Raw genomic sequence first — 102,167 nt, 5'->3', positions numbered from 1 at the left:
ACAAAAGTAATACTTCCTTGTGCTCTTATTTTATCACTAAAAAAAGGTTTTTTTATATAATTTAAATATTTAATTTTATAATTCAATTAATTTTGAAGATGATGCATTCTATCTCATAAAAAAATTTTATGGACTATTAAAATAAATCAAAAAAATACAGATACAATCCAAATCAATTATAATTTTTTATTTCTAAACAGCTGATCAGAGCCTTCTGCTCGATGTCGTGGGCGGCCAAGCTCGCGGTAGACCCGACCACGGGCCGAGTCCAGCTCGGACCTGGCCCGGGTCAACGGGCCGGCCCGTTGACCCGGTTAGCCGAGCCGGTTCCAGTTCAATAGGTGTGAAACCGACGGTTTGAACTGCCGGTTCAAAAATTTAACTTCAGTCGACTGGATACGCCTCATCAATCGACTGGATTTAACTTCAGTCGACTGATAAGAAAAGTCAGTCGACTGTATTTTGAATTCTGACAAAAATCAAATGTGATTTCAGCGTAGCCATTTTTTTGATTTGACTAAATCAGTCGACTGGGATGGTAAATTCTCCGAAGTACATTTTTTTAATAAATTTTAAATTTTTTAATATAATAATCTCGAATCGTCACGAACCATGAACCGAACCGTGAACCGGCGGTTCCGAACCGTGAATCATAATCGTCTTGGACGGTTAAGGTTAAGGGTCAATCTTTCATGAACCGTCGAACTGACCATTCTAAACCATCGAACCGTCAATTCTGAACCGTGATTGGGTCTAGCTTGCGGCCGCGAGATCACTAGCAGCCGCAAAGCGCGTGGCTACGAGTTCGCCCACGGCTGTGAGCATGGAGCCGAGGACACGATTTCGGTCACGGCCGTGAGATTTTTCTCTTCTCCTTTCCTTCCTATTTTCCTTTTTTTCCCCACGAAAATCTCGTCTCTTCTTGAGTACCTCGAATCTCATCGATCAGTACTGTGACCTTAATTTTCGATCTTCTTGCGTGTGATCGAGCTGTTCTAACTCCGGGACATAGGTGAGTTGGTTACGACGCAGCAGACTTGCAGTACCTCGAATCTCATCGATCAGTACTGTGACCTTAATTTCTCGATTTTCGATCTTTTTGCGTGTGATCGCAGAAGAGCTGTTCTAACCAAGCGAGAGCCGTAGCGCAGTTTACTGCACCAACTGTCCTCCGCCATCGGCGTACACAGCCACTTCAGTCCACAACGACAACGAAGAAGCATCGCTATGCTGCGTTGTGCGTTACTGGTCGAGCAGGACGTACGTGTCCTAGCTGCTGCTGCTGCATGCAGCAGCGACTGGTCCTGCGACGACGCCATGCCCATGCATGGTCCCATCCCTCTGACCTACAGGCTAAACCTGCAGTTGCCTCCTCCTTGTCTCCCTCAGAGCTAAACCTGACAAAACCCTAGCACACCTAGCTACCCTCTCCTACCATCTCCATCAATTTCATAAATAGCTTGTCTTGCAGCTCCTCCGATCCCTCTGCTGCGCCTCCTCCATGCTCTCTTCGCGCGAGCCCATTAATCCAATTGGTCATCTTGAAGATGATCAAGAACACTCCGTCCTCTTGCTCTCTCTGCAGCCCCCTGGAAGCCAATTGCCCGCCGCTTTCTCCTCTGTTTCTTCCTCCTCCTCCTCCTCCTTCTTCCGCGATGCTGATACCTTCTAACTGGTTCTCCATCGCCCCGCCGGCGGCGGCCACGCCGAACCCAGCTCCGTCTGCGAGGTACTGGATCCCATCGCCGGCCGAGATTCTCGTCGGCGGCTCGCAGTTCCCCTGCTCCGTCTGCAATAAGACCTTCAACCGCTTCAACAACTTGCAGGTTTTCGATCGATCGATAGTAGCACCTAATTAATTGGCTATGGTTTCGAATTATATACGTTGATGGTTGGTTTTGTGGGTGAACGAAGAAGATGCATATGTGGGGGCACGGGTCGCAGTTCCGGCAGGGGACGGAGTTGCTGCGGGGGGCGACGTCGACGACGACGGCGCCGTGGCAGCAGGAGGCGCTGATGAGGGTGCCGTGCTACTGCTGCGCGGAGGGGTGCAGGAACAACGTGGAGCACCCGCGGGCGCGGCCGCTCAAGGACTTCCGCACGCTGCAGACGCACTACAAGCGCAAGCACGGCGCGCGCGCCTTCGCCTGCCGGCGGTGCCACAAGGCCTTCGCGGTGCGCGGCGACTGGCGCACCCACGAGAAGAACTGCGGCAGGCTCTGGTTCTGCATCTGCGGCTCCGACTTCAAGCACAAGCGCTCCCTCAAGGACCACGTGCGCTCCTTCGGCGGCGGCCATGCTCCGCACATCGTCGAGTCGTCCGTGGCCTCGTGCGCCGACGGAGAGGCGGAGGAAGAAGAGGAGGCCGATTAGACGGAATGTGATCGAAATGAATGAACGTTAAATGCTGATCTACGAGCTCAGTCGTGTCCTTTGTATGCATGAACCCTCTTCTCACCTTTATTTCAAATTATATATATATAACCGCCTGCCACCATATATATGTCCCGATCCACGTGTCACTCATCGGTACGTCCATTGACGTCGAATTTTAGTTAGATTGTGATCGAAATCCAGCACAATTCGGCCAGAACGCGGCCAACAGTGGCACGCGACGTTCCGCCCACACTACAAGAAAAAAAGGATTTCCCGGCGGTTTAAAAATCGTTTAGCGGCGGTTTGGAACCGCCGCAAAATCATTTCCCGGCGGTTTACCAAACCGCTGCTGATACCGGTGTCGTTAAACCATTTAGCGACGATTCTAGAGAACCGCTGGAATAACCGCCACTAAAGTAGATTTCCCGGCGGTTATTTTTGCGGCGGTTCGAAATATTTCTCGGCGGTTTGTTTAGTGGCGGTTAGAAATGATTTCCCGGCGGTTCTTTTACCGGCGGTTCGAAATACTTTCCCGGCGGTTTTCCAAAATCGCCGCGAAATGGTTTCCCGGCGGTTTGCCAAAACCGCCGCGAAATGGTTTCCCGGCGGTTTGCTAAAACTGCCGCGAAATAATTTCCCGCGGCCGTCGGAGTGAGAGGGCGGTGTCGGTGTCTGGCGGCCGTTGGAGTGAGAGGGCGATCGGTTGGGCGTCGAAGTGAAAGAGAAACAGGCGGCGGCGTCGAACGCGTAGGAGTGAAAGAGAAACCGCGGTGTGTAGGGTTAGGGCGAGGGAGCGGCGGTTCGGTTCGGGAAAATAGAATCCACGTTGAAAGAAATATATCGGCGGTTACAATAAACCGTCGGAAAAATAGAATTTAGCGGCGGTTAAATTTTAAACTGCCACAAATTAAATTTTAAATCGTCGTGAATTACTAAACCGCCGCAAATCAAATTTAAATCGCCGTTAAAAAATTTATTTTTACGGCGGTTAATTGAAACCGTCTGGAAAATAGATAATAGCGGTGGTTTTAAGAACCGCCGCTAAATAACCGCCTCTAAAAATTTGTTTTTGCGGCGGTTAATTGAAACCGCCGGGAAAACGGATAATAGCGGCGGTTTTAAGAACCGCCGCTAAATAACCGCCGCAAAATCATGATTTTTTAGTAGTGCCAAATCGCGATCGGATTCCGGCTAAATCGTGATCGGAGACCGGCTGGGGAAGGACCGCCGTGTCCGACGGCCGGCGGTGATCGGACGGCGAGGCAAGGGCAGCCGGAAAGCGACGAGAGTTGGGCGGACGGATCACTTTGCATTCCCACATTTGGACGATCAGATCTGACTCCCGATCGTGTGATGAACGGTGGATCGTAAGTCGCACACATGCGCGCATGAGGCAGTCGCGCAGTATATCAAAATCGTATATATATATATATATATATTATATTTCAAATTTATTAGATAACTAAATTAAAGATCTATAGATTATATTTTAAAAACCATAATTTCTACTTAATTTGTTAAATTATTGAAACTTTAAATCAATTTGTTTGGTCAAATTAAATGTCTCCATATGAGTCCAAATTTATGTTTGGGGAGGAGAAACAAACTAATTTTAATTCAATCAAATTATCTTATAATTTGATTGAGTAAAGTTATATAGTGGTTAATTAAATTATATTTTAGAAATCGTATATTGTTTACAAAATAAATAGTGTATTTAATACATGAACAAATTAAATTTCTTTAGAACTTATTTTATAATGGCTATTATTTTTTTCTTTCAATCTTCACTTCCTTGAGCCCTGAAGGTTAAACACTAAACCCTTAAACAAATTTAAAAAAAAATTAACACTAGAACTCTCGGGATGCTATGAGTGAGCAACCCGTGTTAATTTTTTTTTTTTACTTCCTTTAACTTAAACACTAAATACTAAATCCTAAATCTTAAATTCTAAACTCTAAAAAAATAATAATAGGTGCTCACAGATGAGTGTGCAGGGTAGCATTTCATATACACACGCGAATTAAGACCTTAGTAGCTATATCATTTGCCACTCTACGAAGTATCGTATAGTAATTTCACACTTGTTTTTGACTTACGAATTTGTCCTCGAGGTAGAATAGCCATTTTACTTGAATAATTCTACACTCTTCCAACACGAAAGTTTGAGATCGTCGATAAGTTTCATACGTAGATCACTACGAGTGCATTATAAGCAATCTCATACTAGCATTTTGAGCAATGCAAGTCATTTCGCTTCAATGGACATACACATGTTCAAAACACAAATTTGACACCTTGAAGGACTTACATTGATTGTTCAAAACACAAATGTAGTCACTAATGTGCTTCCAAGGGCCCCAAATTAATTAAAAGCTTTTATCATGCATTTAAACTTTTCATATTTTGAACGGTGCATTTGTCCATATATAATTAAACTAAAATACCCATTTTATGTTGATTCACTTTCACATGTCAAAATAAAAACCTGAATTGATGACCAGTGCCTTACACTAAAAGAAAGTGCTAATTACTTAAAACTTGCATTTCCTATAATTTTTTTAATCCAAATTTTTTATGTTATCAGTTTAACCTCACATAAGTTTTTCACCGCGACCATCAGAATAAATCTGAGAAATACTCACGTTGAAAGTATCGATAGTTAACCTCCACGATCGATCTATTATTGTAGAACGTCATGTTCCATTTGGGTATTAGAATCATATACCGCAACAGACCACTTTGTTAGATGATAGTCCAATCCACCCAGCTAATCATATTTCATATAGAGAATATACATGTTCTAGTCGAGAATCCAATTAACCATGACACTTTGAAGAATCTACATTTTTGTGATCCAGAGTTTTAGTTCTTCAAACCAATTAATCTTGGAGGTTACTAGTCCAATCTCATATATAGAAGTTTCTCACCGGTCATCAGAGTAAATCCGAGAAGTGCTCACGTCGAAACTAATTAATGGCAATCAGCCTCCACGATTGATCTATTATTGTAGAACGTCATGCTCTATTTGGATATTAGAATCATATACCGCAACAAACCGCTCCGTTAAATGACAATCCGATCCATATAATCAATATTGTTCCTGTCGAGATCAACTCCTGGATGCGTTGACGACTTCTCAGCACCAGTGTCGGATGAGGTCGTGTGAGGAGAGGATCGCGAAGCTGGAAGAGTCTACAAACACAGCAACCGTGAGAGGGAAGGCCAGGGGTGCCCTGGCTCGACCACTCTGATGCTTAAGTCAGTCCGTAAAGAAGGAGGAGAGAAAATAGAAGAATAGTGGAGAGTGAGTTGTGAGTGCGTAAACCTCCTTCTGGAGAAGGACAAACCTTAATTATATCTCTCTGAAATTGGTATCACGTCACATCCTAAGTAAGGAAGACGTCCCATCATCGGTAGGGATTTTGTCAGAAAGAATGGAGTGGTCAGAATGACAGTCCCATCGTTGACATACGATTGTAGGGTCATTTCGCACGTGGATGTCAGAGCGGCGGTCATAATTAGGGGTATGAGACTGTCAGAGGAAATAACGGGAAGTAATGAGATAGAGCACCGTGAAGGCTATTCGACGTAAACCTTAGTCGAATCCGAATGAGGGCGAAGTCGCCGAGCCACCTAGGAAGCTTCGGGTTCGCAGGAGGAGTCAGTTTGTGAGATGACTCGAATAAGGATTCGGTTCGGGACTATGCCTTGGACATCAAGGTGTCGACTCCGCATTCCAGATTTAAGCCGAGTTCGATGATGAGAGGGACTCGGCTCTCGGAGAAAAAGGTTGCGAGTCAAGAACTGACTCGGGCTAGCCTTGGAGTCGGTAGCTATGGACCGACAGAGAAATCGTGTCTGATGTCAAGTCGCCCCTTTTGGTCCATACTCCTAATCACCCATAACAAATATATATATATACATGTTCTAGTCCAGAATAGAAGCATAACACTTTGAACAATGATTCTATTCTATCATTGCACTGTTCCTGCCCTTGATTGATAGGAAGACAAGAATGCAGGGGGTTAATTAAACGATTGGCTTCTCTCCCTTCTGATCGCCAACGTAACGCAACCCCTGCAGTTCTACGTAACAATAACTGCATGCAGCCGTAAGTCTGAAACGCATGCAGAGCGAGTAACTAAGCAGGGCAGGGAAAGCTGTTATGTATGTATATTATTCCACAGCCAGCCAGCCACCAGCAGCTAGCTGCTACGTGATGAGCATGCTGTCGCTAGCTAGCTAGCTAGCTAGGGAGTTACTACGCACTGAGTCATTAATGATCCTGTCTGTCGATCGAGTGATCGATCGATGGAACGAAAGTGCACGCACTCTGATGTCATCAGCTGCCTTAACGCACGCCTTTCTTGCTGCCCCAGCGAGGCGCATCTTCTTGCATGATTGATGCCCCAGGCGCGTACGCCCTACGGCTGCCTGCACCGCTGTCGACGAAGGCCGCGCTGGGCGCTGCTGTCCGTTCGAGCTTTTGGCTGCAGCAGCAGCAGCGTAGGGGCGGGGAGGGGGAGGGAGAGGGAGAGGGAGAGGGATGGGTCTTCTTTTTAGGAAGAAAGGGGATGTAAAAGGGAAAAAAAGTTCATTAATATAATCTGTATTAGTTAAATAGAAATTATAAAAATATTTTCATTTTTAAATTAGATAATAATTTTATTTTTTATAATATTAATATTTATTTTATAAATATAAATTAATTATTTTTTAAATAAAAGAGTTTATCTATTAAATAAATTAATAGATTATATTTATAAATTTAATTTATGTATTTTAAGTGAACTAGTGTTCAGTATGCGAATTTTGGCGCATCGTTTTGAAAAGGTATTACTTTATTAATTTTTTTTATTTTATAAATTTTTTATGAAATATCACAAATGTTATATTATTGTAACATGTAATAATGATTTGAAGCGACGAGTATATTCTCAACTGAAGAATGATTAGTCTACGGATTTATTTTAAAAAATTTATAGTTATCTAACAATGAACAGAAATTTTGATGAAGATGAAAGGAGCGAAAAGATCGTACTTAGCGAGAGAAATTTAAAAAATTTAAATTATATAAATTAAATAGTTAAATTTAGAAAATAATATTTTAAAATAGGATAAATTAAATTGAAATAAATAATATTTAGAATTGCATTCCCTTTTCTAATTATCTCCTAAATTGGAGTGTAATTTTTTTTTCTTTTCATGGATAAAGAAGGTTAAAATTTACTCTTCCCTACTCTTTTGTATATTCTTCCCTCGTTCCTTTTCAAACAAAGTTCAAAGTTTTTTTTTCTTTATTTATACTTCTTTCTTCTTCTCTCACCTCCTCTTAAATAAAGCATTAAATTATATATTATAAGGTTTAACTTATTTACACTATTATTTTTTATTTATACTATTGTTCTGATGTATATATATTTAGGTTTTTTTAGATGAAGGAGTAAATCTCCATGCATGGTAATTAATATTACACTATTATTACCATTTTGAATTAAACTATGTCAAGTGATCGATCTATAATCTTAAAGGAAGTTTAAATTATCGGATGTGATGAGTAATAATTATAGAGATGATCTATCTTTGATTATATGTTAGATATCATTTGTCTTACAACGAGATCATATAAATAGTACCACTATGTTGATAAGAGCCTATTGTCGAAACAACATCTCAGCTATCGAAACAGCATCTCAGCTAAGATCACTCAAATCGAAACAACACCTCAGTCAACAAATATATGTTGCTAAGATGACACGAACCCGGAACTTCAAATAACACATGTCTCCATGCTTACCACTTAGGATAAGACACTTCGACTAAAAACTATATTGGACAACTTTTTATAATGATCGGCCCCACCGCCGAAACGGTCCCATATCAGAAACTCCCTTAAGAGATTTTTTGGAGGCACGATACTACTATGTTGATAAGAACATACTACCGAAACAACATCTTAGCCAACAAATATATGTTGTTAAGATGACTCGAATCGAAACAGTATTTCAGTCAACAAATATATATTGCTAAGAGGACTCGAACCGGAATCTCAAGCAACACACGTCTTCATGTTTACCACTTGCTAAGAGTTTCTCAATATATCTCCTCACAGATAGTCGTGAGATTGATCGTGTGGGATTACTAGGATGACGAATTCTACCTTTTTACGGAAGAAGAGGTAGGTATAAATAGATAAATTAGAAATGAAAGCATACTCTAAAATAATAAAATATTCGAGAATCGACTTATGCTGAACAAAATTATTTCTATAGGAAATTATCTCATGATTGACCTACAAATTGTACCATAAATCCATAACTTACTATTTATTTTATTTTAAATTATATATATTATAAAATATTTATTTTATTTTAAATTATATATATTATAAAATAATTATCAAAATGTCATGCATAAACCCATAATTAAATTTATGCACCAACCACCTACGTTGAACTATGATGCAATGTAAAGTTAAGAAGACCTTATTAGAGAGAAAGACAGTTTAAATCTCACATACGACATATTATATTTAAAAAATTTATAATGTTATATATATATATATATAATATAATTTAAAATAAGAGTTTTTATATATATAATATATATATATATATATATAAATGCAGGAAACGACGATCTTGTTTCGAATCGCTGTATCTTTTTGCCGTTGCCGAGTTTTGCCGGTGGATCCCTAAACCCTAGCTCCGATGGCGATCTCGCCCAATGCTCTGGCTTAATTGGGGCAGCGGTTCTCGTGTATGCTGTCCGCGATGGTGGCGCTCCGCCGGCTGTGGCGTAAGGTCGTCGTCTACGCCTTCCTTGTCGTCTCGTTCATCGCCCCGCTCGTCCTCTTCCTCAGCGTCCCCGCCGCCGAAAACTCCCCCTTCCATGGTCACACTTATCATACGTCACTGCTTCGATTTGTCTAATTCGCACTGGATTCTCGTTTTCATTCTGTGATCTTGGTTGGTAATTATTTATTCGGTACAGAAAAGAAGAACTTTGGCAATAACGGCTCTGGTATCCTGAATGGGTTCTCCCCTGTATGTTAATTCATTTGATGTTCTTCTCATTTCTTTCTTATCTCCAAGTATGCCCTTTTTAATTTTTTTTTAAACATGTATGAAAATGCAGGGGCATACTTCTATTGCCATGCAGCTCAATTCGATGGAGCAGGTATATGGGTTGAACATTATGTCTCATTCTCAGTTGATCAATTGATTAATCAATCTAGCGTGCTGGTTAATTGATAATTCTATTGTTAATTTGAGCTGGTGCCCATACTATTGGTTAGTGACCATTTTTTTTGGGTTTCAGGAAGTTAGTGATGACCTGCAACTGAAAGGAGTTATCTATAAAGATGATAATTTGAAGAATGTTCAGATTAAATACAATCAAAATGTTACAACTTCTGGAGTAACCAACGGTAGTTATTTGCCTTTTTTTTTTGTATTTTATATGTTGCTACATTCCACTGTTGTGTTTAATCCCCTGTCCGATTCATTTGATGAACTTTTTATTTCCTTCCTTTTTTTTTTTTCTTGTGCATGAAAGACTCCAGTTCACGGCATAGTGGAAATGGAGACAATCAACCTAATCATGTACCAAATTCTGCTGGTGGAGAGGTCATTTTACTTGGACTACTTTTACACTTCTGTTTCTGATATCTAGCTGTTGTTGTTGTTTGTTCATTTACTCTTTGATGGTATGGTATTCTATAAAAGAATTTAAGATAAGAAGGTAACCTATACCTGGAAGATCTTAAATACGTGTGCTTTATTATCCTTTTAGCGTTGAATTAGTTTCATGCTTTTTTATATTAAAACAGGATAAGAAGCAGAAATCATCTGACAAAAAAACTGGTGTTTTGACCATACGAAAGCCCCCTTCTAGATCATCAACTGCCAAGATATGGGAAATGGAGGATCAGTTAGTAATGGCAAAGGCATATGTGCACTTTTCTTCTTCAAATAGTAACACTCACTTAGTACGAGAGTTAAAGCTTAGGATTAAAGAGATAGATAGGGTTCTTAGCCATGCCAACAAAGATTCAGATTTATTTACAAGGTACCTTATTTTTCTTGCAAATTGCAAATTAGAGAAAGTTGATTGTGTGCAATCATATCTTTTAAATCACTATTATGGCCAAACAACTTTTGTATATGCCCAATGGGTGTTCTCATGCATAGAATTGCCCATTATTTTTTGACTGAGAAAAGAGCTTGTTCAGTGACTTGCAGAAAATGAAAAACATGGAAGCAACTTTGTCAAAAGCCAGAAAAGCTTATCCAGAGTGCTCCACAATGGCATCAAAATTACGTGCCCAATTATTCAATGCTAAAGAACAACTCAGGGCTCAACAGAACCAAGCTTCATATCTTGTTCGTCTTACTGGTAGGACCTTCCCTAGGGGTTTTCACTGCCTATCTATGCGTCTGACTACTGAATATTTCGAATTGCACCCCAATTTGCGAAAATTGCCCAACAGTCATAATTTTGATAAGCCAGATCTTTATCATTATGCTATTTTCTCTGACAACGTGCTGGCATGTTCAGTGGTTGTGAAGTCAACAGTAAATTCATCACTGGTAAGAATGACTTATGTTGTTTATGCTTATCACTTTCATATTTTCTGACATACATTCTTGAGAAACTGAGAGTATTACTTGCACTACTCCGGCTATTCTATTCTGGTAGCGTGAACTAGAAATTTATTTGAAGAAATTTTGATGCCATTGTCTATGGCCTTTATCTTTGTGATATGTTGTTGCTATTGATATTGTAAAAAAAGAATAATAAGTTGTCCTAACTATTTGGGGCCAATTAGATTGATCTTATCTATACATAGCCATATTGTTTGAAATACCCAGGCCACTTAGGTGTTAGTGGTTACAATTTGTACTATGAAGCTGTTAATGTTGATGCATATGCTGGATTTAGCTGTTGCAATCTTGTTTTTAGCATGCCTATGTTTCACTTGTTTGTATAAATTGTATGATAACCACTGCTTTCCTTCTACTGTCCGAGTAGACACAAATGTTTCCTATTTACCCTCCATCATTTTGTTAATTGTGCCTTATATTTCACAGAATAATCAATGAAAAATCCACAAAAAGAACATGTGGTAGCTGTGTATTGGAACAACTGATTTCAGAATCAGTTATTTCTTCTCCTTTTTCCTCTTAGTTCCATCCAAGACAACATAGGTTTTCATATTCTCCTATCAATGCAGGTCATGATAACGATTTTTTCTAATTGGAAAATGGATGGATTCTCTGTCAACTAGTCATGTTGGTGATTCTTATGTTTGGTAGGAATGTAGAATGCCTTTACATATCTTGTATAAGAGGCCAAACAATACTTAATTGGCTGTGATTTATCCAATGAAGATGAAGGATTTATATGTCAAGTAGACTAGTTGTTTATGTCTTTCAAATGCTTTTCTTCAGGGTTTTTACTTCTAGTTCTTTTGCAGGAGCCCGAGAAAATTGTCTTTCATGTAGTAACTGATTCCTTCAATTTTCCAGCAATGCTAATGTGGTTTTTGTTGAATCCACCTGGAAAAGCAACTATTCAGATACAGAGTTTGGATGATTTTGTATTCTTACCTACTGGCTTTAATTCAATGTTCATGCAGTCAGCTAAAGCTGATCCAAGATATACTTCTCCACTCAATCACCTTCGATTTTACTTACCAGAGGTCTTCCCCTCCCTTAATAAGATTTTGCTTTTGGACCACGATGTGGTGGTGCAGAGAGATTTACCAGAACTGTGGAATTTAGATATGAAAGGTAATGTAAATGGAGCAGTGGAAATGTGCAAGGACAATGTGTCATCACACAAATTGGAAATGCTTGTGAATGTTTCAGATCCAGCATTCGCTAATAGTTTTGATGGCAAGGCATGTTTATGGGCATTTGGTATGAATATATTTGACCTGCAGGAGTGGAGAAGACGAGGTCTGACGGCAACTTATCATAAATTGAATGAAATTGTAAGTAATTCTGTGTGTCTTCTTCCTTTCTTTGAATCATTTGAGTTCCTTTGATTTTGCTGTTAGCATGTATAACTATAGTTGCCATCCAAACCTGCCTATTCAGTTTGATGGAGCTTTTTGATTTATTTTCATATGTTACTTCAGAGGCTTCTGTAGTTGAAATTATTGAATAAAATGTTTATTTTGCTAACTGTGTGAGGTATTTAGTTGCTTGAAGTCGGGGTGTAGGTAAATTGCGCTGTAATTTCAGTCAATTTGTTGTTCTTACAGACGCTAGAACTTCTGGTGAGCTTATGCTGAATCACTCTATTTTTTGAAATGAATCACTATCATATTTTAGTAGTTCAATTGTGTACATGGTTGGGAACCTCAACTATGATGACTTTTCAGTTGTGATCACAGAAATCTGAGATTTGTCTCTCGTTTGGTCCTAATCATGTTTCCGCTGCAGGGGAGTAGGCATCTGTGGAAGGCCGGAAGTCTTCCGTTGGGTCAGTTGCTTTTCTACAACCACACTGTGACCTTGGACAAACGGTGGCATGTTTTTGGGCTCGGTTCTGATTTGAGAGTCGGAGTGACAGAGATTGAGAAGGCAGCAGTGATCCATTACGATGGAAACATGAAACCATGGCTAGATACTGCAATTACAAAATATAAAGGTTACTGGACCAGATTCCTTGACTATAGCAATCCTTACCTCCGACAATGCAACATCCATGGATAATTTAACCGCAGGCTAGCACTCTTCTCTTTGCCTAATGATCCGTATTCTTTGGTTCTTGACGATATCATAGACCTGTGTCTTGTTTTTCCAACTATTTCCCCCCACTAACCCTTGATGTAAATCCAACATTTTTTTCTAGTTTCTAACACAGCCATTGATTTGGCAACAACTATCTTTTTGTTGCTGAAGAATAAACTATCTAGGAGCCGGAAAATTATGTTATTTTACTGAATACTGGTGCTAATAATCTATGCTTAACTAGCTCAATGGGACAAGTCTGCTAATTGTAGTGTACTGCTGATCTGTAGTACTGGAATCTCTATGTATCAGTATCATCTGAAATTCAGAGCTTGCATCGTCAAAGCATCAGGTTCTTCGGCATTCTTCAACCTTTAGTAAATCCAAGGCTTCTGGCTCGAAATGATAGTCATTGTAGATCCAGCAGCAGCTCCATGAAACAGTCCGCGAATAGGAGCATTGCAGCATCAACCAGAGTGATTAGAGCAGAGCAAAGTGAGGTGATAAGTTTTCAGTCCTCAAAATACTCCTTTTTTGCTTCAATTCTTGTCGGATTCAACTCTAGTTATTTTCTCTCTCTTTTCTTTTCTTGTTATTTCCTCTAGATTTATTATGAAATATTTCCTTTTAATATCTTATTGAATATGCATTTTTTTTGTTATGTTACTGAACTTGCAAAATCATGTAACTATTGTAGTAAAAGGTGGAATTCGTCACATGGTCGGCCTCACATAGTCGATATCATGATCATATGTGAGAAGGTAAATTAAAAATTATAATTAGTCATTGTAGGGAGATATTTTTTTAATTTTGTTGAGATTCGATCCTTGTCCGTTGTAACAATATCTACTTAACGAAGCTCAACTCTATTTCGAAGGTATAACCATTGAAACATACTAAAATTGCAATTCATCATTATATATCAGATATAATTTTATTTGTCTCACAAATTCTGCCAGTTGCAGTTTGGTTTTAGATCAATTGGAGCAATTATCAAATACTTATTGAAGTGATGATTTACTCTGATAAAAGGATAGACAAAACTCTAGGTGAATTCTAGTGGAGTTTATGTATAGCTAATCAATTACCTCTGTTTTTATAGGAAGATGTGAATATAATTATAGAAAATTTGAAGTGTGAAATATTTGATTTTTATATGAAACTATATATTTTTTTACATAAATTAAAAAAAAATACTTGAAGTTAATATTAATAAGAAAAAATAGATTAATTTTAAAATATTATTCAATTTTGTTATTATTCCTTAAATAACAAAAGGTAAGAGAGAGTGCGAGGAAGGAGGAGGACGTCATGAGTTGGATGATCTTCGATCTCTTATGAGTATTATCTCAATTAGTTGGTGTTTAATATTGTATTTTTTTTATTTTGAAAATTTCATTTGTTTCCTTCGGGTTTAGCCAATTTTGAAATTCAAACATAATTTTAAATTTATCAAGAATACCCCTAGAGTATTAAAACTCATGGTTTTATCTCGACTATAGGAAAAGAACTAAACTAAGGAGGGCCTTCATAAAACCTCTCATCATACAATGATCTAGGTTTTTTAATCTCGTCAATAAATTTACAAATGATTAAGGTTAAATTGGTTGTTGAACTTACTCACGTGAAGCACCCCTTAAGTTAGTTTCATTCTAAATACCAAAAAGACCCTACACGTGAAATGCTATCCTATACATGCATCCGTGAGACATGAACAGCTACTGATATTGACAAATTGACTCAATATTTTTTTTAAATCCTTTTTTTTGGATTTAAGATTAGAAATGAGATTTTATCCAAATTTTATTTTCAATTCTCACATAAAAAAATAAAAATTTAAAAATATATATATAATTTCAATATTTTGCATGCTCTATCCTGTCCGAATCATTTGCGATAAAAAATTTTAGACGCCCGAAAGTGTTCCGAACACCCAAAACAATAACAGTACTATTTAATATATATTTTTTTAATTTTTTACATTTACGATTAAATTATTTAATTTTTTTATGATTTAAAAATTAAATTATAATATTAAAAAAATAAAAAAATTAATTATTTATGTGGTATGTCAAATTGTTATTCTATACTTATTTGATACACTCCATAAATACTTCCGAAATCTTCTATCGCGCACTGCATGCACAAAATCAAACGGACAGAATATTAGAACACACACTCACTCACTCTCTCATATATATATATATATATATATCCTTTTTTATTTTTTTGTTAAGTAACTTTGCGTTAAAATATTTTTCTTAAAAAAACCCAGAAAAATTAATTATTTTATGCTGCCAAATTGTATATTTTTTAAGAATAATTTCTTACTCATTTCCTTCCTCGATCTGGTGATCCACAAGGTCCCCTCTGCCGCCCTCATTTGCACTGGCCTTGGACACGTCCCTGTTAGATATCCTCATTCTGTTTGCAACAGCCACAATCCTTCCTTATCGCCTCCTCGCCAGCCAGCTTCCCGTGGCTAACAGCCTCCTCCTACCAGGTCGTCGCCGGCTTCATTGCGATACTCATTTGCTAATGTGTGTATGCATGTGATGTTCAGCTACATTTGTATCACTGCTTGCTTCCCTGGCTGTTTATCGTCCTCATCCTGCTTATCTGCAACATGTACTGCACTATAGTGGACTAAACTGAATGGAACCGAATAATATATAAATATTAATATTTGAATTTGAATTTAAAAAATATATATGATATTCGAATACAATTCTACAGTATTGATTAATTGATTGAGTACATTTCAGAAGGATCTGAGCGCTCACTTGATACTCAAAAACTGATATGAAGAACATTTTCAGATAACTAATGAACGATAAATACATACAATAATAACAGCAAGAGGTGGAACTTTCAAAAGAATTATTTACCTGCCACGGTTGGGGCAGGCATTTGCAAAATGGGAGGGGTCACCGCATACAAAGCAGCTACCCGATATTGGTTCTCCAGTTGCTGATACAAATGTGCAGCCGCCGGTGCGACCGCCTCTCTGACCCCGGCGGACATTACCACCTCTCCTTGAGGTGGAAGACGACCGGCTGCCGTTCCCATGGGATCCACCACGTCCATGAGTGCCACCATTTTCCAAACTGTCTGCCCATCTGCATCACAAAATAAAGATAGATACATTATGATAAATCTCATTCAATTCTGCATTATTTTAGATCTGCTTAGATTCAATTCTAACACTCGCTAGATTAAATTCTGAAAAATTTCTTTTCATCATTGTTTTTTCAAATATCAATTACTTAAACCCCAAAACCTAAACCTTGAAACTTAAAAACATTAAAACCTCAAATCCTCAAACCCTAGATCCTAAACCCAAAAAACCAAATTCCAACCCATAAACCCCAAATCTAAAACTCTAAATCCTAAAACCTACAACCCTAAGCCCTAACACTTATGTATGGCATGGTCATACTTTATTTGGACAATCTTATATCCCCACTTGACATAGTCGAGTTGTTTGTGGTGGGGTGAAAAATACAGAAAGGGGAACAATTTACAGAACGACTTGCATCTAATTGAATTTTAGCTTTCATTTATAGTGTTTGGTAAATTGTTGTATGATTTGGTCATTTGAGAATGCCATGTTTGCCCTTGGTAATTAATTAAAGGGATAATGTGTTCCCAATTATAATGTAGCATATTCTTTGATTTGGTTATTTGCTTCCTAGTTTTCATTAGAATGGAGATTATAAAAGGTAGGCCAGAGTCCATATGATTTAGATCTTTTGATAAAAAATTTTCACTTTGTTTTCTCCATCTAAGAGTTTTCTTCTTAGTGAGGTTGGTTCATTTTGTCTGCACAACAAAGAACATTTGATTGATACAAAAATTACTCATCTGGATACGAAGGGAAATTATTAGACATGGGAACAAACAACAATAAAAGGAGATAGATATACATACACAAAAAAGTTGCATTCTTGTGATTGGCATGTATAGAACTGTCTTCCCCGATTGCTTTCTGTATTAGCAGTTCGCAATGCACATGCTGCTCCACAAGAGTCACAGGTAACTTGACCTGGATAATACATTCCGTCATAAATGTTACTAAGCAAGAATAAAATAATAAAAATTTGGTATCTGAATAAACTCTAAGCATCACAAAGAGAAGCTGATTTCCTGTCAACTATTTGGCCACAATCAAGTCTGTTTGAATTTATGATTCCATGTTTTTTGTTTTTGGCTACTTTGTTACTTGTGGTGTATTACAAGGAACCTAAAAGCTAGGGAGCTGTGCAATGATTAGATTCAGTTTATTTAAGTGCAATGGAAATCCAATAATAAGAAATGAAAAAAAGGCCAAAGTAAATCTACGCATTCAAATTTGTCAAGGTACTGTCAGATGATTGGGTATTTGAGTTGCTAAACATTATTTTGAACTAAAACCTTTTGCCAATGTTGATGCAAACTCAATGACAGTTAATCACCTGAAGCAGTTCTTGTATTCTGGGATCGGGTAGATCGAGCAGAATGTTGGCGGGAAACTTGAGAGGGGCAATCATTTATAGAATGCCCTGATTGTTGACAATGCCTGCAGAAGTCCTGCGTTGTATTGCTTCGATGTGAAGTATACGGAGGATGTGAGTCTTGCTGACCTCTTGCTGTTAGAAACAGGAAAACCAAAATCAAAGTCTGGTTCTAATCAAATTCACCCAAAAAAAAAAAATTAAACTCAAATACTAGACGTCTCAAATTACTAAATAGGTTATCAAACACTGGTTCTTCAAGTTATTTTTTTTTAAGCTAGGAAATCATGCTCAAGTTAAATAGACTACCATGCGTTGAAAAGGAGTCTTATGTAAATAATAAGCAATGATATTGTGAAACAAGCGCAGGATATCTATTTAAATTTACATTGAACTATTTTGATAACACTGCAACACTAGTCTGTAAATCTCTAAGACTTCAGTATTACCAAGCAAGAATTATTATACAATCTTGGTATTGGTGGTTCAAGTGTAAGAATATTATTATGGAATGAAATCCAAATAAGATCATGTCAACTGTACTTTCTAATCGTCCTATGCCAAGATTGTAAATCACATTTGGATCTTATTTGGATCACATTTTGCCCACGTTTTGTAATTATGGAATGAAATTAAGATTCAAATAAGATCCAAATAAGATCATAACACTGCTATGCAGAATTTTATTATGGAATGAAATTAAGATCCAAATGACAAAAGTAAATCACATTTTGCCAACCAAATCATTTGCCTACGTTTCTTTTACCAAAAATTTCAAGATTCAACAAACAACAACCACAAGCAAGTCTTTATCCCACTAAGTGGGATCACCTATATGGATTCTCCTATACCTTTGAGCTCGATCCCTTATTATATCCTTGTCTATATTCAAATAAATTTTATCATATTTTATCGTTGTTAACCAAGTCTTCTTTAGTCTTCTTCTTTATCAATTAATGTGTGTATTTATCATGCTTTCACATATCGTCTAATTGGGACATTTATTGGTTACCTAAGTATATATCCATACTATTTTAAACATATTTCTTGGAGTTTTCCCTCAATTAGTGCAATCTCAACTTTTTCTCTAACATTCTCGTTTCTTCTCATGTCCATCCTCATATATGTACATATTCACTTTAACATCCTCATCTCTGTAACTTTCATATTTTGCTCGTGTTCAATTCATAGCCTAACATTCAACTCCATATAACATAGCAAATCTAATCGTCATTTTGTAAAACTTTTCTTTAAGCTTTATGGGTACTTTACGATTACAAAGAACACCTGACACTCTCCTCCATTTCAACTATTATATTTGTATCCTATGTAAAACATCTCTATCATCCCCTTCATCTTTTTGCAAAAACAACCTAGATACTCAAAACTCTTGTAACTTATCATCTCTTATCTTAATAATTATCTTGCTATGTTTGCTACTAGTAAACTTAAATTTCATATATTTTATCTTTACTCTACTAAACCTAAAACCTTATACTTCTAGTATTTCCTATTAAGATTTGAGCTTAACATTTACTCCTTCATGTGCTTCATCAATCAAAACAATATAATCTACAAACAACATGCATGAAAATACTAATGTTGTAGAATAATATCATACCTCATTAAAGATAACCAATACATGTAGCAATAAAGCATACAAAATAATTCAACTGATATTATGTATAAGGAAAAAAGAAGAAAAAAATCAGAATGAAAAATCACGAAGAACAAGAATTATACTACTGAAGGAAATTTTAACTGTGATGAGACTCAATCCCTCATGGATTATGACACGAGATCTTTATTTATCATCTCCTCATCTTAGTGACGAGTAAGATCCTTGAAGTCACAATGCTAGTGAGATCTCTATGAGATCTTCCTCTCATCTTAGACGAGTTTTCCCTCAACCCTTTAGATCAACCAATTGTCGATAGGCATAACTCAATTTCAAAGTTGAATAGTTGTCGCCGACCGACAAAGTGCATCGTAGATCTGAACCATTACAAGACACTCAATCGCCAACAATTTTAAGACGACATTTCGCACTCAATGGAATCAATGGATATTATCCAAGAATTAAAATCTTTAAGACAACTAAAGGGATTATCTTAACACAATCTCACTATATTGCAACAATATTAACAAGGTATATAGCATACAACGACCCTAACATTAAAAATCCAATAAACCTTTATAACTTGGGAAGAATAACAATGAACCTATCTCTCAATTGAATATGCTAGAATCATAAGTAATATCATGTATATGATAAACTGCACTTAAATCCGTAGTGATCACTAGACTCACTAATTATGGTACTAAGGTATCTCAAGTATATTGCGAACTATGGATTATTTTACAATGGATATCCAGTGGTTTTGTAAGGGTACAATGATGAAATTGGATATGAGATACTAAATACTCCAAGGGTAGAAGTGGGTGCATGTGCACGACAGGTGGAAGAATGATGTTCTAGAAGTATACAAAACAAATATGTATAACTTAGTCAAATATGGAATTAGAATTCAAAGTACGGGACAAAGCAAGATAAGTGGAATAGCTCCACAATTGATCATTCCATGTTGGGCAAGATCTATATCGGTAATTATAATATATTGTAATAGCTAAACAATAAAAGGAAAAGCTATCAAAGGTACTTCGGTGCCAACAAAGTAAATTTGTCCTCGTTCCCTATGAAGTGGATCTATAATATAGACCGAGTCAATTAAATGAATAAGAGAACTCATAAACACACAATGTAGATATAATTTACGCCTAAAAATTGCTAAGTGTCTCATTCTTTCATCTATAATTTTATCATATTTCAATTCTCCAACTCTCCTGTTTGAAAGGGCTACCTTTGGACTTTGAGATGAATTTTGAGGAGAATTAAGATCTAGAAAATTTGAAATCAGACAAAATTATAGATGATAATTATTTAGTAAATTTGTACACCAAAATTCTACATGTGGAAATTTTTGATAATGTGCACACTATGCAGAAATGAAGCTAATAATTTCCACAATCCAAATGCATAAATTGCCGAAGGTATAACAGATGGGACATCACAGCTTTTAAAAACATTTATGTTATTCAAAACATTATAACAGATAGGACATCACAACTATTGAAAAAATATCATGGATTTATTTTCTTCTTTATTCAATTATTTTTAGTGTTTCTTATTAGAAATGACAAAGTGGGCTCTTAAATTTAGTCCCCACAAGGCCACAACAGTGTTTGAATGAGATAGATTTTAATTGAGGCCCCAGCAAGAATATCTGGAGACATAACACATCATACATCAATCCGGAAGAGATAAACAATTCAAAGTTATGTTGCATACATAAACCCAAAAAAATTCAATATGTCTGCTTTAAAGAAAAAAGCAATTCAAATACCATAGATTCTGGCACGAACCTGCCATGCTAGTAGGATGACGAGACCCAGTTCCACAAATCTCAATTAATTCTCTTAGTATCACATCACAGCCGCCAATACAACCTGAAATAAATGATCCAAGCTAAGTTAATAAAAAAAGTTAAAATTAAGAGAGTTTAATGTACGCTTCATATCATCATATTCACATTTCTGATCAACTTTGACAAGATGCACACTAGAAATATGTTAAATTTGAACAAGATTGCATGGCTGACAAATATCAAGAAAAAGATACTACTGAAAAAAGTGTATCCATGTTATTTCCTAGATGTGAATCATACCCCTTACCTTTTTCAACAACAACAACAATAACAACCAAGACTTATCCCATTAGGTGGGATTGACTATATGGATCTTTCTATGTCATTGGACTCTTTCCCCTACTATATCATTATCTATACTTTAATAAATTTTATCTTATTTTATTATTGCTAATTAAATCTTTTTTGATCTTCCTCGTTTGATGTGCATATTTGTCATAGTTTCACATCATCTAACAGGAACATTTATTGATCATCTAAGTACATGTCCGTACCATCTAAACGTGTTTCTTGGAGTTTTCCCTTAATAAATGCAACTCCGACTTTCTCTTTAATGCTCTTATTTCTTATTTTGCCCATCCTCGTATGTCCATGCATCTATTTTAACATCCTCATCTCTGCAACTTTCATTTTCTACTCATGTACTTGAGTCATAGTCCAATATTCAGTGTCATATAACATAGTAAATCTAATTGCCGTTTTGTAGAACTTCCTTTTAAATTTTAATGGTATCACATAAAATACCGGACACTCTTCTCTATTTCAATCATCCTGTTTGTATTCTATATAAGACATCTCTCTCAATCCCTCCATCGTCTTACAAAAATGATCTTAAATACTTTACTCAATTCCAGACAACTCGTTATCTCCTATCTTAACAATTGTCTCATTATGTTTAATATTGCTAAACATAAATTTCATATATTTTGTCTTTATTTTACTAAGACTAAAGCCATTCAATTCTAGTGCTTCCTGTGAAAATTTCACTCCGACATGTTTATTTAGATAGTCTCCTATTAAAATCATTTTATTTGACGAAATATTTTGTAATACTTCATTTAGGTCGTCCCAAAACTTTAATTTGGTATCTTCATCTAATCCTGTTTGAGGTGCATATATGCTAATTACGTTCATAATTTGCTTCTCCACTACTATCTTGAGAGCTATAATTCTATCACATTTCTAACTACTCCTACAACTTCATCCTTTAATGAACTATTTATAACAATACCTACTCCATTTTTTGTTTTACTCTTTCATGTGTACCATAACTTAAAATCCGAATTCTCTATCATCTTTGTCTTCTTGCTTACCTATTTTGTCTTTTGTACACACAAAATACTAATTCTTCTCCCAATTATCATATCTACTACCTTAATTACTTTACCAGTAAAGGTTCCTATGTTCCATGTTCCAAATCTTAGACTATTAGTTTTACTATAATATTTGTTCTTATTCAACCTATAGTAAGAAAACTTTTACCTATTTAGCACTATACCAAATTCTTATGAAGATGTAGCGGTCTTTATGATATGTTACAGTCAAACCCTACAACGTGAACTCTCTCATATTTATCACTACACCCGAGTTCTGGAGATGTAACAGTTCTTGCCAAGACGTTACAATCCGACCCTAAAACACGTTCCTTTCGAGGACTAACCTAGCATTAATACAATAGTTTAATGGATCTATTCATTGAACATTTGCCTCAGTTTGACGCTAATTGGCAACCTAACACAATCCTCCTCCTTTATCCGGACTTGGGACCAACTATGACAGGTTTAATTCGTCGTGGGCGGAGTTCCTCTTACTTTTTCATTCCCAATTTTTTAGTTAGTACCATTTTTATTTTTTAAAAGATAGCCCTAGTGACCTAATTGCAAATCTCAGCCCATTTATCATAAATTTCAACTTGTCTACAAGATGCTAAACAAAGATTGAGTTTGAAAAGTAACAACTATGTTCTGTTTAGATTGTTAAACTCAGTTTTCTGCATTTTGTTATTTCGAATATGAAGCCTGGAATAGAATATGCTGAATATTTTGACCTAAATATCCTCTCTGAATTTTTTCTCTTGTTCAAATCCAAATTAATTACCACAAAAATTTGTTCAAATCCAATGGTATGGGGTTTCCAACAAATCAATGGGGTCCAAAAATAGCAGATAACTCAAAAATACTAAAGCTCCAAACAAAGAAGTTATATCTATAATTCAAATCCGGCTCATTAAGGTCAAAAAGGAGCTACTTTCATGACATCAGTTTAGCTGGGGTGAGAATCCAAAATGTACAGCATAGAGATGATTAAAAGTGATCATATGAAGGTTGAACAGAGAGTGAGGAAAAATGGCTATAGTTTGTTATGCAGATGCAGATAATTTAGCACCTTTAAGATTGACGCATTTCTTAGCTACCATAGGAAATAAAAAAATTATACCTTTGAATGAACTTCATTGCTGATAGACGATAAAACTTACCCAAATGATCAGCATCATAATTTGGAGGAATCTCCAATCTTCGGAACTTAAACAGAACTTTGTGAACAGGTCCTGTATGCAGAACTAATTTACCAACACATACACAACAAACTACGAAAATGAATAACCTAGCATAGGCATTGCAGTTTAGAAATAACTGGAGATGCCAAACACACCTGGGGTACAACTGGGACAAATCTGGTCAGTGACAGATGCCTCCGATATTGATCCTGGAAGCCATACAACATTTCTGCACTGAAATATATTGAGATAATTAATATGACACCACAGAATATTGCAAAAACATTGGCATGAAGAGCAATCAATGAAGCAACGCTCCAACACCATATCTTGTCTATGGCCCTAGAGCACTTGAAATACCTTAAAAACAAGGGGCTCATGAAACAACTTTCATAGTGTCAAGTGCAGTGTAAAATATATAAAATTAAAGCATTATCAAGTTTCAGTTTCAAGAAAGGCCATCTGATGAGGGATAATTAGTTTTAATGATGCAAGCTATGTCCTTACATGAGGAGCAATTGGCTGGGTTATAAGCTTATCAAGATCTCTGTAGGGCTAAACTAATGTGTCTCTTAGGCAGAAGTATCCTTGTCCAATTGAAATAGCAAATATTATGTAGTTTATATTTGGTTCATGCGTAATCCATTATCCCCTGAGTTTGAGACAAGGTTGCCTAGTCAAAGTTGTTGGGACTGTGATCTTAGGAATGATGGTAAGCAAGTATGGGATTGGATCATAGGGTCGTATGATCTTAATCAAATTTACGACAGTGACTTTGCTTGACAACGACAATAACAATCAAGCCTTATCCTACTAGGGGGACCTAACTTGACATTCCAAAAAAAAAAAAAAGGTGAACTGCTCATGAATTTGGGCCTACTCTTGACCATTCATAGAATTGGGTTGGGGAAGTGTCCAGTTGGAACTGCTAAGCTGAACAAGAAACCAATCATGATGGACCTCAGGCGAAGGAACTTACAGTGTGTTCAGCAGGACAGAGCCAAGCGCCTAGCAGATTTGGGCCAAGCAAAACTCTCCACCAGAATTTGGTGTTGGGGGGTCATTGTCATTTCACATTTCAAAGTGGAAGGTTGCTGCTCAAAGAGAGGCATTAGATCTATAGCTTTACCAGCTTGATTGGTACTCCTATTCCAGTCACTGATTGGCCGCAAAAACACTTTCACATTTTTTCGATCTTGATGAGGAGAGATAGGATAGAGCAAAGACTTTCGCAACCAAGGAAGTAAACTCTCCTATCACTAGAGAAGGACAGCAGGAAGACTTGCAGTTGTGATTTGAGCAACAAGCAATTGAGTGGAAAGAGAGTTGTTGGATCTAAAGTACAACTCAGTTGTGGATCTCATGAGCTATGAAGAGGAATTGAGGCGATGTTGCTTATTGTCGGAGCAAGGCAAGGTGCAAATATAAATGAAGAGTAGCCTAAGGAGGGGATGATGTTTTGCTCGTCCTTGAGGCGGCACTAGAAGGGTAAAGACAGAGGTCAAAGAGGATGACAGCTTCACATCTAAAGACGAGGAGCTTCTTGTAACATTAGAAGATCTAGAGGAGAGGAGCTCACAACTAGTGACAAGGGGAACCACATGATGATCTTGAAAGAGAAGCGAATGATGAATGACGATCAGGAAGTTCTTCAAGCTCTGATATATTGCGAACAGGGAAATTATTCCGCATGATACTCTAGATAGCACCTTCTCGACCTATATATGCATTAGCAATATTAATCAATATTTTACATATGCACCCTTACATGAATATAATGTATATTTACAAATTGGTCCACATCAGATCATTTTGGAGATTTAAGATTTGATTTGTTTCTCAGATTTATCTTGGTCAGTGTTTGTATCAGGATTTCTGATGGAGTTATATTGCAAATAAATGCTGGGCGATTAGATCTAAAGGCTTTAGTCAATGAACAATGCTAAAAGGTAGAAATTCTAACTATCAGGCTCTGAACCAGACAACAATGTCACTGGGAACATCAAGTTACTGAAAAATATGGTCTTAGACTGTCCAAAACTAGGTAGTAAGCATACCTGCATTCATCAGATCTACAGACAGTACTTTACAAAATTATGAACCACATCAAAAACCATCTATCAGATATCAGGCATTCAAACATTCATTGTTCATCTACCCCATAAACAGTACAAAAAGGTTCCTGCTAATTTATAACTTTTGCATTGCTAGTTATGTCAAATTAAGTTTTAGGACAAAAGCATATGATATTTATAACAAAATCAAAGATTCTGCTGATTTTGATTAAATGTACAGCATGCCCAACAAATTTTTTCTTGGCACAATGGCAAGTGAGCAAGTGCAACAATTGTGTGGAGCAGAAGAATAAGGGAAGAAGTTTCTGTTATAATATAATAAATTATTAGAACATAAATTGTCTCACAGTATCAACTTACAAGAGGGAACCGCAAACATCCCACCATAAAATTACCATTCTGGAGAAAGCAAAAAACTAATGTTAATATTGCAAGAGAAATAAAATACAAATTAGGAGGAAATTCATAAAAATGAAATAGAAGACAACAATTACAGGTTTTCTCTTTAGCACCATATTGGATTCATTACACAAACTACATGGCCTTACAACCTCTCCAACATTATGTCCATCCCCAGAAGATCTATTAGATTAGAAAAATACATTATAAGAATCCTAGATTCAAGAAAGCAGGAACAAAGAAGAATATATAATATTATGATTACCTTTCAAAAAACACATCCATAGCTTCTAGAAGTTTAACTTTGTTGTGCCTTGCCTATAGAGAGCTTAATGAAGAAGCATTACAAAGTATAAAAAGAACTCAACTCAATCAATAAGGGAAAAACATATACTTATGAACACACAGGAAGGCCATAAGCAACACATGCAAATTATTTCCAATTATTTAAATTGTAGCCAGTGTAGAAGAAGAAAAAATCATGAGAGGGTAGGAAGACAAGCATTTACCAAATCATACATTTTTAAGACACTGCAAGGTTTGAAGTAGGATGAAGGTTTTTGTGATACATCTGAATTTCATAGTTGAAGCTTAATGGGTCAGGGGAAAACTCAATATGGAGATTGATAATATAACATCGGCATCTCAAGATCAAGTAAAACTAATGTAGAGTCATGCACATACTGTTATAGAAGTGAAAACAAATGATCCACAGGACAATGGTAAAATTTAAAAAAAAAAAAACCCAAGATGGAAGATTAGAAAAGTAGTTGCAGAAAAAATAATAGATGATGGGCTAAATTCTAATTAATAAATTGTGATTCAGTTAAATGGCATCAATTTGAATGGTTAATATCTTAACCACAAACTTAAGTTGTTAAGCAACTACCGAATTTATAGATTTATGCTTGACAAGTATGATAGCATTTCTTTTATCATACTAGGTGGCATGACCCAACCCAGTACCAAATCAGAAACAATAGGTTAAACCTCGAAACCACACAGGGCAAAATACTTAGTTCAAATTAACACTAGTAATCCAATAAGCAAATTAACCTCACTTCCAAAGTGGGATTCAGTTGGAGGTGCTCATAGTTACACAAGGCTTAAATTCAATGAGATCGTCATCAAAGTGTAAAATCCAAATCATCACCCGAATTCATGGCTGGCTAAGGATATATGGATTTTGATCAAATGGTTGTTTTACATCCTCAATTAGACTTTGCTATTGGATGCTCAGCAAGTCTAAACTCAACCTATATACCATGCAGTCTAAAGTGGTTGGTCCTAAGTTAATAGAATTGGACAAATTTAGACCTAAAACTCAACAGAATTAACTTAACACTTAAATCGTTGGGGGTAAAGAGGAGTGGATGAAATGTAGTGAAAATTTTTTAATTGCATAATACAAGGACCACTATTTATAGTTTTATATAAGCTGAGACACAAAAAAAACTGATGTTACTTCAGAAAAAAACAGAAAAATTGACATGCTACTTGGGCAGAACTAGGAGGGGAAAGAAAGGTCAAAATGGAGTACAATGGAATTTAAATTCATCCAATTTTTTATTTTATTTCAGTCCAAACAAGATAGATGTAAAGGAAAATAAATTTTAAGCCTCTATAAACAAGATTAAAAAGTGATACAAATTCCTTCCATTCCATGTCAACCAAACAAAATGAATGGCATAGAACAAAAATAAGAAAATATAATTTAATTCTTTTAGTTTTACTCATTTAAACTACTTTCTTTCACTCCTATTTCCTTCTCTCCAAGTAAACAGAGCACTGAGATCCTCAAGTATGTCATTAATTAATGCTTCAATTGAGGCTGTCCTACATTCCTATGAGGTCAATATGAATAGTTGGAAAGTTCAGTTAATATTGTTAGGAACCTTCCATCAACTAAAACCGTTCTTGTATGGTCTCTTGTTTCTCAAATGTGATTCTTAACCATCTTCTGAGTCATAACTACCTTAAGAGTCTTGGATTATGAAACATCCCATTAGCTTAATCTGTTTTGCATGGTTCGTTGATATCATATATGAATATTAAATACCAATGCAACCATTTTGATTCCAATAATGAATTATGTTCTACAATTTAGGTATGTTAAGGTTCTTTAAAAGATATTCTAACTAATGGAAGAAAAGACATTTATGATCTATCTGTATAAAATCTTCTAAATAGTTCAATCGAATATGGTATGCTTTTTCAGAAAAGCAAACACAAAAACAAAATATTTAGGGAAAATGTCGCCCACAATAGCAACTTATTGAGATTTTTTTAGAAAGTTGACTAGAAGAATAGCAGTATACAAATAAACATGGTGAAATATTTTAACACAAGTTCAATGATCTTTTGAATACAATGGTATATCCTACTGTAGAATAATGTAATTAGAAAGCATTAAGATAAGATGTGACAAGTAGCCAGACGCACATCTATAAAGCAAGCTTTCATCTGTTGTAAGCAGCTCTCTAAAACCTCAGATTTCCTCTTTGTACCTATGCTTACTGCTTTCATATCACATTCCATCATGGCTCTGAGATAGGGTTTCCAAAGTTCATATCTGAATGGCATGAACATAAGCAAGTAATTAGGACTGTCAATTAAAAACTAAAACTAGTTTACACAGCTAGAAATGGAAAGCTATCATGGTTAATTACCCACTAGGCAGTCCCCTTTACCTATGTTATTCATCACTGAACCTTGTAATATATTGTATTTACAATTGGGCCCCTAGTACAGGTCAGAATACCCTTTTAATAACACCAGATTTAATTGATCAAATGAATTGGAAGAAAAAAGGACCCAATCACATCATCTATTATCAATATAAGATTGCGGATACACTTGGACAAATGGATCAATTTGTTGCAAACTTCACAGGGCCATGGTGAATAAAGATTGACTACAAATGCAGTTTCAGATCTACGTAGAGTTCTTACCGCCTAATTGCTTATATGATCATGCAGCTTGTATCGTAACTCTCCTCAATGAGCAACAACATACCAGAAATTGTTCAAATTCTTTAACATCAGGGAGCGGAGTGCATCTGGATGTCCATTTTGCTGCTACCATCAGGGATCATTGACAAGATTTATGCATTATGCAAAGCCTTTGTCTAGACCTCCAAGCACCCTCCAATCTCATGGGCAAATATTTGCAGACCAAGAGATGAGGGAGGATATGGGCTACGAGATATGAAAGCCTAGAACAAAGCCTTGCTAGCAAAAGTGTTATGGCACAAGACAAGCACTCCTTATGGATCAGATGGATACATCACACCTACTTGAGCAAAGCAGATTTATGGACATGGCAGGTGAAGCATGAGGATTCCTCGCTCATAATGAAATTATTGCAAATCAGGGAAGAGTTATTAAGATCAGAGGGGTCAGCCACAACAACATCAGCTAAATTGACAGGATGGTTTATACAGGAGGGGAAAGGAGTAAATAAGGTACATGGCCACTTTAGGAGACCAGGGAGCAAACAGCCATGGACCAACACTGTCTGAAAGTCATAAGTGCAGCTGAGTCATGCATTCACAGTATGGTTACTAGCACATGAGAGGTTGTCTACACGTGACCGGCTACCGCATGTTTTGGACAAGACTCGTACCTTTTGCATAGTGGCAGAGGATCAAAGGCCATATCTTCTTCTAGTGCGCCATCACTAAGGCACTTTGGAGGAGAATCAAAGACTGGTTAGACATGAGGTAGGAGATGACCACGCACGTGAGGATGTTCCAAATCTTCAAGAGGGAATTCCGTGGCACCTGACTTTTGATAAAGGCCTAACACCAAGTCATGTCGTGCATGGTTCACTACACATAGATGGCCAGGAATTGGTCTTTTTGAGCGGGAGTATGAATGTAAAGAGTATCTATAGGAGGATACAGGTACATTTGTATAGAGAGTATCTGACACTGGTATATTTGTATAGGACCTTGGACATCTACTTAGATCTGACACCTTGTCAAATGTGATACATTGTCCAAGGACAGACTTGTAAATATTTTTGAGACTAATATACACATTTACTTATCCTAGAAAAATATATAAGGTTTCAAGAATGACCTTGTTCACTAATTATCCATTCGTGATATAAAAAAACCATGGACTTCAAATGTGAAGCACTGATAGTCTGATCCAAAACAAAACAAGATAAATCAACACCTATCTTGAATATGAGTTGTAGGTAAAAAAAAGGACGAAACCTATAAGCTTTTGTATTTGTCATTCCTACATTATACAAGTAAACAGTGATTTCATGCTAAATAACGCATGTCACTAAACATAAGATAACAATTATTTGCATACCCCATCTCATCATAGCCCATCACTAATGCTTCTCCCTGTCATTAACAAATCATGTGTTCAGGCAACAATTTATCGAATTTAAGAATTCTTTGATATGGTAAATAAATAAACCTCATTTTGAAACGGTTTGCATTATTTGAATAAGGAAGAAGCATGATCAAACTAGTCAAAGCATAGAAAAAAACAAAAAATGACCAACATTAAAGATGGTGCAGATTAACTAAATAAAATGATTTTTTTATCAGGCGTCTTTAACAAGATATAGAAGTAAAACCATTTGATGTCTTATGCAAAACAAATCCTAACTACGAATAGCTTAGACAAAGAAATGGAAGAGTGGAATATGATTATTGCTTAATGTAGTTTCTAACTGGAAAACTACAATTTCGGTACTAAATCATACAGTATCGGTATAGTTTCAAACTTATTTATCTATATATAAAAGTTTACAGCAATACAAGTGATTTGTATTAAAATTTTAAGAGCAATAGCTTACAAATCATTACAAACCCCTATAAAAAATAGTAAGCTAAATATTTATATTGTTTACTAGACTTAGTATATCTTTATTTAAATAACTTTATATAAGTTATAAATAATTATTTACTTAATTATTGGCAATTATGATTAATCATTTACTGATAAGTATTTACTTGTAATTATAATATTGTTAACTTATTATTAATTGTCATACTATTTATATAAATAATACAATAGAAAAAATATTATTTACGAAAAGCATTACACCAATATGATATTAATTATTAAATTACTATAAAATAAAATGAATTAATATAATAAATAAATTAATATATCATTAACATACAATCTAAATAGTACATCACAAATTTTTTATATTCTAGAAATATTTTAATTAGTTAATTATTAATTTATTTAATTATTTATATGTCATACCACCTGAATAAAAATTATTTTGGGGTAGTGAATTGTAGCAATTTAAACTAGCTCGAGTTGTTGCTTGGGTGAACGTAGTGGGCAAGAGAGTAGGTGTTGTAATTTGACAACTATAGACTTGGAAATTAAGGGTTTGGGAGGAGTTCTTGGTTAGCTATATTTTAGGGCTTTGTAAAATGTTCCAATTAGCAATCATTAGCATTGTAAAAAAAATTCGAGTTGCGACCAAGGGGAAGCTTCATCCCTTCAGTTTCTTCTCAAGTTGAAGCTCCAACTCCACACAGGATCTCCCTCTCTTCCCCTCTCCCAAAATAAACCTCTCCTTCCCCTAGATTTTATCTATCCCTCCCCTAGGTTTTATTCTTATACTCAGAACCCTCTTTGCTAGGACCCCTTCTCTCCACCCATATGTTGTTATGGCCAACCTGAGGGAGTAAGGAAGAAGTGGAGACATTGTTAGTGTGAGGAACTTCTCTTTGTTTTCCTAGTTTGATGGTGTGAAAATTGTAGGAGGTGATCAGCGGTTCTTGAAGGAGAGACACAGCTTGAAATTTCACCATGGGCCAGGTGCATAGGGTTGCAAATATGGGGATCTTCTATCCCATTTAAGAGGTAAAATTATGCTCATGTTTTGATGTGCTAAACATAAAATCTAATAAAGCCTTTGTGGTCTAAAATTTCTCTAGGGAGGGTATGGAAGGCTAACATGCACGTCAAACGAGAAAGAGAAAGATCAAAAAAGACTTAGTTAGCAACAATAAAACAAGATAAAATTTATTTAAGAATAAATGATGATATAGTAGAGGATAGAGCTCAATAGCGTAGAAGGATCCATATAGCCGGCCCCACCTAGTGGGATAAAACTTAGTTGTTGTTGTTGTTGTTGTTGTTGTTGTTGTATCTTTAATTTGGTTTTGGGGCGTTGTTAAAGAGGGAAAAATTACTCTCTTTAGAAGTGTTAAGTCCTCTTTATTTTGTAGTTGACTCCTATGCTTTTAGATGGTTACCTAATCCTAGTTTGATGACTTGTTGGATGCTACAGTCTGGGCAGATTATGTACATATAGAGATCCTCTTTGTCGGCTAATCACCTTAAGGTAGGGTGGATTGGGGGCATATGTCGTTTGTATATTCATTTATGCTTATGTTGGATAATTTGAACCGAAGGTTGTACTCTATAAAATCATTGGGTTGGCCAGATCACTTATTGCTGCCATCCACATTGTACCCATTTTATGGTGCCGATCAAATTTTCCTAGCAACATCGGCCACACAACATTCATATTAAGGCATCAACCTACAGCATGCATAGGTATGTCGCACTTAGTGTCAGCCAAATGGTGTACACAAGGATTGGAGTGTCAAGCCAGCATGCATTATTTATCTATCTGATTACATGACATGAGTGCATCAACATGTATACATACTATGCTCGGGGACTTTTTTTATTCATTGTTGTGAAGTTGATATGGGTATCCAGTGCAGGTAATAATTGTTGTGTGTACGATTATTACCGGGAGCTTTTAGCTTAGTGATTGAAGCTTTTATTATAGCATCGCAAGAATTTATTCCAATTCATTTATTTTTACTTGTTGATGCTGGATGTTACATATATTATGGACTAACACACTACTTGTAGTTGTGTTGTCCCTAGATTCCTAGGTTGGGAGATTGTCATGCTCCTGATCAGATCAGAGGGGAAGACTCTATGTTGTCAATCTGCTTCTACTCACATCTAAGGTTATTTTACTGTGGTTAAGCATCTCTTGATTAATGCCCTAGGGAAGTATGTCGTTTGTATATTCATTTATGCAGATAGTATAGTGGTTAGCCAATAAAGAACTAGTATTACTGGATCATATAGTATAGTGGTTAACTGAACCTAAATAGTTGGGACAATCATGAGGTTTGATGATGACGACAACGACAATGGTTAATGGGAACTAGGATATGGAACTTCCTGGAATGAGAAACAATATATAGTTGAAAGAAACTGTAATAGCATGACATATCTATCAATGACATGCACAGATGGACTGAGACAATTATGAACAGTTGACCATTAATTGCAACAAGTAGATTTCTAAAATCCTCCAATACTGGTTCAACATATTATGCATATAGGAAAATATTATCCTCCTATACTGGTAAATTCCACTGAATTTCTAAAATTGAATTTGAATGTGTAGGTGGTTTTTATAGAATATTTAAAATGTGAAAGATCTTTATCTAGCAAGTCATAGCACAAGAATTGTATTCAATTTTGGATGAATGTAGTTACTTGAGGCATGTGGAAAAAAGAGATGGAATTACCAGATTTGTTGGTGAGAAACGAGTATTTGAATCTTTTGTTGCATAATGCCGATCAAGTAACTTTTTAATATGTTCATGCATTGTTGCATCTGTGCCAATTCCAGCCTGAATGAGATTGAGATAAGTGACTATAGAAAGAGCACAGGATTTATGCAAGCACGTATGCAGATCCACAAAAAACACAAAAGTCAGAATATGGACTGAGTTAGCACTTACCTTGTCCATACAACTGAGTAGATCAGCTTCACTTAGAAGAGGTGGTGGTCTAGTCACCCCCGAATCAAGGGTCAAACTGGTTGGAACAAACTGAGAACAAATAGCACTTCCATACATCAAAGCTTTAATCATACAAAAAATGAAGAAAGGAAAAGATACTAAGTGAAGTTATATAATAAACAATTAAGGCCAGAGTAAAAGTTTGGAAACCAAGCCAGAACATCAGTTGAAAAGTTTAGGAAAATAGGATATCAACACTTTGACATAGCACATGAGCAAAAGATGAAAGTCGTAGAGATGAAAATGTTAAAGTGGATGTACGGACATATAAGGATGGATAGGATAAAAAATGAAAACATCATAGAGAAAGTAGTTGGGATTGCGCCTATCAAGAAAATACTTTAAGAGATGCATTTAAAATGGTATGGACACATACTTAAGTGTCCAATAAATGCCCTAATTAAACGATGTGAAACCATAACAAATACACATATTAATAAAAAAGAAGCAAGACCAAAAAAACTTAGTCAGCAATGATAAAATAAGATAAAATTCATTTAAATATAGATGAAGATATAATAGGGGATCAAGCCCAATGACATAGGAGGATCTATATAATCGACCTCACTTAGTGGGTAAAAACTTGGTTATTATTGTTGTTGCTACATGGTTGAGTCAAATCTTAAATAAATCTAACAATTGGTTCGAAGAAGTGGAAGATGAGTAATTTACACAAGAGGACAAATAGATGATTATTTTCACCAAGGCACTAAAGACTTTTCCCAGTATTTCACCAGATGAGGCCATGACAAAAATATGGACCAATATTTTATGCATAAATAGAATGTTAAGTTGCACTAAACTAAGAACTAATTTTATACACATGAAGAGAGACAAAATGCAATGATACATGCTTCTAGTAAAGTAAAAGAAGTATCCAATCAAACAATACAACAACATCAACCAAGATTTATCCCACTAGGTGGGGTCGAAGTATCCAATCAAACAATACCTTCTAGATATCTATCCAAAAATTAGTACGAAACTTGAATTTAAGAATCACCTTCTTAGGATTTAATTTTAATAGTGTTTACAAAATAATCTTCATATGAATCAGAAAAGATTTGTATATGGTTCTTAACGTTCAACTTGAAATGCATAAACTTCCTGCTTAACATCAACAATAAAGAAACAATTTAATCAATGTATAACATACAACTGGAGTGTAGGGAGATGATTAAACACAATTGTAAGAAACAACCACAGGAAAGAAGTAAAAGAAACTGTAAGATTGAACAACAATATTAAACTTAAACTGGACAAAGAAACAAATAAAAGAATGAAATGAACGAAGACAACTAATACACAATACTATAAAATTTGCATAAATGATGTATAAACCCACCTGTTGGCCAATTGTGTAAGTAGGAAGTATATTCCCTCCCCAAGATTCAAATCGATAAACATCCAAGTAATTTTTCTATCAATTAAAAAAGTGAAGTTCAGATTGCGAGATATATATAAACAATTTTCTTTTATAGTGACCAAAACTGGAAATCATTAATGATCATTGAAGGATCTATGAACTGAGAATAAGAAACAACGCAGTAATATTCAAATTTTTACAGAATAAAAAATACAACCGATGGCATTAAAAGATAACATGTTAATACTTATATCTGAACTAGTTGTTAAGCTTAGATATGCTTCAAAAGTCAACTATGCTTTGTTGAGTAATTAGTTTGTCTTCCAACTTAAGATCAGTTCAATTACAAGAAAATAGTCATAAGAAAGTTTTGTTTGCAAGTCTAATCAAGACCATCTCCATCACTTTCATAATTATCCAAGAGGTTTCAGATGGTTATAGAGTTATGTGTATAATATCTATAAGGCTGGCTATTTTGATATTCCTTATTCGTCAATAATACATATAGTAAAAGGGGGCTACCTAAGATTCTTACAAGGAATAATTTCCCCTAATCTCAACATGGTATCAAGAGTGTTCATTCCTTCGTGGCCACAGGAACACATCATCTCCAACATCTATCATCTATGTCCGTGCAATAAATCTATCATCAGCACACCATCATCCATCTCCCAAATGTCAGCTCATCTTTGTTGCCTATCAAGGACAACCATGTGAAGCTCCTGAACCACATGCCCTCATCCATGCAAGATCAGCTCGTCTTTGAAACCTTTGGTCAGCAGATTTCACCGAGTCTTATTAATTTTGAAATTAAATGAACACCCAATTATGGTAAATTAGTCCACCTGTTGGGCATGCCCAGTTGATTCTAGTCTACTATCCCACACATATGGAAACTATAGGCTGGGTGTTTTCCTAATAGCACTTCGTAATAAGTGGACGCTCATCAAACTTAACACTTCCTCCAGGGAAGAATGACATCTCAAGTTAATTGTGGTGGACCCCATGTGGTCCAAGCTCATAGCCACAGACCATTGTTGCACAAAAAACAATCAACTACTAATTTCACTGTATTATTGCACTGAAGAAAACTTGGATGGTTGTGAACTTATCAAAGTCAAACTTCATCATTTACTATTTAAAGTTAGTTACTTGACCTCAACAAAAACAAGAACTAATAATATTAAAGTTAGTTAATTAAAGGAAACCTTTTAGTGGCATATCTGAATATATGATTAAGCTTCCATTAATAACAAATTTTGTTCTTATATTCGCATTACATTATCGCACCAATTTAAAAAAAAAAAAAAAAAAATCGCACCTCACTGATTGCACAACATTTTGGGCAGCTTACAAGTATATTCAAAGTTCAGCCAGTTGATGTTTGTTCCCAAAAAATATCAGTTTACAATCTTCTCAAATAGTCAAGTTACATAGTCATTGCCAATTAATCTAGACTATCTGCTCTGTCATAAAATAACTTAAACCGTCAATATGTCAGAAGAGGCATGATCAAAACAAGCAGTTATCCCAAAAGGGCAACAATAGGACAAAGAACAGAATCATATTGACCTGTCAACAAGAAAAATATAGCCATACAGAAAAGAATGCAAAACTACAAGTACCACTACTAAAGATGACTTACAGCAATTATAACACGTCCTGAAGCAGAAAACTGTTCACCAGCAATGTCAATTTCAACAGAAGTTTCAGCTCCTACTGCAGGTTGTGAAACACATGCAAGAAAGTGACGGACAACAAGCTCATACAATCTCTGGATATAACAATTGAGATGAACCATAAATCTTCAAAATCATTAGTTCAAAATTTAACATTTAGCTTGAATTATAATTTTTTTCACCAGTGTGCATACATTATGATCTTGACTCCAACTAGTTTCACCGGCAGAAAATTTTGTTGGATGAATAGGAGGATGAGCCTTGTCATCATGCCCACCACTACTAGGGTTTCTCCAAAGCCTAGCCTCAGAGTCCAAAAGTCTTTGAGCATATGAACCCCAATTTGGATGACCTACTTGCTCTCCAACAATGGCCTAGGCCAGAAAATAACCAGAAAATAACAGAACATTAGAGAATAGTAGGGAAAGGAGTCACCATACATGCCTATGATAGCAGTTTGACTATAGGTGCTGCAATATGATTACTATTACTAGCAAACAAAAGGAGCAAAAAGTAAATACACACAGAAAGAACTTCAACAAGTGTTGCTTGAGCATAAACTAGTAACTACAAGAAAAACAGCATCTGGAATAGCATAACCGTCGCAAGTCTAGACGAAGGATTTATAACAAGTTAGGTGAAACAGAATCATCAAATCCTTCAAAACAAGAATGATGAAACAAAGCAAGCACAGGGAGATTTGATGTGTTTGAAAGAGGTCAGAAAAGAGAGAGCTCATGGCTCACTCAGCACCAACTAGATGCATAAATAAAACAGATAGCAGACAGGATAGGGGAAAGTTTCTTGCAGTTAAATCACATTGTTTCATCCTTAATCCAACTTTGGCTAACAATTTTCGTTCACAATAAAGTTTGATACTCTTACTCACTAAAGTATAATTGTGTGAGCAGGAGCAGCTATTTATAATCTTATAATCCATGGAAACTATTAAAACAAAAAAATAATAAAATCTGGAGAAAAACTAAAAGGAATCATTGCACAAGATCAATTGTACTATACAGCAACATAAGAAAAACTAGACACTAACATGCAAGTCTGTGTTAACAGAGAACCCATCAGTCTCAGTGCGTGGATAGCTGATGAATCCAGCCTGATAAAGCTCTTCTGCTATCTGCAAATAAAAGAGAAGTGCAGCAATTTTGATTATACTTAAAATATTAACCAAGAAATGAAACAGGCTTACCCTGTATCTTTAACAAAAATAACCAAGGAAAAACATCAACCAGTTTCTAACTAGTTGTTTGGATATAAAAACTGATAGTTATAATAGATTAAGTTAAAAGAATGTGAAGACTAAAAAACAGTTCTTGCTGATAGTTTGTATTTAGTTAGCTCAATTTTTTTTTAAAAAAAGTACCAATAATTAAGTAGAATAAGATAGCATGAAGATACAATGCTATCTTTTCCTGCTTGCCTTTGATGAGGGAATTAGTTGACAATGAGTTGCAAAATGATACAATGCAGAGATTGTATCTTTTCCTGTAAGCTAGCAGATATCTGATGCAAGCAAATGGACACTTCAGGAGAGGGGTTCTGCTCCACCATAGCAGCAACGATGCAACATCTACAACTGCAATGATAGGTAAATGGAGCCCCAGTTATCATCTACTCTCTCCTCTTCCTCCATTATTATTATTTCTCCCTTCCCATCCTATACCCTGTGAGTATTCAAGTTTGTCTCTTCTTATGTGTCATTACTTCAAATCAGTATCATGTAGGTAACTGGATGCAGTGGAGCCTACTATGGCACCTATTTATCCATATTGGTACATTAAAGTAGTAACATTTATATTGTTGATTGGAATTATATATAAGCAAGAAAGTTATCAAAATGCAGATTGCCGTAAAAGGGAAAAGTAGTTCACCTAAACAGTTAACATGTAATGGAAGACAGAAATACTCAGACCAATCAGCACTACTACATTCAACTTCTTAATAACGTCACAGCCTCTACCAATTGATAGAACAAATTTAAAACCAAAAAGAAGGTGTAGATATCTCTCACCTTCATAGTATGCTCAGAACTCATTCTAAAATATCTGGAGGCACGTTTCTGAAGCTCAACAGTACTTAATGGATATGGAGGATATTTCAGCTTCTCCTGATGTTTGACATTGATGACCTGAAAGAAGGCTAAGAAACATGGTTAGACCTCACAATACAAAGGCATTGAGTGAACTAACACAGTTGCAAGCTCACAGTTGCAGTTGGTTCTTCAACACACATCTCATAAACTATAGCCGCGCTCGTATAGTCAAACAAATGCACACGCCTGTAGAGGACAGGTATTGGTTTCATAATATAGATCAGAATTACCCATATTGAAGGGATTGAAAAATATTACATCCAATTGAAGTTAGCAGTTCCATCATCAGAAGTATGTGAGCAGTTAATTGTCCAAAATTCTTCAGCTTCATGTGATTGTATCTCCCAATATCTTTCCACAATAAAACCCAGAGTAGGGAACTGCAATTTACCGAAGAAGATGATAATAAATTTCAATCTACAGAATATATGGCTTGAATATGAAACAAAATTATGATCCTTAGTTCTTCAACTTAAGTGAAATAAAAGAGCAGTACAAAACCTGACATGGGCCATAGCTTAGTACAAGATTCCTACCATCACCAGCGAAATCAAGAACAAATGAGTCTTTTATTAGCATAGTCTGAAACCTAGTAAAGGAGGCACCTATTCGAAGATCAATTTCCTGCAAGATATGATGTCATTTTAATTAGTATTTAGTTAACAAGACAAAATGGGTGAAGGCAACAAACCAGGCAATTGCACTAACTATTTTAATATTATATAAAGTGAAGGAAATGAAATAAACGTCAAATTTGTCCACTAACAAATTCAATGATAATTGCCTAAATGTTTACCCTAATCATTTAATAACCATGGATAATAAAAGAGCTGGAAGCAAACAGAATATCATAACAGCATTTCAAAAAGAATTCATCACCTGCCTAGCATCTACAGCATCGGAAAACAATTTGTTAGGTCTTGCAAGGTTTTGCACAGAATAATGTATTTCCCTGCCAGTTTTCAGAAGTCAGCATTATAACTTAATTAATACAATAGAGAGGAATTAAAAAATATTATTTTTATCAGAAAGAGAGCTATTACATTCATATATCATAGTTTATATATGACTCCCATTTAACATCTAATTACATCATGTGGGATTAAACCTATCCATATTAACACCTAAATTATTACCCTTTACACTCACCCTCATGTTGGAGCATACGTAAGTTAATCCATGGCCTGCTTAGTATATTTTTATATATTCAATTTGTTTGTATATTTAATAGCAGAAAGAGAGCTATTACATTCATATATCATAGTTTATATATGACTCCCATTTAACATCTAATTACATCATGTGGGATTAAACCTATCCATATTAACACCTAAATTATTACCCTTTACACTCACCCTCATGTTGGAGCATACGTAAGTTAATCCATGGCCTGCTTAGTATATTTTTATATATTCAATTTGTTTGTATATTTAATAATTGGTAATTAATATTTACCTAATGATATTTTTTTGGATTTAGCAGGAAATTTTAGTTTTAAACTTAAAATGAGATTAAAGGTAGATTTACCGGTCGAATTTTGTTAAATAACATAAAATGAGATTTTTTGAAACATGAACAGGGCTACAAGAGTGGGAGAATGAGAGAATGATAAGATACCAATTGGGGTGTTTGATGAGTACTCCAAGGGCAAAATATTCAAATAAATAATTGTTGGAAATAAAAAAACTTGATTGGAATATGGTTAAATTAAAAAGAAAGAGAACAAATTGAAAACTATAGATGATCTTCATCTTGTGAATTCATTATTCATCAGGCAGTATCAGTTTTAATTTGATTGCCCTTCCCTACCACAGTTGAGCAACATGAATCTTGACTTACGTGAAATATGGATTGAAATATAATCTAATCTTGCCAATTTAAGTGGAAAATAAGGCAATTTTGAAAGCACAGTAAAAAGTAGGATAGCATAGCTAATTAAATTGTTAGAAAATAGACCAGAACAAGTAACAATATTCCATACTCTAAAAATTTAACAAGTTTTAAATATACACAATTAAGATTATTAGAATTTATTTGGATTAAAACATAGACTTTTGCAGTTGAACCAAATGTTTTAATAGCTAATCTAGTGAGCTTTATTTTGGTTTTGATTTTATTTTGAGGTTTTATGGGTCATTTAATATTGTAGTTTGGAGTGGTGTGATTTTAGTCTTGCTTTTGGCTCAAACCAGGCTCAAATCGAACTTAAATTGAGTGATTTATGGTTGAACCAATGGTGAAACGGGTTGAACTGGTTGAATTGACCGAGTATTGAGCTTATGGTTTTAGATATTATTAAATTCCCCTCATTTCCTCCCCCAAATCCTGTGAGAAGCTGTAACTTCCCCTTTCTCCTGTTCGGCGCGCCCAATCCCAAGCCAATTCTTCCTCCTTTGGTCAGTACTAAATCAAGCAGTGGTTGAAGCCTCCCTTCCTCCTCTCTTTCCTCACCTGAAAGCCTTCTCACCTAATTCCTCTTCACTGATACCACAACCCCCTCTTCCTCCTTGCTGGAGCCTATAATCGCAAGCCCTTTTCTCCTATCCCACACGACAATACTGTTTAAAGCCTTTTCTCCTCCTCTTTTCACACGCAGCTACCATGCATTATCTCCTCTCTGTCCACAGTTGCTCTGCCTGTTGCGACGCAATTCCTCTCTCATCAAGCGGATTAAGTTCTTATTCTCCTAAGAGGAGCTGCAAGTGGATCTCTCACACCTAATCATCTTGTGCGAGCGAAATGTGTGCTTGGAGATCATGTGCCTCCAGTCATGTTGTTGCACATGACTTCCATGCAATCCCCATTGTTGTTGCTCCTTGTCTACTAGTGCTGTTGTTGCACCTACTATGCAGTCATCATTACCTGTTGCCTATGTTGAGCCTGAATCAAAGAGGCAAGAGACTTGCCTCTTCTTCCCCATTCCCCCTCTCATCCGAGTAATGAGCCCTAATAATCTTCTTTAACAATACCTCACTAGAGTAGGGGTAGCAGCTTCTTGTTGTAGCTTCATACCAGCTCACACACTTCATATATTATAGGTTCTGTTATTGTTTTAGGTGTTGTTCTAACTATAGTGATTGTTCATTATGATATTTCTCGAAGCAGTTAACTAGAGGATTAATTGAGTAAAGGCATGCTAGGAAGTATCTCTTTGGATAGGTTGAGCATCATAGGCTACAAGTTTTATTATGATCTTTGTTTTTAGTTGGATTAAAATAGGTGCTTAGATGTGTAGGTGAGGTTGATATTGTGACAAAATAACTATCATAACAATACTTTTGAGGTCGACAATAACATTAAAGTTATATTAGTTGGATATTCAATTGATAGAGATGATTGAGGTGCATAGGAAATAAAATATAATAGTGGGATGATTTAGTGGAAATTAAGGTTTTTATTGTTGAGGTTGATTGGATCAACCTCAAAAAATAAATTTTAATGGATAAATCAGGTTGTATGATGATGATTGTGCATGGATATGGATCTCTAAGGATAGCTAATTAACCACTTAAATGATTAACAATGACAAGATTAATTATGCAAGCATTGAGATGATCTTAAATTAGAGACTTAATCACAATATGGTGGGGTCTTGTGGAATGAGGTTGAGCTTGAGGATAAATTGTTTGAATTATAAATTTTGTAAAATAATAATGCAATGGATTTCTCTTTCTATTTATTACAAGATATAAGCCCCTATTTATAAATGAATATAGGAACTTATTCTAGGAGAATTATTCTAAAAAAGAAAAACAGAATATTTATACTTAACAGAATATTTTAACAATTCCTAAATATTCTAACACTCCCCCTCAAGCTGGAAGATATAAATTATATGTACCCAGCTTGTTACATATGTAGTCAATTCGAGGATGTCTTTTGTCTTCATACAAAAGACCCTTTCCTGGAGCACCTCTGATATATCGGATAATGCTTGTTACAGCATCTCAATGTTTTTTTGCATGGAGAGTTGACTTACTACACTTACTGTAAATGAGATATCCGGATGAGTAACAGTAAGGTAGCTTAGTCTCCCTACTAATCGCCTGTATCGTTCAGGATCTGAAAAAGACTTACCCTGATTTGGCATGAGCTTGACATTCGGAGAGCTGGAACTTGCTAGCTTGTTGCCGTTACTGGAAGAGGGCAACGGAGAAGAGAGGCGCACGACCACAGGAAGAGTGGCATCGTGAGGAAGAAACAGGAGCGCGCGACCACGGGAAGAGTGGCGTCGCGAGGAAGAAACAGAAGCTCGCGACCACGGGAAAAGTGGAGTTGCGAGGAAGAAACAGGAGTGCGCGACCACGGGAAGAGTGGCGTCGCGAGGAAGAAACAAGAGCGCGCGACCACGGGAAGAGTGGCATCGCAAGGAAGAAACAAGAGCGCGCGACCACGGGAAGAGTGGCGTCACGAGGAAGAAACAGAAGCGCGCGACCACGGGAAGGCGTCGCATGGAAGAAACAGGAGCGCGTGATCACAGGAAGAGTGGTGTCGCGAGGAAACATGCTGCTCGTCGCATCGTGGAAGACGCGCGACGAGGAAGCCACCGCGATTGCTGCGTCGCGACGAGGAAGGCGGCTGACAGAAACGCACGCGAGGAAAACGCGTGGTGAACAAAGAGAGAAGGAAGTCGTTGCAATTGCTGCGTCGCGACGAGGAAAACGCGCGACGAGGAAGGCGGCTGACAGAAACACACGCGAGGAAAACGCGTGACGAACAGAGAGAGAAGGAAGAGGATTGGTTTGGGCGGATAACCCTAAACCTAAGGAGGGAGGAAAACCCAAACCTAAACACGAGCACACGCGAGGAAAACGCGTGGCGAACAGAGAGAGAGAAGGAAGAGGATTGGTTTGGGCGGATAACCCTAAACCTAGCCTTAGCTCTGATACCATGTAAAATAATAATGCAATGGATTTCTCTTTCTATTTATTACAAGATATAAGCCCCTATTTATAAATGAATATAGGAACTTATTCTAGGAGAATTATTCTAAAAAAGAAAAACAGAATATTTATACTTAACAGAATATTTTAACAATTCCTAAATATTCTAACAAATTTGATCAGTAATTGAGGGCTAAATTAGCTTATTTACGAAGTGTGGAATGATGCTGTAATTTCAAGGATTTGAGTCAACTTATTGAGGTTTACTTGTGAAATTAAAAAGAGTTAATCTTGGGTCTTTATAATCATGTTGACTAAGAGGTTATTCTTAATGTGTCAAACCTTTTGAAGAACCCACTTTATTGTGTTGTTATTATTCTATTGCTCTTGTATTTTTATCCCTCTTTGTTCATAGTATTATTGATTTTCATGATTTACATATATGTGTGACCTGGTGATGTATATTCATGGAGTTATATAGTAGGAACATGTTGAACCTTACACCATACAAGAGTTTGTGTAACTATTCATGCACATCTTCATGCAATGTATATATATGATGCATGTGATATTTATCTTAAATGTATCAAGTAATTTATTTTGTTGTTAATTAATGTAGAGTAGAATACTACCACCAGAGATTAGAACACAATGACTTAGAATAAAACACCACAATTACAATTGAATGCTATTTCTTGTGGAATACATAGTAAATGTTGAATTATTTATGGGTGGATCCTTTGGCCCATTAGGATGGACAATTAGCAATTTTATATCAGTTTCCTTTTACCTCGATTGTTCTTGTATTGTGGTAGGGTAAGTCATGGGCTTCATGAGAAGAAGTTAAACTACATGCACATCTAAAGGAAGATGGCAACATCATCATTGTAATGGCAAGTCAGTGCACATCTGGGTGAACAAGGATCCACACCTTAGAAACATGGTTACATTGATGTGGATATGATCATTTAATTAGAATTGAACTAGTTCAAGAATCAACAGTAATTGCATAGATAGCTAAATTGAAAAGGGACAAGTTCATAATAGGCAGATTTCAGAATGCAATGAACAAAGACTGGATGATGATGGCTAGGGCCAAGCAGAAGAGAGATGGGAGTCCTCTGCAGAGTGGACGATTATTGAAATTACATGGGAGAGCATTAATGATAGAACTATGGAGGGAAGAGGAAGCATTAGAAATGGAACAGTATATGGCACATTAAACATGTGACTTCCCCTTAAAGGAATTGAAAAGGAGAAAATTGAATCCCAAGGAGTCAACAGTACCAAAATGAGATGAATAAAGTTGTATCAGTCTTACCAAAAAGAGAAACATTACACCATATATAGGACTCAATATAAGACTTGTTGACTAAAATATCCCATGTGGGACTAAACGTGTGCATACTAACACTCATGATTATTAACTTGAAAAATCCAAATTGAAGTAACACCATGTCTAGAAATTAAGCATAACATACCTATCAATTAGTGCAGAGAAACGAGCTCTCCAAATGTTGAGATTATCATTTGCAGCAGTGCAGACTTCTATGACTTCGAAAGCAATATTCTCACCCTCTCTATCACAATCAAGCCACAAAACAAGCCACTGGCATTTCCTTGCTTCCTCTTCCAAAGTCTTCCTGATGTCCAACTTATCCTGCACTTCAAAGGAATAAGGAAATTGCAGTGGTAAGTGTACAACCTAAAGATAGCACAAGAAGGGTAACGTAAGGCATTCAATCACGTATAAGCAAATGTGACAGACATATTTCATAGGCTAATGAGAAAGGGAGGATTGAATGAACCTGCTTAGGCATATAGATAGAAGGTTTGTTTATATTAAAATCCAACTCAGAATTGCATGCACAAGCCACCAAAAATTCAGATTACTGTGAGCTACTAGATATCAATTGTGGTACTAGAACTTAGCTCACTGAGAATGACTTTGCTTAATAGTTACACATGTTAAAGTTAGTTGACCAATTTATACTAGAAGTCACAATCTTATTTTTTTAGAAGGCATAACCCAAGAAAGACCAACAAATTCCTTTTTCATTTTGTATATAGCTTTCCCTTTGTATTAAAGCATAAATAGGTATACTTCCACACGCTAAATCATTGTGGTTAAAGCCAAAATTCTCAACTTGAACCTCTCTCACAACCAAGGGCAGCCTCGCTCTTGACTGCAAAGCCACGGGACTTCACACTCGACCACGAGGCTGCGGGTGGCCGCGGAGACATACCTCACTCGTGGCCACAGAGCCGCAAACAGCCTTGCGGACGACCATAAGATTGTAGAGCCTCGCTCGCAACTACGGGGCCACAGGGCCTCACTTGTGACCACGAGGCCACTCGCAATCACGAGGTATGAATTTGTGTTTTTTTCCCTTTCTTTCGCTCTCCTTTCCTTCTTCTTTCCCTTCTTTTCTTTTCCTTTTCCCTAGAGATTTTTTTCCAACTTGGGTTTCTTTCCTTCTTCAATCCACACCTCAGAATAAACAGAGCATAAGTGTTCAATCAACAAGAACCCCTCAATTCCCATAAACCTAACAGGAACGACTATTTAGCCCAATTGTAGCAGGGATGACAGAACTTTGACTACCGATCCTTTGACGACTCAAAAAGAGTCAGGACGATAGTCGAACAACCATAGGGAGCAACATAAGAAGTTGGCATTTACCCTAAGCCATCCTAAAGCATAAATCTCAAGAATGCACGAGCCAAACCCTAAGTCGGTGTTCTTCACTTCTTCAAGCTGCGGTAAAATAAGTGTGATGAACCTGAACGATGGCAGAAACTCATTGCTAGGGCCAAGATTTCCAAAAGAAGGTTACCTCAGGGACGAACTTGCGAACGGGGGCGCCGTAGAGGTCGACGGGGTCGCAAGAATGCCACTTGCGGAATCGATCTTCGAACTCCAGTTCCATGAGGTGGCCGGTGACGGAGGTGACCAGCATGTGGCAGGCTTGGGAGCCGATGGAATACTCGAACTCGAACACCCGGTTGTACCGCGACCGCCCCTCCCGCGAGCGCATCCCTCCGCTGCGGCGCGACAGGATTTCCGCCACCGCCTTCGCGACCGACGGCTTCTCCGCCACATTCAGCACCCTGATCGTGCGGCCGCCGCCGCCGCCGCCGCCGCGCGCCGCGACATACGATCCGCTCTCTCTCCCCTCCCCTGCCGAGGATGGGGGATTCGAATAACGAGGCGAGCGCGCTCAGGCCGACGGCTACTCGTGTCGATTTAATAAAAGGGTAAAAAGACGTTTTTTTTATTTTATTTTTTTAATATATATTTTTTTAATCTAATATTAAACCTTTCGAATCTCTTCACAACCTGCGTTCAATGGCAATTATTAAAGAATATAAATTACTATTACAATATATATTTAATCTGTTTAAAAATATTAACATTATAACAATTATAATTTCATAATTACTGCAATATAAATTTAATATTATTTACCTATTATTCATTTTATAATAGTTATAATTTCATAACTACTACAACATAAATTCAATATTATTCACTTCATTTTATAACCATTATAATTTCATAACTACTACAATTGTTATAACAACTACGAAATCATAATTTCTAACAAATTCAACTTCTCTTCTATTATTCACATTATAACAACAACAAAATCATAATTATTACAACAAATATAACCATTACAATTTCATAACTACTACAACGCATTCAATCAATTTAAAAATTAAATGAAAATAACACTACTGATCCGTATTGAAAATATAATAAAAAATCAAAATAAAATATTCCTTTAATGATTTAAAAATAAGGAAACATCCTTTTAATTTTTATCCATAAATATAAATAATATAAATTTTAAATTTTATCTTATCAAATAAATTTAAATAATATAAAATTTAACTAGACTTACCCCTACTCTTTGACATGGATAATAGACACTTATGCACAAAGTATAGAAAAAATGTACTAAAAATTTTCACCCAAAAATTTCCAAATCTTCATTTTGCTTCCAAATCCTAATCAGGACTTGCACTCCATTTACTGCAAGCTTTGTGAAATAAGCTTCATAATTATGAAGGCCTGTGACTGGTTGCCATCAGAAGTTGTTAAGACGTACAGTCATTGAATTTCTAGATTTTGTTGGGATTTAACAAATTGCCCATTCTTTTAATGATAAAAAACATTTAAAAAAATTAGTTACCTTTAATCACACTGTTCCACACACTGAAGAGCTTTTGAGTAGGATGAGCAAGGGAAATGCCATACTGGAAGTTCTTAGTTGGCTTCAATCACAAGCATACAAGGACTGGAACAACCTTTAAGATCATCTTGTGCAAGTAACAACGATCACCCCACCGCGACAATCTATTAGTTTCGAGTTACTGACATTGAAGAATCGAGCCAATGTGCGATAAATCTGCAGGATAAATGGACTGGAACAACTGAAACACACAAACACAAGCCTCAGAGAAGATATACAAGCGACGATACATGCTACATTATCAAGACAATTCTGCCACAGGGATCAGTCTGCTCAAGAATATCCTTCCAGCATGATATAGACAAAGCCACTTGGCGCCGAGGATCTCCTGTTGGTAAAAGCGAAAAATAACCAGGAATAAGAAAGCAAATCAAGATGATCAAACAATCAACCTATCGAATAAGTAACTTGCCCGATTCGACATGATATTGGAAAGCTGTATTTGACTAGGGCTACATACAGACAGTCTAGTAGGATATGCTTTTCAGCATGAGAAATGAGGTAGTAGCAATCTTTCAGCCAGAGTCAAATATCACATGTTTGTTTTTGCATTTCATTCTAAAAACCCGAGGTTGAAACAGCTTTAATGAAATCTACACGATTCACTAAGTGAGACCTGCGGTCCTTAGAGCTTGCCTCGAGTCGTCACAATTAATAAAAGCATCAGAAATGAAAGATGGTAACAGGGTCCTTACCTCTTGTAGTAAACGAAGCCAGCAAAACCGACCGCTCCAATGGCCACAAGCCCAACAAGAACAAGAAAAGCAACCAACCATCCTGACATCCCACTTGACTTCTCATTTGAATCACTGGCGCTCAAATCTACACAACTCTGCTGATTACAAACCTCCTGCCTAGCAGGCTGCAAACAATCAAGTGGAAGAACCAGTGTTAAAATAAAAATCTTCTGGAATCAGTAGCATCGGTCTGATTTTCACAGCTTCTCTGCAGAAACAATGCTGTCAGGATGCATAATTCACCATGGCCTCAGCCAACCATTTTGGCAATAACCATTTCAGGTATGGTTGAATATCATATTTTTCAACCAAAATCAGCATACTAGTATGTTGGCCAGTTCAACCTACGATTGTCAATGATTCCAATCGTTCACTCAAAATGATTGGCAACAGCCAAAGCGTAGGCTCAACTTAGGAAGTAAAACAGGATTTAAATATATGGAATATAAACTTCCTATTACATCTGAAATGATGAGAATGACCTAAGCTCAAGCAAAGAACCTTTCACTCTGAAATTGCTCTATATGTGGAGGTGGCAGTGTGGCACTTTATCTAGAGGCTTGATAGAAGAAAAAAGAAATGAGTTTTCAAAATATTGGATCGAACAACAAATACAACTTATTGGCCTTCTGTTAGGAATTGTTGTATCAAATCTTTTGTTGTAGAGGTCTGAAATGTTCAGGTATGGTAGTAAAGCCAAAATACATTTGAATCGATATCTTGTGAATCATCATCAACGTCAACAATATCTTGTGCATGTAGCATGAAGTATATAACTTAGGGGAGCAACAAATTCATGCTGATTTGCCTAGCAAATTCAAGTTTTCATTATGGGTCGCATCCAATGTTAATTCCATAAAGTGAGCAACAAAAAGAATTCAAATCTTGAGCTTAAGGATTTTTGTTTGGGAAGGTTTTCCTTAGAGTTGCATGAAAAAACATCATTTTCATAATCCAGAAATACCAGCAAGGATTGCATACAAGTCATAACTGTAAAATCAAACGTATCTATTAATGATTGACTATTAACTGCTGCAGCTAAAACATGGTGCCAACCTGACACCAACACAAATATATATTGGTTACCAGTTTTGATACTGAAGTACTTAAGCATGTTCGCAAGCGTCATCAAGAAAATGTTTCGTTAACTCACCATTTCTTCGCCTGAACACCTACTATCATCCACTGGGTAGTGCTTGATGGATGAATCAGTGATACTTCCATAACAGCCAACATCTCTATAGCGCATTCCACCATCACAAGGAGAAGAGCACTTCATCCATGGCCCAGCAACCCACTTAAAAATTTCTGACATTTGTAGAGGCATTGAATTGCAACTTTAGAAAAGACGTGAAGATCTCTACTCAATATTATGTTTAAACAGCAGATATCCAAATCAGATCTCTAATGTTAGAATATGCACACATCAGATTATTCAAATAATACCTTAATTAGGTTTCTTCCATTTTACCAACCAAAAGGGCTTGATTGACAAACTATTTGATGAAACAATTTTATTTTATTTTAAAGAAAAACTAAAAGAGACAAATACTTCTTAATTTAATGGGACTTTTTTTTAAGAAGCAGGAAACAGAATAATTTATTCAAAAAGTTGTTTCAGACCGTATGTCAAATTTAAATCATTCAAAATCTATTAAAAATGGTGATATCCCCCATTTAATTTAATGCATATTTGTCAAAAAAAAAAAAAAAGATGAGCAAAATTAATATAATTTTGTCAATTTCAGTTATTAAATAATTTTGTCAAACAACCTGCTAAACTGAAATAATTCATAAAAATGAGGAAAAGAGGCAAATTTCTATATAATTTATGGTGTATTCATATTTTTTAAAAGGGCAAAATTAATTTAATGTTGCTAAATTCAATCCATCAAGATATTTCATCAATTAGCTTAATGGAATCAAATTGATTAATTTTGCACCTTTTTAACCTTAAAAAAATATATTTATGCATAAATGGGCATTTGTCCACTTTTGCATCATGTTGTTTCACCAAACCACCTGATCATCAAATTGTTTAGTGAAACAACTTGGTGTTTGATTTTTGGCATTCATGAATAGAAGGATTTGGTTATGAACATTTTTCAACATTAGAGGCCCGATTTGTGTATCTACTCAAGTTTGTAAACCATCACAGTCTTGTTTGTACACCATTGGGAAAAGAACGCAATAACATATTTAGTACAGAAAAACAAAAAAGCCTCACTACATTTGCCTGTTTATAAAAACCAGTGCATTGAATAGCATGGTTTACAAAGTTCGTAAATATGGTTACCTTGTGGTTTTAATTGGACAGCCAGCTCTGCGCCAGTTTTACAGAAACCAAATTTGCTGCTCTTATCCATTAGGTAAGGATCTGAACAATCAGTGCAACATACATACTCATCGCCAAAGTCTAGTTTGTTGTTGCATCTTGAGCACTTGTTTGTTACCCTTGGGCGCTCTGCAAATAGGTGAAGGGAAGCTTACTTCACTAAATTTTATAAAATTCAACAAAAATATCAGTCTCATATGACCCAAGGATACTGAATTCTATAAATCTCATCTACATCTAATTCACTAGACAATTTTTTTTTCAAATGAGGTCATGCAACAGGGTGAATTTGCATTAAAGAACATAATGTCCATGTACCTGCAGTAATGTATCAGATATCTAGGATATGATTTTGAATTAGAGAAAACATAACACCATGACGGAGGTCAACTAAAGGTATAAGAAGCATTGCACTGGAATCATATAGAATTTAATTAAGCTTAATTTGTTGAAATTAATTGTCTTGAAAATCTTATTAAATTGTTAAACCAATGGATGGAGTAAATCTTAACTTGTTGAGATTTATAATATCGGAGCCTTTAAATGGGAGGGCTCTACAAAATAATTCATCAATTTCTCAAACTGTTTATTGAAAGAATATACCTTTTTGAGTTTGATCCTTTTCTACTCTTTTCGAGTTCGATCCACTAAATCAACTGCATCCATACTTACATGAATAATTGAGAGCATTGGAGTTGAACACTTTCTCAAGTTTGTCAAACATTAAAAATATGGAACTTAACTGTTATCCACGTAAATACACATCCTCATCAACCTCAACAAATAAGTTTGATGACATAGGAGGAACTTCATCTTAGACAAAGAATTCTTTCACTTTGCTTCTTTGAGTATCATGGCTTAAGTGGCTATTGTTACTTAAGCAAGACGATTTTTTTTCTGGAAAGACAAAGGCATCCACTTTGAAATTGCCCCCATCTTACTAAAATTAAATCATTTATGAAATATAAGGATCAATTTGGAGTGTTACGCATGATAGTGATTTCACTAATAAAAAGTGCTACTTCTCAATTTTTTCTAGTGATAATATAATTAAACCAAAGATGTTTAGAGTAAACTAGGAGGTAAAACATGGTCCAAAACAAGGCACACTAACATGAATGCTCCCTTTCACTTAGTGTAATAGAGTTCAATCAAAGTACTTAGTCTTGACATCCTTGCAAAATAAAATTTAAAAAGAGACAACGACAACAAAAGGCCACAACATCCATATTTTTGTCTTCCATTGAAGATGATCAAACACTTTTTAAATGGGAATTTACACAAACTCTTATTAATTGTACTAAGCAATGCATTAGAACAGTGGATGATAGTAACTAATAAGATAAGTAACATATATAAGATATAATTGATGCATGAAGAACATGGAGAATAGTAATACCGGGTTTACAACAATGGAAGTGTGTGTAGAAGGGAAGGCATGGAGGGTAACTAGACTCTCCACAAAGGCCATTGCAGTTCTCTGACTGATCAGCTACCACAAACCCTGCACCACAACCACCAAGCCATTTGCTTTGACAAGATTCTGTCCACTGGCACCCTGCAAATTGTACATAAATCTATGATAAAAATCATTTGCATCATCCACTCACCAATATATTCAACCAACTCGATGATAATATTATGCCACAGAGAGAGCTGAAAATCATCATCATTATCATGTCGTATTCATCCCAAACTATTTGGGATCAGCAACATAAATATTATCCTTCAATTGAGCTCTATGTAAGGAAGTTGAAAATAACAATAATGATTTTAACGTTTAAAACTACCATCAGGCAACTATTGCTAAAACCTTAATTTCCAGCACATGAAAGGGAATCAAGTTAGCTGTTTAGGCCAGACTTCAGTTTCTATATCATAACACCAGCCTCAGATATATAAAATGCAAAAAAAAAAAAAAAAAAAGCCTTCTGAGAAACAAGAGAGTGATTTCGAAACAATACACGCAAAACCGATCACGCCTGAGGGATACTAGAACCCTGTCGAAAACAAATTGATAAGTACAGCAGCCTATTCAGATAACCACTGGAATCGAGAACAAAACACGCTAGTTTACAAATGCAAGAAACTGGCAAGTACACAAACCAAATGGTAGACAAAATTAATAATCAGACAAGCATAGGAAATAAGGAAACGGAAAGATTTCATCGGCAACGACAAGACCCCTCGATTCCAAATCAAGATGAGAGAACTAACTCGGAATGAGGGTTCACAAGGGATTTTAAGCAGGGTTAGGGGCAATTACCATGGAAAGAAAGTTCTTCTACGATCGCCGGCGTGACTTGAGGGATTATGAGGAAGAAGGGAAGGAGGAACAGGAGGCGGCGATGGAGGTGAGAAAGCAGCATCGCCTCTCGCGGTCTCGCCTCCGCGTCGTCTACCGTCGCCGCTTCTGTCAGAGAGGTCACCGACGGCTCCGTGGATTTATTAAAATTACAAGGTGAGCCCTTTCGGGAGTTAAAAGTTATTACTTCGAAAGTTAAGATTTTTTTTTAATTATCAATTATTAATTTTAAAAATTCAAATTTAATTAAATTATTAAATCAAATTCAATGACAATATTTAATTTCATAATTCATAACTCTCCTCTCCTTTCCCCTCGAAAATTAGTGTTGTTATAGATGATTATGAGTATGGACCAAGGGGGTGATTTGACATCAGATCCGATTCCCATGTTGGTTCATAGCTACCGACTCCAAAGTTAGTCTGAGTTAGTTTTCAACTCGTGATCCCTTTCTCTGAGGGTCGAGTCCTCTCATCATCGAACTCGGCTTGAATCTGGAACGCGGAGCCGACACCTCAATGTCCAAGGCATAGTCACGAGCCGAATCCTTATTCGAGTCGTCGCACAGACCGACTCCTCCTGCCAACCCGAAGCTTCACGGAGCCGAGCCGAATCCTTATTCGAGTCGTCTCACAGACCGACTCCGCTTACAAACCCGAAGCCTTCCAGTCGGTTCGGTGGCTTCGCCCTCATTCAGATTTAGCTAAGGTTTATACCAAATGGCCTTCACGGTGCTCTGTTTTATTACTTCCCGTTATTTCCTCTGACAGTTCCATACCCTTAATTATGACTGCCGCTTTGACACCCAGGTGCGAAATGACTCTACAATCGTATGCCAACGATGGGACTGTCACTCTGACTATTTCATTCCCTCAGACAAAATCCCTACCGATGATGGGACGTCTTCCATACTTAGGATGCGACGTGACATCCTTTTCAGAGATATATAAGGTTTGTCCTTCTCCAGAAGGAGGTATGCGCACTTACAACTCACTCTCTACTGTTCTTCTGTTTTCTCTCCTCCTTCTTCTTCGCGGACTTACTTAAACATTGGAGTGGTGAGCCAAGGCACCTTCTGACATTCCCTCTCACGGTTGCTGTGTGTGCAGGCTCTTCTAGCTTCGCGATCCTCTCCTCACGCCACCTCATCCGACACTGACGTTGAGAAATCGTCAACGCATCCAGGCGCTGATCTCAACAGGAACAAGTGTTCTTTGTTTGATGTTTGGTTCATAGGAATGTTATAATAAATAAACAAGAAATTAAGTTTTTGTCTCGGTCGACTCGTCTGTTTGGCCAAATTCCCATGTTCAAGACTATTTGACCCAACAGTTTGGTCTGGCCCAATCGGTTCATCAACTTTCTAGGTCTGGCCCAATCGGTTCATAAAGTTATGAATACCTATTTTTCATGTATGGGGGGAGTCATGATTTTGTGGGGAGTGTTGCAAGTTCATCTTTCTATTCAAACGTGTTAATTGGAATATAGCATGTAGATGATCCGGATAAAAAGGTCATTAGATGTGTGGATAGGAGTTAATTATTAGATCCGATGGAATTCAAATATATCTTAAAAACTCAAATATATCTTCAAAACGGTATAATATTGTCCACTTTACACCTACGTTCTCATGGTTTTATTTTTGAATTTTATCTAAAAGACCTCACACCAATGAGATATCTTCCAACAATTTACCCTAGGTCCAATAATATACCCCTCAAATAAAGAACCACTGGGAGCCAACGGAGGCTCAACGGACCCGTCTCCTTAACGGTCCCACATGGACCCGTTTTGATATTACTGTTAGATCCGATGGAATCTAAATATATCTCCAAAATAATATGATATTGTCCACTTTGAATCTACATTTTCATGATTTTATTTTTGAATTTTACTCAAAAGGTCTTGTATCAATGAGATATCTTTCCTCTTATAGTCTCAAAATCTTTTTCATGTATTTTCAATGTCCTAATTTATGTTTTATCAAATTCAATATGATACACTAAGGAGGTTTATAGAAAAATATTAATTTTGATTTAAAATGATTTAAAACATTTTAAATTTATGAATTCGTTTTGAATGGAATTGGTTGATAAATTTATATCATCTGATAATTTAAAAAATTTGATATTTTTTGATGTAAGAAAAAATTTAAAAATTTATTGATGGTGTTGATTAATTAGTGAATATCATTGTTTTAGATTTTATAATCAATTTATGATAAATTTTATTATATTTTTTAAATTTAAAAATATATTATTTTCAATTTCTGTTTTATTAAGGAGGTTAAAAATAAATAATTTGATCCCACATATCGATCATTAAATAAATTTAAAAAATATACATGAATTCTGATATAACATTGGCTTCAACTCTATGAGAATTTAAAAATATCCAACATGAAATTCAAATCTGCAATAGGAATCATTCTGGTCTTTTATCTCAATATCGTGTTTCTTCAATAAAAAATAGAATCTGTCATCCTAATGATCTTACATAGTTGATCTCACGAGTCATGACCATCTATAAAAAAATAAATTGAGAAATAATAATTATTCACGACGAAGAAGGCAACATCGTGTCATTCCTACGACATAGTAGACGGAATATGAGTTCCATATATTTTAAGCAATAAAGAACAAAACTAATAATTTTGCAACTGTATATCTATATCCATTTAACAAGCATTAAACGATTGAAAACGATAACTACCTAATCCAGCCATCTAAACCCAAAATTAAAAGTTGCCTCATTTCTCAACTAATCTGATTTGAACTCGTCCAAATAGACATATTTTAGCTAGTTAGATCTGAGAGCTTCGATTTATTTTCGACTGCGGTGGATAAGTTCTACTTAAAGTCAGCGTAATGACATAGTTGGATTGCATTTAAGTCAAAATCAAAATCAACAAAAGTGTAATGAAGAAGTAGTCCACTTGCTCACGGTCTCACAACCATTTGTGAGTAGGTAAATCGAAAAATTATAATTGACCACGAATGTGGGCCCAGCAGAAGGATATTAACTGACTTCGCGAGAATAGTAGTCTGTTCTTGCTTTTGTTATAAATATCGGTATTTGTCAATGAATTTGATCACCGAGAAGTGTGAGGTTTCTTTCCATGGCGGCAGTGATGTTTCTGGTGCGCGAGGTCCTGCTCTGCGTGGCTTTGTTCTGGTTTGTTCGGTGGATAGGGCGACGGGTGGCGGGCGGCCGACGGCGGCTGCCGCCGGGGCCGCGGGGGTTCCCTGTGGTGGGGGCGCTGCCGCTGCTGGGGCGGTTGCCGCACGTGGCGCTGACGCGCATGGCGGAGCGGTACGGCCCCGTGATGAGGCTCCGGCTGGGGAGCTCGGATGTTGTCGTGGCGTCGTCGCCGGAGGCCGCGCGGGTGTTCTTAAAGACGCTGGACGCGGTCTTCGCCGACAGGCCGCTCGACGCCGCGCCGATCCGGCTGGCGTACGAAGGCCAGGACATGGTGTTCGCGCCATACGGTCCCAAATGGAAGCTCCTGCGCAAGCTCTGCAACCTCCACATGCTCGGCGCCGGCGCGCTCAACGCTTGGGGACAGGTGCCATGAATGCGATTTTAATTTGCGCCGACGTACGCCCGGAGTTTTCGAGCGTCGTTTTCACTTTGTTACAGTACCGGCGGGAGGAGGTGGGGCGGATGCTGCAGGGTATGCTGTCGGCGGGCAGCGAGGGGAAGCCCGTGGCGGTGGCGGCCTCGCTGATATACACGATGGCGAACATGATCGGGCGGGTGATCCTGAGCCGGCGAGTGTTCGAGGAGCAAGGGACGGCGTCAAACGAGTTCAAAGACATGGTGGTGGAGCTGATGACGCTGGCGGGGCAGTTCAATATCGGCGACTTCATCCCGGCGGTGGCGTGGCTGGACCTGCAGGGGCTCGAGGGGACGATGCGGCGGGTGCACAAGCGGTTCGACGCGGTGCTGGAGCGGATGGTGGAGGAGCACGCGGCAACAAGGAAGGAGCGCCGGGGGAGTCCGGACTTGCTCGACGTCCTCATGGAGAGGCAATCGGCGGCGCCGGCGGCGGCGAAGGAGGAGAAGCTGACGCCGAACAACATCAAGGCTCTTCTTTTGGTAAGACAAAAATGGCCTTTTTACTAATTGGTCACGTGCTGAATCAAACTCCTTTCATTTACCACGTGTTTCGAGCAGTTATGACTCACGAGGGACCATGATTTAAGTAAAATAATAAATGTTTTTTCAATTTTAAAATCATTAAAAAATATAAATATTTTTTAAATCATTAAAATATAAGGAGGGATGCTCTTTTGATAATATAAATAAAAAAATAAATCTTTTAAATTTTTTTATATTTTTAATTATTTTATCAGAATCTCTTTACCGCTGGCACCGACGCCTCCGCTGGAACAATAGAATGGGCGATGGCAGAGATGCTGCTGAACCCGACCATCCTCCGACGAGCCCAGGCCGAGATGGACGAGGTTGTGGGGCGGAACCGGCGGCTCGAAGAATCCGACATCCCGAATCTCCCATACCTCCAAGCGATTTGCAAAGAGTCGTTGCGGAAGCACCCGTCGACGCCGCTCAACCTCCCTCTCGTCTCCACCCAAGCCTGCGAGGTCGGTGGCTATTACATCCCGCCGAACACGAAGCTCTTGGTCAACATCTGGGCCATCGGCCGGAGCCCCAAGGTGTGGGCGAACCCGTTGGAGTTCGAACCCGACCGGTTCATGCCCGGAGGACCGGGCGCCAAGGTCGACCCCACCGACAACGACTTCAAGCTCATACCCTTCGGCGCCGGGCGTCGGATCTGCGCCGGCGTGCGCATGGGGGTGGTGCTGGTGCAGTACATGCTGGGGTCGCTCATTCATGCCTTCGACTGGGAGCTGCCGGAGGGGAGGGCAAATATGGACATGGGTGAGACGTTTGGGATCGCTTTGCATAAGACTGTGCCGGTGGTTGCTGTTGCCAAACCTCGATTGGTGATCAATGTGTATGAACCCTAACTCTTCTGGTGGAATCTGCCACCTTAGCGGCCTCACACGGTTGACTCCAACCATCTATTAGTGAGGAGGTAAATTGAGAAACTATAGTTAATCCAGGGACGGATGTAGTAAGGGGCTGGGGGGCCATGGCCCCCCAGCCCACGTAGAATGAAGCGTTTGGATGTGGATAATGCAGCCTTGTATGTCCTGCTTTTTGTTAATCTCAGTACTGCAGAAAAATGAATGATTTAATAGAATACATGCAGAATAAGAAGATACTTTCGTCTTTTCTCTACATGGTATTATTGCAGAAGAAATGGCATAAAAAAAAATAGATCGAGAACTAACCACATATTCGTCCATTCCCCTACTCAACCAAAACCTTGATGTGCTCTGATTAGATCAAAAAGAAATATATCAGAAACTTCATATGTAAGACTTGGGAACATTATATGCTTGGATGAGTCCATAATAGAGGAAAAGGAGTATTTCTTAATAAACATAAATAGTCGAAGGTGCAGTGGAAACAAACCTAATCGTGTGTTCTGATATTGGAGTGAGCCACCTTAAAATCTTTTGCATTTCAGCTTTTACGTGAGGAACAGTGAACTGTAAAATCAAATTAGCAAATACACACTTTTAAGTCAGAAATTTCAAACCTTCAAATCAGCTTCACATGTTCTAAGCATTAACATGGTCATTCTGATAAACCATGTTGTAAAAATTGAATTGTATAATTATTTTATCAGTACTACTCAAAGAACAGCAAGTCATCTTTGTCAGGAACCAGTACTACTCTAAGAAGAGCAAATATCAACAATTTACCAAGTTTATTTGTCATAAAATGAGAAGTTTAGGATTTTATTTTTGATTCAAGAATAAGTGGATCAATTTGTGCAAACAATAATTTTTAAATGAATCAACAATTATACATTTACACCAACCTATATAAAATAACAATAATCTAAGTTTGCTATTATCTTACAAATAGAACCCATTGAATTGGATAAGTATAAAAAATGTATTAGTTAAATTTGGTGCTTACAATGAGAAAGAAAAGCAGTAGTGAATGAACAATCATGTAAGTTTTAGACGAGCTTGGTGAATCATACTCATACATATTATAATAAATCATAATTATTAAAATGTAAATAAAAATTATAAAATTTATATTATAATAACTGCTAAATCGTATTTATTATAGCGCATCTCAAAATTTAGATAAAAAATAATAATATTGAATAATATAGCTCAGGATATAGCATTTGGATAATTATATATAGTTAAATAGTAAAATAAGATGTTTTTTTATAAAAAAATGAATAATTATATACAATTAAATAGTAAAATATGTTTTTTTTGATAAAAATAAAATAAAATCGAACATCTCTTTTACGCTTTGAAAACCGTAAGACATCCTTCCCCTTTTATCCGATTATCTTTACGTAGCAATCAATCAACTGAGAGTCTGAGAACATTAATCTCATGGGCAGAATTTTGGGTTCAAATGAGTATATCGTTTTATTTTATGGCCCCCCAAATATGAAATTCTGGATCCACCCCTGAGTTGATCATTAAAAATTTATAAATATATATACATAAATCAAGGTTTGTACAAATCCTAACTCCTATCTAGCTAAAAGGGACGTAATAACAGAACGATGGATTCTTTATCATGTTCTTGAAATTTCGCTCTGTTTTTCGCTTCATTTGATTTTGATTTGAGTGGATAAAAAAAATTTGACATATGGATTTTTAAATTCTTCAGTCCATTATGGTGCTTATCTAACTGTTGTGGATGACTTTGTTGAATATCTGATAGAATATTAAAAATATTTCTATTTCAATATTCTTATAGTAATTATAATATAACTGTTGTATATTAGAATATATATTTTTTATATATTTTTAAATTAATCAGCAAAATATTATATATTTTTATTTTCATTAATTTTAATTATATATTATATTATATTATATTATATATTCATGTTTACAAAAATACGCTACAAGAAAAAAAAAAGAAAGATTAAAAGTTCAATCAAACAACTGATCAGATTAATTAAAAGAAGATCAGGAGGTTGAGACGGATAAATTTGTAAATAAAAATATAAATAAAAATAATTAAAATAATTAAAATTAAGATGGAATATTCGATTAAAATAATTAAAATTAAATTTTTTTAATTAATTGAATTGATTAAATTTGTAAATAAAAATTAAATAAATCAGACCAATATTTACGATTAATTAATTTTTAACTGAATTAATCAAAATAATTAAAAATTTTAAATATTATTAAAAATTTATGAATTAATTAGTAATTTATAAATGTATTTATTTAAAAATTAAAAAATTATTTTTTATTTTAATTAGTTTATTCGATTTAATTGAATAAAAAATTATAAAATTGAAATAGAATCGAATTAATTGATTTTTTTTAAAATAATTAAAATTTCTAAATAATTGAATAGATTTTTTTAAATTCGATCGATTTTTTTGATTTAATCGAATTGTTGCTCACTCCTACCGACTGGTTCCGTTGTGGCGGAAGAGGAGATGAGGCTCTCAACACCGGAGGAGGTAGTGGAAGCGGCTGATCCTTCTGCGACAGGGACGGAGGTGAAATCGAAGGCATCTCTTGCTGCTGTTTCGGTGGAGACGACGATGACAATGGAAGCATGACAAAAAAAAAAATGATAATCCCAGTAGCCAACATCTCTGGGGGTGGTCGGCCCGGTCCCACGGAAGTTTCCCACCAACCACCAGGGTAAATCGGGAAGCGCATACGGCGGCCAATCCAGATGCCCAGCATCCTTTAATTGCGTTCCCCATTTGGAGGAAAATTCCTGCAAATACGCCGTAGCTGGGGATCGAACCGCGGGTCCCTAAGTTACAATTCGGATGTCCTACCATTGCACCATTGCCCCGGGGACAATGGAAGCATGACAAAAGACCTTGATAAGGCATCAGTAGAGCCAAATTCAAATCAATTAATTTATTAAATATTCCCCTCCTTAAACAATGCTCAATATACTGTATTCTGTTTTTTCTTGTCAATTAACTCTAAATTTATTTTAGGAAATAATTTTATAATGTACAAAATGTCGGTTAAGGTTTATCTTGTTGACTTTCAGTAACAATAAATTATTTATTGTATCATATATTTATTTTTAGGGATGTGATCGGGTTCAAATAATCGTGATTGGACCGGGTTCGGTCTACCTTGACCTGACCGGTTCGTAAAATAGCGGCTGGTTCTGCTTAAGCATCGACGTGGTATTTTCCTCGCCGTCAGATGAGCGGCGTTTGAAGGCGGGAACGAACGGCGTAGAACGATTTCTGTTTGGCGTAACCATTACACGTAATGCGCAACGTAATTTCTTGTTGAAGTTTTTTTTTTTTTGTCTCCGGTAGCTCCGAGAATACGCAAACTGATACGGATCGTCGAAGCTAGTGTTCAACACTATTTCCGTAAACGATATTGCTCCGCTACGGTGCTAACGGATAACAACAATTCGTTCCCAAGATACAACGACGAACGTTTCGGAATAGTAGCACTCCAAATTCTGAGACCGACGAACTTTCTTATAGGCTTTTTGGACTCCGAATGCACTAGATGGATGAATGCACAAGGAAGACTTGAATCGATGAATTCGATGATTTTTCCAGCATCTTGAGGGTTCTATTTATACCAAGTGAAGAGGTTGAATGCCCTTTGGATGAGTGGATGTGACCCTTGCACATGATCGATCTGGACCGTTCGATCTGGAGGGTTGTAACCCTTCATATAGGTCTCTTGATCTCATCTATCAGATCGGAAGAGTTGTAACCCTTAGATCTCGCCCATTGTCATCAGCCGTCGGATCTGGATCTAATGATCCATTCGATCTGACGCTTCAGATCAAGTCTCATCCCAAGCGGTCAGATCGTGACTCTTCGCGATCCAACGCTCCAGATCGCATCACAAGCGATCCATCACACCTTTTTGATCAACGGTTGTCATCTGTTTGCCCAATCAACAGTCCAGTCATCTTTACTTGCCCAGGCGGATGCCACACAGGCAATGCCACGTTACATGCGCGCCTGACACGTCACCCGAGTGCCACGCAGGCACTGCAATGTCACATGGAGCATAAATTTAAGTTCCTCGCGATGACGCGTACGTGCGAAGTGCGCCTACAAAGCGCCCATTGCGCTCGTGCGCACGTGCGCACGTGACGGGTGGCGGGCTCACAGGTGCGAGCACCTGCTCGCCCATGGGTAGAGAGCACCTGTGTTTTTTGTGTTAACTCCATTAACACAGCAACACATATAAGGAAACTTTAGCTTGCGCCGGTTAGCGATGTGAGACTAAAACCCCATCTTTTCCTTAACGTTATTTTGGGCACAACTTTAGCCAATTAATTTCTCATTCACCCATAATCGATTTTGAGCAAATTAATAGTCTAGATTTATTTACGCGAAACGTAAATTTCGATACAATAAATAAATTCAAAAATATAGATGAATTCTGATATAACATCCAACATCACTAATGGCTTCAACTCTATAAGAATTAAAAAATATCCAACATGAAATTCGAATCCACAATAGGAATCATTCTTGTCTTTTATCTCAGTATCATATTTTTCCAATAAAAATGGAATTCGTCATCCTAACAGTCCTACACAATTGATCTGACGATCATTTATAAGAAAATAAATTAAAAAATTATAATTAACTACGATGGAGAAGGCAACATCGTGTCATTCCTACGACATAGTAGACGGAATATGAGTTCGATCGATTTTAAGCAATAAAGAACAAAACTAATAACTTTGCAACTGTACATGTATATCCATCTAACAAGCATTAAACGATTGAAAACGATATCTACCTAATCCAGCCATCTAAACCCAAAATTAAAAGTTGCCTCATTTCTCAACTAATCTGATTTGAACTCGTCCAAATAGACATATTTTAACTAGTTAGATCTGAGAGCTTCGATTTATTTTCGACTGCGGTGGATAAGTTCTACTTAAAGTCAGCGAAATGACATAGTTGGATTGCATTAAAGTCAAAATCAAAGTCAACAAAAGTGTAATGAAGAAGTAGTCCACTTGCTCTCGGAACATAGTTGTTCCCGTCAAGATCGGCTCCTGGATATGCGACCTCACCTCAGCAGTACTCCGGAATGAAGGTGGATGGGGGGAGGCGCAGAGGATCGTCAGAAACCTACAAACACAGACACCGTGAGAAGGAAGGCCGGGTTGACCGACGCGACCACTCCGATACCTAAGTTAGTCCTCGGAAGGAAGAAGAGATGGAAATGAGATAGCCAGGAAATAGAGAGTGCATACCTTGCCCTTAGGGGGGGGGGGGGGGGGGGGGCTTGCCTTATATATGAAGAAAGAGGACCGTACCACGGATAAGGTAAGGTGGAGCTTACCTCAAGAGTACACTTTGTACTCGTAAGGAGTGGTGTCTTAATGATATCAGTACGTCCACGAACGGAGGCGTACGTTTGGCGGCGGATCGCCATACCCAGAAAAGGGGGGTGTCAGATATCAGACTATCGTACAGGGAGAGGAGTGGTCAATGAAGGGAGTAGAGAAGGGGGGGGGGGGGGGGGGGGGGGGGGGGGGGGGTCTTGTTCTACCCCAATCCTTGGGGTGAGTCGGGGATGCTGGTCAGTCGAGCTGGCCAGGAGTCGGCTCAGAGCTATTAATTGGCGGAAGGACGAGGAGTCGGCTGGGAGAAGTTAACTAGCGGACCGGTGGGGAGTCGACTCAGCGATGTCTTCCGAATCCTTCAATAACGAACTGGCCTCGCGGACTTGGATCAGACTCATCCAAGGATTCGGATTCGGATCTCTCCGATCGCTCGCTCGAGGACCATTGACTCGGTTCGGGCATCCAAAGCGGATTGAAGACCTGCTCTCGTATTACATGACCGTAACAATAGTTAAGTTGGTTACGATAGAGCATATTTACAGAAGATGACAAGGGTTAGTAATATCTTCTTCCATCGTGATCAATTGTAATTTTTAATTTATTTCCTTGATAGTCGTGATGAACGTAGAACCGCTGATATAATCGTGAAGTCGATTACGTAAAACCGCTGAAGTGACGGATTCCGCGGAAGAAAAGAAGTAGTCCACTTCAAGCTTCATCTCACTTCAAACCATGGCTGCTCCTCCTCTTTTTCATCGTCTTCTTCTGATTCAATTTCCAGTTTGATGGAGGCACGGCGAGCGAAGGCCGTTGCGGCGGCCACCATCCTCTCCCTGCTCGTGCTCCTTCTCGTCCTTTGGTTCTGCCTCGGCGCCACCGTCGCCTTCTTCGTCGTCCTCGCCGTGAGCTTCGTCGCCGTCGTCGGCGTCCTCGCTTGGGTCCTCTCGCTCTACACCGACCTCTCCCACCGCCAGCTCTCCCTCGCCCGCCGCTCCGTGGCGGACCGCGAGGAGCACCGCGTCGAGTACAGTTTCCTCCGCAAGGTCGCCGGCCTCCCCATCAAGTTCCGAATCGAGTCCCTCACCGTCGCCACCGACGGCTTCCGCTGCCTCCTCGGCCGCGGCTCGTCCGCCTCGGTCTTCCGCGGGATCCTCGACGACGGCACCGCCGTCGCGGTCAAGCGCATCGACGAGATCGCGGAGCGGGGGGACCGCGAGTTCCGCACGGAGGTCGCCGCCATCGCCAGCATCCACCACCGCAACCTCGTCCGCCTCCTCGGATACTGCGTCACGCCCGGCCCCCGATTCCTCGTCTACGAGTTTGTCGCCAACGGATCGCTAGATCGGTGGATTTTCCCCTCCCGCGACGCCGCCGCCGCCGGCCGCTGCCTCCCCTGGCCGATGCGCCACCGCGTCGCCATCGACGTCGCCAAAGCCCTAAGCTACCTCCACCACGACTGCCGCGCGCGCGTCCTCCACCTCGACGTGAAGCCGGAGAACATCCTCCTCGACGAGGGTTTCCGTGCCCTCGTCGCCGATTTCGGCCTCTCGAAATTGATGGGCAAGGACGAGAGCCGCGTGGTGACCACCGTCCGCGGCACTCGCGGCTACCTCGCCCCTGAGTGGCTCATCGGCACCGGCGTCTCCGTCAAATCCGACATCTACAGCTACGGAATGGTGCTGCTAGAGATCGTCGGCGGCCGTCGAGCCGTGCAGCTGACGAAGGAGAAGAGATGGTCGTACTTCCCCAAGATCGTGCACGAGAAGGCCAGGCAGGGGAAAGCGTTGGAGGTGCTCGACGAAAGGCTCAACAGAGAGGGGGCGTCGCCGCCGGAGGCGGAGCTGCGTACGCTGGTCCACGTCGCACTGTGGTGCATCCGGGACAAGGCGGAGGAGCGGCCCAGCATGGCGCGGGTGGTGGACATGCTCGAGGGGCGTATCGACGTCGACGAGCCACCGCCGCAGAGCGAGATGCTGATCTACAACATCTTGGAGCACAGCGTGCTCGACGAGGAGGCTACCGACGACAGACGCGCCGCCGCCGCGGGACTGCTGGATTTGGGGCCGCCGTCGTCGACCGCGGCCTCTTTCGACGTCTCCTTGACCGGTCGATAGCAGCGCTCCGATTGCCGATCTATCTCATTTTTTATTTATTATTTTCCTTAAAATTCATGTTAAACAAGTTCTTATTTTGGCTGTCATTTAGGAGTATTAAAAATGAATATGATTCCTCAATCAAATCCAATCTAATTCGATTGATCTAACTTTAATTAGAGATTTTTGATTAAATTAAATTCAGATAGAGTTTGGATGGGTCGAAACTCAAATTTAAAGTTTAAGAGATTTTTTTAAAATTAAATTAAATTTTATTTTTAAAAATTAAGGTGTTTTAAATAATATTAGTATAATAATAATAATAATATATTAAAAATTATTTTTAAAAGTAATTAATTTTTTTTAATTATTTGGCTTTTTTAAGTTACATGTTATTAATAGTGCTGTATTAAAATATTTTTTAATAATATTTTATTGACCTTCTTAATTTTAATAATTTTTATCATCAATTTTTCTATTTGTTATAATACCTTTAATAGAGAGAGGGCTTGTTATCAAAAACATACCCTTACCATTTCAAGAATTTGTAATCCATCAAATCCACATGATTCGTCGAGATTCGATCCTTGTCCATTTCAATTGATCGTCGTAGGGATAAAGTTGTTGCATCCATAATTAGAATCATTAAAAAGATTCTTTAGAAAAACAATAAAAAACATCTTATTAAATTCCTGTACCAAAAATATTCTTATTATTAATACAGCACACAATTAATAACATGTAACCAAAATGTTCTTTACACAGCACCCAATTCATCTCAATCTAACAGCTATATACATCTTCAACAAGACTAGTTTTAAAATACAATATCCTTTGATATAAAAAATAATTAGTCAGATATTTTAAAGAACTCTTTGAAATCCAATTCTAAATTCCTCGTAAGATATTTCAAAGAACAGGACTAACTTATTCAAACATGTAAATACAAGACAACACATTTTTCTGAAGCAAAAGGAATATTATTCATTCACATGATCGAACAAAATATCCATCTCATGAATTCTGTGATCATTCTGAAGAATTTGGAGCCATTCATCTTCGTCGATGTAATCCCACTGATGACATTGCAATTCAAATCTCTGAATCTGAAATTCTGAATTCGATCAATTACCACTGATCAGTAGCCGGATCCAATAACTAGGTAGCTGTTCTCATCTTGTTTGTGTCATCGTTCATCGGCTATTGCTTCCACAAATCTGAAGAAAGAACTCATTCTTATAAGCATCAAGATGCATCTTCATGGTCGTCATCGTCGTCGTCGTCTGAAACCCAAGATGGCTCTATCCATCCTGCTTGGTAGCCTTGCGAAGCAACTCTCTCAGCTGCCCTTGCATTGCTCAAGGTTTCACCCCATCGAATCGCCCTTCTCGCCCTCTGAGCCCTCGATGACTGCCTGAAAAAGGTTCTTGATCTGGAAGAGGGTGGCAGGGTTGACACAGCACTGTTCGCTCTGGATGGATGTACATGCACAACCATAAACACCACCAAGCTATCGGTCGCCGCCGCCTCATCCTCGGCGACGGTGAGGTGCTCTCCGGTGATAACAGGTGAATGAAACACGCTGAACATGTCTCCGAGATCTCGCTGTCGCTCCATACTCCTCCAAACTTCCTGACGTATAGGATCTGCCTCGGATGGTCTTGCAGATGGATGCTCTTTCCTTGCGTGCTCCCTTAACTCCCCATAAACTCCAGTAAACGGACATGATTCCAGAGAACAGCTACGAGACTTGGCATTCATGTACTTGCGAGCGGCCTCTATCACCGTCCAGCCAGTGACGCGCCCGCGGCAGAGGGGGCACGACATGTCGGTCGGCGGTTGCAGGTTGTCATCCTCCTCCGGCGACTTGTTAGAGAACGACTTTCGATACTGATCCAGACAGTTGGAATGGCGGTAGCTGGTGTCGCATATGAATGTGTGGCAGCCCTTATCGCGCGAGGAACATTGAAGAAGAACAGCATTGTGAGGGTGCTCCATGCACACAGGGCAACGAACATCGCCCCATTTCTTATCATCCTCTGCGACTTTGACAGAATCAGGTGCACTGCGCGAGGAAGTAGATGGGAATGGCGAAGCGCGACATCGGTGATCCTTCGAACGAGACCTCCTCTCCTTTGGCATTTTTGATCTTTTCAGTACCTGTACAGAATCTCCACAAGAACACAAAGCACAATCAATCAATACACAAAGTGAACTCAACCCTAGATCTCGATAAATAACAAATAAATCAATTCTATCACACAATTGAACTATATGGTTACAATTCGTGAGGTTATCATGGTCAAGGGCTAACAAACATGGCATTTTGATCTTCTCAGTACCTGTACAGAATCTCCACAAGAACACAAAGCACAATCAATCAATACACAAAGTGAACTCAAACCCTAAATCTCGATAAATAGCAAATAAATCAATTCTATCACACAATTGAACTCTATAGTTACAATTCGTGAGGTTATCATGGTCAAGGGCTAACAAACATGGTCAACCATTCCCCTTCATTCTTTTTCACAGGGACTCGGACGTTTCTTCCTCCATCTATCCCGCATCACCAAGGTCAAAACTCACATATATGATATCTGATGCAGGGATCTTGCATTCACAAGGTAAATAAACAAAGAGTTTGGCTCGAGGTCGCTGTCAGGCCCGAATTGGGGGAAACAGATCGATTCCCATTGAACATCCTCCGCAAATCAAAACATCAAGATCCCAATAAAGAAGCCTTCGATCAAGAAACCAAACCTCTACGGAGAAACACCAGCTGAACAACCAGATCCCATAAAAACACAGAACGCGAAAACAGAAACAGTAAAAGGGGATCTGCATCACGGAAACCAGCGGAGAAGAACATCGTCGGAAGAGATCTTACCTAAATTTCGATCCCTCTGCGATCTGTAAGTAAAAAAGGAAAGAAATCTCTTCTTCGACTTGGCTACGCCGCAGACGAGCGAACCCTAAATTCTCGACGAAGTAATAACAGCAGGAGGCCAGCCATGTTTTCACATATATATAGATAAATTAATCTGTAAATACCCAGTTGTCTACCACATACTCGTACGCGGGATCGATAGCATTAGACGAATAATTAGTGAGGTAACGTTTGCGGTAGGTAAATAATCGGCGATGACTGACGTTCTCCATGACGTGTCCTGGTTCTAAGTCGACAAAGGTGTGCCACGTATAATAGTCATATAATAATATTAAAATTCCACAAACAAATAAAAAATAATATTTTTTTTCTGATCAAAAAAGATAAACTACTACTCAAATAAAATAAAGTTCATTATTTTTCGTAGTTTAAATAATTATGAAAAATAAAAGGGATGATGATGTATTCAAATTTCAAACTAAATACACTTTTTTTTAAAAAAAAAAATCGATTTTAATTTATTTGCTTTAACAACACGTGATATTAAGTAAGATGTTATTTACGCGGCATAAAAATAAATAGTTTAAACATAATTAATTAAAAACATAAATAAAATGAATGAGAGGTAACCATCTCCAATAAATAGTTTAAACTATAATTTTTTTTGTCAATAAATCTATAGACTAATCATAATATATCCTTCATTTTAAATCATTATCACACGTTGCAATAATATAACATTTATAATATTTCATGAAAAACTTATAAAATAAAAAATTATTAAAGTAATACATTTTTAAAAGTGATGTGTCAAAACTCGCATTAACGTGTTTATAATTTATTAAATGAACTCTTCTATAAAAAATTAATTTGTTTATTTAAAAAGTAATTAATTTATATTTATAAAATAAATATTAATATTATAAAAAATTAAATCATTGTCTAATGTCTAATTTAAATTGTGAGAATATTTTTATAATTTTATATATTTAACCTTCATTTTTTTTTATTCTTTCTAAACAGAATAATATATACATTAATGAATCTTCATTTCTTTCCAAACGAGAGGAATATAAATACTTTACTTTCCCTCTCTTTCCCTCTTTTCCCCTTTTCCCCCTATTAATAAACCTTCTCCTCACTCTATCCAAACAGAGTGTTAGTGTATATATATATATATATGCAGAAACTATTAATATAATTAATGCATATGCACTTTAAGTAAAATTATATGAAATCGCTAAATCTAATTAAGTTTTGAGACGACTTAGATGAGGTATTACAAAATATCCCACCATATAAAATAATTTTAATATGAGGAGTCTAAATGAGCATGTAAAAGTGAAAAATAAAGAATATAATAGGGTGCTTGGGGTTATGAATTTGAAATAAGAAATGAAGAAGATAAAATTATATTAAATTCTGTAATATATAACATATAACCATATACTAACTAATATGTATTTCAAAAAAAGTGAAGAACATTTAATCGTGTTCAAAATGAGAATAATAAATCCAAATTAACTTTCTTATGATTAAAAAAAATAAAAAAATTTATAAAGATATAAAGTCATTCTTAAATAAAACTTAACTACCCAATATAAATTAGTAGTGTTGAATATGTGTCTCAAATATAATATTGATAAAAGAAAAATGTGAACAATTCCTAGAATTAAACAGTGGAAGTTAATGAAAAATAAAATATATTTAAGGATAAGATAGGAAGGTCCCACTGCCAATGCCAATGGGACCCACTGCTAATGTGAGTATCATGCTCCATTCATGTTGGAATTTTTCATATTAAATATCATTTCCCATACAAATATTAGGAAAAATGTATGACAACTAGAATACGACATAGGATAAGATGACATTAAAGTTGAAAATAATAGCTAAGAGTATACTCGGTGAATCAATAGGTCGTACACCATCAAATAACGAATCTTGATAGTAGAATAAAAAGTACAAGAAAATGAAAAAAAAACTAACAATTTAAGATATTATATATTTATAAGACTTGATTATTATTATTGTTAATAGTATGTATAACACTATACTTAAAAATAAAGTGTCTCAACTTAAATTATTATTATATTAAAATTATTTTTATTAATTTAATCAAAATTATTTAAATGCAATCAAGATCTAAAATAATATTATCTCACTTTGACTAAGTAAACATAATTTTGATGATAGTTAAATAATTTTGATGATAAAAAATATTTTAATATAACAATACCATATGTGTTATAATTTTGATTAAGTTAAATCAATTATAACAATAATCAAATAACAATATCTTTGGAATGAGAAATATATTATTATTTTGATGTTTTTTAAAAAGAGCTCAAATTTTTTTGAGAAGTGATCTAACTCCTCAATAGAGAAGTCATTTGAACTCAATCGAATGTAGTGGTTTCAAAATAGGTTTATGGCCGAACACGGTTCGATCGGTTTATTTCTATATTGTGTTGTGTTGAGTCAGACATGGCATTGGCAATTATGTAACATATACCCAACCCTATGAAAATTTTTCATCGATCATCAAAATAACAATGCTTTAATGCATTTGGAGCAAACCAACAATCTTATTCAATGAATGTTTAACTAGCAAGTTGGAGAAACAAGTGTGAGTAAGGTAAGCTAGTTACCCATGGAAAACTAAATCTAGACCTACATCCAAAGGATGACCGACCTGACCCCATAAAAAATTTCCACCGACCACCAGAATAACAATGTTTTGATACATTTGGAGCAAACCAACAATGTTACTCAATGAATGTTTAACTAGCAAGTTGGAGAAACAAGTGTAAGGCAGGCTATCTAGTTTCTGTAGATCGATATCCTTATCGATTCCCCCAAACGCCTATCTTCATCGGTACAAGAATTCCTTGAAGCTTTCGATACGACGAGCCAACGGGAAATCATATGTTTCTTCATCACTCTTGAAAGTCATCCTTGTCATTAGCAGGAATGGGCCTGTTCCTCCAGAAAACAGCAAGTGCACTCCCACCGAGCTGTTAAGTTAAAAGATGAAGCATGAAAGCTTAAGAGACATTGCTTAGCAATCGAAAAACTGATAACAAATACAGTTAATATTGAGCTTGATCTTATTGTTCTAGTTGGGATCGACTAAGTAGATCTTATTCTACTACCGAACCTTAAGCAGGTTTACACCGTCAATAAATAAATATATACTTGGATCTTCTCAATTGTTTATGAATGGTCTAAGTTTCAGAATCCATGTAGATTTTCTTTAATTCTGGTGCAAAGTTTCAGAATTTATACATGAATACAATAAAATCTTAACCCAATCCATATGCTTATCCATTCTAAAACAGCCTAAGATTTTGGTAAGAATGTAATTGAGAAGAAATTCTTGTGATCTATAGCCATTATGTTTCGACTGCCTAACTAAGTGGATCTCTGTAGATTATCAGTCAGTTACCTGTAAAAAGTTTGTGTTTCTTTCTTGGTCTGTCTCCTAGTTAATACTCGATACTTCAAACATGATACAAATGTTCGGAAGAAAATCAGTTCAGTTCCAAGTCTTACCGCCATGCAGACGACACTCACAGCCGAAGGAACCGCGACGAGGGGATTTGTGAAATGTTTTTGAGCAAGCAAAAATCCAAGAGCAGAACTCTGGATAAAGATAGGGTAGTACACATTAAAAAACTTGAAATGTTGAATGATGATCAAGCATATCTGTATTTTGTTTTCAGTCTAGAGTCAATTCCTGTATTTTTTTTCGATCATAGTGAAGAAAACTATAACAGAACTTGATTGCTAGTTTGCTATCTACTAATAAAATGCAGTAGCGAAGAGACGGTTTCATGCTGAGAAACTAGAGTTAATCCAATCAGAATTGAATTAAACAGTAAAATATCGTATTGCTGTCGCACACTTGCACTATCAGATATGTATACAGAGGTTGAGGCATTGATTTTGAGAAGGTAAAGATAGGCATGGTTTTTCGTCGTCATGGAAGACTATGCAAACCTAAAGCTACTAGTGGTCTTGGTGTAAGAAATTCAATCTTAAACATTGCAACTTACTTACACACGAACCGTGGCTTCGAAAAAGGTCATGTTATGGTTCAGGTTGTCTTCTATTAAGAAATTCTACATGGACTATAAAAACCCCATGACGATAATCGTGGAATCTGAAATGCATCCTTAACAGAAAACATCGCTGTAAATTGCAATGATTCCTCAATAGGTAAGATGAAATCAGCAAAAATGGTGATTGGGTGTTTATGAAGTGCGACATGCACTTAGCCGTGGTTGTTCCTGTGGGAGTAGTAGTTGGCAGTTGCATGATGGAAGACGACACAAAATGGAGAATACTCTCTAAAATCTACATAGAGAGTTACACACTGTACTAAATGATATCGAACAAAAGACAAGCTATAAGTTACCTGCATGCCGCATTCTATTGAAATGGTACGAGAAGTTGATTCCCCGAATGTTGAAAATCTAGACAACCAATAGCCAAGGGCAAAAGCTGCTACATGAAGGAGAGCTACAGGAATAATAAGTTGTGCTCCCTGAGATTTCAAGACTTCTGCAACTTGCCCAATCTTGCAAAGAAAAAAGTTAAAAAACCATCAATCTTAAACAAATAAAGACGCTAAAAGACACGACCACTCAACCAACACCTTCATCGTTAAAACAACAGGATTTGTTCCATGCACAGTGACACTCTTCAAACTGACACACTTAGACTTAACGCAAGCATATTCATCAGAAAAAGACAAAATACTTACAAATATATGTAGCCATAAATAGATAATCAACACAAAGCAAGAATCACATATTAAAGAGAAGAATTCACAGTATCAAAATTGGTGCAAGAGGAGACTTGCAACTTACATAACATCATGCTAATTACATACATATATGAGTTTGTGTGTGTGTATGTGCGTACGAGTGAAAATAAAACTAAAGGCATAATTAAAGTTGCACTAAATACACTGCAAAATTTTCAAGTCAAGGCCAACAAAATTTGGGTAATAAACTCTGACAATATGCTTAAGTTCATAGTCAGTGGTACTTACAGGGCTTGCGCACAACAATGTAGTCAGGATAACACCAATCAATGGGGTGAGTGTCGATATTCTCTTGGTAAACTTAGGGAAATACTCATTTGCCAGTACTGCCAAAGTCAATTCAACAAGTCAATATGAAATCCTAATGCATGCGAGGAACAACTCTAACAGCAAAAAACCTTCTAGAATTTATACATTTAATCACAAACTATAAGGATTATGTTTATACAAGCTTACTTAATAGATAATATACCAGAAGGAGTCATTACATTGTCTATCCAGAAACTAATGCCTGCACTATTCTTAGGAATATTACTATATATAACAGAACGGACCCATTGTCGAATGAACTACCTTATGTGAGCAGAAAACATTCCAGCAATTGTTTTCCAGGGCTTTCAATAGTTTGATTCATCTATATCCTTTCAACTATATCTTTGTTTCAAAGAAAGAAAAGGTGGTCATTGGAATAGGCAAAATTACCTTCATCATAATTTAACACGGTTTAAAATCTCATGTTGTGCCGGATGGCACGATCAAAACATACTGTTCCAGTAAATTATTGACATCCGATATTGATCGGCACTAGTAATATTTCCCATGTTGCTCAAGGCAATAAATATCATACTATACCAACACTTGTCATGCTTTAACATGCATCAAGATGAAATCTATTAATTAAAATTCAAAATCAATTAATTATCTACTTCTTACGTAAACAAGTTAAGGAGAAGATTATAAATGTATAATTTATATGAATTCATGTCAACACATATTGAAGCATAAAATAAGTAAATTCATTTTTGGTTCAACTAATAAAATAAAAAAAGTTCTAAATAAAAGAAACTTAAATAAGTGACCTTGTCTGATTCATCTTGACATGCTTTAACACACACTAAATACTAAAATATGTTGAACATTAGTCTAATGCAGTGTGATAACATTTTTAATTCAATCGACTATCTAATTGTATTATTAGAAATTAAAAAAATTGATCTCAACATACTTTGATGCGTGTTAAAACACTACAATGTCAAATCTGTACTATTTTGACCAGCATCAAAACTCCACATACTTCAAACCTTAGTCTCATCCAATGCACAACACTCCAATGCTATCAACAATCCATAATCAATAGCCAAGATGATTTTAATATTGTAACTTATTTATAATTCAAATGTCTTTTTAATTGTCATAACTTACATTTGGAATCAAAAGAGTTGAGCGGATGAGAACTATAGAATTAAAATGTATTTGAATTATCCAACCTGTACCGTTCCAAAACTCTAGTACAATATGACATGAAACCCAACCTGTACCGTTCCAAAACTCTAGTACAATATAAGATGTTAAACCTTGATTTAATGTTTGCCAAGAATATTAAATCTATCCAAAATAAGTAGGAAGAAAACTGAAGGGTGCTTTATCTCCCTTACGAGTTTATACCGAATGAAAACTACACTGTATTTAGGTAACAAGGGCATTGTATGTGATATCACCTAATACTTGTTCTAGTGGCATGATTGACATAGTTTATCATAAGAAAATAAAACCCAAAAGCTTAACCTGTTCTGTACATTTAGATTCCACACCTCATGAGAGGGCTAGTTAATTGCATTAACACACATCGCTTGGCTGAGGGTGAAATTTTACAGCATTCACACGTAGTTGAGAAATTTGAGAAGGGTACACATTTAGACTTGTATGTGCATAATAGCTCAACAATGAAAAAAAATGTGTACTTTCAATATTTCTCACAACAATGGTGGGGACTTGAAAAGTACTGATGGCCAATCCCTAGAGACAAATAAGAATTCAGTGATTATCATTGTATCATTTGCTTAATACATAAGATGCCCAAGCATAAAAAACTGTATATGTTGGATTTAGTAAGAAGAAAAATATCCATACAGCTGCATCAACTGGGACAAGCTGACCAGCCAGAAGCTTAGTGAGAAGAGGTGTCATTACTATAGCCCCAATTGTTGAACAACTGAAAGAATCCAAGATTAGCAACTGATCACTATGATTGCAATAAGCTTAATGTGTTGTTGCGAGAAAGTTTAGTGCAGACAGATAAAAATAAAGGTATCAATATAGAATAAGCTGAAAATGGGAAGAGAAGGCTATACAACAGTGCATAGTTGCCTGAATGATATATCGGTGACCAGTTGCCATGTTATCCAGTGTCCACATAAACATAGCATAAATGAATTTCATCCGATGTACAATAAATTATTAGTCATTTCTACTTGGGGATGGAAATTAATTCATCCAATGTACTAAAGATCCTGCAACCATAATCAGAATGGTACTTCTACTTGTAATCCTCACATAAGCATATATACATATGTGTCAATGATAAATGGCACACTACAAATACTTGTTCGAATGATTGGATTGTTATCTTATATTCCCTCAGCTAGCAAAAACTTGTATAAATTAACTAGGTTCTCCTAATAACATACAAACAAACCTCTTAAATCATATGAAAATGGAATACTTTGCAGGATCCATATGGATTCCCAGCTCCTATAATTTCTGCGGATAACAACCTTGTATTTATGTCCAGATATTGCTACATCATGTAAAGAAACTTACGTCGTCATAAGAACTGAAAGTGCTACATTTCCTTTCGATATATAAGTTGCTACATTGGATGCTTGACCTCCAGGACAACATGATACCAGTATAAGACCAGTTGCAAGAGGAGCAGATAATTTCAAAGTCTGAAATGGAATAAAGAAGAAGAACAATAGTGGGCAAAAACAGTAAACATAAATAAGGCTCCAGAAAAGGACTTGATTGATGCTCATAAATAAAATCGCAAAAAAAACCTAGGATAATTCTGTAATAGTAACATATATTTGTTTAGCATAAAAGTCAGAATTGTTTTGCTATGGATAAAGCTACAAACAACGTGCCCATACCATAGCAATTATGAAGCCAAGCAAAGGTTTAACTAAATATTGAGCAAGAAATCCTACGCCCACCTGTAAATAAAAAACAAAATAAAAAATGCATGATCGTGAATATTAACAATTTGTATCTACAAGAAAACAAGGTGGAGCATCTTAGCATCTTACTGTCCATGGATTTCTCATGCATCTCCTGAAATCTTCAAATGTGAGGGTCAACCCCATGGAAAGCATGAGGAACCCCAAGCCAAGAGTGAAAAGATCTGTCTCTAACCAAGTAACCTAAAATGGAAGGTTAATATCAATTAATAATAAAGTTCATTTATCATAAGTAAAATAGGAAGCCAATTATCACAAGAAATTCAAATAGTGTTGAAGAATCAAAATAAGGTACCATAGATGGCTTGTACATGCCAATGATTGTGCCTATTATAACCTGTCAAAGATAAGTGTTTATTTCCCTAACCCCAATTCATACTTTTGTACGAAGTTAGAAGCAAGCTCAGCAAAAACAGGAGATAGACACAGATTAACCACCAACAACGTACCCAAACAGGGAAAAGAGTAGTAAGAATTTCAACAATCCTCTCATACTGGCTCATTTCAGCTGCTGGACTATTTGGAATCTCCCCTGAAACATTTAATTCAGCTTTGCACAAAACTTGTCTACTCCTGAAATTTAAGATATTATTACAGTAATAACAGAAAAAAAAATAAATTGCAAAAACTATGAAAAAAAAACATCTACTAAAGTTCAAACAAAATAGATAAAGAATAGAATAAGATAGCTCTTTTTTTTCATTTAGTGATGTTTTATGTAACATTTAATGTTCAAACCTATTGGCATCGCAGTTGATTGATAAGCAGGTGATTGTGAGCTTGCTCAACATGTAGCTGAATAGTCAACTTATAGCAACAAAAGCATAATTGAATGTCCTAAATTGAACAACAGAGTACTTATAGCTTTGGAATGAGAATCATTAAACCAGACAATTGTTTTCTAATGCATTGCAGAGGTAAGCTATTTCAAGTCAAACAATACCAAAAAAAGTGAGGTAAAAGGAGCAGTTTCTTTCGCCTCGCCTTCATTCAGTTTTGTGCCTTCAGCCAAGAGCTGTGTCAAGTATATATTTTTGAGCTTCATTTACTATATACACAGTGGTAAAACATAAAACTGGCATCAAGATTCTGCTCGTCAATATGCATAAAGAAAATCAATGAACTAGAAAATCCAATTCTAAGTGGATTACAGAAGTAAGATATGTCAGGTCGACAATTACTTTAAGCACATAGAAAGATGAGAAATTTGTATCCATTCTGCCGCAGAACTCCAAAAAATTATTGCATTCCTCATTTGTGCTTCAGTCCTAGAGCTCGGTTTGCAAACTGAAAAAGGATATACCTCAAAACCGGGACGAGAGGCGATGCAGTTGAGCAAAGAAAGGTATTGTTCCTCCCACTCGACGACCCACTTCCCAAGACTGCTTCTTTTCCCCAGACAACCAATCAGAAAAGAGCAGACAGTCAGCAGCGCCATATCGCTAAAGGTAGCCTTTTTAGATAGGTGCGCGTACCAAGAGGTGGAGGTCGGGACCTGCAACCGGCGGAGGAGGACGGCAAAGGGGAGAAAGCCATGGAGAACACGGACGGAGATCTACGATCCCTGTGGAGAATCCGAGAAATGGATGCCACAGCGGGGGAGGACACCGTCGCCATTGCCGCCGCCGAGCAGGAAAGGAGGGCTTTGGGGTTGGAGTTGACTAGTCAGGATTGGGATTGATCTCGGAGGCGGAGGAAGGCGGTGACGGCGTGGATAAGGAGAGGGCGACACGATGACATGGAACCTCCCAATTGGCGGCGAGCGATGCCGTGGCCAGCCTTGCGTCGAGCACTTGGAGAGCAAGGGCGTTGTCCAGGACCGTTGGTTTGTAATTAGAGTGTGGCTTTGGGGACTAATTGCGAACCGGACGAGATTAGAGATGAAGACGGTCCGATTTGGACCGGATTTTATATTTTCCGTATAAACGGTCCATGTGAGACTGTCCTTGGATTCAATATAAAGTTAAAATTCTCTAGGTTACGGTCGATTTCATGATCATCTATAAGGAAATAAATCGAGAAACTAATTCACGAGGAGAAATTATAGTGGATAAATTTTTTATAGTGATAGAAACGGTCCTATATCAGAAAACCCCTAAGGAATTTTTTGAAGGCACGGTACCATGATAAAATATGATTCACGAGGAATCACAGATAGATTGATAAAAATCCATAAAATATCCATCAGTATTCATAATCCAACAGATAAAGTGTATTACATAGTCCGTTTAAAAAATCGATGACTTACCTATTCAGTGATTTTGCACTGGACATTCCCAAAACGGATCAGTGCGAGTGAATTAGAGAATAGACAAACGTCTGTTGGCATTCCAACCTTGCTTCTCCTTTCAGGGTCTATCCGAAAGAGAATCCAATATCTCTTGGTCGTGAATATCTGGAAGGATAAATCGGCCTCCATGGATATCTTTGCTTGACCGTTAGGGATCCCCATAAAGAATCTGTTTTATGAAATACTTGAAAGTTTAAAAAAAAGACAGATACACCAAATATAAATGAATATTATAGGATAGCGGTTGAAAATTCTTTGGTCTTGAATCAGAGTATTCAGGAAGAATAGGTTGCTCTAGCTCGATACCATCAAGAATTCCTGACTATTGTATGGGAACAGAATCACCTTAGAAGTATTTTTTTTCCTTCTAATATTTTTCTATTGGAGCTTCTCTTATTCTTTTTATCCAACATAATGATGCGAATCGAGTTTTAATGAGTTCTAATATATAATGCTAAACAGTTTCGTTTTTGAGTTCGAGAGTTGCATTGTTGGAATTGGATTGGAATGTCAAACGGCTCTAGATTTGAGAGTTTTTGATATAGCTGAACACGAGATAAAGATCATTCTTACTGATCTCACAAGATTATTTTTACGTAATATAGACACTACTACAAGTAACGGAGACACTACTATGTGTTTTATTAGTTATTTGTTAATGTTCCTACAATAATACTTATATAAATCAAAAAGCTTAGGTTTCTCGAGGTATATGCACAAAATAACTAGTTATAGTAAGCATGAAAGAGCTAAATTAGATATGTTCTTTTACTACGCATGTTGATAAAGCACTTACCTAAATTAAAAATTATAGAAAATATAACGGTAATAAAAAACCATCAACAGAATTAATTTAATTATCTTCATCTTCATTTATTATATTCATTTTTATTTTCATCCTATCATATATTTAATTTTTATTTTCATCTCCAATCCATTTTTATTCTATATTCATCTTCAAATATCTTTTATATTATTTTTTTTCATTTCATTTAACTATCAATTTATTTCTCATTATATAATTAACTTATATTTATGTGATATTATTCTTTGAAATAACATGATTTAATTTTTAAGAATCATCATCATAATAATACTATCAAATATGAATAAAATTTTACTAAATTTATCTTCATATTCAAATTTTAAAATTCTCATATTTATTATTTAATTGAATCTAAATTTTTTTTTATCCTCGCACGTGACCGAGGAGTTGTTGAATAAAAAATTTAAAAGAAAAGTGAGAATTTAATACTATCACTAGCTTTTAATAATGTCATCGAGCACCTATAAAATACTCAAAAGAAATAATTAATAGTATTAAAATTTTAAATTTTAATAAAGATGAATATTTTGGAGGGATGATTTTTAAACGTGGATAAGTTTATTAAAATTTATACCATAGATGAATTAGATAAAAGATTATCTATTTATTATAAATTTAATAATATCATCAAATATAATAACGGATAAAAAGTGCTTTTATTTTGATCAAAATAATTATTTGGAATAATTTTGATCCAAGATGCTCGATGTCAAAGTATTTTTTATTCCTTTATTTTTATTATCATTAAAAATCATTCCATTTTGAAAATTGTTTTATAAAATTGTTCAAACATACTCAAAATTATTTTAATATTAGTCAAAATTTTCAAATATTGATTAAAACTAGATAAAATTGATCAAATAGTACTAGACTACTTTTATATAAAATTTCTAGATTAAAATAGTTTTTATAAAAATTATTATTAATTTTTAAACCATTCGTTGTTATATAGTGTGCCTTTCTGTGTGTGATACTCGTTCGTGATTGAGTGAGCAGAATGCCTGGATCATTTTTGATTGTCTTGACTTATCTCAAGACGTACTCAGTCGTGAACGCTACGTGTACAGGAATACACATAACATATCAGTGTGTAAATATATATTTCCTTTAAGATAAATATTAAATTTTAAAAGATATTTTTTTACACTTGATGCTATTTGATCGTGTATATATAGATATATATATAAGTGATATTTTACGCATCTTAAAATATGCGATCGTATGTGACATCAGAATCGAGGTATATGGAAGAATTTCAAATGCCTAAAATAGTAAATAGTATTATTTTATATTTTTATTTTTGTTTTAATTTTTTTATATTTAATATTATAATCTAATCTCTAAACCCTAAAAGAAAATTTTTAAATGACTTAACTATAAATAAAAAAATAATAAATAATAATTTTTATTTTAATTTTTTTATTTGTTTAATAGTATAACTGAACCCTTGAACCCTAAAAGAAAATTTTTTAATGGGTTAACCATAAGTTAAAAAAGTAAATAAATAATATAAAAATATAAAATAGTATTATTTATTATCCAGACATTTGAAATGATTATTTTTTGGACGCTTCTATTTTGATATCGTGCATGGTCATGTATTTTAAGATATATATATATATATAGAAATTTGATATGCCGCGCGACACCCCATCCGTGACTCGTGCGCACCGTCCCCCTCCCGCCGCCGTCGCCGCCTCGTCCGGCCATTGTCGGGCGTGTTCGACGCGCCAGTCGCCAGCGCACCGTCCGATGCCCGATTCTGACCGGATAGTGGTCAGAATCCAGCGAATTCGATCGGAAATGGCAGAATCCCACTGGCAACCCCTGTTGGCCAAATCGCGGCCGATTTCCGGCCAAATCACGGTCGGAGACCGACCGAGGAAGGACCACCGGCGCCTTCTCGGATTCCGGGCACTATCCAGCCGGAATCCGGTGTGTGGCGGTGCGCCGACGAGTGGCGCTTCTATCTTGCCCGGGGCGGCGGCTGACGGTGACCGGACGACGCGATGGCAGCAGTGGCAGCGACGACGATGCACACGAGTCGCGGACGAGGAGGCGCGCAAGTATCAGGTGTATATATATATATATATATATATATATATATATATAATAATAATAATAATAATAATAATAATAATAAATGTTGCTCGATTCAATCGAGTCAACTAAGATTCTAGTCGGTCCAGTGAATGTAACGGGTCCCACTTTTAAACCGGACCAACCGGGACTGAACCGTTCAAAGAAACCGTCATGGTCCCCAATCGAACCGCTCACACCTTGCGACGCCGTTAGATGCGCCGCTATCTTTACTTCGAGCCCAGGCGACTTCCTGCGGCCAGGAAGCTCACCGAGCCATGGAGCTCCGGCGACCGCCGCCGCTTCCTCCTCCTCCTCGAAAGCTGCTCCAACAGGTCGCAGGTCGCTCAGGTACACGCTCGCATGATCCGCTCTCGCCTCGTCGAAGATACCTTCGCCGCCAGCCGACTCCTCGCGGTCCTCACTTCCCCCTCCGCCCTCTCCGACATGACCTCCGCCCGCTGCCTGTTCGATCTGATTCCCCTACCAAATATTTTCATGTGGAACTCCATCATTAGAGGCTACACCCACCACTGTGCTCCTCGTGACGCCCTCTCTGCCTTGAAGCTCCTCCTTCGTCGCGCAGACCCCCCTCCTGATAGTTACACCTTCTCTACCGTGTCGAGAGCATGCGCGCAGATCGGAAGTCTGCGTGATGGAAGCTCAGTGCATGCTATGGCTGCAAAATTTGGCTTCGATTCGGACATGTTTGTGATGTCGGGATTCATCAACTTCTATAGCGGCTGCGGCGATATTGACATTGCGAGGAAGGTGTTTGATGAAATGCCGCAGAAGGATGTGGTTTCGTGGACGTCGATGATATCTGGTTATTTGCAACAGAATCAGTTAGATGAAGGTTTTAGGTTGTTTGATGAGATGAGAAAGGTTGGCATTGAGCCAAACAAGGTCACTTTAACAAGCCTGTTGTCAGCTTGTGGTGAATTGCATGCTCTCGGTAGAGGTTCTTGTCTTCACTCTCAAATTATGGAATATGGATGGGAATTCGACATTGACGTCGGCAACTCGGTGATAAGCATGTATGCGAAGTGTGGCAATCCGATAGATGCCCTCAATGTGTTCAAGTCTATGCCTACTTCTAATACTGCAACATGGAACGCACTGATTTCTGGGTTAGTTCTTAGTGGACACCAAAAAGAAGCCTTGAACATCTACCAAGAGATGGCATGCAGCAATGAAAGGCCAGATGGAATAACAATCTCTGCTGCTTTGTCAGCATGTGCTCAATTGGGCAATCTGCAGCAGGGCAAACTCCTCCATGCTTTTGTGGAGGAAAACTTGGAAGTTTGTGATGTCTTTCTTGGGAATGCCTTGATCAACATGTATGCCAAATGCGGGGATTTTGCAGAAGCTGAATCCATCTTCCGTAAGATGCCTGTGAGGGATGTTTTCTCTTGGACAGCTTTGATATCAGGCTATGTTCAAGGTCATCTCTATAAGGAAGCTTTAACCTTCTTTGAAGAGATGCAGCTTTCTAATGTGAAAGCAAATGAAGTCACCATGGTTAGTCTTTTATCGGCTTGTTCTCAGCTCGGGGCTCTAGACCAGGGCAAACTTATCCATGCTTATATTGAAGAAAATGAAATAAAAAAAGATGTTTGTTTACAAAACGCGCTTGTTGATATGTATGCCAAGTGTGGTTGCACTGATGTAGCAATGCAAATTTTCCATGGGATGCATCATAAAGATTCCCACACATGGAATGCAATGATCGGTGGTCTTGCAACTAATGGACAAGGAAGAGAAGCTATGAATCTCTTCAATCGAATGCATGAACTCAGGGATGTAAAACCTGACAGTGTGACATTCATGGCTGTTCTTTCTGCTTGTACACATTCTGGAATGGTACATGAGGGGCTAGCTTATTTCAATTTGATGTCTGAACTATATGGTGTTTCTCCTGGAGTCGAACACTATGGATGTTTAATTGACTTACTAGCTAGAGCTGGATTCATTGACGAAGCAATGGATGTCATCAAAAAGATGCCTTTGGAACCAAACCATCTCATATGGGGCTCAATCCTTTCTGCTTGTAGAATCCAAGGGAAGGTCGAGCTAGCTGAGAAGATCATGCAAAACATCATCAAGCTTTCGCCTGGTGATGAAGGGGCACATGCGCTGATTTCAAACTTATATGCTGAGGCTCGCAGGTGGGATGAAGTGGGGCAAGTGAGAGCTCTCATGGGAAGCAAGATGGTTGTTAAATCCCCTGGGCTCAGTTCGATTGAAGTGGATGGGGTTCATGAATTCGTAGTGGATGGTAGATCATGACTTTAAATCAAACTCCTCATTGTTTGGTTTTTTATGCCAAAGGTACGTGCTTTTATTTATTTATAGAAAACTATTAAATCCTAACCCCACAGCATCACTGGTTATAATAGTACAGGAAAAACAAGTTCATATATATGTGTTGCATTGTTTGGTTCTTGATTGCCTCATACTAAGATGTGAGTTTTTCCTAAGGACTTGAATCCATTTGAGCATGTTTCAACCAATGCCTTATATAGAGCTGGCTGTTTTTTGCTGCCCCCACCAATAGGAGTCACGTCCAATTCTCAATTCCTCTTTTTCTAGATTGGAAACTGCAATCCATAAAAGTTGCTTCGTACAAGAAAGTTGACAAAGATTGTGTTGCTCAATACAACATATGATTATAATCATCTATAAGTCTAAGAGTAAATTTCTCTATGGTCGTGATTTTGTGTGAAGTTGATAAATCTGCAAAGCAATTGCAGGTCTATAGGATGATAGATAAAATTGCAACTAAATCAACAAAACAAAGGCCTTGTAAAAAAATTTCATTAACTAAGTTTTTACTTGATTTTTTTTTCTTTCTCAATTTCAACTTAGATCAATTTATTTCATCTAGCTATATGAATTACCAGTCATCTTTAGACGCATTCATGTAAGAAGTATAATCTTAAGTTTTCTAAGATAATTTTTATTGCTCGTTGTGCTTTTTGATGCATTCTTCCTTAACTAATATTTGTAATCTATTAACAATTGTTTGGTTAACTTGAATCAAACTAAATCTAACTTATTTTTTCTGTTTCTTCAATTAAAATTTGTTTTTAGTTCATAAATTTGTTTTCTAAACTTTGTAATATATTATCCCAGCACATGTCTCTTCGTTTCTCTATGGCGACTCTTAAATTTCTTCTTATCCTCGATACATAAAGATAAAAAATGAGAGAAATTTAGCTATGTTCTAATTCTTTTATAAAGTAAACATGTTTAGTTGAGTTTCTTAAGCAGTGTGAAAAAGTAAAATTAGAAGTTTTTTTTTTGGATGCCATTTTAAATTATGATGTGTAAATTTTTGTAATAGGAAACTACACTTTATTTATGATCTCATTGATTGAGATTCATTCTTTCAATATGAGTTTTCAGTTTGTGTGTGGTCAACTTGGTTAAGGTAGAATTTTCAAGGGTGAAAAAAAAATGAAAATTTCCTTTTCCATTTGTTCTTATTTCATTTCTAAATATTTTAATTAAATTCTGAATCTTGTGGTAGAGAGCAAAAAAAGATCAACTTTTGAGGAAAATAATACAGGTCCTCCTGGTCTGAAGCTTGATCCCATATCACATGACAGAGGCCCTCAGCAAAAAAGCAAAGGCTATTTTTGCCACAATGTAGTCCCCTATAAATTATACATCGATACGATACGAGAAGTAGTATCCATTGCCGAAAAACTGTTCTATCCCTTGGAGTTTAAAGGTCAGTATCTTCGATTTCAAAAATCAATTATCTGTCTTGCATCAAAATAAGTCTTTGTTTCCCTTTTCTTTCTTTCTTTCTTTCATTTTCTTGTAGATGGCAGACGAAGAGAATGTGAGTCATGGACACATCGAACGGGGGGAGGAGATGAAGACGACCGATCCAGCCAAGCTTAGGATGATGGTAGAGAATATTGATGCCAAGATTGATGCCTTGAAAGCGAAAAGGGAAAGAATCATAAGGCAATTGTATGAGCTAGAAGGAGCAGGACCTTGAGCACTGCCATTAACAAAATCAAAGGAGTTTATATTATTTTGTATTTATGGATGTTGAAGTTGATGCACAATTTCAACTTCTGACATTTGTTTGATGCTTCTCTGTTTAACTGAAATCTCTAGTTGATTTCACAACCTTGTTGCCCTTGAATTGGATAATAAACTTTCTGATTGTTTCTTTTTTTTTGGGAAGAACTTATTCTGATCATGCTTGACTAATGTCTAATCCAATAGTTTCCTACTAATCCTGGGAAGCTGCAATGTACTATAGTTGAGATTCGAATTGTGAATGCTTGAATAACCCACTGAACACCTTCTCGTTGCAATCCAACAGTTCCCTTGTCCGATCAAAAGGTATGAAAGATTTTTAATTTTTTGTAATTCTAACAAGTTTTTTTATTTTCTAAACTATAAATATGAACATATTTGCAATGCTTCCTATATTACTTTCTAAGATGTTAAGAATTGTGTTTTTTTTTAAAAAACTGCTTTATATTGTAAATATCTATATCATGGATTTAATGAATCGTGTTTGGCAAAGATAGAAATTTTGTTGTTATTTATTTATTTTTTCTATCATCTAGTAAAGTTTTTTTGATTGTTCTTGGTTTATTTTTATTGAATCATTGAGAGTTCATATGAAATGGATGTTAATCGGGAGAAGAGGGAAAAGGCAATTTTAAAAAAAAACTGGGAAAAAAAAACTGCACCAGCCGGGAATCGAACCCGGGTCTGTACCGTGGCAGAGTACTATTCTACCACTAGACCACTGGTGCCATATATGCTGTGGTATACACAAAAAACTAAAGAGTTCGATAAGGAATCTATTACATTTACATGTCATAATATCATAGTCGATTAGCGTGGAGAGACTCGATCCGATAAGGAAAGAGTTGGATTATCAAATGGTCACGACTCGAACCCTTACCCTTTGATATAAGTCTAGAGTGATATAAGTCTATCACCTTGGTATCAACTCAATTACAGCCGTCAATTTAGATTGAACTTATCGAATTAGTTCACTCCATCAAACAATTTAATGAACTTTTATCAATATATTTTAAGATGAATTTAAATGAACCGATTCCCACTAAACCCGCGATCCGCATAGGTCAATCCACGACAGACTTGGATTAGCTCGTGGATTGATTTTTTTTTTTCAAAATTTAAAACTAAAAAAAAAACTCAATAGTCTAGTAAACTTAACCGATCTAAATCGAAATACAAATTTAAAAATTTCAACTTAATCCGTTTAAACTGTAATACAAATTTAAAAATTTTAATATTTTTTATATTTTTTAATTTTTTTAACAAACTCGTGTATTAACCCATCTAACTGCAATCCACCTTGGATTGAATTGGAGATGGATTAGAAATTTCTCAACCTATCGATGAACCCACCTGTCCCATCTTGAATTTCTAATGGATTGATCCATTACATCATAAATTGATCCGTTTGACAACTCTAAACTCAACTACGCCTTAAAGGCCTCATCACATTCCATGCTCTAGTTAGACGGGGACAAAGAGGGCAACCCTTACTACATCCCTCAACACGGCTCAACCATGCCAACCACCTACCATAGAAGACACAAAATCACTCATACACACCCAACCCCGACTTTTCACATGGATACAAGGCAACATCCAACTCGACTCGACTTATCCGACCACACTTCGTCTACGAGAAGACCCCTTCGGATCACCAACTCAAACCAACTTCTCGCCCAATCCGATCGAGAAAATGAGTTTGAACAGATCTTGCGAGCTCATACTTGTTTCCTTCAGTTTTCCCAAAATACCAAGAGGGGAAGGATTCAGCCCCTCCTTTCTTTCACTCTAATCGAATTCTTTGCGGTGTTACAAACCCTGGTATTTAGGTAGAACAAAGCATCAACCGATCACCAAAACATAACACATGGTTAGTACATAACCCTATTTAACTTAGATATAGATGTCGAGACGATACATGTCTCGCGCCACTACAAACTACAACCGAAAGCCTTCCCCATGCCGGTCGTGTTCCGATCGAATGCATTTTACCTGTGCTTCACAAAAGGCTACTTCCAGAGCTTAACAAACTTATCGTGGCTCGCGGACGCAATCACTCCAGTCGCATTTGAAGCCGCCAAAGCTGCAATCAAACCTTCATGAGCAGGAAGAGTCATGGTCTTGTTCTCCTTCATGTCCCAAACTTCTAGTGACTGCAAACCACCCGCGACTTACAGTTAGAACAAATTCAATTGCAGTTAGAGTCTAGCTGCAAACATCTTCGAAAGGGAAGCATAAAATACTGCAGTCGGAGAAATGAAACTTGCCTGGTAACAACCAATTACGAGCAGCGACGAATAGCTAGGGTGAAAAACACACGAATGGAACTTGCTTCCGTTGCAACTCAACTCGTGCACGCATTCCCCTTCGCTTCCCAAACCAAGAGACCAAACTCTGACGGAGTCCTCGCTGACAGAAGCGAGAAGTTCACCAGAAGAGTTCCAGCAGATGGAATCGACATGTTTTGTATGCCCCTGCAGTCGAACAGCAATGTCAATGAGCCACGATGATCGTTCAAGTTCAGATACATAAATAGATAAACCGAAATCCATATGATCGGGATCAGTAACGGAGAAGAAAACAACATGCATTTTTGTGAATCGATACGATTTCAGATACTGCAACCAACCTGCAGTGTCTGCCTACGACATTGTGTTTCAACATCTAGAATGCATATGGTGCTTTCTGCAGCAACAGCCAGGTACCTACCCTGACGAGGCTGAAACCTCATTTGAGTAGTTCCGCCCTGAACGCGAAGAAATCAATAGTTTTGTTGAAAATTAGAAGGATGTACATTTCCGAATCATAAAAGCCATGACACTGTTTCATTCGTACCTTAAAAACTCTGGCACAGTTACCATTGTTTATACTCCAGAAACGCATCTCACCATCACCATCACAAGAACAGATAAGATCCTCTTTACTTGGGTGAAAGTCCAGAGACATGACGGATGTGGAATGGCCAGTAAAAGTTCGAAGCGAATAGCCTGGCTGTCCATCAGAAATCATACAACAAATTGTTTGTTAGAATAGCAAATTCCAATGTTCGATGATGAAAAATCATAGAAGCAATGCAGCAGGCATCATTTTTCTGTTTGTGGCTTTCAAGTTTTTTCTGTTTGTAGTGTTTCTCAAGTTCCTGACTGGTCCAGCAACACTCCGGTACATTCACATAAATATCGATAATGGTGATATGTTCAAAGAAAGCGATACATGAAGACTTATACTTCTCAAATTGAAAATACAATTAGTTGTGGTATATCTCTGACTACTGGACAAATGAACTGAGATTTTGAGATCGTAACCCTCGAGATCTTTTGGATGGTAAAAATTAGAGAAGCCATGGTTTGTCAAGATAAATAATCTGATGGACCTCACTCTGCTTCATAAGAATAACTGCGCTTATAAATGCATAAGCCTATATATACCTGGAGAACTTACTATTTGATTAGTTTGTCAGTTAAGAGTGTGATAACCTAAATCTACTACCACAGTAAGAGAACCAGTTGAAGAACATATGTGGCATTCAAATTGTTAGTAACACTCGCCTTGTTATATGTTGTCGATTAAAGGCCCTGGCGAAAGCTACTCCTGGCATGCAGTTGAGCCCACTGTTCGACTTTTGCTTATTCTCAATAAACAATCTCTTCCTTTCATAGCTATAAAAAGCACATTCCACAGCCCATACATGAAATTTTATCTTATTTTATCGTTCCTGACCGAGTTCTTTAGTCTCCCTCTTTCTTAATTAATGTGCGTATTTGTCATGATCTCACATCATATAACTAGGGCATTTATTGGTCACTATGTTCATATAAATGGAAGTATGTTTCTTGAAAGGAAGAAAACGACAATATAAATGCATGCGACAATTCCAATGAAATTGAACCGTTTGTTTACAATCATTGTAAACAGAAACATTACAGTATTATGAGAAGTGATAAAGATATCACATCTGTGCAAAGTTACCAAAACAAAATCAGAATTATATCTAGGATGGTGATAAGAATATTTAAGATTAACTGATTATTAAAGACAGTCTTGCCCCGTGAACTGGCTGGCGCCCCAATCAAATATGTCAAACATGTTCAGTCTGAACTTGCATCATTTTAGCCTTGTCATGAAGAGAAACCAGTTTGTTTATGCCCAAATGCATCTCCAATTTGGATATATAAAAAAAAACTTAGAATAAACTCAAACACCTAAATATTCACTCATTTGTTGCCTAGTTTATGCTCACAATGGTCACTCTTAACTGGACCAGATGTACAGGTCAGTTGAGTGCCAAATAATATAGTCCAAACCAGAGTATAGCCAATTGCCAAGACATGCAAATCCCTGAGCAAAGAATAAGATAATGCATAGTATACACCTACACAGATGGCGATGGTAATTGGCACAACTTCATAGAGTAACCTATGTGCACTTCATCTCATGATCTCATCCTGATTATTTATAAGGGCAAGGAGGAAGTAGTATGATTCTTCCAAACCAATATAAAAAGTTCTGGAGATTCAGTTATTTGCAGATTGTGACACAGATCTAATTGGAAACCTAGAAGCAGTATTTTCTAGTGTTAGGTAACTCAAATATAAATTATTTGTAGGTAACTCAATATTGTTAGATGCCACATTCTTTGTATCTGCCAAGAGAAACATATGAACTCTCCTGCAAGTGATGAGGTAGAGAAGCTATATACGAGATGAGATGGATGCAAGGAAACAGTAGAATCAAGTAGCCATAAATATGTTGAAATGATTAGAAGCTTTTAAATGAGAAATGGAACGAAAGTTAATCGATAAATACTAACATTATCAGCATCCCACACTCTCACAGTCTTGTCAAATGACGATGTAGCTAGACGAGGCAAGCTTGAACTAAACCGAACATCAGTAATCAGCAGGGAGTGCTCCTCCAGTGTAGATTTGACCTTCAAAGTGTCAGCATGCCACAGAACTGCCTGCATGACAAAATCAATAACTAATCAGTATCCCGCAAGGTAGTTATTCAAAAAAGAAGGAAGCCAGATTATGAGTGACGATTAATTGGTATGCCATCATATTATATTTCACCTTTTTATCATGTCCTCCAGTTGCAAGGAGTTTTCCATCTGATGAAAAGTGGCAACAAACAACTTTATTTGTACTTGCTCTAGCAGCTACAATCTCAGTAAAGGAGAAACCTGAAAGGCCAATTACTGATATGAGATAGTACCTTAAAAACAGGAAAGTTTAGTCTTTAATTGCATCCAATGTTAGAAACAGGAAAAAGGAAGCAAGCAAAAAGGATAGGAAATTCTTCAAATGTTTCAAAACAGAGATAAAGACCAAGCAGGGGGGACGGGCAGGGGGTAGGACCTTTTGCAGAATCCATAGAGCGACCAACAACATCTCTTGGGTCGGTATCATCATGGGACAGAAAGGATTCCACATTATCATCCAAAGATGCATCTTCCACAAAGCGATCCATGTCAGCCTGCAAGTGAAAAATCATTATCCACAACTCATGAAAAGTACCAGTTAAGAAATACAAAAGTGCAAGTTCAAGGCATAGCTTTAGTTACTAAACAACAAACAGTCCTAATAATTACCAATTGGTTAGTGGGAGATGTCAAAGGACCAGTCCCATCACCAAACATCATCAGAGGCTTAGATGAACCACCATTATGTTGCAACTGTGCCATTGACATTACATCTCCTGGTGTATGAGTTGATGGTGTTGAGGGCGCAGAGCTTGGGGAAGGCCCGGCAGTATTTGCCGTTCCAGAGCTATTTGCAGGACCAGAGGATGAAACAGCCTGCTTCCGTTTTCGGCCACTTTGGTTGTTTGAAGTCTACAATTCATTAACAAATAGTTGCTAAAACTTATAGGAAAATAGGAGACAAAATGCTGATTTTGTTTCACTTTTCGCTGATTTGCTATGAAGGAAAAGAAAGCAACGTTTGCTAGTAACACAGGCTTTCATAGAGCTCAATAAAGGGATAAGATTTGTGCAACCAACCCCAAATAGTTGGGACAAATGCAACTTAATGATGATAATACAACAAAAACAGAAGTTCCATTTGATACCAAGATAAGGTAAAATAATACCTGATCAGCCCCTCTAAAGGAATTTGACATGCTTCCATCAACAGTCATACTAACTGCTGCAAGTTTCTCTTGAAGCAGATGGCTAGAATTTTGGGACTGTTGGCTTGAAAGGACATGTTGTTGAAGCTGCTGTTGCTGTTGCTGACTGCTGCTTTGTTGTTGTTGGGGCTGCAACTGAGCTATTTTCTATTACAAGCAAAGAAAAAATAGTTAGACAAAATGTGAGTACGCAGTATGACATCATATCATAGAATGAATGCCCAGTATGATGTCATATCATAGAATGAAAGGAAAAACTGCAAACCTTCATTAATAAATCTGAATCGGTGCGAGGCATTAGAGGACTTGGAGATTGCATGGGAGAACCCACATTGGGTATGACATCATTAAGAACATTTGACTGGCCATCCTTTCCTAGAACTATGTTCCTGCTGTTCAGAAGCACTCTTAGCCTTCTATTATCAATATCTGCAGCAGCTGATGAGTTCAGATTTGCCTGGAGAAGTAGCTGATGTTGATGTGGACTTAGAAATTGCAGTTGCTGAAGTGATTGAGGTGACTGCACAAACGACTTTTGCTGTTGTAGAAGTCCTGAACGGAGTTGATCAAGACCCTATAAGATGTCAAAGAAATAAGCACCATAAGATATTTTGCTTCCAGCAATACTTCCCAAGCCCAAATCAAAGTTCCTACAGAGAACAAAAGAATGAAAGAAATTCACGTTCATGGCAGGATACAGCATATTGAGCTACCAAAAGAATGTAACTGCAAGTAATCTCACGAACTAGAACATCTTTTTACAATAAAAAACCATGATAATTAGGATCTTCCAATTCAATTATTTCAAAAGTTAATACTTACTGTAAGTGGCCAGCCTTTCAGAGTCAGATTGTTACCAACCTGATTGGGTCCTGCTAACAAAGCACAAAGAGTTGGTCAGTCTGCTGAATAAAAGTTTAGTGAGTCTGCTCAAATGCTAGCATCATTAAGAGAAAAGCTAAACAAATAAGAAAACTGACTTCCACCACTAAATGTCTTGGCCCTTACCCATCCATAAGTAAGAGAATGATTTCTCCTTGGGTCAATAGCATCAGAAATAAGAACAGAAAGCAGCAGTACAATCCTAAGAAACTCAAACTTCTAACAGATGCTACCTGGAACTCCAATCAATGAAGCATCAGGACCAGCAGCTCTCGGATTCAAAATTGGATTAATTTCACTCTTTATTTCCTGTAAAGCATACAATCATAGAACAAACAATAGATAATTAAAACAGCAACATTTCAGTAAAACATACCTGCGATGATCCAGGAACTTGCTGATTCCTAGTCTGAACCTGCTGAAGAGGCCCTGATAAACCACCAGCTGACCCATGCAACACATGCCTGTATTTAAAGCATTGGATCAAGCACCTTAAGATCTATTAGAATACATAATGTCAGAAGAACAAGCATAATAACATACAGTTTAGTTCGAGAAACATGCCAAAACAGAATGAGTTGAATAACATATGTACAACAATAAGTCAATATTTGCAGGCCTTGGATTCTACTTTTGAGTTCATATGTTACATAGATATGCATGCTATCAAACTGTCACAAAAATGGAATGCTAGAGACAAATACTTTCAGCCATGTCAACCAAGCATACCCTGAAGGTTGTGCTGGAGCTGCAGCTGACTTCAGCATGGATGCATGGTTTGGATCCATGACCTGGCCCACATTATCACCAAATCTCTGAACGGAGAAGATGAGTGATCAATTGAATCGAATACTATATATGACAGAATAGACATGTATGTTAGGGTAAAATAGTGTTATGTCAATAGTAGTACTTTAACTGAAGCTTCATCTAAGGAATCTCGTTGCAGGGGCAACTTTAGCCGTTCCTCATACATTTTTGTGGCTAATGCATTAGCAGTTCCAGGATTCTGGCGCATCAAAGAATCTTGAGTAACAAGCCCACCAGCATTGCCATTTAAAAGCTGAGCTCCCTCTCTGCGCTGTGGTTGTTGTTGCTGCTGTTGCTGCTGTGCCTGCCTCTGTAACAACAGTTGCTGAATTTGCATATGTTGTTGCTGTTGCTGCTGCTGTTGAGATGGTTGCTGCTGTTGCTGCTGTTGCTGCTCTCTTGCTTTTAAAAGTTGAGTCTAGCATAAAATCCAACATCAGTGTTCAGACTGAAAAGGCATAAATAACTTATCCTAGGACCAGTGTATCACAAACAAATGCATTCATATGTCAATTTGTCAAATTTCAGAGACAGTAAATACTCCAAGCTGTAAAATCTTTCTCAAATCACTTTTTTTCTACATATTAGGTGTGTAAATTGAGTCCAAATAAACTTTTACTTTTGTTCCTGTTGCTCCTATCACTGAGATGCATTAGCCTTTGCTGCTGCTGCGCTGCTGCAAGGTCACAGAAGAACATGACTGGGATCTTCCAATCGAAGAGCAACAGCAACAATGGGCCCATGGTAAAAGTTAAACTATGCTAATAAATAGTGCAATCCAAGTATAATTATGCATGCCAAATTCCAGACACTGAAGACAGCCACATGCACCTTTCTTCTTTGTTTAGATAAAATCAAGGGCCAAGTTTTTCTGCAAGTAAAATGATGGTTGGAGAAAACTTATCATCAAAATTCTGTTGCAGAGCATCATAGGTTCTCAACCTTAAGGCTTTCTCTTTGCCAAAAAAATATAAAATTCATAATGTATTGCCATACATTATAGCTACTATGTGTGTTCCTAATTTGTGACTAGTGTAGGTAGTAACTCATTGGCATGAAGAGAGAGCTAACATCAAAAGTATAATGTTTTGCAACAGAGAAGCTCACCTCTATGTATGAGGCAGCAGCATCTGAGTGCTTTTCGTTTGTCCTAGCAATAAATATATCCCAAAAAACAGACCACCACTCGAATAGAAACCCACCAGGAGCATCAATAGCTGTGACAAAAGTCAAAGAGTTCAATTTCTTGGATAAGCTCGAGTCATATACAGAAACACCATAAAACGAATTGCAACCTACCCACTGGATCAGACGACACCTTGGCTTCGGCTTGAAAAGCCTTAGCAGTTGCCTGCAAGTTCCTCTTCACCAAATAATCATAAATGTACACATCCAACCTGGTCTCAACATCACAGTAAGTGACTCCAATATCAGCAAAGGTGCCATTTTTCACAGTGATAACTAAGGAAAAAGCTACGCAAACGCGCCCGTGCAACAAGAGCAACAAACTAAACGACTCACAACAAAAAAATAAACTCAAAAGGAACTAAAAGGAACAGAAAAGCAGTTACTCAAACTACAGGCAAAAGGAACGATCTAAAAAATCCACATTTTTGGAAGAAAAGTAACTAAACAAAGCCATAAAATCAACATAGAGAAGTTCAGATAGATAAAAACACTTTCTTTTTCTCGAAACACGACCGAAATAGAACAAGTTGCTCAAAACCCTAGCAAAGACCAGCCCAAAGGTAAGAACGCAAACAGCATCACCGCCTACAAACCCCTAAAATCCATCAAATCTCCGAGCACTACAGCCAAAACTACAGAAAGCTCACATCTTGTCGGCTTCCCAGTTGGTCTGCGACATGATTCCGCGACTCACCGAGTCAGCCCCTCTCGATCGCCAAAATCTCCGCCAGCGGCAAAAAATAGCCTACGAGGTCAGCCTCCGCCTCGGACGATATCCCTTCCGGTTAATGAATCCCCTGAGCTTCCTGCTTCCGGCCAAACCCTAGCGCCACCGGAAGGAAACAAAGGCCAAGCAAAGCAAAGCAAAGCAAAGAGATATAAAAATTGGAGCAACACAAAACATGGAGAATGTCTAAAAATAAGGAAACACAAAGAAAATCAAAAAGGGGCCCACCCTCTCTTTCAAAATTTATCAAAAGACCACTTCATTTATAATTTATTTCTAAAATACCCTTCTATACCTTTTTTTTAAAAGAATAATTCCATAGGTTCAAATTTTATCCTCTCCTTCTTATAAAAAATGATAATCCCAGTAGCCATCAGTTCGGTCCCACGGAAGTTTCCCACCGACCACCAGGGTAAATCGGGAAGCGCATACGACGGCCAATCCGGATGCCCAGCATCCTTTGATTGCGTTCCCCATTTGGAGGAAAATTCCTGTAAAAATGTCGTAGCTAGGGATCGAACCGCGGGTCCCTGAGTTACAACCCGGATGTCCTACCGTTGCACCATTGCCCCGGGGACTATCCTCTTCTTCTTATGCAAAAGTGTGAGGAGGTAAATTGAAAAATTATAATTGATTACGATATAGGAGGATATTACTCAACTTCGCTAAGATTCGAACTCTTGCCCTCTTATACTTTATTTTTTTTTTTGAAGAATTCCACATGTTCAAATTTCATCCTAACTAATCCGAAAGATGGATAATCTTTCTCTTTCTCTTTCTCTTTATTTGCCTACGGTGTTAGAATACAATCAAAGTTTCATATTAGAAATATATAGAAAAAATCTTAAGGTTATAAGATGAAAATATTTATATTGGTATGAGGTCTTTTTAATAAAATTCAAAAATAAAATCATAAGGACATGGACTCAAAGTGAATAATATCATACTGTTTTGGAGGTATATGTAGATTCCATCTGTCCTAATAGTGATATCAAAGTAAGTTTATGTGGTGCAATGTGAGAATCCTCACAAAGGAATGATTGAGAGCTCCTAGTAAGGGGTCAGTTGGGACCGTTTAGGGAATGAGTCCGTTGGAACCATTAAGGAGGGGATTGTTGTGATACAATCAAAATTCCACATTAAAAATACATAGAAAAAATCTTGGGATTATAAGATGGAGATATCTATATTAATATGAAGTCTTTTGGATAAAACTTAAAAATAAAACTATAAGGTGTGAGTTTAAAGTGAACAATATCATATCATTTTAAAAATATACGTGGATTCCATGGCACCTTAAAATGTAATCTAAATTACTAAGGAGGTGTTTGGTTTTAACTTGTATTTTTTCAACGGAAAGTTGGGGTTGAAAATATGTAAATGTATAGTTGGGGTTGAGAAAAGGTTGAGAAAATGTAAATGTAAATGGAGTGTTTGGTGAATATGAAGTTGAGTTGTATTTTGGATGTCCATTTACTTATTTACCCTTAATAAGAAAATTAAAAAAATTATTTCAATTTTAGTTAAAAAAAATGAAAAGCAGTACACAAACTGTAAGAATCAACAAAGGAACACGTACATGAACGATCGCAGCATTCGAAATCGCGACAAGAAAAACCTAGGGGTGTGATTTGGGGGCTGGTTTTCAGAGAATAAAAACCTCAAAAAAATCCTTATATATTTTTCACAAGGGCAAATGTGTAATTTGAACTTTCAGGTTGGCAAAAAGGACCTCCACAGGTCCTTTTTGCCAACCCTCAATTTCCGATTACCCCAACCCCATATGTACATTCACCATCTAAACCCAAACACCCATCATCTGTCCATTGCACAAATTCCAAAAACTCAACGGAATATTTACATCTGGAGAACCTTAAACCAAACATCCCCTAACTCCACTTCTATTTTAATTATCAAAATAACCCTTTAAAATTATAATTTTTTAAAATAATTTTAACCAAATTTATTTTAAAATAGAGTAATTTTTAACTTAAACCAAATAAAAATTACTCTTAACAAAATGTTAATCAAATGCAATTTTAACTAAAATTATTTCATTTATTTTAGAGCGATATTAATTAAAATTACACCGTTTAAAAGTAGCTTTAACTAAAGGTGCTCTAAAATAATAGAGTTTTAGCTTTACAAGTTTTAGGGAGAAGGGCTCTTTGGATAAGATATTTTTAATTTTTTTTGCCAAAATTAAATTGCTAAAATTCAAAATAGAAGGATATAAATATAATTTTTGTGGAAATTTATAATTTGAATGCTGACTCTTTGCTTTTTCTACAATTGTGTGATGCGTGTAACGCCTCACATCGGAAAAAAAAGAAGACATTTTTAAAAATATATATTTATTTAGTTTGAAATTGAACACAGTTATTCCTATATAAGAAATTGATATCATGCGCGTCTATTTGTATGCGTGTAATGTGGGACAGAAGGATCCTGAGTGCTCAAAATCCTTTCCATCCCAAAATAGGAAGAATAATATTATTTATTTTCTTTTTATACTTATGATTAAGTCATTTATATGTTTTATCTTTTAAAATTTAGAAGTTGGATTATAATATTAAATATAAAAAATTTTCAAAATTAAAAAAAGGTGCTGACAGAGTGTGTCGGATTGTTATCCCGCACACCATGTGAACAATTAATTTTTTTTCATTTTAATTTTTTTTACTTAATACTATAACTTAATAATTAAATCCTAAAAGATAAAATTTAAATGACTTAACTATAAATAAAATATATTACTATTCCTTGTGCTCCGAAAGTGATCTGGATGTCTAGATCCTTATGTCACTCATCGCGTGTACATAAATAGACGCACAAGATATATATATATATATATATATATATATATATAATTTCCCTCTTTTTATTTTGTAAGAAAAGATGGATTATTTATCTTTTTCTTCATCTATTATTTATTATGAAATAATAGATGGATGGATTAAGAATCCATTTGCGAATTAATTTATTAACATTTTTTATATGCTCAAAATTGGATGAAATGCCTTTCCTTCCTTCCCGTGCATCTCTTGTCATGTCCCTGCCCTCAACCACGTGAGTCGTCGATTGCCCTACGCAACCGACCCAACACGGCCGCTCACGCTCATCGTGGATTGTGGGCAGCCCTACACAACCCCTACGACGCCAACCACCACTCGATGCATTACATTTGGAAGTCATTGGCTACACGTCGACAACACCAGCAAGACGTCTCCCACTGCGAACTCCATCAGGCAGATGGAGCACCTCGTCGCTGATTGGGCCAACTTTGTTGTTGTCACTTGCATGACAACTCACGAGCGCGAGCAGCAGGTATGCCTGCATTTGCACCACCTGAAAGTGAAGACAAACTAACACTTTTGAGAATTTAAAGGGCATTTTGTGAAAAATATATAAATATAAAGGTTAACATGAAAAAAACACACTTAAAATACATTTAATAATTATAAAAAATAGGTGGATTATGAAAGGATATAATATATATATATATATATATATATATATATATATATATATATATATATATATATCTCATATAGAAATTTGATATACTGCGCGCCGTGATTACGCGACCCCGTCCGCGACTTCTCCCACCCACGCCCACTGCCGCCGCGATTTCATCGCCGTCCGGCCATCTCCGCCCGCCGGACCGGGCCCGATCGACGCGCCACTCGCCGGCGCGTCGACCGACATCGGTCCGGCGGTCGGAGATGGCCGGACGGTGGCGAATTTGACCGGAATCCGAGACCACAGTCACTGGCACCGATTCCGGCCAAATCGCGGTCGGAATCCGACCAAATTCCCGCCGGAGACTGGCCGAGGAAGGACCGTCCGGCGCCGGCGGTCCTTCCCCGGCCGGAATTTGGCCGGATTCCGATCGCGATTTGGCCGGAATCGGCGCCGGCGGTCCTTCCCCGGCCGGAATTTGTGGATTCCGATCGCGATTTGGCCGGAATCGGCGCCAGTGACTGTGGTCTCAGATTCCGGCCAAATTCGCCGCCGTCCGGCCATCTCCGGCCGCCGGACCGATGCCGATCGACGGCATCGGTCGACGCGCCGACGAGTGGCGCGTCGATCGGGTCCGGTCCGGCGGTCGGAGATGGCCGGACGGCGATGAAATCGCGGCGGCAGTGGGCGTGGGTGAGAGAGCGGCGGATTCTGGCCGAATTCGCGGCCATCCGGCCACCGGCGGTCGCCGTACCGACGCCAGTCGACGCGCCGGCGAGTGGCGCGTCGATCGGGCCCGGTCCGGCGGCCGGAGGTGGCCGGACGACGAAACGGGAGCGGCGGCAGTGGGCGTGGGTCGGGTGTCGCGCACGGGTCGCGGACGGGGATGTCGCGCAGTACATCACTTCTATATATATATATATATATATATAATTAATGGTGACATGTCATGATTAATTTCAAGTGGCCAAGAAAGCCAGTCTTTGAATAATGATTTATTTATTTATTTCTTTTTTTAAAATGATTATATGTGATATGGCAAGTTTTTCAAATGTCACCTCAACTTTTCCTTTTTTCTAAAACGGTACAATAACAATGACGACTAATACTATCAAGCGGAATTTTAGATCCACATATTTGTAATAATTTTTTAAAAATATTTTGTTCAAAATTTAATTTATTAAGTTTGGATTATAATATTTCAATAACTCCACCAACAGTTATTATAACATACTGTTTAGTTGATAAAAAATAATTTAAAAAACTTATGAGTTTTTTACATTTTTCTATTTTAATACTTAATAATTACATTTTCTATAAGAAATATTACTCGATTGTTATAGTATTTATTTATCTAAATAGTTTAATTAATATAAAATGATATTTTGTTGGTGCGTTAAATCAACTTGCTACCTTGTGATTTGTGTTTCTTTGGATGGTTTTCACTTTTCAGTATCCCCGTTTACTTGGGATGATAAATAGAAAATGGAAGAGAGAAAATGACATAAAACAATTTCCTGCCAAGTAAACAGATTGACGCGGTGGAGACTGCAGAGGCCACGTGGTTAGTCCAAGACTCGGTCAACAATAAAAAAAATCTATATTGAAATCTTTTTTTACAAAAAAAGTGGAATCCGCCATCTTAGCGGCCCCACACGGTCGGTCCCACAATCATTTGTGATGAGGTAAATCCAGAAACTGCAGTTGATCATGACATAGATTGAAATCCTGATTATATAAAGAGAGTGAATATTCACATAATCAATTTTATCGCTGTTTTAATTGAGACTACCTCGACATCGGATCTCTAGACCCAATCGATAGCCGATCCTCTTGATCTCTCAAAACTATTTAGTATATTGTGTAACTGATCTACTAGAACTTACCTACTTTGAGAGTTTATCAAAAATTTTATTAAGAACCCTCTATCATTATCTTAATGGTTTGAGTTTCCTCTAGCTTTTTTTCTTTTAGGATTTTCATATGGTTTTATATACACCATGAATCTGATATCAATTGTTAGAATCAATAGAATTAACATATTTCTATAATAATATAATTTTATTCACTTTGAGCTTAAGCCCTCTTAATTTTATTTTTGAACTATATTTAAAAAGTTTCATGTAAAAAAAGATATCTTCTATCTCATAAATTCATGATCTTATAGTTTGTGTAAATAAAAAAGATAAACTCATGATCTCACCTCACTGTGAGGTCGTGTCTGAGGTGTGACCTGATTGTGGGCATGATGAGGTTGCGTTCAACTACCAATAGATCGAGGTACGGAAAAAGGGAAAAGAAGCAAACCTACGGAGATATCGCGTGAGGAGATCACGTGAGCGTGAGGAGATCGAAGATTGGAGATCGGAGAGGATATAGAATTGAATTGTCGTTAAATTAACGATCGAATTAAATTCGGATGATTATTCCCATATTTACTTCATTAATTTCATTCCTAATTCTTAGATGGTTTGATTTCAATTGTATGGTCCCTCCAAGTCATCATCATTGCTAGCTCATCCTACAACAAGAATCATCGTGCATTGTTGTCTTCAATTTATGCAGGAAAAAGAAATAATTTTAAAGAAATTAAATTGAAAATAATTTTCAAATCGACTAATCTGTAATAAAAAAATAATTAAAAAATATTCAAGATTCGCGTATTTATAATAATGAAAATAAATTAAA

The 102,167-nt window shown here is 37.0% G+C and overlaps 10 protein-coding genes and 1 non-coding gene across 15 annotated transcripts; 5 read left to right on the top strand and 6 right to left on the bottom strand.

Annotated features, from left to right (window-relative positions):
* Window positions 1–1,501: 1,501 nt before the first annotated feature.
* Window positions 1,502–2,373, top strand: LOC141832495 (zinc finger protein WIP6-like). Its single transcript, XM_074719998.1, is given in 3 exon segments — window positions 1,502–1,656; window positions 1,658–1,826; window positions 1,918–2,373. Coding segments are annotated over 3 exon segments (780 nt in total).
* Window positions 2,374–9,063: 6,690 nt separating this feature from the next.
* LOC141832133 (putative galacturonosyltransferase 6) lies at window positions 9,064–13,291 on the top strand. The gene is made up of 9 exons (XM_074719619.1): window positions 9,064–9,274; window positions 9,374–9,426; window positions 9,518–9,559; window positions 9,701–9,809; window positions 9,938–10,008; window positions 10,212–10,450; window positions 10,614–10,971; window positions 11,859–12,377; window positions 12,832–13,291. Exons 1-9 carry the CDS (start codon window positions 9,142–9,144, stop codon window positions 13,102–13,104), a joined length of 1,797 nt encoding a protein of 598 aa, XP_074575720.1. The 5' UTR covers window positions 9,064–9,141; the 3' UTR covers window positions 13,105–13,291.
* A 2,715-nt stretch (window positions 13,292–16,006) lies between these two features.
* Window positions 16,007–47,858, bottom strand: LOC141832494 (DNA topoisomerase 3-alpha). The gene is made up of 25 exons (XM_074719997.1): window positions 47,843–47,858; window positions 46,772–47,115; window positions 45,416–45,594; window positions 39,931–40,003; window positions 39,553–39,675; window positions 39,310–39,431; window positions 39,165–39,237; window positions 38,971–39,087; window positions 37,993–38,076; window positions 37,139–37,318; window positions 36,911–37,039; window positions 35,245–35,319; window positions 33,840–33,929; window positions 33,624–33,728; window positions 30,397–30,431; window positions 28,514–28,643; window positions 26,337–26,389; window positions 26,167–26,254; window positions 26,033–26,071; window positions 23,753–23,831; window positions 23,577–23,648; window positions 21,039–21,122; window positions 17,577–17,750; window positions 17,053–17,167; window positions 16,007–16,241 (listed from the first exon to the last, which is right to left on the bottom strand). The coding sequence occupies exons 1-25, from the start codon at window positions 47,856–47,858 to the stop codon at window positions 16,007–16,009; spliced, it is 2,814 nt and encodes a 937-aa protein (XP_074576098.1).
* Window positions 47,859–47,933: 75 nt separating this feature from the next.
* Window positions 47,934–53,700, bottom strand: LOC141832143 (uncharacterized). Its single transcript, XM_074719629.1, has 6 exons — window positions 53,532–53,700; window positions 52,665–52,823; window positions 51,227–51,394; window positions 50,084–50,238; window positions 48,889–49,055; window positions 47,934–48,521 (listed from the first exon to the last, which is right to left on the bottom strand). Exons 1-6 carry the CDS (start codon window positions 53,632–53,634, stop codon window positions 48,467–48,469), a joined length of 807 nt encoding a protein of 268 aa, XP_074575730.1. The 5' UTR covers window positions 53,635–53,700; the 3' UTR covers window positions 47,934–48,466.
* Window positions 53,701–56,685: 2,985 nt separating this feature from the next.
* LOC141832169 (flavonoid 3',5'-hydroxylase 1-like) lies at window positions 56,686–58,808 on the top strand. Its single transcript, XM_074719658.1, has 3 exons — window positions 56,686–57,135; window positions 57,210–57,668; window positions 57,926–58,808. The coding sequence occupies exons 1-3, from the start codon at window positions 56,689–56,691 to the stop codon at window positions 58,559–58,561; spliced, it is 1,542 nt and encodes a 513-aa protein (XP_074575759.1). The 5' UTR covers window positions 56,686–56,688; the 3' UTR covers window positions 58,562–58,808.
* Window positions 58,809–64,718: 5,910 nt separating this feature from the next.
* LOC141832281 (putative receptor-like protein kinase At5g20050) lies at window positions 64,719–66,163 on the top strand. The gene has a single exon (XM_074719773.1). The coding sequence runs from the start codon at window positions 64,760–64,762 to the stop codon at window positions 66,086–66,088; it is 1,329 nt and encodes a 442-aa protein (XP_074575874.1). The 5' UTR covers window positions 64,719–64,759; the 3' UTR covers window positions 66,089–66,163.
* An 811-nt stretch (window positions 66,164–66,974) lies between these two features.
* LOC141831927 (uncharacterized) lies at window positions 66,975–69,053 on the bottom strand. Of its 2 annotated transcripts, none has more exons than XM_074719350.1 (2): window positions 68,958–69,053; window positions 66,975–68,238 (listed from the first exon to the last, which is right to left on the bottom strand). In XM_074719350.1, the coding sequence occupies exon 2, from the start codon at window positions 68,207–68,209 to the stop codon at window positions 67,313–67,315; it is 897 nt and encodes a 298-aa protein (XP_074575451.1). In that variant the 5' UTR covers window positions 68,210–68,238; window positions 68,958–69,053; the 3' UTR covers window positions 66,975–67,312. The 2 variants fall into 2 exon arrangements, with proteins under 2 accessions (XP_074575451.1, XP_074575450.1); XM_074719349.1 differs by having other exon boundaries at window positions 66,975–68,227.
* A 2,472-nt stretch (window positions 69,054–71,525) lies between these two features.
* LOC141831805 (putative sodium/metabolite cotransporter BASS2, chloroplastic) lies at window positions 71,526–78,719 on the bottom strand. Its single transcript, XM_074719204.1, has 14 exons — window positions 78,500–78,719; window positions 78,328–78,412; window positions 77,474–77,597; window positions 77,320–77,361; window positions 77,094–77,207; window positions 76,938–77,000; window positions 76,609–76,736; window positions 75,919–76,000; window positions 75,792–75,804; window positions 74,575–74,613; window positions 74,017–74,114; window positions 73,378–73,539; window positions 72,513–72,602; window positions 71,526–71,974 (listed from the first exon to the last, which is right to left on the bottom strand). Exons 1-14 carry the CDS (start codon window positions 78,639–78,641, stop codon window positions 71,897–71,899), a joined length of 1,260 nt encoding a protein of 419 aa, XP_074575305.1. The 5' UTR covers window positions 78,642–78,719; the 3' UTR covers window positions 71,526–71,896.
* A 3,716-nt stretch (window positions 78,720–82,435) lies between these two features.
* On the top strand, window positions 82,436–86,370 carry LOC141832493 (pentatricopeptide repeat-containing protein At3g22690-like). The gene is made up of 3 exons (XM_074719996.1): window positions 82,436–84,550; window positions 85,791–85,955; window positions 86,052–86,370. The coding sequence occupies exon 1, from the start codon at window positions 82,436–82,438 to the stop codon at window positions 84,506–84,508; it is 2,073 nt and encodes a 690-aa protein (XP_074576097.1). The 3' UTR covers window positions 84,509–84,550; window positions 85,791–85,955; window positions 86,052–86,370.
* Window positions 86,371–86,935: 565 nt separating this feature from the next.
* TRNAG-GCC (transfer RNA glycine (anticodon GCC)) lies at window positions 86,936–87,006 on the bottom strand. The gene has a single exon. It is a non-coding gene; the product is annotated as a tRNA-Gly (tRNA).
* A 1,012-nt stretch (window positions 87,007–88,018) lies between these two features.
* Window positions 88,019–96,171, bottom strand: LOC141831525 (transcriptional corepressor LEUNIG-like). 4 transcript variants are annotated; one of them, XM_074718897.1, is made up of 18 exons: window positions 95,938–96,171; window positions 95,402–95,499; window positions 95,210–95,319; window positions 94,206–94,520; window positions 94,022–94,107; window positions 93,669–93,756; window positions 93,526–93,601; window positions 93,233–93,285; window positions 92,676–92,984; window positions 92,372–92,557; window positions 91,872–92,114; window positions 91,639–91,756; window positions 91,354–91,463; window positions 91,092–91,241; window positions 89,117–89,272; window positions 88,911–89,027; window positions 88,549–88,755; window positions 88,019–88,434 (listed from the first exon to the last, which is right to left on the bottom strand). In XM_074718897.1, the coding sequence occupies exons 1-18, from the start codon at window positions 95,967–95,969 to the stop codon at window positions 88,291–88,293; spliced, it is 2,598 nt and encodes an 865-aa protein (XP_074574998.1). In that variant the 5' UTR covers window positions 95,970–96,171; the 3' UTR covers window positions 88,019–88,290. The 4 variants fall into 4 exon arrangements, with proteins under 4 accessions (XP_074574998.1, XP_074575000.1, XP_074575001.1 ...); XM_074718899.1 differs by having other exon boundaries at window positions 93,233–93,282; XM_074718900.1 differs by having other exon boundaries at window positions 93,526–93,592.
* Between the last annotated feature and the right edge of the window lie 5,996 nt (window positions 96,172–102,167).

Source organism: Curcuma longa, chromosome 7, assembly GCF_044706935.1.
Source record: "Curcuma longa cultivar G26 ecotype Majalengka, Jawa Barat chromosome 7, ITB_CL_G26_1.1, whole genome shotgun sequence".
In the NCBI taxonomy this organism is placed as follows: domain Eukaryota; kingdom Viridiplantae; phylum Streptophyta; class Magnoliopsida; order Zingiberales; family Zingiberaceae; genus Curcuma; species Curcuma longa.
The sequence above is the reverse complement of the archived record's forward strand: the minus strand, read 5'-3'. Positions and strand labels throughout refer to the sequence as shown.

Bases quoted from the DNA above. Each gene is read 5' to 3' on its own strand.
- LOC141832133 (XM_074719619.1), top strand. From the start codon at position 9,142: ATGCTGTCCGCGATGGTGGCGCTCCGCCGGCTGTGGCGTAAGGTCGTC. The intron at 9,275-9,373 runs GTCACACTTATC...TATTCGGTACAG, and splicing joins CGAAAACTCCCCCTTCCATG to AAAAGAAGAACTTTGGCAAT. The intron at 12,378-12,831 runs GTAAGTAATTCT...TTTCCGCTGCAG, and splicing joins ATCATAAATTGAATGAAATT to GGGAGTAGGCATCTGTGGAA.
- LOC141832494 (XM_074719997.1), bottom strand. The intron at 33,729-33,839 runs GTAAGTGCTAAC...AATCTCATTCAG, and splicing joins TACTCAGTTGTATGGACAAG to GCTGGAATTGGCACAGATGC. The intron at 17,168-17,576 runs GTGATTAACTGT...TGTATTATCCAG, and splicing joins GAATACAAGAACTGCTTCAG to GTCAAGTTACCTGTGACTCT.
- LOC141832143 (XM_074719629.1), bottom strand. From the start codon at position 53,634: ATGCTGCTTTCTCACCTCCATCGCCGCCTCCTGTTCCTCCTTCCCTTC. The intron at 50,239-51,226 runs GTAACCATATTT...TACAAATGTCAG, and splicing joins TGTCCAATTAAAACCACAAG to AAATTTTTAAGTGGGTTGCT. The intron at 49,056-50,083 runs GTGAGTTAACGA...GATTGTTTGCAG, and splicing joins GGTGTTCAGGCGAAGAAATG to CCTGCTAGGCAGGAGGTTTG.
- LOC141832169 (XM_074719658.1), top strand. From the start codon at position 56,689: ATGGCGGCAGTGATGTTTCTGGTGCGCGAGGTCCTGCTCTGCGTGGCT. The intron at 57,136-57,209 runs GTGCCATGAATG...ACTTTGTTACAG, and splicing joins CGCTCAACGCTTGGGGACAG to TACCGGCGGGAGGAGGTGGG. The intron at 57,669-57,925 runs GTAAGACAAAAA...TTATTTTATCAG, and splicing joins ACATCAAGGCTCTTCTTTTG to AATCTCTTTACCGCTGGCAC.
- LOC141832281 (XM_074719773.1), top strand. From the start codon at position 64,760: ATGGAGGCACGGCGAGCGAAGGCCGTTGCGGCGGCCACCATCCTCTCC.
- LOC141831927 (XM_074719350.1), bottom strand. From the start codon at position 68,209: ATGCCAAAGGAGAGGAGGTCTCGTTCGAAGGATCACCGATGTCGCGCT.
- LOC141831805 (XM_074719204.1), bottom strand. From the start codon at position 78,641: ATGGCGACGGTGTCCTCCCCCGCTGTGGCATCCATTTCTCGGATTCTC. The intron at 77,362-77,473 runs GTACGTTGTTGG...TATCTTTGACAG, and splicing joins CTACTCTTTTCCCTGTTTGG to GTTATAATAGGCACAATCAT. The intron at 76,737-76,937 runs GTATGGGCACGT...ATTCCATTTCAG, and splicing joins TTGGCTTCATAATTGCTATG to ACTTTGAAATTATCTGCTCC.
- LOC141832493 (XM_074719996.1), top strand. From the start codon at position 82,436: ATGCGCCGCTATCTTTACTTCGAGCCCAGGCGACTTCCTGCGGCCAGG.
- LOC141831525 (XM_074718897.1), bottom strand. From the start codon at position 95,969: ATGTCGCAGACCAACTGGGAAGCCGACAAGAT. The intron at 93,286-93,525 runs GTAGCATCTGTT...GTGCTTTGTTAG, and splicing joins TTCATTGATTGGAGTTCCAG to CAGGACCCAATCAGGTTGGT. The intron at 92,558-92,675 runs GTTTGCAGTTTT...TGCTTGTAATAG, and splicing joins ATTCAGATTTATTAATGAAG to AAAATAGCTCAGTTGCAGCC.